General features: G+C 44.6%; 3 protein-coding genes and 1 long non-coding RNA gene across 4 annotated transcripts; 2 read left to right on the top strand and 2 right to left on the bottom strand.

The window, feature by feature from the left end:
• Positions 1-27,599: 27,599 nt before the first annotated feature.
• LOC140219611 (E3 ubiquitin-protein ligase DCST1-like) lies at positions 27,600-30,041 on the bottom strand. The gene is made up of 4 exons (XM_072289532.1): positions 30,035-30,041; positions 29,729-29,988; positions 27,684-27,797; positions 27,600-27,632 (listed from the first exon to the last, which is right to left on the bottom strand). The coding sequence occupies exons 1-4, from the start codon at positions 30,039-30,041 to the stop codon at positions 27,600-27,602; spliced, it is 414 nt and encodes a 137-aa protein (XP_072145633.1).
• A 3,477-nt stretch (positions 30,042-33,518) lies between these two features.
• LOC126533739 (protein sneaky-like) lies at positions 33,519-49,663 on the bottom strand. The gene is made up of 9 exons (XM_072289533.1): positions 49,591-49,663; positions 47,543-47,776; positions 45,676-45,815; positions 43,103-43,171; positions 41,585-41,768; positions 39,153-39,195; positions 35,863-36,049; positions 34,786-34,940; positions 33,519-33,663 (listed from the first exon to the last, which is right to left on the bottom strand). The coding sequence occupies exons 1-9, from the start codon at positions 49,661-49,663 to the stop codon at positions 33,519-33,521; spliced, it is 1,230 nt and encodes a 409-aa protein (XP_072145634.1).
• Positions 49,664-55,139: 5,476 nt separating this feature from the next.
• Positions 55,140-86,966, top strand: LOC126533740 (kunitz-type serine protease inhibitor A-like). Its single transcript, XM_050180927.3, has 5 exons — positions 55,140-55,408; positions 58,385-58,564; positions 64,651-64,830; positions 66,010-66,186; positions 86,827-86,966. The coding sequence occupies exons 1-5, from the start codon at positions 55,354-55,356 to the stop codon at positions 86,892-86,894; spliced, it is 660 nt and encodes a 219-aa protein (XP_050036884.2). The 5' UTR covers positions 55,140-55,353; the 3' UTR covers positions 86,895-86,966.
• LOC140219517 (uncharacterized) lies at positions 69,448-78,740 on the top strand. Its single transcript, XR_011895842.1, has 4 exons — positions 69,448-69,732; positions 72,007-73,186; positions 74,196-74,276; positions 76,588-78,740. It is a non-coding gene; the product is annotated as an uncharacterized lncRNA (long non-coding RNA).
• Positions 86,967-144,179: the final 57,213 nt, after the last annotated feature.

Raw genomic sequence — 144,179 nt, forward strand, 5'->3', positions numbered from 1 at the left:
TTTTTGTTTCTGCCACTAGATCTCAACTATCGCCAGAGAAATATTTCGCGCCACCACAGATTCACCTGTCTGACACGCAATCTCAACAAAACCGCCAAAGCTCCGCATCCGATATCACATGTACCCACTGATATTGCATGGTTAGGCCTAACAAAAGAAAAAAATATACGATTCCACAAGTGTTTCATCATAAGCGCACCGCTACTGGTCAAAACGTTTCAGGCTGCGCCCACTTTGCCTGTCTGTCACGCGGCGCCACGAAACCATGAAGGCTCAGCACACAGAAATACGTGTACACGCTAAAGATATGCGGAACGAAACTGCATTTTTTGTGTGTGGGGAATAGTCCGAGAATTTACCGTTCAAGAAAGAATGAAATATGGCTACCCACGGATCTCTATGGCACTGGATACTCCGAGATCCCGGGGATAATTCGTGTTCCTGCGTGTCATAACTTTTTCGGCGAAGTAGGACCTTTTCAAGCCGTTTTCGCAGTGTATGCGAAAGCACTATGGCAACTTTTTTTCACAGAGGAATGGTTGTAGTGGCATTTCTAACCTACCCGTTGCACGACACCACGATTTTTGACTAGCCACCGCAAGCAAAGCAACGGGAAGCGCTGCAATCGCAGACGCCGGCGCCGCCATCCTTAGCCGGGTATATAATTTCGCTATTCTATTTCCGACCTACGGAAACTTTCCCCACTCCTTCGCATTGCTCGCCGCTTACCCATCTACCAATTAGACAAGAAAAACCTTTGGATCTAAGCAGTGGCATTCACTTTCAAAGAAGACAAAGGCACGGTACTATAAATGAGGAGCGCGTTTGCTAGGCTGTTCAAACAACGCTGCGGGTCCCCGCCCGTTGCTCGCGCTGGCACTTACATAAATTTCATGTCTGAAAATTGGAATGAAATCAGAATGAAGTAGGTTTACGTTACACGGCCCCACCCGCCAGACCAATTTGGGTCACTGGGTATGTCGCACATAGGTGTTTGACGTGCTTCAAAGAACCTTTCTGACGCCAACTTGGAACACTGGTTATGTGCCTTAGATACGTGTCGCCGTTCAGTGATCCTCTTTGATGCCTACTTGGGTCACTGAGCATGTGCTACTCACTATATTCGGCTCTTCAGTGAACCTCCTTGACTCAAACCACTCGTTATGGGCCGCTCTTCAATGAACCTCTTTCGTGTCAACTTTGGCAATCATCTGCAACTTAGTATGCACTGCTCTTCAATGGCGAAAACGGAATTCAAAATTTATCCGGTGTTGGGCGGAATCGAGCCCGAGTCACATATAATCGGACAATGTGTACAGGATGTAGATTCCCTCAACCGCCGCACGTGGACTTCACGGCAATGCCGCTTAATGACGCAGCGCGTCCACAGAGGAGCCCGGCTTACTGCATACACGCCTCATGCATGACGCGTATCTGCAGTGTAAATTCGGCGTGTTGCTGTATTGCCTCCTGGCTAATTGGAATAACGCGTAGATTCACCCTGAGATTGGCTCTGACGCGTGTTGTTTTAATAAAGTAACTCGCGATGACCATAGCTGGCTTAAATAACGATTCACCTCAGATCGCGATGGCACCAGCTATGAGGCTTTTGCGCACCTAACGCGCCACTGCGACCTCCATCTTTTAGAGGACGGAGACAAAGAAACCGTTCTCTTGAAGCAGGTAACATAAGGTTACATTTTGTCACGAATGAGTGCTGGTTTTTCTGCTGGCACATGCTTCCCATACGTGCCAAGTGAGCAACAATATTACAGTCGTATCGCAGCCACAAAAATAAATTTCGGATTTCGCCACGCCGTTAGCCTAATTTAGCTTGCAACCTTCACGCAAGCGCGACATCTGATGCAAACAAATTGACCTTCGTGGATGATGCCACCTGTACACTACACTTCGCTCATATAAATTTTAAAAATCTGTGCCCCGAGCAGCTATTCGAGAAACTGCATGAGGTACTATCAAGAAAAGGAGTGCTAATTTGGGATAGTTGGTTAAGCATTGACAAAATAAAATATACAGCGCGGATAACAGCACTAAGAGAACCACCATGATGTAGTCGTCGCGTAGTCCTGTTGTCTGCGAAGTTGTACCACAATGGGGAAATTATATCGGGGTGAAATTCTTTAAAATGGCACATATCTTTACTAATGGTTCATCAGTGTCTCAAAACTCATCTTGAGGTTTGTTTAATGACCTCCACAAAAAAAAAGAATATGGTCTTATCACCTTCAAACAACCAATACATCGACATTAAGCCGATTTTGTGCAGCTAAAGAAGCAGTCAGATGTGTACTCCCGCTTTTTTCGCGACATTGGTACATATTTGCACATTCGAAGGCAGCTTTCCAAAGTCTGAAAACAAGACAAAGCAATTTTGTCCACCACCTAGCTATTACCAACAATACACAAGCCACTAAACATGTAAAGCTGGCCAGCTCAAAACCTTTCACTTCTTTCCTTCCCCCTGCGGCATATCACGCAGTGAAAAAACGTTCAAGGCTGTTGGTAAGGGCCACAGCAACATAAATTCACGTTGGATATTTGTACCAATAACGCTGGCATCAGCATTGCAAGGCTGCGTTGCACTAATACCATCAAAGCTAAACATGGGCTCAAAAGTCGTAGTTAGGGCTACATCTAATAAAATCACCGCAATATGAATCGAAACAACAAAAAGGCAAACCGCGCCCAGTTTTCACGAAAACTGACACAAGATTACAGGTAAGGACAAATAGCACGTTCCAGATCGCGTTCACATATGAAAAAATAATAATTTCTTGTTTGGCGTTCCAACGTACAGCAGTTGCTAATTACTCTCGTTAGTGTACAACAAACATCTCATGCGCACTGCTCATCCAAAGGACCTCCGGCATTTGCGCATAGTTAGCATTGGCTCGCGACCTACATCGCAACTGAGGTGCGTTCACAAAAGACACGAGAGGACAATATGTCTAAGCCACGCCACATTTATTGCAAGATTCATACGAGCCACAGGGCCACTGAAGATATGGCACAGTGCTCCAGATTGACGACGACGCGGCTTTAATTTCCAGTCGTTACAGGCGCATTCCGAGCCGTATTTCCAGAATTCAATAATCTTGCGTACTTTGGTATAGCGCGCGTAGAAAACTATCAGGCGGTCTAAACTAATTCAAAACAGCCTTCATCTCGTCTCCCACAGGAAGTTTGTTACACAGAGACGTTGAACGCCATCATTTTATTTCACTATGCCGTTCTTAGTTCTTGGTGATACCTGCGGAAAATTTAGACTTCTCACAAACAGCGGCGTTTCTCTAGTGTTGAGACCTCATAGCTCCCTAGGCTAAGCCTGCAGGTGGAAAATAATGCATCAAAACAATGTGTCTGAGTACGCTCTTCTAACTTTGTGCACGTTTAAAATACGACTAGGAATCAAGCTCACAAAACATTACCTCTTGGACCGACATTGGCCTGGCGCCTAAAGCAGCATTCGCGCAATGCTTATCGAAACTACATGTGATTGCCTTTGATTGCATATGTAATTGAAAGAAGACTAGAAACTTCCTCAATAGTTTGCCTTCACTGTCGATCAACTTGCTGTTTTCATCCCACGGCTTCACAAGTGGATAGTGGACCTCAAGCACTGTTGAAATACCCAGCTAGTGAATCGTGAAGCAGACCACTATAAGTCGTGCTTTTCCACGTTTTTGCTATACGCATTGCATGGTGCAGGTAGGCAACCATTAATGGCAAGATCGGGAAATGGTCGCCGCAAATGTAAGTCCGCAAGCTGGGCGCGGATACACGTGTGGAGTAGCGGGCAGGTTGTTCTTAGCCTGCCTTATGCGGAACGCTTCCATCCTATACAGCCTGCTTCAAGCACCTGGTGTTAGGTAGGACCAAGTTATTGTTTGAAGCCTGAAGAGAAACTAGTGTCACAGCATTGAACGTTTTTCTTCTCGCCATAGTCGCGATTGACAGAACTCTCACCCACAGCCCTTGCTCCTTCACTAACAATGCTAACTGAAGGTAATCCACCGAAAGTTTTCTCAACTCCCTGTAACACGCCGCACAAGCAACCTGTTCTGAAACTTGATGATCGAAATTACGTAATTTGTAAACGCATACAAGATAAACCAAACTCAGCAGCGTCTTCCAAAATGTCTAAAGAGAGCGTCATGAATCACATCACATTCAACTTGACCATTGGGTTGCAATTTCTTACGCAAAACAAATACCGCTGTGACCACTGAAAGCACAATCTTGTCGATGCAGCCATTTTCTGAAAGTGTAAAACCAGAACTACCAGAAGCGAGCACTTAATTTCCTACTGTTCCACACGCGTTGATTATGGCAAGCTTGCACCAGAGCGCTTATAGTTGTGTTCGTCCAAAAAAAATTGCTACTGACTGTACTGACGTTCCTCTACAGAATGTAAGTAGACAATGCTGAAACAGAACATACGCAAACCCAAATATAGGTACAACACTTGTTCTCAGAAGCGCCTTATGTTAAACAAGGTGTTATCCGAGCAACAACTCTATGCACATTGTTTGAAATTCCAAACACCTGCGTAATTTTCGCAAACATAAAAAACATTTTCGCTATGCAAAAAGGGTTTGTACAGAACCATCGCTTCAAACGTTTTTTAGGTTTGTTATACTAAGCCCCTTCTATGAAAAGCTTCGCACAGTATTGCATCCAGACACGTCGTCGAAGGTTGCCATCTTACCCGCAAATTGAATACTATAACCATGTTTAGCAACGTGCCTGTCTTTATTTCCTGCGTTGTTTTTGTGCATGGTAAGTGGCTGCCTTTCACTCGTTAAGACACTCGTAAGAGTGACAGCTTTCTTTCTTCCTTGTTGTCGCTCGGAACTGCCTTTCTTCTGAAAAACAATCACTTTTTATTTCATGTTAACCCTCTACGCTTACTCAAGGATTGTACGATGAATTTTTAGCCCCAAGGTTTATGCGTTAGAATACGCGTATCCGTATCTGTTAGATGCGCGCTACAATTTTCACTAAACGTCACGCCTTTGAAAAGTGAAGTTCTTATGAGTTGCGGGCTTGAATATTTCTGAGTCGCTTAAATATTTTATGTAAGCGCGATTTTCTCAACTTCGAACCGCTTATACAGCAAGACTATAACTCGGCAATAGCGCAAGCGAAGCCGGCGAACGTGGGTGACTCATTCGGTTCTTTACTCACTAGCTGCGACGAAAGCAAGCTCTACCGGTGGGTACCGCGACGTTGTTCGTTTTCCTCTTCCTCAAATAATTGCGCTGAGGCAGTTTAGAACGATGGCCTAGATGCCTGCGGTTATAGACGTGACTATTGGCCTGGCGATCGGGAAGGTGGCAGTGGTCGTAAAAGGTGGGTAGATTTTGAATTTGAATTATGGGGTTTTACGTGCCAAAACCACTTTCTGATTATGAGGCACGCCGTAGTGGAGGACTCCGGAAATTTCGACCGCCTCGGGTTCTTTAACGTGCACCTAAATCTAAGTACACGGGTGTTTTCGCATTTCGCCCCCATCGAAATGCGGCCCCCGTGGCCGGGATTCGATCCCGCGACCTCGTGCTCAGCAGCCCAACACCATAGCCACTCAGCAACCACGGCGGGTGGGTAGATTTTACGCGCTCTGAGAATCAATATTATGTGACGCATTGTGACCGGTAAGTGCCAACCTAATACTAGATGCGCTTCTCCAGAGCGTTATCCGATCAACTAACATTTTAGTGGAACACATGAAATTGTATCTGTTATGCGAACGGCTGTGTGACGACGGCACCAAGACGTGGGCGGCGACAGTGGGGACAAGAGCATATTAACGTGAAAGCACCGGCTAGATAGTTATTCATATTCAGGCGGAAACAGCGCCAAGGACACGGACAAAGGCAAACGAACATCAAAAATGACACTATGCACTGATTCAAAACTGGTTTGATAGTGGGTTTATAAACATTTAAATACGCCGGGACGCATCGTCAAAGGCTTAAAAAACATAAAAAAGAAATCCACAGATCGCGGACACTCACGAAATGGGGCATGCAGGTGCTACAGGCTCCTGGTCATAGGTTGCTAAACAAGTATGCCATTTCCGTACCAGATAAACGATCTGCATTCTTGTTTTTTATTTCTCATTCGATTGCACACATGCGCAAGCATAACTCGTCAAACAAAGATACTCGCCTATTCGTATTTCGTGCAAGCCAGCGCTTCCAAGTGATCGGCACGAATGCGACACCACATAGCCAGAATTGTCTTGTAATATGAGACCACGCTGCATACCTCTAGCCGCTATTCCGCTTTCTTCAGTGGTGCGCAGTGCCTGCAACTGTTTTTCCACGCTGGTGTAAGGTGCTTTATACTAATGGAGATATTAGTCCTCTCACTAACAGCGTACATGGCATGTTCGTAAAACCAGCTTTAGGCACGGGTTTTAAGTGACCTCAAGCATTTTCTCCATCTATCTCTGTTGTTAGGAGAAGATTCAACCTCTTAATCAGTGGTGTGGCCATAAGTGGATGTACAGAGTTCGCTGCAAAATATATTTCAGGCAACCCTGGTGCTAGCGTCAACACGAGGTGCACGCTTAGAAGTTCAGATGACATAAAAATTATGGTTAGTTTATGTTTTTTATCCTCGTGTATGCAAACAGCTCCGAAAAATTATCAATCATTTTTAAAGTACTGTTTTATATATGCATTGATTCGCAGTTCTTATGCATGTGTGGATCGTCTTCTTGGTCTCCCCGTTTATAAAAAACAGGCTTTCTAATAAGCTTAGGCCAATAATTTTTGGGAAAGCATACTAAAAACGAGTCGCAAGAGCGTGCGAAGCCACTAGCACGATTATCCACGTTCTAACCATTCTTCTTGTAATAGCCAAATGATAGTGATATTCGCAGAAAGCTTCTCCTGTGACAGTATTCTATTCTACTTGCTACACTGTTGTTCGCTGCGTTGCACTTGCCAAGGCGTTGCATTTTTTTTTCTCTTTGCATTGTGGATGATTACGTCACAGTCGTGCTTCGTATTACGCAACACTTAGGCGGTACGCATTGTTCGGCTTCTGAAGGCCCTTCGGCTAGCCTTTAGAGCCGACGTGAAATAAATACGACCCCAAACGGTAAGCAATTCCATCAGCTGCGTCGCGAGGCAAATGCATCGCTAAAAGGTGAGCTGCAGCAACATTTCAAATGTTTTTTTTCCCTGCTGATAGCATACGTTTCGATGGTCGTTTCTCGGGCAAGAATAGTATACTGGTCACAAGGAGAAAACTTAATAATATCTTAAGCAAGCGTAGCTCGTGCCAACTCACGTCTCATTGCTTACCTGCCAGCCTGTGAGCTGTAAAGCTCATAAAATTCCCCCGGACAAAAACCCGGAGGCGGGCGCCTGGGGACTCGACAGCGATTATTTTTGAAAGTTTGTCCTGAGCAAACACATTTTGCTTGATACGTAGAGATTTATTCCCGATTATTTGTTTCCATTCTGACGCCGGTCACGCCATGCTCACGCCACGACAGGGTCACTAAAGACTGGTTTTATCGTCCAGCGAGGACAGTGACCACTCACGCAATTTTGCCGTCGTCAGTCTCGCAGCTTCCGGAAATGCTCGAAGCAAATACCCTTTTTGGGAGGGAGGGACGTCTTTTTAGCATCAGGAAACGTTATCGGGTACGGTTGTAGACCACTGTACAAAAGTGTGCTCGAGCATTGTTTCTTGTAATAAATAAGTGTTCTCATTAAGCAATGACTTCAAGAATACAGCAGGGTTTTCTTTTGGTCTTTTGCTCTGACAAGAGGGAGCCCTAACTTCTTTTTTGCATGTCCTCTGTCTCCGTTGCTGTTCACGCTTGATGTTAACGCAATAAAGAGACGACTGGAAAACAGCGAATTCGGGTTGGATCTGTCTTACATGAGTAATGGACAAATGGTGAAACAGAAGCTCCCTTGCCTCATGTATGCCGACGACATAGTGCTGTTAGCGGACAATAAAAGAGATTTACTCGCACTTTCGAAAAGCTGGGGCCACTCAGCGAGAAATATAGGCCTCAAGTTTAGCACAGAGAAGTCGAGATTTTTGATCGTTGATGAAGAGAGGAATAATTACGTGGTTTCAACTCACCAGCAAGTCATCCAATCTATATATATATATACATATATATATATATATATATATATATATATATATATATATATATATATATATATATATATATACATATATACCTCGGCATATCTACAAACGAAGAAAATGCTTACTGAAGCACCGACCAAGACAATCGGAAAATAAAGAGAAAGCTGCAATAACAAAACACCGAGTATTGTGGAGCCACAATAAGCATCACACGTGGTGCGTAGAATCTAGAAAGGAGTAATGGTACCAGCACTAACGATCGCGAATGGGATTCCATGCTTAAAATTGGATATGTTGTCGCAGTTGGATGTTAACCAAAGATCGGTAGGCCGTTTGCCTTTGAGAGCCTGCGGTAAAACCACAAATGAGACAGTGCAGGGGGACAGAGGTTGGGCGTCTTTTGAAATAGGTAAAGCACAGAGCAAAATTAGTTATGAAGAAAGACTCAGGAACATGGATAAAAATAAATGGGTGGCTAAAGTTCTCAAGAATCTGTACTTCAAACGCGCGCACACAAAATGGAGGAAGCGGCCAAGAAAGTTGGCAACCAAGTGCTGGGTAATTTAAAGTGTAAATATACAACTAGGAGTCATCAAAAAGAAAGTGATAGAAACAGAGACAGGTAATTGGATGCAAAGAATGGAAACAAAAAAGACCGTGGAGATTTACAAGAATGTGAAGAAAGAAATTGGATGCAAAATCTGTACGAGAACACTAAAGGCAGTGTCTTGCTATTTGAAGCTCGAGCCGGTTGCTTAAGGTCAAAATTATACCGGAGCAAATATTCGGCAATTCAAGAGGCATGTGTATGCTGCATCAAAAATCCGGAGACCCTTCGGCAGATCCTAATTGATTGCGTAGGGGCTCACCCAGTGAGAACCGTAAGTAACCTACGCCTTCCAGAAGCGCTTGGGTTTAAAGTGAACGGAAGCGTCAGCCAGTCAGCAGTCGTGATAAGCAACAGCTGTTTAGAGTATTGGTAGAAAAAAAAGAAGGGCAGAGTTTTATACGAGCGGATCTCTTACAGTCATAGCTAGCAGTACAAGGCAGATCTTGAAAGAAAATAAAAAGTTAAGCAGCTGTATAGCATACACCTAGTATAGCACACCTGATTGCAGCAAGCAGCTTAGGTGACACATTTTCATCGCCCCGTTTGAAAGGGGATGCCAGTTAATCGCCATCATCATCATGCAAAAAATGTTTGAAACAATAGGCCCCCATTCTTTCAAGACCTGTAAAACATTTTGGCAAACAGCTCATTTTTTGTAAACATGATGCAACATACGTAAAGTTCTAGCTCGAGCCCACTTCGTGAAGAATACAAAAACTTCGGGAGTTGCGAGCTTGGCCATTGAAGGCGAGCTGCTGCACGGGAAAGGAAACCTTAGTTTGAAATTATGGCTGGTTTCGATGGTGGTAAATCAGCCGGCAAAACATTTGCGAATAGACAACAGAATCAACTGTCACTAGCCAAGACAAGACGGCACTCCAGCCAACAGTGAAGGGGCTAGCCTTATGTCCCAACTGGCGTACTCCACGTTAGGAAGTGAAGTGATGAGATTGGCGAAGTTGTCGGTGGTATCGAATGGTGGCTTTTACTGCAAATTGCACAGGCACGTCTATAACACTTGAAATTGGAAACAAAAGTTATTTCAGAATAAGTGCTCAACCTGCGCTGAGTGTTACTAAAATCATCTGTTAAGATACTGAATTCTATGTAGTTGGTGAAAACTACCTTATACTTCTAAGTGGAAACATTTACTGATCCTTTCCTGCAGATTTGTCAATAGACGAGCGTTCGAAGGATCCCCAGCCCGAAGGAAAATTACTAAATGCCTTTAATCCCACCAAGGCCTCATCGATGAATGTATTTGCGTGGGCCCACTAACATTGCTAAAGAAGCTAGTCAGATATACAGTTTTTGTCTTCTGACCCGTGATTTATTAGGCACACGCATACAATTACGTTCCCTAATAATTTTCTAAATAACACTTCACTGTTTGTAACACTGTTCGTGCCGGTGCAGACAGCACCGCGGTTCATCGGTCTTTAACTCTTAATTTAACCGCTGGTAGGATAGTGAGTGCTGTTTTTACTTTTTGTACCTTACCACTTATCTGCTTGTCATCATCGCATGCGCGCGTTCACAAGAACACGCATCCATGTCTTGCTCCCGTAGACGCCTTTAATAAAACGTCAATTCTAAGTGAGTCTTTGTCCCGTCTTCCTTGTTCTTGCACATTCTTCTAGTCAGCGCAGTGTTCACAGTGACTTGTTCATGTTCCAGCCCAAATTAAATCGTCGACTAGGTGTGAGCAACCACCCGATTCTGGTCCATGCCGAGCATATAAACCGAGGTGGTTCTTTAATTCCACAGCAAGTGTTTGTAAAATGTTCATCTATGGCGGTTGCGCAGGCAACGAGAATAGATTCGATTCCGAAAAAGAGTGCCAACAAACATGCATGCGTAAGTACATGAAAATGTTTTCCTTTTCGTGCTATGTTTGTTAGGGTGACACCCAAGATATACCGGTCGTGATAGTCAGCGGGGCAGACTTCGTCGAGACAATTCTATTACTCTATCTCACATCCAAAAGTACGGCGAATGTTTGCTACACATAATACGCAATCTATGTGCTTGCTGTAGTCTGTACTTGAAGTGTCTCACTGTATTCGTTTCAAACTCAACAAAAATACATATGAGCAAGTGCAACTGGAATAAAACAGTATTAGAATAGCCCTTCGAAAATGGTAACACATGCATTCTAATTGTATTGTCTCGTGCGCATATTTACCCTGAATGTTTCCAGTAATAATTACTCCAATGCCTGCAAGCTGTAATATTGAGGTACCCATTAGGCAAACCGGAAACAAGTGAGTGTTGCTGATCGAATTAGTAGTGACTCTCGTGCGCAGCGTGAGGCAGCGGGGAGAAGACAGTAACGCTAGTGGCACCGCCTTATAGTCACTTGTACTGCTCATTCTTTTGCTCCTGCTCTGCGTATAGTAGACTGACGTACGACGTCAGCGAACTACTGCTATACGCCCTCATTTAGCCCGTCTATACTTCGATAGAAATACAGCAAAAATTGTTATCCATCGCACTGTCACACGAAGCTAAAAGAAAAAGAAAGGAAGGGGCGGCTTCTAGAGAAAAAAAAAAGCTTTTTTCGTCCGTTGCCCAGCTTTCTTTTTATGAAACCCATATTTTTCTTTATTTTGTATGCCCCTCAAGTGAATGGCAATTTTCCCTTTCATGAAGTTTCCTCAACCACGCGAATTATGCCTTTTTTGATTTGCCATATTCGCTGATTGAATGCTCAAGCAATATAGGCGGTCGGTGTAAAAACAATTATTCCTAGGGTTTTATTAGCCAAAACAATGATCTGATTGTTACGCACGCTTCGATATTGACCAGCTGGGGTTCTATAACGTTGTTTGTGTGCAGTGTCTACATTAAGATATAGGCAGTGTAAGAGCAGCACCCTGTCCCCACGGCACTAAACGTATCTTCCTCGCCTGCCTGCGTTTGTGCCTGTACAGCCTGAAAGTTTCCATTTGCTTACGGTATATATATTTATTCGTTTCAGTGAACTGCCTGCCGCATTAGAGGGCACCAAAACGACTATAGCTGGAGTATCTTGTTTGTTTGCACTTATGTACCTCACACTTCCTCCAGCCGCCTTCACCCTACCCACCTCCGCCACTTCTTTAGCCTTTACTGCATGAAAGGAAAACCAGAAAACACTTTTAAACCACGTGTGCTTTTCCTTTTACACGAGCCGTTTTTCTCGAAGTCAGCAAAGTTTTATTCGCGGATCTGGCCCTTGGGCTGACCCCAACGATAGTGCTATCTTATAAAACAGCCTGTAAAAAGAAAGATACCACAGTTAGGATAGCCATCCTACATGACTTCGGCCCGACCTAAAATAAATGCTTTGTGCCCTGAAATAAAGTGCCTAGAACTGCGTCAATAACCAAGAGGCTTTGCCTCTTAGTGAGGTACATTGCATCACACCCTAGGTGTCCCTTGCTCTAGATTTCAGGTTCGCACTCCTAATTGCGTGAGAATCTATTTGGCTGTGGTCCCGTTCTGCTGGAGCTGCTTCTAGAAAACTCTACAAACGCACATTTACAAAATTTGTTGCCGGGCTAGTTGGTTTATGCTAATAAATGAATATTGCTTAGCGTGCTTTCAAGACGAGACAACAGAAAGCACCGATGCACAAGAAAAGCCTTCTTCGCAACACATTTTTTTTTTATTGTGGAGATTTCTCTTGCTTAGATACACAACATTACACTTGCTCTGCATTTCGTTGTAGCAGACGTCAGCTTAGCACTACTATGTGCCAAAGGGTAGGTGCCGTATTGTGGCTAGTGAGCATTTGCACTGTGACTAATGGATAAGTGGCCCTGGGGCCACAAAGTATCTGCGCTGTCTTATTAGCTTGAATATGACTGGTGAACGTGCATCGTCCTGGTTCCTTTGGTTCGTGTCCCCTCGGCATCTTAAAACACTACGCAATAGTAAAAGTACAAGGCGCATCTCAGGCCACTTTCTGCGCTGAAATAAAGTGCGTAGAACTGCATGAATAACCATCAGATCAATGCACCTCTTGAGAAATTACTTTTCATCAAAGGCCAGAAAAACTTGCTCTAGATTTATCGTAGCGCTTCAAAATTCTTCGCTACAGAACAGTCGCACGACTAATAGCACAATTCCTTAGCTACAAAACAAAAATGCTTCGCATTAAGTAGATGTAAAGAACAGTTGAGGCTGCCACTGAATTTTTTTTTTGTTTCTACAAAGGCACTTGCACGGGTCAGAGCTGGTGTCTGGATCTTGAATAATGTGTGCCATCGTAGGCTGTCAGAATGAAATTATTACGCAATATCTGTAGCAGCAGTAGCAGCTACTGTAGCTGAATGTGGTGAAAGGCAAGTGTAGATAATACGCTTGCAGCCTTGCACTTCTGTCTTGATGTCGCAAGGCCCCTCAGGTCCCCCGAAAACGGTACATATGTGGCACTGTCCTCAATGCCAATGTACCAAATGCAGTGTTTGTCACTTGGACGATGGTCCTCACCAGGCACTTAGGCTTCAGCCCCTTTCCTTTTCCCCCTGGAGAGGGGATGTGTGCAGCGTAATTCTGCATGCCGTTGTGAAGCCGAATAAACTGTATATATTCTAAAACTATTTAGATTATTTGCAGTTCCAGCCACAAATTGTGCTTTTCACATGCCACAAAAGAAAACTGCTTGGATTACATTGCCCACGAGAAGAATTCGCGAAATCTTTTTTGGTTAGGTGAACTACGACGCATAGTTTCGCTGTTTGGTTCGTGTTCTTTTCTTTGGCGCATGTGTGCCGTTCGCTCTGCGTGTGTTGTCATGGCCGCACTTAATACCTTGCTAGTGATCAATCCTACGCAACTTTTCTTTTTTTATTTCTCATCGTGTTTCTGTTGCATAGATTAAGAAGTGGAAGTAAACATTCTCATACATACCGCAATTCATTGGATACCTTCAATAAAGGTTATTGCCACTTCACCCATTAGGCATCACTGATCGCGGCACTTCAAGTGTCTGTAAACGTTGCCCGTATTTTTCAACATGTACGCAAAATGTGTTCTCACCTACGTTTGCAAACAATACTGAGAGTCAAGGAGGCAACAATTACATTTCACCAACGCGTGTTTTAAAGCTCATTTCCTTAGCACAATCAATATCTCCAGTGAATTTTCACCACTGCATGTTTGAACCATATCCTACCACACCGGTAACGAACGCCGATAGTAATAATTGAAGTCATATAGCGCTGGACTGACACGGACAAGAAAAACGACAGGACGTGCGCTAACTATCAACTGAATTTTATTTCAAAAAAGCATGGTGCTTATGCAGGCCCAAACTAGTGAAAATCATCGCACGCGAAACCCAACGTTTTCCAGATAGGCAGTTTTTTTTCTGCTTAGAGTAATCGACGGAGCGCTGATGCAGTTAGCACCTTCTTTTGCAATCAAGCTTGCTTCTATAATTTCCCTCGCCTCTTTATTTTTATTTCTAAACATGACTACACAATCCTTGAACACTGCTTTACACACGCAATCATCAAAATCCACGGCAACATGTCCATCCCAATAACAGTTCGATTTTTGCTTGTGTTCCCTTAGCCTGTCATTGAAGCATCTGCCTGTCTGCCAAAAGAACACTGCCGCACGAGGAAGGGAAACTGTATAGGACACCCTGTACGCAGTGCACAAACTTCGGCCGATGGTTCTTAGCGCATCCTCGGCGCTTCTTTCTCAACGAATCAGTCGCCTTTCTTTCTGTGCGTCTAAAGGTGCTCGGTATTTCCAGTGCATAAAAGTTATTATTTATTTACTTTATATAGCTTACTTGCACCGGTTTAGAGATTTAACGGGAGGGAGGGACAACATTTTGACAGTGCAGATTCATAACGTCTCCCTTGAAGTGGATAGAGGGGGAGTTGGTGCACGGCATTAACGGGAAGAGCACTTCAAGTTTCCGACGTTGGCGCAAAAAAAAAAAAAGAAAGCGAAGTGAGCTGCAGTCCAGGTTTGGTTCGGATGTACGGCGTTAGGGGGATTGAGTGGGCGATGAGGTGGGTCGCTTGCAGAGCTAATTCATCATTATCGTCATCATTTATTATTCCGTATGAGTCCCTTTCAGGATTCCACATAAGGAAGGAGCAAATACGGGAAATGCCGTTGCATCAGTACAAATATGAAAAAAAAAGAAAAATACATGTAATGCACCATAGTATATACAGAAACAAAAAGTAAAGTACCGAAGAATACAAAATAAAAACAGGTTAACAGGTCAACTGTTCAAAGTATAATTCCGTTAAATTTAGTTGGATTGGGCTATATAATGACGTATTCTGGCAATTCGTCCTAGTCTTTAATGGTAATACACAGAAATGACTGAATGAATCCTAGAGTCTCGCCCCTTAAGCGCTTTAATGCGTGAGGGATTGTGCAACGTACGCATTATCTAGCTTCTTTATCCGCATGAAATTTAAATTTTTTGGCGTAATTCTGAACCAGAACTGATCGCCGCGGTTGGTGTATAGGTTACTTTGCATTGTTCTTGCCCTTTTAAAGAGCTGCGAATTTCAGGCAGCAGTTAATGAAATTGTGCTTTACTATACTTTCTACTCTGTAGTGTCTTGTCTATTGTTTAGAACAATTACATGTTCTACTGCACTTGTTTCTACGCAATTTGCAGCGGGGAGAAGGGAAAAACTCGTCTGCAGCGGAAGCCCATACACTCAAAAATGCTTACATGGCCCCCGATGGTTTTTTAACTCATCACGGAGTGCCTGTCAGCAGCTTCCGCATGGCTTTTGCGCAACAAGTGCTAACAAGTTTCCAAAATGCATGAAATGCATAATGCGATGCACAAGTAAGTCTTTGTTGGTCATTCGACGCTCATCTTGTTTGCCTAATACGTTCTTCTACGTGTTTCTTAAATTACAAGTAATGCGGATGTCATTTGACTTTTACACCTGGCGCAGTAAACCAAGCGCCCACCTGCTTTAGCATTTGTTGTTTGAATCAAAAAGCGCACACTGACCATATATACTGCTGCTTTTGGACGATCTGCATCACACAAGGTGGTGATCTATTTACTTTTGTCGTCAAAGATATATTTCGCTAAATAAACATGGCCACATCGGAACACCATGAAATCTATCTCTACTTAATTCAACTTCTTCGATAGTTTTCTATTTTATTTATTAAGAGCAAGACGTCTGTACCTCCGCGCTGACACGCAGATAAAATAACAAAATCTTCATGAGATGCAAGTCGCTTTCAGTTTATGAAATAAAAAATGAAGTTTCCTTCCAATGCGCAATTCCTCCCACTTTCTGTAAATGTGTCGTCCTTGTGTACCTTTCTGGAATTTTGAATTATTGTGCGTTAGATGGACACCAGACTCATACGGTGGCACTTGCGGCCTACCCTTTCCGACGCTAGTTGATGCATGAGGGGAATTTCCGATCATTACACTTCATAAGTGCACACAATTCCCTGCAATTATTTTGGCGTGGAATATAAAACATTAAATCACGCGCACCACCAACACAGCCCGCCACCCTTTTGAGCTTTTGGCACGTTATGTGCAGATAAGAAAACGTGACCGGGTTAATGCTTTTCCATTTTCTTGGTGCGCTTCTCCCTATTTTTGTGCTCTCAGAAGCACTTCAGCGACACTGCCAAGGCATGGATAACAAAATACGGCTACCCACAGTCTCCGGACATGCACGTCCAAGCTGAGCTTTACCTGGATGCGAGCAGCTGTGGACCAGGGCGCTTAGAAGGGACGCTTTTACAGAGAAGCTGGATACCTCTACCGTCCAAGCAAATTTTCGTGTCGTTGTTAGAGTGGTAAGCGAAAAACTCCCCGTGCGTGGGCCGATCCCGAAGATAGTGAAATGCTTACCGACACGCGGCAGAGGTGAAGCGGGCGTTAAGCGCTCCCCATGGGTAGGCCGATCCCTAAGATAGTGCAATGCCGGGCCGAACCACGGCGGAGGTGAAGCAGGCGTTAAGCACTCCCAATACGTGGGCCGATACCGAAGATAGTGCAATGCCGGGCCAACTCGCGACGGAGGTGCAGTTCGCCATTAAGGAGCCCACATACACAGCTTCGCTGGTCATCCTTCTTCACAGAGTGGAAGGGCACTGAGATATTTTTTATGCCTTTGAGCCGGCTGGTGAAAATGACAGCTGACTTTCCTGTTACCGATGGGCTTGGCTCAAAAAGTGTGGGGCTACCTTGACTTCATCGCAAGGTCCAGGAAGCGGTAAATGTCTCGCAGCTAAATTGGAAACAGAAAACACCAATGTACTGTCCTGAAAACACTGTAATCTTGTTCATTTGCTCCCCTAACGAATATGTGTCAGAGCCAGAGGCGCTAAAGATGCTTACTCGAGGATAAAATATTTAATGCCATAATCTACGTCTTCTGCAACGTAACTTGTTTTCATAGGCGGCCTTCTGCTTCATTCGAAACAATTTGCTTCTAATTTGCTTCTAATTTGCTTTTAAAAACAAAACTTGTTTTTCTCCCTGCCGCTCAACAAAAAAAAACTGACTTCTTCAGCTGAAGAAAATTCACCTTCTATATTGACATTCAATTTTCTTGCTTTTTTTAACGCTACCGTTACAGCATCGACTTGATCACTCGCTTGTTCACACTTCTAATATGTGATATTGTTTGATTAAAGCTTTTTTATGGGTGGTTTTGTAGGTTATTCGCTACGGCTGAAGCAGGCGGAAGCTCGGCAGTAGGCTCAGCTTCTGGAGTGGTGCTCAATGCTCGAGTCTTTATCAGCGTCCAGAGAGGGCGTCTAGTTGCCGAGCGAGTGAGTGAGAAAACTCTATTTCAAATCAGAACGATTCGTGTCCGGCGAGTTCCTGGGCTGGGGCACTCGCCGAGGTTACGGCCAAGAGTTCTTGCCTCTCGGCGGCTTCCTTGGCTCGCTGGACTACCCAGAGTCGGTCTTGCAGGTTCGAGCTGAGCAGTGTGGCTTGCCATCGCGCGCTGAGGCTGTCGATGGAGGCTTCGCTCGCATTGTCCTGTTTTAGTTCCTGGCATTTCCATAGCAAGTGTTCTAGCGTGGCTGTCGTGCCACACACTTTGTGCAACGAGACACATAGTATATATTTCCGATGAGTAACTTCCTTCCACTAGCGTCGGATGCTTCCATGTAAGCTTGGCCGATCCTTTCATGCATGGTTCGAGCTAGTCTGTACAAATTCTAGAAAATCATGCTTTAGAAGAAGCTAAGATATTCATTGACTATATGTGGCGGTTAGGTCTGAAAGGCATTTACCCCGTTCAAGTAAAGTGATCAGCAAACCTCCTTCGTAACGCAAGGTAAAATTATAAGAACTGGAAGCAATTCAATTTACCCAGTCATAGAAGATGGTATTGCTTTTCAAGTGAATTTGGAGAATAACAATCGATTGCTGAGAGTTTCTTAGTTCTGAGTCTGAATTTCTTTTTATTGTCTTTATCTTCGTTTTGCAGAATGTCACTAGTAATTTGTTACGAGTGCAAACATTTTTCTGATGTAGGGTAGAGGAGGGCGTGCAACAAAGGTTCAAGTTGGTTTAGCAGGACAGACCTGCGCGTTTTTGTTTCAATTTGTAACTGAGTGTTCATCTGAGGACCGGAATACCTTAGTCTTTCAACAGGAAGAATGTTAGACCTCCGGAAGCGTTATAGCTCTTGAGCGTTTTCACAAGTGCCTGCCCTGGCTTGCAGTAAACTAAACTAGGTGGAGCAAAATGTCGTTCAGCCTGCCTGAAGGGCGAGTGACATAGCGCAGTCCAAGATTAAAGCGCAGTTAGTACCTTCAAACCAAGAGGTGCTAGTAACCTTTGCAAAGGCCTTGTATGACGGTGCATGAATCGTCATGGCGCCATTTTAACGCTTTTCTGTCACAAACTCTTTAGCACCCTTAGCTCAAACGCTAATTATACAGTGTGGAAAAATCATTTTTAAAATACTTAAAAGGACGTGTTTCACCGCCGCCGCCGTACATGAGTCACATGGGTGAGCATAATTACGCGCACTACGCGCGGTCCACAATGTATGACACAGTGCGAAGAATATGGGTAGGCCAGGAACCTCCACAAGACGAATCTTTGTAATAAAGGCTGGAGTTCGTAATTACTTGTTATTGCATAATGTTTAGATGTATAGCCATCAAGCCAGGGTAAAACAGCACCTATTTGGGAGCATGCAAGAGGCTGCATAGTAAGCTACCCTTGAGGATGCTAGATTTAACACAAAATAGAAAAGTGCCTTTTTATAAATGTGCATGCTGTCAGCGTTGACCCAACACGCTGTGCGTGTTGACATTATAGGAACTTGTTAACATGATCTGAAACTCTGATGCAGTGAAAATATAACGAATAACTGTGGACTTCAAACACTAAAGGAAGCGTTAAAATATCAGTATGGAGGGATGTTCAACATTTTCTCTTTATCATTCATGTAACTTTTTCGAAAGGGTGGGGGGGGCGGGAATGAACAGGGGGATATTGGTCTAGCTTTCTTCCTAAGCAAACTTTTTTTACTTCGCCTTACGCAGTTTTAAGGATGTTTTATCTTTTCGCCAGTGAAAAAGTTTTTCTGCCCATGTACAATTCTGTATGCATAGATAAAATTCTTAGTATGACAAAAAAAATGTTCATGTGTACAATTAACAGATATTAGGGGCTGCAGGTTCCTACATTAGATGGGAATTTCTTTCAGGGGCAAACGCGTCACAGATCCTCTGTATTACGTTAGCTGTGGCTAACTCATGCGTTCTCTTAAAGGACGCGTATATATTAAATATGGAATTTGGTGACCGGCTTGTCAACCGCATTGTCCATTAGGTGCCTACGTTGTCCTTTACTATATTTTACTCACGTCACGCGGAAATAATTTTTTACATGATAGCGCAAATAATGTCGAACAGCTATGAAATTTCTGTTATTCTTCTTTTCTGTTTGAGCATGCTGAAGTTTTTTTTTTATTTCCTCTGTAGATTACAGTCCAATACAAAGGTGTCATGCGCCCGTCAAGGCGCTACCGGCGGTCAAAAAGCCGGAATAAACATCTACTCCCTGGTCGACATCTGGAAAAGATGTAGCGCACTTTCAACAACTGGACTTGATGCTTTACATCAAAATAAATTTCTACGGAACATTTGATCCTAAGACAACGGTATACTTCAGAACACCCTGAAGTATTATAGACAAACATTTATGGAGGTTGTCATGTTTGCCCACGAAGCGATGTGTCTTTCTTGACTAAGAAGCACCTACTCTATATTCGCTAACGAACGTAGTAATATCTCTTTTTGTTACAGGATAAACCGCCGTGGTTGCTCAGTGGCTATGGTGTTGGGCTGCTGAGCACGAGGTCGAGGGATCGAATCCCGGCCACGGCGGCCGCATTTCGATGGGGGCGAAATGCAAAAACACCTGTGTACTTAGGTTTAGGTGCACGTTAAAGAACCCCAGGTGGTCAAAATTTCCGGAGTCCTCTACTACGGAGTGCCTCATAATCCGAAAGTGGTTTTGGCACGCAAAACCCCCTATTTAATTTAAAATTGTTTTTGTTACAAGGCAAGTGCTTGAGTTGAAGATTAGCCGTTCTTGACATTATTCCCCTATACTCTATTGCTCTGTCAAATCACATTCATCATGTTTATAGACTACCAACAACGTGCAAGGCAATGAACACGCATATGACTGGTCACGTAATGTAGAAGATTGTGGGCATGCGAATGTTCTCAGAGACAGTTCATATATCTGAAGAAAGATTTTCGGATTCTGGCTTGGAAAGCTCTACTCTGCTGCTTTGTGCCGAAAAAGATTAGAGAAGAACGCTTCAATAAAGAGACCGTCAGCACAATAGCTTAGACGGCCATGGTGGCTGGATAAATGACAAATTTTGCCACATTCGGTGTTCTCTCAATTTGCATAGTCTGAAGCTGTCAATTCAGCCATAGACTGAAAGGTATTCAAAATTGGTGGCTTTCGAAATGTTGACTGAGATGAATCAAGGGAACTAGGAAGCTCTATACTAATTCATCATCATCATCATCCTGGTTACGCCCACTGCAGGGCAAAGGCCTCTCCCATACTTCTCCAACTACCCCGGTCATATACTAATTTTGGCTATGTTGTCCCTGCAAACTTCTTAATGTCATACGCCCACCTAACTTTCTGCCGCCCCTTGCTACGCTTCCCTTCCTTTGGAATCCAGTCCGTAACGCTTAATGACCATCGGGTATCTTCCCTCCTCATTACATGTCCTGCCCATGCCCATCTCTTTTTCTTGATTTCAACCATGATGACATTAACTCCCGTTTGTTCCCTCACCCAATCTGCTCTTTTCTTATGCCTTAACTTTACACCCATCAGTCTTCTTTCCATAGCTCGCTGCGTCGTCCTCAATTTAAGTAGAACCCTTTTCGTAAGCCTCCAGGTTTCTGCCCCATACGTGAGCACTGGTAAGACACAGGTGTTATATACTTTTCTCTTGAGGGATAGTGGCAACCTGCTCTTCATGATTTGAGAATGCCTGCAAAACGCACCCCAGCCCATTCTTATTCTTCTGATTATTTGTCTCATTATCCGGATCCGTGGTCACTACCTGCCCTAAGTAGATGTATTTCCTTGCCTATCGTAAACTGCTGTTCTCTTCCGACACTGTTAAACCTTACTTTAGTTTTCTGCAGATTAATTTTAGACCCACCCTTCTGCTTTGCCTCTGCAGGTCAGTGAGCATGCATTGCAATTGGTCCCCTCAGTTACTAAGCAATGCAAGATTATCACCGAATCGCAAGTTACTAAGGCATTCTCCATTAACTCTTATCCCCAATTCTTCCCACTCCAGGTCTCTGAACACCTCCTGTAAACACGCTGTGAATAGCATTGGAGAGATCGTATGTCCCTGCCTGACGCCTTTTTTATTGGGATTTTGTTGCTTTCTTTATGGAGGACTACGGTGGCTGTGGAGCCGCTATAGATATCATTCAGTATTTTTACGTATGGCTCGTCTACACCCTGATTCCGTAGTCCCTCCATGACTGCTGAGGTTTAGACCGAATGAAACGCTTTTTCGTAATCAATGAAAGCTATATATAAGGGTTGGTTATATTCCGCACATTTCTCTATCGCCTGATTGATAGCGTGAATATGGTCTATTGTTGAGTAGCCTTTACGGAATCCTACCTGGTCCTTTGGTTGACAGAAGTCTAAGGTGTTCCTGATTCTATTTGCGATTACCTTAGTAAATACTTTGTAGGCAACGGACAGTAAGTTGATCGGTCTATAATTTTGCAAGTCTTTGGCGTCCCCTTTCTTATGGATTAGGATTATGTTAGCGTTCTTCCAAAATCCCGGTACGCTCGAGGTCATGAGGCAGTGTGTATACAGGGTGGCCAGTTTTTCTAGAACAATGTGCCCACCATCCTTCAACAAATCTGCTTTTACCTGATCCTCCCCAGTTGCCTTCCCCCATTGCATAGCTCCAAAGGCGTTCCTTATTTCTTCCGGCGTTACTTGTGGGATTTCAAATTCCCCTAGACAACTCTCTCTCACATTATCGTCGTGGGTGCTACTGGTACTGTATAAATTTCTATAGAACTCCTCAGCCACTTGAACTATCTCATCCATATTAGTAATGATATGAACGGCTTTGTCTCTTAGCGCATACATCTGGTTCTTGCCTATTCCTAGTTTCTTCTTGACTGCTTTTAGGCTTCCTCCGTTCCTGAGAGCATGTTCAATTCTATCCATATTATAGTTCCTTATGTCAGCTGTCTTAGGCTAGTTGATTAACTTAGAAAGTTCTGCCAGTTCTATTCTAGCGGTAGGGTTAGAGGCTTTCATACATTGGCGTTTCTTGATCAGATCTTTCGTCTCCTGCGATAGCTTAGTGGTATCCTGTCCAACGGAGTTACCACCGACTTCTATTGCACGCTCCTTACTAATGCCCATAAGATTGTCGTTCATTGCTTCAACACTAAGGCCCTCTTCCTGGGTTAATGCCGAATACCTGTTCTGTAGCTTGATCCAGAATTCCTCTAGTTTCCCTCTTACCGCTAACTCATTGATTGGCTTCTTATGTACCAGTTTCTTCCGTTCCCTCCTCAAGTCTAGGCTAATTCGAGTGCTTGCCATCCTATGGTCACTGCAGCGCACCTTGCCGAGCACGTCCACATCTTGTATGATGCCAGGGTTAGCGCAGAATATGAAGTCTATTTCATTTCTAGTCTCGCCATTCAAGCTCCTCCACGTCCACTTTCGGTTATCCCGCTTGCGGAAGAAGGTGTTCATTATCCGCATAATATTCTGTTCTGCAAACTCTAGTAATAACTCTCCCCTGCTATTCCTAGTGCCTATGCCATATTCCCCCACTGACTTGTCTCAAGCCTGCTTCTTGCCTACCCTGGCATTGAAGTCACCCACCAGTATAGTGTATTTTGTTTTGACTTTACCCATCGCCAATTCCACGTCTTCATAGAAGCTTTCGACTTCCTGGTCATCATGAGTGGATGTAGGGACCTGTACGACCTTCAATTTGTACCTACCATGCAGCTACAACTCAATGTTGGAGTATAAATGACGCGAAACGTGTTTAAATTAGTGATACCGCGACAGTAACAGATGACATGAACACAGCCATGAGGCTGTTAGCTTTCTCTGTCACAAGGGCAAAGGCTAAGTGTGATGTTTTTCGAGTGAATAATGGTGGAGACGGCTGTACGCACGTAGAAGTACGACACCCAGGTCTAAATACTTCTTTGGCTCCATACCTCTTGTGTCACAGTTGCCCGCACATTCTGAAGGCTTGCCAAAGAATGCGCACAGTAGAATTCAGGTTGCTCCAGCCGGTTTGCTGCTCATAGGAGGTGGGGGACCTCGGTAACCACCAAGGGTAAGGACCCCTTTATTAGTGATAATATATTACAAGTACACTTACAACAGGGAAACGAGGGATAGAGTCAATGTACGTTCGATATGCCGGGTCTCCGTCTAGTTCACCTAGGCGGAGACCCTTTTTCCACAGTCCACTCCGCGACACTGCCATGCCTTTGCGCCCGCAGCAGAACACAAGTTCCAGAGAAGGCACTTTGTACAACGTGATCTACGCTCGCCCACGTTGGTCACACAAAAATTGGAGGACGCTTAAGCTTCGCCTTCAAGAGTGGAACGCGACAGCGTTCCCGTCGACCCACCAAGGGGTGTAAGACGCGCTACGGCGCAGCGACTACGCGCCCCGCATCGGACGCGGTGAGCGTCGAGCAACGCAGCGTTCGGCGCGACAACGAAATGTGCGCCTGAGCAAGCGACGCACGCCTGAGCCTTAGAAACAGCTCGTTTCTAAGGCAATACCGCGTTCACTAGAGGCGCTTTTGTACCGCTTTGAAGCATCGAACTCGTGGCTCACTGGTGATGTTGTTTTTCACTGTATTGTGCCAAGTTGGCAATAAAGAGAAAAAAAAAACTCTTGGCTCACTGGTAACGTTTCCGTCTCACACTCCGGAGACCCTGGTTCGATTCCCACCCAGCCCATCTTGCAAGTTGTTTTTTATTCATGAAGTGCCTGCTGGGATTTATCGCTCACGGCCAACGCCGCCGACGCCGACACCGACGCCGACGACACCGGCTTTTCTGCGACACGAGCTCCTTAACGCTGTCGCGTTAAAAGGCGTCCGCCTATGGAGTTCATTTCTCGCAGGGATCAAAAGTATGTAATTATCTAGCCTAGACCCCTTTTTGAGGCGTGCTCGACTCTATCAGCTATGCAGCGGATCTGACAGACACACACCTAGCAACAAATACCGAGTGGCGCAAGATGTGTACCATGCCAGGCAGCAGCCAACAGCAATTGTCTGTTGGGGGACATACCCTGTTACCAGGGTTGTCTACTCGGCCACACAGAAGCTAACACACTCCTTGTGACCATAGCTATCTGTGTATATCCACGAATATCTTACGCGAGAGCAAACAATCGCGGATTCGCCAGCTCGTGCTGCCGAAAGAGTATTGCAAGAATAGCAGCCCAAGTGTACCAACAAATGTTCATGGTAGCTTAAGAGATTTTTTAAGATTCACCGTGTAGATGGAGTGAATGCAGTGGAGCAAAGCGCTACACGTGGTTGTTGCTGTGTGGTTTCAGGTCCACGTTATTGATTATTCGCGTAAGAAAACAAAACAAAACCTAAGCTATTTATGATACTCAAAATATTGGTTCTGGCGCAGCAAACTTAAGTGGAAAGAAGGGACCGAAATAGCGCCAACTTGCAACTGAACTTATTACATAGAAACACCCATATTTTATACAAAGATGATTGACATGTGCACAACCACCCAGTGCACTACTCGTGTAAAAAAAAGAACTACAGCGTTATTTCCGTCCAAACCGACAAGACATGCGGTCAAGGCCAAAAATTACAAATCACTATAGTGAATCTAAAAATGGGTGCTCATTATTCTGCATTGAGACCGACGGCACACTGACACGAGCCGCACCCTTTCTCTTTATGAAAGACTCTTCCAGTAATTCTGGAATCACCGATCGCCTGGAACCGTCGATCACCGATTCAGCCTAGATGTCATTTTGAAAGTATTGTGTACAGTAGAAGGCTTTAAACCATCGGCGCGAGCAGGAAACTCCGGTAGTAGTAAACAGAACGGGTTAGCAGCTTCGCTATTTTACACCCTGTGTATAGCTTCTCAATCTAAAATAAACTGAATCACAGACTATCAAATGATAGTACCTGTCAATAAAACCTATTTCCTTTATTTGTCATGGGCAACGTGGTAAACCATTTAAAAGATGTCACTTCATGTCACTATAAGAACGTAAAAATGGAATTCTGGCTGTTTCGTTTAGGGCACGAACGGTGGACTTCCGTCAGACAGGGATGATTCTTCGTCCTCTGAGGGTTCGCAGGCATAGCATCTCTGAAATAAAGTGAACGAAAATAAGCGAAAGAATTAATAAGATAAAAAGAACGAATTCTTCCAAACTCCTCCAAGTCGGGCATCTTAGACATCGGTTGACCTCGCGGTCTAGCATTTCTGCATCGCCCCTCGCTGGTGACTCCGTGGTTACGATGTTCTGAGCATGAGTTAGTGGGCTTCGTTCCTAGGGTCGGTGGCCGCAATTCACTGGGAACCAAATTGAAAAATAATCGAGTAGTTGGATTTATGCGCCCGTTTACTGGGGCCTCTTTCAAGGTTTGATCATTTTAAACAGACAAGTGTAGTGTATACAATGCGCGCTGACGGCCTTCGTGGCAAAGAATTACACCAAGGCGCCACTGAAAACAGCCGAGATTTGAAACTAAAACGTCGCGCGCTCTTCTCGACGCAGTCGCAGTCTCAGCCGGGGAGTCGACGTCAGGCGCCCAAGTGCGCCTACGTGATTCGCATCGCTGACACCGTAACAGGTGACTTCATGAATTACTCAAGGCTGCAGCTGTAGTTCTTTTCGTATGCTGCTTCACTAGACAATTTAAACTTTAGAGAAAGAATAAAACCTACAAGTCCGTCTGTGTGCTAGCCTTCGTGTTATTTCCAGTCTCTTAGCATGACATAATGGCGGCTAGTGATCACTAGCTAGGGGATTTTTGCCAGCTGCCCCGTCGTCCAACTGGCAGCCAAGCGCACGCTGAGCCAAAAGCTGGTGACGCGGTCTACATTACGTGCGCTTCCGCGGAGCGGATGGTCATCAGTAAAAGAAGAAAATTATCTACAGCGATTTCTACACTCCTACTGACATTCCCTCGCAGTTATACTGCCTAACACGATTTTTTTCAAGGAAATAACAATTATTCGGTTTCTAATAAATCAGCAGTCTATATAACGCTATCAGTCATTAATCAGTCAAACAGTCGCTTAATCAATCATTGCATCATTTAAATAAAGAATTATTAGATAAATCAATCTACACAGACGTACTGGTGTCTATCTATTGACAAATACTAATCTATCTATCGGACTGTATGTCTAAACTCAAACAAAAGAAGAATGACGTTGACGGGCCTACCCCTATTTCGCTCCAGCATGGAAAGCAGTAGATGCATTGGCACACTTCGGTGGGGCACACGTACGAAGCAGAGTCCTCGGGGTCTCCGCACACCAGGCAGCAGCGCTGATGAGCGACGCCTAGCAGCTGGAGCAGGCGGTAGGTGCGTGGCGCCATCTTGCGCACGAACTCGAACCACCCGACGTAGAGCTGAAACCGGGATCGAAGTGGTCACGTGGTAACGTTCCGTTCGAACCCATCCTTAAGCCACTCTTCTTTAGTTAAGTGTGCTTTTGAAAACGCAATGACGCAACCGACAAACTATGTACCCGCGAAGAGTTTCGCATTTTTTTGTCCGTAATGCAAGAGAGTGATACCGACACGGTATGCAAGTATGTCATGAATAGAAACAGTCACATCTCGAAGACAATGGAATACAGCAAGCACCGCCAGACTACAGCAGTTTTGTGAATTTCAAAGCAGTGCACCGCCACACTATACCAGAGTGAGAGGCTACGTGCGAGTACTGGATATGAGTGAGTGTAACATAATAAATATTTCAGCCAGATGTACTAAAGAGCGCATTTACGACATTCCTATAGTATGGCAGTAAAAGGCGTTACACAGATGCAGATTGCACAATTAGTATACCGTTTGAGACGCTGAGTTAAAAAATTGTGCACTTCCTTCTAGAGTGTTATAAAATTTTAGCTTTGGATAATGTTTCCAGAACAAAGAAATTCATGGTCATCCAGTCAGCAGAATTTAACTTACATATTTACCCAATCCAGTCCACACTTTACACGCTTGCTGGCTTTGAGACCGTCTTTTTTTATTATTCCTCTTTCGCTCTGTAAGCGTGCTACTGGTGAAAACCTTCATCTAGAAGGCGTGACGTTAGACCAATTATTCTGAAATATGTAATAATTACGATAATCATGTGACATATTGGGTACACTCACGTCAAACTCCCTGTCTCGCACCAGCTTCCTGATCCGGCGGCGCACGTACCCCAGGTAACCTGCCCTCTGCTTCAACGTTTTGTTGTACAGGTGCAGGACACGCTTCTTCTCCCGCTGAAACAAGATAACATATGATGGGTGTTCAAAGGTTTCGTAAGAAGACAGCTCGCTTTCTATAGACGGCTCCAACTTTATTTCTTTACTGGCCAGACATCGTTATTGGTAGCAGTAGTAGTAGTAGTGGTAGTAGCTGCAGTATTAACTGCAGTAGGATGAGCAAAACGGGAACATGATAAAAGCGGGGGCCAACGTTTCGACATATAGACTTGTCTTTTTCAAGGCGACACGTCTACTTGTCGTAACATTCGCTCCCGCTTTTGCCTTGTTGCCGTTTCGCTCTTCATCTTGAATTTTCAACTCCCGCCTTCCCCGCGTTTTGCGTGGATTAAAGGCAGTAGTAACTTGAGGCTGTTATATTCCCTTTGGCTAATAATACAGTATCTTAAAAACTAAGGCGGTTGAAAACAGAAACATTTTTCTAGGTTTTGGAAACCTTTGAATGATATGAATGAGGGGACTATAAGGCTAATAATTTTATTGCAATCAATATGCAACAGCAATTCAATTAGCCTTGAGGAGGCTAACATGTAGAGCTAGTTATAAGAAGCTCGAAGGATAAAGCTTAACTAATAAGCGCACGACTTATCAAAACCATTTATGCATAACAATTTTGCAACTTCGAGTCTAGCTGTCGGAATTGATCTGCGGATAATAATTGACTGATGCGCCACCGGTGGGTGAAAAAAAATGAAGCTGCTTAGGCAAGCCATCATAACTGCGTGCTATAAAAGGACTCAAAATCGCAAATGTGGCTCACAAAAATAGCTTGCGTCGAAAATGTTCTTTGTTTGGCATTGGTGCATTCATCGAAGCGTTTCTTTTTCTTCTTTTTGTCATAGTGCTCAGGAAAGAGGCGTCTCGTTGTTAGTCTGGCTGTTCCACAGGTGATACGACACTTAGCAGACACCTACTCTATAGCAGCCAATAAAGATGCATGGGTTCTAAAACAAGAAAACTCAGTGAAGTTTCAGAAATTGCACGATGGAAGCACTCCGCTGCCGAAATTGCTAATAGGCTATCGTAGGCGCCACACTGCCTCTGCAGACATGAACTTTCACTAGAAATTTTCTAAGCTGTCCCTCTGAAAATAACTTGCGTCGAAATTGGCAAAGTGAAAAGGGAAAACTGCCACTCATTCAAACCACGATTTGTACGCAGTAACATGCGTACAGGTCTCAAAAAGAAGGTTTGGTAGTGTAAGAAAACTGCGACCTTGACGGTCAGTGTAATCCTAAATTCCAATATCCTTATGTAGAGTTTCTTGCAGTATTGTCCGTAATGAAATGTGGCACCGTAGTCTGTGCGACCCGTCCAGCGCGGACTGTGTCACCACTAGAAGGCCACGATAAAGCTCGTTGGTTGTGCTTGTCTCATACGTGGCTTGGGCTATAACGATGTAGTGGCTGCTTCAATAAAGCGAAATCTTCATAAATGTTCCACTTCACGCCTTTAATAATTTTACTCACATAGAGCAGAACTATTAGGCCAACAAAACTAACATGCTAATGAACTATTGTACAATCATTGCAGACACTTGCCTCCAGCTGAAGCAGCCAGCAGTACACCCTAATCTTCGGATAACTATGCAGTCCAACAGCTTCTACGTTTTATCGAAATGTGCTCTAACATATTTCTGCCCCGAGGCATTCTGCATATTTTATCAGTAGATGTTGACCATTTTTGGTGACCGATGGTACGCTTTTTTGCCTCAGGCGTCTTGGAGATGTAATTTTTAGCTGAGAAAAATGCGTTCAAAGCCCTCACATCCTGGAATTGCCATATGAGCAGAATCGCAGCACCGGTTTTCCCTACAGGTAACTATCATAGACGTAGCATGAAATTATATGAAAAGGCCATGGGTCTACTTGCATAAACACGACTCAGAAATTGACAGCGTCAAATCTCATGTTCATCTAGCATCCCACCTTGCTGAAGAAGTAGGCACATACGGCCCTCCTCATCCTCGTGGTGAACAGCTGCACGAACACGAGCCCAATGAGGGCACCGTAGACAAGGTAGAGTTGCAGGATGAGCCAGCGCGATGTTCTCACCGGACTGGGAAGGCAGTGCGCGTTGCTGGCAATACGCTCCAGCTTCTCTTCGACGTCGAAGTCCTTGAAGATCTTGCGCACTAGGTTACTCACAGCGCCCGTGCCGAACACTTGCAGGGCGATGCGGTGGAACCCTGCGTGGTATCCGAGGTTGGATCACTGATTAAATAATGTTCTCGCCTTCCATGTTGGTCGACAGATGGACGGTAATGGCAAGCGTCATTCGTCAGCTCGCGCGGCATCAGATTCATTCTCAGCCAACATATTACCTCCAGCCTTGAAACCTCACAAACCAACAAGTCATTTACACTTCAACCATTCACATGTGCATGTGGAGCTCATACATCAGCGAGGCGGCAACCAAAAGATTTCTACGTGGTACTGTGGCCGATATGTTGCTCTGCAACGCCTTAACAACGTCATCATTAAATCGCCTCCGGCAAGCTCTTCCGGGAGCGGCCACCGTAAGTCTCTGCCCGAAATCCTGCAAGTCGTTGGTATGATGCCTCATTAGACAATTTCAGCCGAGAGATGATGGTCCACTCCGCTTAGACCATTGTATCCTCACAATTTCCACACAGCCGCTCAGCGGAACGCTAGCGGGGACACTAATGCGCGCGCCCACACGCTCATACCGTCAACGCAACGTAAAACAACGTCTGCGTTCAGCAATACTTAGGCGTCTAGTAGCCAATGAAAAAGCGTAGCGACATTGATGCAAATGGCTCGACGTTGCCCGCCATAGCTTACAGAGTGCAGAGTCCGCGGTAAATAAAAATTTTCATTTCGACCTCCTAAGCCGCCTGGGTGGTATTTCGAATTTCCCATGATCAGTACGGTCCAATGGATAGACCCTTCAAGCCACGACCAGTCGGCAATAAGCTTAGCGGTTGCGGCTCGTAGAAAGTTAAAAAGAGAATGGCATTCAGAGCGGATAAAACTCGGAATTAGGCGCTACTGTGTTTCCCTCAGTACGTACAGTGCAAAGATGACTAGACATCATGTCAGCAAATCAGCATGGAGAGCAGGCTGCGTGTTCTAGAACAGGGAGGAGGGCTCACTTCATGGTGCACTACTGATCATTCCGCGATGCTCAGTTGCGTCGGCTTCGCACCTAAGGTGATGACTGGCAGCGAAGCAGCGCTCCTGGTAATTCTTTTCCTGGTTAGCCAACGCACGCGCCTCAAAGCTTTCACTGCAAATAGTTACAGCGGTAGTTTACAGGTGTTCGAAAGTGGTGTACGCGTAGAAGACATCTGAATAGTGATAGGTGACGCTGCTTTATGTGAATTCTAAGATACCTTTTTTGGGGGGAAGGGGAGGGCGGGTGCGATGCTTGACGACGTCGAGCGTGGGCCCAACTTTTCGATGTTCCATATGACTACTCTATAGACAGCTGGTGGCAATGCCCCACTTTTCTATTCAATGATGTGGGGCAACTCGAAATGCCCATTGTAACCTGGAATACGCATTCGTGAGGTAGAGAAAAGTTGCACTAATCTTGTTTTCATGTGAAGAAAGGACCTCCTCTCCACTCAGCCAGCGTAGCCAGTGAAGTAGCAATACCGCTGTAACACAACCCCACTGTCTCAAAGAGGTCCACTCTGACATTAGGCGGTGCACTGCAAGCATTGTTTGCTCAACCTACTGATACTTTGTGTTATCCGATGTTTTGTTTGCCAATTAGTGAAAAAGGCTAGATTTTGTATGGCTTAGCATTGCTTGTTGGTACTTTGCCTTGCAGTATGTGCCTTGCATTCACAGCTGAATAATAATAGCTCCATTTATTAGAGACAAATTCATTGGGAGTTTTCTTTTCTCTCTATCTCCTCTGGGCTGCCGTTTCAAGGGCGGTGCGCGTATTCAAATTCACTGTTCAAAAACACCCGTGTGCACGTAAACCCGTATCTACCTTCTTGAATGAATTCGACTTCGGCGTTGCGTCGTATTATATCCAGAACGTCGTAGATGAGATAATCCAGGCCGAGTACGATGCTGCCAAAGACCACGTGCACAAGCTGGGATGCCACCTCACGCATCTGTGGAGTCATCACATATAATATTCAGCGCCTGCTGCGATAGCAAAGTAAGACAAGAACTTAGCCATGGTGAGCTCATATACCAAGCTGCCTTGATATAAAATCAATTGCATTCACTTGTGGTAATACATAGATGATTTTGACCCTGGGGGCAGTGTCCCGACCCTACATAGCAGACTAGTTTCAGAAAAAGTGCGACATTCTGCAAGCTGACTATCCTACTCATCAAGCTTTTCGCTAACCATGATGGCCGATCTCCGGCTACTGCCACTGTTAAAGTGAAATGGTTTATTTTAAAACTTCCATGTGGCAAATAACGAGGGCGGCAGAGGTAGTGGCAACCTCCGGACCCGGGGGCCTTATTCCCAATTCTAGGCTAAGGCGGCCATTTTCTTCTGACATGAGGGCATTTGTGGAGAATTGCATATTTTGCACATCGTCGACTGTATCCACAAACCGTGGACGGTTTATTTTATCGGAGTATCGTATATAGGTACAGGAACGTAGTGTATTATTTTAGAACCACAAAACACATGCACATTTGATCACTACATGTATTACAGAGAGGGACACGGAAACTAGGCCGCAGAACGTATGCCATAAAACTAATGAGATAAGACCAATACGGTTATGTGGTTTGGGATTTATTCATGAATCAGCCATTGAATTCCAACGCTAAACCAAAGAAAATATAGGTGGCTGGCAATTAAATCACACGTTCGTGTACTTGTAGGACCCACCCGTGCCTACTCCCGACTGAAAAGCGGCTGGCTTGTGTAATACGAAAACTGATGCCTCAAGTCGTGCAACGCTTCGATTTCCACACGTCGTATGCAGACTCGGAACACAAGGGATACAGGTGGCTCTATATGTATAGCTATGAACGTCACACACTTTCCTAAACCTTTCTCAGCTGTGTTTATAGGTAGAATATTCACCATATGCTGGCCACGACGACTAAAAAATGCCAGAAAACGCAAGTTTCTCCTTAGGCAAGTTGCGACAATTCCATGATTCTTTCGCGCGAAAATATGCTATAATATGTGCTGTTCAATCGTGAGAACAGAAAAGGAGATCATCTTGCATGACATATGCCTAGCTACTGCGTGCGCCGGCTTTTGGGCGTGACAAGCGTAACGTGTTTTCCTACAAATCGGTATAGTTTAGAGTTTCTGAGCGGGAAGTGCGTACAACATGGCGCAGTGCGAAAGAAATAGAACCCAATACGATAAAACGCTACGCGTCACAGTACAGTGCAACATGGTGCAATCCGACTACAACGGCCACTAGATTACCATCACTGTTGTTTCCTTGCGCGAGAAACGGAACTCCACTGGGTCGTATATGTCTATGGCTTCGTATCGCTTGAGTGGCAGCAACGTGTCCAGACCCTGCAACATGAAAAATAAGGTGAGTGAACATCTTCTGACTTCAGAAGCTTGGCACGCTGTTGTGGACTGCACCCCTCAGAAAGGCTTGTTTACACAAATTCTACCGCTTCACTACGAATTCGTCATTACCGCAACAACATAACGCTAGAATATGTTAGCCACAATCTTTAGCGATAACTATCCAAGACATTCCTAAAGACTGTAACTGTTTAATTGCGCGCTGGCTTAGTGGCTTTAAGGATGGAGACGCCTTGGATTATCGAGATTTATTAAAATTACCTTTCGTGCTCGCCTCTCGTCGATCTTGCAGAAATACTCGGTAACGTAGATGTTGTCAAAGGCCAGATCATCAAGGTATTTTTCAACGTAATTCTTAGCCCTGTAGGGAGAAAGTGAAGTTTTCAAAGCGCTAAAGTCACGAATAGATTGCCTCGTTCTACTGGTGAAAACGTCGAGAATGGTAGCGCCTCCCCCAATTGACTACCGCAACCCCATGTTTTGTGGCTCCTTGATATGATTTGTCGGACCCAAGAAACAGGTAAAATCCTGGAGGGGGATAACGTTATTCTGTCTCTTTCTTTTTTATGTTTAGACATGGTTTCATTACCACGTCGCCAGGAGCGGCCCGTTCGCTGACATCCAAATGTATTATCGTATAGTAGCCATGAGTAGCGCAAATACTTTTAGATGGCAGGGCACAGCGCAGTGAACACTTGTAATGAAGAATGACGGCCGCTTTTCGACTGGCCATCATCAGTGTTAGGCTCAAGATCAGGAATAAATGACAACATGCATAAGCATAAAACCTACATACCGTAAATGGAAATGAATGACCTGAGTCAAATGTATAGCTTGTTTGTGCTACTTTTCTATAAGCTGTGCCGCTTTTTGGTTTTGCTTCGACATTATTATTCCCTTATGGTTCTGAATTTGCCTTATTCCATGATTAAGAAGGTTTCCTACACGATATTCGGCGTATGCTGTAAGTCCTCTATTCCGTACAAATTCAATAATTTTTGTGCCACCAACTGTCGTGTATCGGGCAATTTTAACTGGTTGTGGCACTGTAGCCACAACCAGTTAAAATTACCCGTTAAATTGCCGATCCCGCAACTTTGTGCTTAGGAGCACAAAGTTGCGGGATCGAATCCCTGAAATGGCGGCCCCCTTTCAATGGGGTCCAAATGCTGAAAAACAGCCGTGTACTTTGATTTAGGTTTCACGTTGAAGAACCCCAGGTGGTCCAAATTCGGACCTCCCCACTATGGCGTACCTCTTAATGAGACGGTAGTTCTGGCATGTAAAACCCAATAATTTTTTCCCTCTCTTGTGTTCAAAGTCGAATAAAATACGCTTTGAAGAAGACGAGGGGAAGGCTCATTTTCGTTTGAAGGCCGGTGCCACCTCACAACTTGAACGCCCGAATTTGTTTGGTCACTCTAGCTGGAAGCATAATCCTCGGCTTAGTTGCGAAAGAATTGCCAGAAACAGTGGTACTCACTCCAAGACAGCCGAGAGAAGAACTACCGCGAAGAGGCGACTCAGTGCGATAGAGATGAGAGGAATGACCCTGTGGCGATTTTCGAACTCCGCCTGAACGCCTTTGGCCAAGTCTTCGGGGCTGATGACGTTGATTGCGTCCTCGGGAGTTATCAGCTGCGTGCCCATGTACCATAAACGTATTTAGAGAGACTTCTAACAGTAATAATATTATTTATTGCGTACTCGACATTTTACGTCCTGGCCGGGGAGACATGAGCACGTAAAAAGAGAACCAGAAAGCAATTAGGCAAATGTTAGAATAATAGCAAAGCCCAGTGGCACGCTACATGACTCGAGTGTTGTAATATCTGTACCTGCGCTGAGAGTAGAAAGGTGACAACTTGACCCTTTATATTTTTACAACGCAAATAGCTACTTTTTTAGCTTTTTTTCACCCGCTTTCGAGGTAGGGATCCCAAAGTTCGTTGTTGCACTTGCAAAAAGTGCGTTTGCTCTCGCGTAACCGCGTTTCGGGGCAGTTTCGTAACAGAATACAAACGATTATAACTATTCGTGACCCTTGTGCGGACCACAAATACAAGCCCCTAAATTGTACTAGGTTTCAGTTCTGTTCCTCACAGTACACAGTATTACGCAACAATACTTGTAAACAAACACTATCCAAAGATTTTCACTACAAACATTTACGTCATGGAGCAGCTCCTTCCTTTGATAAAGTGAATAGCTATCTTGTTGTGTTACGTTTTAGTTTACATTGAGAATCGCTGCCAATTATTTCTGCACATTCTATTCCTTTTTTTAGAATCTTCTATTGCCTTTTATACTTGCCGGCACTTATCAGTGACGCAACTTCATCAAAATATATCACGCTTTTCCAGAAATAATTTCGGTGGGTGTTCAACGAGGCATGTTTGTTTGCATGGGTTACGTATACGGGGGTCCCGACGTAAAGCTCTTTGCATGGCACCACACTCTGCTTCCAATGATAGGTTGATCTCACGTTAATGCTCTTCGGTAAAATCAATCAATAAACAAATAAATAAATCATCGGACATTCAAATACACACTCACTGACCTTGTACTGCACGTTGACCCTAAAGTTGGCATCGAATTCTCGCTTGACAGCTTCCATGGCGGAGATGCTCTGACCGAATCCGGCATTTATGGGCTGCATCCCATCGCAGGTTCTTTTCCCCAGAAAAGCTGCGTCAAGAGAATGCAGCTGAGGAATATCCAAGGTTCTAATTACGGAGAATACCATGCTGCAAGTAGACGCACTTATAGTAAAGCAGCCATGTCCCGACCAGTAAATCCAAAAGGACAGTAACGCAAACAGTGATCCACCTGTCTGTCATTTTTGTATGCTTTTATCTCTTTATGCGCAGTTGTAACTATACGTGAACATCTCTTGTTGCTTTTGTCTTTTTGACTCGTGCACCATGTAACTACGTGTCAATACTGGCTTTGCCGTTGACCGCTCGGACAGTTGCCATCCAGTGATTATATATGTGCCTATACATTAAATAGAATGCAATTTTGTTGTAGCTTTAGTATAGAAATATCAGCTTTCTTGTTAGCCTAATCAAAAATAACTAGTTCAACTACCTAGCGCTCAGCGAATCATCTCCTGTAGTATACAACTAAGCAGTAAACATATGCTATCGACATATCAAGTACTCAGTGCTACGTTCAAATACCCAGTACTGCTTTTTTTTTACAAACTGTAAAAGATCAAAGCAACACAGCCATGCACTGTTGCCCAGAAAGCATTTCCAGACAATTGTGCTATAATCGTATTGGTAAATACAATTACAGCACAAAAGTAAAGTTTTTCAATCCCTTCGGCACACTCTTCTTTTGGAATATTGATTCCTCCCAGCCTAGTTCAAATATTTAAGCTATCATAGCCTAGATAAATAAGTCATTCAACATGGAAGTAGCACTTTCTAAATTTCATAGTACAGCTAGACAATACGCGAAGTGTTATGTATCTTTTATTCGTTCTGGGTGATACCGATTTCGAAACAGGCTCTTTAAGACCGTTGGTAATATAGCGCTGTCTCTAAATGGCGAATCAATGGAAACGACGTGGCAGTTGCTTACTGCTGACGACGTGACAGAGGATGGTCAGCTTCATCGGCCAGCACAGCAAGTAGCCCAGGATCGAGAGCGCCTCGAAGCAGCGCGCCTCCGCGGACTTGAACGCGTTCCGGCAGGCCCTGACTCCTTGCGAGAAAATGCCTGCATTAAAATGAAGGAACCCGCCGTGGTTGCTCAGTGGCTATGGTGTTAGGCTGCTGAGCACGAGGTCGCGGGATCAAATCGCGGCCACGGCGGCGGCATTTCGATGGGGGCGAAATGCGAAAACACCCGTGTACTTAGAATTCGGTGCACGTTAAAGAACCCCAGGTGGTCTGAATTTCCGGAGTCCTCCACTACGGCGTGCCTCATAATCAGAAAGTGGTTTTGGCACGTAAAACCCCATAATTTAATTAAAATGAAGGAAAAATAAACTGCGTGCCTCTGAGACGTCTAGAACAGCCTTCGTAATGAAGGTGCAGAGCGCGAATGAAGGACAAAGATGCGATAGAAGGCTCGACGTGTGCTGGACCGGTCTCGTGCCGTGATCATCTTTTTTTTGTCACCCTCTGTGCTTGTCTCGTTTTATATATTTGCATGTGTACAATATTATTGGTGTTCCTCGTAGAAGAATATAAAACGTCTTATTACAGTGTCTCACTGTTGGAGATATTTATTACAGTGTTTTACTGTCGGAGATATTTTTGCACATGATATATCCAAACATTTATACGTGAACAAAAGCTGTATGAATATTCAAATTCAACTTATCCCATTTCTCGGGAACGGAAACGAACTTGCCTGACACGTAAGACAGTAGGAGAGTCAACATCTTGTTCTTCGTTTATTGATGGCAAGCTCAATGAGAAATCAGCCTTAAGATAGGCTTGGGCAGCGAGATCGCTTTTTGCTAGCACTAAACAGGACAACTTTGTACAGACGCAAATCTTCACGTTTTTCGCAGTTAGGCGATACTAATTCATATCGCATTTAACGGAAGATGCTACAATGAACCGGATGCATCGGCTGCATTTCGTATTGTGGGAAGGTAACAATGCTGTAACTAAACCTTTCAATGTTGGCACACTCTGCGAGGCGTAGTGTTTCGCATAATATAATGAAACACCTCTTGCAGTAACCTATCGCAGACGTCTGTACGTTTTGCCCCTATTGATGAAAAATGAAGGCCTAGCATTCCTGAAATAGAAACAGGGGTGGTTTTATAATTGGCAGGTTTCGGATGTTTTCAAACGTTACACAGTATAAGCCAAACTTTAACATATTTTTTTCGCGATTCAGCGCGCATAGATGCACGGCAACCGCCGTTTAAGTCGCCGTTCAAGCTTCACCCTCTGATGCACCGGGCTTAGCGGAGATGGACCGGGTGAAAGGAAAACTATCGGAAGTCGCATCAACACTAAGACCACTTGAGCCTTCTGCCAAGCCAACGCTTTCCAGATAACATGCCTGTTCTGCTACTTGGACCGAAATTTCCATTACAAAGCCCGGTGTGACGAAAGCTGTGACGTGAAAATTAGCCAAGCTTACTCGGGAGCATCTCCATTAGAGCATATGACACTCGGGCAAGGTAGCATGAGGTAAAGGGTTGAAGTGCAACGACCCTGTGCTATATAGTGGGCGTTCGACAAGCTCGCCTGCTTGGGAGGAGCGAATAAAATTTACCTTACTATTTACCATACTATAATTACTACCTTAACAAACAATTTACGTTACTAAACTAATCGCGCGTATCTCTCAGTAATTGAACATTTCTGCTGCAATCGCAAGCTCGTAGTGCCCGAATAGATTTTTTTTTCTAAATGCTCCTTTTGTGTCAGCAGCGGCGGTCGCGATTGCGTGGTTTCTACTGATTTTACAAAAGCTTGAATAATTATTTGGCCGCCAGGGGCAAATAGAGAGAAGGTAAAAAAACCTTCTGAAATGCCCCCCTCTTCTCTCAATGCTCACCTTTTCCTATGCTCACTTCTTATTTCTACTTGAAAGAATTTACGTTTTCTGTAGTGATCTTGTTATATGGGGTCATGCAGCATGCGAAAATGAAAATAAAACCGGCAGACGGAAGCCGCTCTGGAGGGCGCTTGTGATTATAACAAAGTGAATGGCACAGAGATAGCAACGAGAGGAAAGGTATTGAGGTGAACCCGACGAACGTCCGGTGTTCTACCCTACACTCGAGGTGAGGCAAATGGGGAACGAAAGAAGAGGAAGGAAGTGACGACGGCGTGTGCGGTGAAGCAGCGTAATGGCACAGGTTATCCAGCGCACCCAAGGGGCAGCAGGGAGATCACAGCTGGAACCAAGGCGGTCCCTGTGTTGGTGCCACCGGGGTGAGAACATGCTGTCAGGCGTTCGCAAGCAAGATTGGCAGTCCGCGACACCGGACAGCCAATCTTATGCGTTTTCGGTACGAGGAGTATGGAGGGGAGTGTACACTGCCATCACACGGAGTGTAACTAGTGCACATGGCGCCCCCAAACCACGAACCACTACGGTTTCGATGTCTGACATCGAGGTTGTCGGTATTGTGTCTTATTCGCGATATTGTACTAGCCAATGCTACACTGTTTCCGCTCTTTACTAACCACAATTCTCACTTTCCTCGCGGCTTAGCAGAAAAGGCATTGTAACCTCTGGTGTTCTCCTGAGGCCTTCGTTTCCCTGTGTTTTTTTTTATATTCGAATGCCAAATGATCTCATTAAACCCAATCAGTCAGTACACGTAAATTTCTTCCCACCGAAATAAGCGCGAAGGAAATAAAGAAACGCGCACAGAGGGATAGAAGAGGTCGGCCTTGCTGGAGCTTGCTGTAAGGAATCACTCCCTTTCTAGCTATGAGCTACGTTTTCGAACAAACAAGTTTTTGGTCATTTACAATGACACATGCACGCCCCAACAGGTTTATACAGTTCGACGACCATGGTCGCCACAATCATTGTCAAATGAGTGCCGCTTGCCTTCCAGACCCAGATTCAACCATATAATATATTCAAGTGTTCGACGAAAACTCGTCTGGCGAGGAAACACATTGGTGCCTAAATTGATTGTGTTTTCTTTTATTCTTGGTGAGCGCACTGATTTTAGGTACCACCCATATAATATTTAGATACTTCCCATTCGACCTTACTCGTAGTGCCCGTCAAGTGCACGGTCATTGAAAGCTGGCTGAATGACTCGTGGTGTTTAACTTCCCAAAGTAAAATGAAGGCTATGAGAGGCGGCGTTATGGAGGAATCAGGAATAATTGAGCACATTTCGGATTGTTTATTGTTCACCTAAATCGAAGTACATATCTACTTTTGCACTTAGTTGTGATGGAAATGCGATAACCGCTGTTGTTATTAAGAACCTATAGAAACTCGTGTGTACACATCAGCAGGTGTTCACAAATCGATGAAGCCGCTGAGGCCGTCCTCGCCAAACAGGGCAAACACGGGTGACTGTTCAATCTGCATGTACACATTTCTTTATCACCAGATAAGGAAGCCCGAGAAAAGCTGCCGATATGGAACAGCACACAAACAGACGAAATTCACGGCACAACTTCAATGCCTGCCAACGTGACATGCGGGAAACAAAACACACGGCACCATGAACACAACCTAAGGACGTCAATGGGCCAGCCGCTACCACACAACGCAAACTCGCAAAGGACGACCCCGCTTGAATCAGATACGAAGCTCTAACTCACGGCTTTTTGAAACACTTGGAACACGAGTGTTCACACTTGCTCATTGATGATACCATTCGAGTAACATCTGCCTGAGTAAACTCGAATTGTTAGGCCTCTCCCAAGGCCTGGTGTTTGGACCCTTGTGAGAGTTTTCATATCGAAAAGGAGTCCCCAAGTATTTCTAGGTGTGGTCTTTAGGCATCCTAGTTGTGGAGCATACCCTGTTGGAGGAGGCAGGTGCCTACCTATACAAGAACTACAAGCGTGAGGGAGCCTGGTTCTCGGTCATTTCGAGACTTCAACGGGTGTGCCTACGTATTATAGTTGGCGTTATGTGGTACTCTGGATTCTTAACAACGCAATAAGACGGGAAATCAGACGTAGAAAGACACAGACGCCCCGCATCTGGCATACCAATTAGCTCTCGCTACCACTTCAGCAGCTATGGGATGCCACATTGGAAATTGCCTCCATCGGAGGGGTCCAGATCTCCTCTTACGTGGTTTTGTTGCTCTCACCTGGTTCAACGTGATTCGCATGGCCCAGGATATATTCCCGAGGACAGTTCACCCCTAAAGAAAGCCGTTTGCAGAACGTGGGAACATTGGTGCCCATTTGCATAACCAGTGGATGAGCGGCGGCGATGCTGTTTTGGGCCCAAGTCCCTCACGAAATCGCGGCGGACACGCAACAAACGGGGCCACCGCTGTGGTCTATCCGGCTGTCTATCTTTTCGTCAGTGTATATAAATCTAACCCGATATTTAGGACTACCTTACTAAGCAGTTAGCCATCTTGCGTGCTTTCAAATCGAACAGGAGAGCTAACCCGACCAATCTATATAAGTGCTAAATGAAGGTTCCCGCAAAAACTATTCGTAGGTAACCTACACAGAAAAAAATATTCCCAACCACCTCATGGAACGAGAGCGCTAGCGTGGTCGCCCATTTCTATTTATGATGGCAATATTGGATTTTTACTCAGCTTTCAAGACTTAACGACACAACTATGCGCGAGCGCTGCATACCTTCGCATCGCAGCTCGAGCTTTTTGGCGTAGTCAGCCTCGATTTCGCCGTCGCTTTCCAGCTCTTGCTTGAGTTCTTGGTACTTCTCGCGTACCAGCTTCGAGCGTGGGTCGTTGTCGGACACTTTGTCCACGTATTCGGCGTCCGCCTCGAGCGCCCTTGTCTCGCGGTCGTCGCCGGACACCTGCGTCGAACACAGATGGACGCGACGGGGCGACTTTGTGAACATACGGCGTTACGGATGCCCCGTTTCAGGTCTCTTATTCAAATTGCCGTAACAAATTTCGAGCCTGAAAAAGACACCCCACACACCAGTTGTTTTGTATTTATAATGATTCTTGGTCTTAGGAGAATGTTTTACCTTACGGGGCCCTTCCTGTATGCATTGAAAAGAAATACTTGGCTGGGGATAAACCAAAGCTCACTGGCTTGCGTCATTTCTTGAAACTGTGATGCCCTAAATCAAGGTTCTATTTGGAACAGTAGGCAGAGTTAATATTTTTTTCATAAATGAAACAAAATTAATACTGAAATTGGTTAAGCGTTTGACGAATGATTCATTTCTGCAGCTTATGAACAATTGAATATGGAACCCAATGTTCGTCTCGAAGTAAAGTGAATTACTAAGACCTTTCGGTAAAAACATTTTCGTTCGGCTGTGGCACTGAGAAAATGAACACGCGTCGCGCACAAAGCCGGGGGTGAAATACAGTGACATAGTTGGTGCCAAGAAATTAGTAAACACAGTCGAGGATGGCAGATGACCAGGCGGTATTGACAGACTAAACAATCTTCTGGCATATGATGAAAGCGGCTGAAACTGTCTACGCTAAAGGGAAACGTACGCTAAAGGCAAGTGTACGTAAAATACAAGTCATGGTTATACTGCTCATCGTGTGCAAATCTTAGTTCACGTTGGTGAATTTGAAAGAACAATGTCAGCTCGATCACATGCTCACAGCTAATGTTTATGCTATGCAATTAGCGTTTGCCAAATGTTTCTCCGCGCTTCCAGACGTTATGTGTACGTGTATGTGCCTGTCTACGTGCCTGTGCACAAGTGCAGTTTTCTACTTCTTTGGTAGAAAACTGCACTTACCTCTCTGGCTCTGTAAATATTGCTTACGGAGTCGCCCTAAAATTGCAACTCCGCAAGCAACATTTACCAACATGCAAAACACATTCAAAATTAACAAGGTATGCGTGCAATGAAAACCTCCGGCAGTGGTAAAGGCATTCAGTTATTCAAAGAAATATGTTATATATATATATATATATATATATATATATATATATATATATATATATATATATATATATATATATAAAGTGGAATTTGGTAAAATATCCGGAACTCTCCCGCTTTTTTCTGTCTTTCTGTCACGGGTGATCTTTATTGGCAGATTCACTGTGAAATTATTCAGATCCAATAGCGGTTGTAAAAAAAAAGAACCAGAAGGTAAAAAAGCATGCGGGGCGCGCATACGTAGCCTGCGAAAAATATGGACTGATGCTTACCTCTTTTTCTATTGGTTTGACTTCTTGGTCGATGGCCGAAGTTTCATTGTGAATTACTTTGGCCTGCTCCTAGAATCGCAACGCAAGCGCAGAAGGTGAAGCACTAGAGCCCATTATAGTTGCTAAATAAACGCACTTATCCAATTTGGTTTCTCGCTAAAAGGTTCATGCGCAGAATCACAAAATATTTCCCAATTCTTGTCCTAGACTATACTAGTATAATCCCAAGTCCCAGAATAATCGTACGACGCCCCCCCCCCCCCCCCCCCCTCTGCTTTTCTGCCTGTCTCTCAGAATGTCGTGTCATTGTAAACAAATAAGCGCAGGTCGAAACCGGTCCTTCAGTGAACCGCATGGATGTGCGCTCAGAAAACATTGGAATTCCAATAAGTCACCCCACCCACCAAAACAGCCGACGCGGCAAACTTTCACGTCAGCCCCTCACGCGGACACAACAAATGTTTAAATACGAAAGCTTTTAATTGCGGGGTCCACGATCAACTTCCTGTAATGGTTCTGACGTCAGCAAGAACCCAACAAAAATGCTCTCGTGACAGGAATGGTGCCGCCATCCAGGAGCGGTAAAGTGAAGTGCTGCATCATGGCACTAACGATGCGCTGACAGAGTGCGCTTTGGTAGTCTCAGCCCAGCGAATGCTCGAGCACGGTGTAGCTTGGTGTAGGTGGTGTAGGCCTTCTGCAGAGGTGACGACTCTGTTTCCTCACATGGTTTGTCTTTCGTGTCGGATTAACCTGTAACGCCTCGTCGCCTGCGGAGTGCAGCTTCAACATGCACCAGCGAAGCTTATATGCTGCCTACGGCTTCAGTTGCGATGGTACCAACTAAGAAAACTGCTACGCTATGTGGTGCAGAAAGGCAACGACGTCGACGAGCGAATCTCGCTTTGGTCCTGCCAGAGACACGCCAGCGTGAAGCAGACCGCGTTTGTGTGTTCGTGGCGCACGCTTCCTGAAGCTGAGCGCGTCGCATCTCAACTGGCTGCCCAAGACACTACGGAGCTATATCAAAATACTTTTACCTTCGCTGAAGCAACTCTGCAGCTGGCGGCCGCTCTCTAGCAAGACGCCGCGCGCCAAGCAAACTTCCAACACGGTCGCCGACCCGCAAATCGAGCACCTTTCGCTGCAGCGGACTGTGAGTTCACGAAGCCATTAACTGACAACTCGTTCGGTTTCCCTTGTATGGTCTGAGAACACCTGTGGTTTATGGTGGAGTTGCGGAGTGCTCCCACGCGCACAATGCAGTACCTCCCGGGGAATGTTTTCTTGTCGCGAGCCGTTCCTCAACTTTCGCTATTGTGGCAATTGTAGAGGATCTCTGTGCAACTGTAGGAGGCCGTTGATGGCTACATGCAACTTAATTCTTCACGTACGGTAAGCATGCAACGGCTTTTGTGAAGACACGTCGCACTTACGTGTTCTACTGATTCCTACGGAATAGGAATCAACCACAATTTTCTGCATTCTCACCGGTGCTTCGTTTGTCTTATGGCTGACGCTATTACGCTTATTGCATAAGATAGAATCAATTGATGGAGACAAGTAAACATTTATTTTCCACCCACGTGTTGTGGCATGTAAACAAGATGATAGGTGCGAGAGACGAAACGAAAACTATATGAAATAATCTTCGGTGGACGCCACTACAAAGTATTTTTCACGGATGTTTTTTGAGCACCAGGCGCACAGAACTATTATATCTTTTTTACCTTTGCCTTTTCTCACCTCAACTGCATCTCGAGCTCCCTTACGTTTACATTCAAAATTCCATGGTACAGATTATGCGCAATAATTTTGGTGATCGACAAACCAACTTCATATGACTGGGAAGATTTTTACTGCATTCCACCTGCAGTGAGCAATAATCGAGCCGCCACAAGAGCAACACGGGGTTTGTCTTAAAATAGTAAGAACGCAACGCTGCCTTCGAAGTTGTGCCGCCAGTCAAAAAGAAACAAAAGCGAGTGTTGTGACACAAAAGTCCTGTGAGCTCTATGCTCAATTTCGAGAAAGCCGCAGAGGTATTTTTCTTGGGTGAGCTTCTAGATGCTGCGGAAAGTGTGGCACACGTCCTCTTACCATCTATTTGCAACTGTTGGCTCCCATCTCCTGTATTACTCTGACCTTTGTTTTCTGGAATGTGCTCTAAAATAGCCAGTGTTTAACCTATCTTTACAATAAGCTCCAGTGAGGGGCCTTCCAAAGCGTCCAGCGCAGGTTTATTGAAAGTATCCAAGCTGTCCTACAATTTGTCGCGCAAGCGAGCTACTAGCAAATTTCGATAAAGTTTTCAAGATGTATCAGCAGGCTCGGACAGGCCTAATCAATAAAAAGAAATTTCATACCGACGTATCGTCGGATGGATCAAATGCTTTTGAAGCATATATGTTTCTCAACGATTGCAGCGCGGCATATGACCGTAGTCAGTGCTATTGTAATAATATGCAGTCTAACGCCCTATATATCTATTCATCAAATTTCTGCCCTCAACTGTCTTTATAGCTAGGCCGATGCAACAGCGCTCTTCCGAAAGCCGAGTGGCAAGAACTTACGTCGAAGTCCCAGATGATCCTCTTGATGGGCTTGTACATCAACAGAAGGCGTTCCTTGGTGTGGTTGTAGGAGAGAGCACCGAGGCACATGAACGAGTCCACGGCCACTTTGCTGTTGATCATCATACTCTCGATTGGACCTGGGTAGCATGTCAGGGCGCGAAGAAGGCAACAACACAGACACTCGACTCCTGAAAGAGTTAGAATGGAGAGCGGCAGCCGCACGACGGGTGTCTCAGATTTCGCACGCACCGGTACAACATGCATTTTGAAGGCCACGCGCAGACTTCACGGTGGCGCCGCTAGTCCGAGTGGGCACCGAGTGTCCTTAGGGAAGCACAGAAGCGCTTTCCCTCTGCAGTACACACCTTAATACATAGCTGGGTTTGTCGGTGGCAATACGTTGTGTGGGCGTGTTAATTCGATGCTAAATGCGTTACCGTCGGCAGAGATTGCGAGATCGGCTGTGCCGAATTTTTTAGTCTTGGTAGGGTGGCCCATTCCCAGTGGCACATAACTAGCTGCCCAAGTTGGCACCGAAGACGTTCGTTGAAGAGAGGCGTACGCCTACTGTAACATGTACAGTGCTCCAAGTTTTCATCGCTAAGATACATTGAAGGCTACAGTACAGACCGAGTCGGACATACCAAGTGATCCAAGTCGGCGTCAACGTTTCATTGAACAGTGGTACATAGTCAGTGCCGCATCTACAGTGACGGACGGACGGACGGACGGACGGACGGACGGACGGACGGACGGACGGACGGACGGACGGACGGACGGACGGACGGACGGACGGACGGACGGACGGACGGACGGACGGACGGACGGACGGACGGACGGACGGACGGACGGACGGACGGACGGACGGACGGACGGACGGACGGACGGACGGACGGACGGACGGACGGACGGACGGACGGACGGACGGACGGACGGACGGACGGACGGACGGACGGACGGACGGACGGACGGACGGACGGACGGACGGACAGACAGACAGACAGACAGACAGACAGACAGACAGACAGACAGACAGACAGACAGACAGACAGACAGACAGACAGACAGACAGACAGACAGACAGACAGACAGACAGACAGACAGACAGACAGACAGACAGACAGACAGACAGACAGACAGACAGACAGACAGACAGACAGACAGACAGACAGACAGACAGACAGACAGACAGACAGACAGACAGACAGACAGACAGACAGACAGACAGACAGACAGACAGACAGACAGACAGACAGACAGACAGACAGACAGACAGACAGACAGACAGACAGACAGACAGACAGACAGACAGACAGACAGACAGACAGACAGACAGACAGACAGACAGACAGACAGACAGACAGACAGACAGACAGACAGACAGACAGACAGACAGACAGACAGACAGACAGACAGACAGACAGACAGACAGACAGACAGACAGACAGACAGACAGACAGACAGACAGACAGACAGACAGACAGACAGACAGACAGACAGACAGACAGACAGACAGACAGACAGACAGACAGACAGACAGACAGACAGACAGACAGACAGACAGACAGACAGACAGACAGACAGACAGACAGACAGACAGACAGACAGACAGACAGACAGACAGACAGACAGACAGACAGACAGACAGACAGACAGACAGACAGACAGACAGACAGACAGACAGACAGACAGACAGACAGACAGACAGACAGACAGACAGACAGACAGACAGACAGACAGACAGACAGATAGATAGATAGATAGATAGATAGATAGATAGATAGATAGATAGATAGATAGATAGATAGATAGATAGATAGATAGATAGATAGATAGATAGATAGATAGCATCATGTCTACACACCTCGAAGGATGAGCGATACGCTGGCGGTGACCAGAGCTGATCGACCAGCCCGACCACAGAGAAAGGGCACCAGGAGCCAGGAAATGGAGCGGGCTCTGGCCGAGAGCGCGTAGCCGGCGCCCGTGAGCAGTATGACGGCGGTGCCCATGCAGCGAAGCGTCAGCTCCGTGGTGAACAGCTCGCGCACGATGCCCACGTAGAAGACTGACTCCACCCAGAAAAAGAGGGCGCCACCTTGTCAGGGAAAGACTTGGATAATTCACATAGGTTAGAAATATTGTCTTAACTGGAATGTCCACGGGAACACGAATTCGGAGACTGACGCTAAAGACATTGTTTCATGGGTGCCGATCCAAGAGATTTCGCAGTGTAATGACATCGCTTTGTAATTGCTACACCTGCCTATTTGGGCAGACAGATAAAGACAGCCAATAAATATCAGCTAGCGAGGCAGATAGATCGTAACAATGGTATATCATGTTGTTCTTGTCATGCAAAACACTGTTAAAACGCTGCCACAAGAAATGACTTGCCCTTGCCATTTTTGAAGATCGGCTACGTGTTTATGTGGAAATTACCAGGAAAAAATATTCAACGACATTTTGTCGAATTATTTGAAATATGCTAATTACCTCGATAACTATAACTTTAGGCACATGTATATACATATGGTTAGTCCAGCACGAAAGAAGTATTGTCTCTTTAGGAGAAACCACATCTTTCGAGATATCCGTTCCCCAAATCTGCTAAAACATGCATTGATGTTGCGGTGGCGGTCATCTCGCATTGATAAAGGAGCACGTTTGAAAAGTGCTGACCGTAACGCAAGTGTACTTGGTTGCACATTTTAAGGTCACTTATCTCGGAAACTGCTGCTAGTCGTACAATTTCTCTGAGGCAGATGTGTCATTGCAGTTTTCATTACTTCTAATGAAACAGAAAAGGAAACGACGACATGTACATACGAATCGTTTTTTAAGTGTTGAGCCTAAAAACAACCACCTCGTCCGGTCAGAATACATAGCGATACTTGTCTCTTTGTAGCCTATCGTTTATAATCGCGCTTTTGGTATAAACCTGATGCATACCAATATAACTTTCAAACCTATCACAGACAGACAGAGACAGACAGACAGACAGAGACAGACAGACAGACCGACAGACAGACAGAGACAGACAGACAGACCGACAGACAGACAGACAGACAGACAGACAGACAGACAGACAGACAGACAGACAGACGGACGGACGGACGGACGGACGGACGGACGGACGGACGGGCAGATAGAGAGATGAACAAATGGATAGATATTTGACAAGTAGTCCTGTACACTTCGCAGCACACCAGTTGACGCGCGCAAAGCGATACTCACAGTAACCCATGAAGAGTCCGAATACGAAGCCAAAGACGAAGCGCGGCGCTCTGCATTGGTCAGGTTCGCCGAAGAAAAACTTTAGCACCGGCACGGGAACGTGATGCTTGCACCCTGCGTCAGTGACGAACTACATTCTCATGCTGGCACTTTTTCCTTCAGCTGTCTATTTAGATAAACTAAATAATATTTTAATGACGAAACATGAATAAAAATTTTAGCGACTGACTGGCGCCTCCCTGCACAAGCGGCCTTCGCGGCAGGAAGCCTTTGTTAGGTCTGGCGCGCACGTTGGTTACTGAGCCTGGTTGTTTAAAGTGCGAGAGTCGTTAGATGATGATGTGTAGTCGCCTCTGGGGCGTCGACTTTGATAGCCTGGCCATGTATCATTTCATTATTTACCATAAGAATGTAAACCCAAAGCCTTTCATCTACCAAGATGGTATCTATGTCTACGAATCGATCCAGTTTGTTGTAAACCAGGGCTCTGGTTTACGAGTTTGTTCGAATTCTGTTGAGATTGATCTTGACGTGCAACCTTAGAAGCTGATTAAAAAAGGGCTGCAACAGTACTTACAGGTTCGGATGCCCTTGCAATGAAAATACACCGACCCGGTTGCCATGCGCGCCTGCACCTTTTCTTTGTTTTCTTCCCAACTCGAGGCTCATACCCACTATGGAAGTTAAGAGACTTGGATGGGTTAGTTGGTTGCTGGCTTTGTGGAACATGGTCATATAACATCGCCATTTTAGGACAGGATGCAGTGTGCTTTCTGTGAGCTTTCTTTCTGCGTCCTGTCCTCAAAGCGCGTCGTTATAACTATGTTCCATCAAGCCACTTTAGAGGATTTGCCAAATCTCGGGTGGAAAAATCATATCAATATACCTAATATATTCCACTGGAGAAACTTCAACTCATTGTGACAGATGTAAGGATGTAAACGACGTATCCTGAATTCAAATATACTATAACATAGTGAATGAAAAGCGTTTAATTGCGAAATCCCATACGGCTCTATATTATATCCCTGAACAGCTTCGAATAAATTGTTCCGTGATCATGCCCTTGGCCGCTTCGACTTTTGTGTGCATTGAGAGGTAATCTTCCCTGTGCATTTCGGGAACACTTTATTTGTTTACAGAAGTTTTCATTGCTATATTCAGGCCGTAGTATTCATTTATGCGGTACGAACCATATTATTTGCACAGTGATGAAATACTACATTCTTGACACGAATCGGCTGCCTTTCTCAAACATTAAACTATAACAATTACTTAACTATTTTTCGATTCACTTTACCATGATGACTATTCCGCTTTCAACATCGAGCAGAATACGTCTTCGCCCATCATATCTTTTTTCTTTTTTCATCAGTTTTTTCCGAACTACCTAATATTTGGCCCACTTCTCCACGACGAATCAAGAATTCGACACCGGAGGCGACTTCAAGAAGCGCCAAGCCATCTCCGCGGCACCCAGTCATCACCGCGACGAATCAAGAAGTCGACGCGGGCGAGGTCATCACCCTGCCCCGGCCGGTTCCTGCCGACGAGGGGTCACCGAATTGATTTAAGGGCGGACCGGCCCATTGTGAAGAGAGAGAGTCGTTTGTAGCCGCGAAGTCAGTCTGATGCGCTCATACTGCTACCTGAACGCTATCATCATCGATCTGTAAATACTGTATATAAAGCTTTTCGTTTCTTGTTCGTCTACGGAACGAGTCCGTCTTTCCTCCTCCACCCCGAAGTCACAACAATGGGTGCGTGGACCCGGTCTTGCACAGGCCTCCATACAGACACTGAATTGGTTCCTGACGACCCCACGACGTCTTTCCCGGATGTGAGGAGACATGGTGGCGTATTCACGACAAAACTGCGGTGGGCTTGGTCATTTTAGAGAGTTTGGGAACGTTGAGAAGGTTTCGGAACTCTGCCTTCGCCTACCGGAATTCTCATGGATTGAAGTCCAAGATCGGAGAACATTTCCCATTGTTTTGTTGAGAAGAAGCCGGATTCTATACTTAGCCCGAAGCACTTACGGCTGTCAGCTTTACAGTTTGTCCATACGTTTGTGCCATTTCGAATATGCAGTGTGGTTATGTTTGAATTATGTTAGCCATTTAGTGTATGCTGTTGAGCCATTATGCTCTTATTGCAATCACGCCACTCGGCAATATTTACCGTTTTTTATATAAATTGTGCTTTGGGTTGCAGATGGTTTTGTTTCTGGCTCCGGCTTAATGCCTGGGTCTGTTAAATAAAACTCGAACCGACTCGTTACACGTAGCACGTAGGTCTGGCCGGACCAATTGAGCGGAGTTTCAAGGTGCGTCCACTTGGCTCTGTTTCGTTCTTACATGCCAGTTTTGTTCTTACAAATGAACAGTCTGGCAGCAGCAGTGACAGGCACCGGACGTATCTTTTAAGCATCCGAACTTATTTTTTCAGGTTGGTTCCTGTTCCGCTGACACGTTCATTCCCGCCCTTTTGCTGCCGCGAGTTTCTTCCACGTTAAAATGCGGCGACGGGAGTAATTCTATGGCTGAAGGACTGAAAAGTTTTTTCACGTGTCCAAGTTTATCTGCCGAAGCTTTGCTGTGCCATCAACCGTGTGCATCACGTGAGAACTGCGAAGACGCGTCGCTCTCCATCACGACAGTTTGGCAGCAGTAGTGACAGGCACCGGACGCATCTTTTAAGCATGCGAACTTATTTTTCCAGGTTTGTACACATTTATTTCTTTCCCTGCACCCACTTCATTCTTACGTCATTGCGGTTGCCAAGTTTGTAGTTTTGCTGCCTGGGGCGTTTATTGGGAAGGCTGGCCCCCAGTCAGACATTTGTTTCTGCTTTAGCAAGCCTATAGATCCCACTGACAGCGCTTTAAAATGCAACGAATGTAACTATTCCTATCGCTTTGAGGTTTGCTCTGGCATAACCGACCATTCTGCAAAAATAAAAACCGCCGCTTTCCGCAAAGCATTCGTCTGCCCTACACGTAAAACTAGTGCTATGCGCAGTGGCACATCAAGCGCAGCCTCTAGCCTCGAATATCTAAATGTTGCTGCTGCATTTCCCGAGCAGTGCAGAAAACTTGACTCTATTGTGCCGCTGAGGCAGCAGGTGAACCACATAGAAGAGTCGGTACACACTATGTCGGATCACTCTGACAGCATAATGAAGCTTCTTGGCAGTCAGGACAAAGAACTTGCGTACCTACGCAACAGAGTTGAAACAGTCGAATGCACGCACGACGAAGGCAGTCTGAAACAGCGGAACGCTGATCTAAAGAAACTAGAAGTAGGAAGCAGAAAGAATATTACATCTTCATCGTCTCCCTTACAACGAGAACGAAGATCTGTTGTTTAAGGTTAACAAAGTGGCTAGATTAATTCAAGTACCCGACATTAGTAACTGTGACATTGAAGCATGTCTTAGGCTTCCGGCTAAGGGAGGCGGAGTGCCAGCAATCATTGTTTGGTTATAATAACAGTCTATCGTATTCCGCGTAGATGTAGTTAAATACGAGCTGGAGAAAGTGAGATCTGTCGCCGATTGAGACTGACTGTGACAAATCGCAGCAACTATTGATTTAAGACAACATTACTATCAAGAATGAATTCCCACAGCCGTTTTTCACCTAAATAAGTTTTAAAACTCCAAGACACATGGTGAGAATTAGTCACAGGCTAGCATTATGACTTTTCTGCAGGAAGCTGATGAGCTGTCTAAAGATCTGGTACTCTGCACTTCTGCTGGGAAATATAATTTCCCTAACACAAAAACGGGAGCATTTTAGGTATATTGTCTAATGCTGAAATTCCGCATTCAGTAGATATACATCATATGATATCGTGGCATTGTGGCTAAGTTTAGTTGAAACCTAAGCAAACACCACCACCGCCTCTGGCAAACCGATACGAAAGAAATAACCGATAAATTTTTAGGCAAAATTTTTGACCATTTCAAAGTGAGGTTTCTTGAAAGACAAGTATGTCTGGTAACATTTAAGAAGAGATATGTGATAAATCTGTTGTAGCCGAAACAATCGAAAGGCAATTCCAATGAAATATTTTTAATGAGCCTATGTTGAAGATAGAGCGGTACCGGATACTGTCTTATCCAGAATACTCTCTTTCAAGAAGTCGTTCTTGCAGAGGTTCTTTTACTGATTTTTCTTCAGTTTTTGACACAGGAGCAATTTATATGGTAGAAGATCTGGTTGTGATTCAGACTGAAGAGTTTGATCTCCACATCCTGGAAGTGTTCATTATCGTTCATATAGTCGTTAGAGGCTCCAGTTCCGTCTGCTCTCTCCATGAGCAGAAGGTCCCGCGCAAGGAGTGTCACCTACCGCATTGGGTGACGATTGGGCTAATTTCAGAACACTCAGAAACTGGGATGCATGAATTTTGGTAGAAGCTGCACCGATAACCTGCGCCAGCTGAATCAACAGCTTTTGTTTCGAGGACGCAAGAATATTTGTCTCAAGATGGGGTTTCCACAACCTTTTGGGTAGCTTCCTCTACTACCTCTTCTATAGACTCAGATAGAGAAACATCTATACCGGCGGTGTGACACGTGAAGCTGTTACACCTGCATAGCATTGGACTCTTGCCTGAACTATCTCAGTAACGGCTTCCTTACTGACCATCGCCAGCGTTCGATCGCTTCAAGTTTTCGTAATTATCGTTCCTTCGCAGAACAGTTCGAATAGTCTGCAGGGTGTGCAGCATTGCAAATACATTTGTGTTCCTGACAGTATCCTCCAGGCTTAGCTTCAAATTTTTTTATTTTTGTTTAGTGGTGCTTTCTTAAAATGCATTTGGGCTGTTATTGTAGGCCCTATTCATTTATTTTAGATTTATCTTTATGCACATTATAGTTAAAGGTGGTGCGGGCTAACCCCCATATCTTAAGTTTCTTTCTGGACCTGGGGGAATAAAGAAAGCAATGGACGTGGTGTACGGGCATGATTCCCTCCGCATAGCCGGTATCGAGCAACCGACCTGCAGGCTTTTGCGCTATGCCCGTGACGCCAACGTATCAAGCACTGTAGTGGTAGTGGAGAAAGTGGCTCTATTTAGTATATCAAGTGCTTCGTCTACACCGCATGCCGACAACGGATTTTTTGTGACACGGGGCACTTAACACTGTCGCATTAAAAATTGAGTCATCAACAACATTGGCAACAACGGTACTTAAACCACCGCCTTCGCGATGCGTCCATAAACACGGCCGTTCGCAGCGTACAGGAAGCATCGAGCTCTCTCCTACCCGACGCCGCCCCGGCTGCGGGGGCCACAGAGGACCTTCTCCCACGGCGCCGCCGCCGCTGGGAGGCGGCTCTCAAAACTTCGAAGCCCAATCCCAAGGACTTCGAGCCGCAGCCTGAGGCCACCACAACCAGAACTGCCGGACCATTTCTTTCTTTTTTAATAAAGTTCATTTCCTTCTTCTTCGCCGTCCCGGCACTGAAAATTGATGGTTAGGATGCGGATTTGGAACTTTTTTTCTTTATTGAAACGTATGGTGTTCTCTGTGTTGCATGGCTTATTTCAATAAGTGTGTGCGCTGTTCGGTTCACTTTGCTGAGGACTCGTAACCTCAGCTTTACTGGCGTATGAGCCCATACATTTTCTTTTTCTTGCTTACGGGGGTATGAAACATTACATTTTTGCTTGCTTACGCGGTCGCGTGTCCTTGCTGATGATGATAGATGCTTGTTTCGAGCTTGTTCTTTATTGGAGCATACGCTGTTCTGTGCGTTGCATGCGTGATTCGCATGAATGTATGCACATAGGACTCAGCAGACGGCTATGCAGGGCAACCCGCAGCTCACCGTTGACACCGAGCGGACAGTTGAGATCGTTGTCGTGAAAAGGACGTGAAGATACTTCGCCGCAAACACATGTAGTGCGTGGTGCCGACAATGGAGCTCCTATGTAGCCGCTCCTCCAGCTTACATGTGACAGTGCTGGGTGCGCAGCGCAGGTGTGTGACTCTTTTTTTCACGGACGGACACGAAGAATGCCGACCCCCGAGACGCTTACAACTTTGCTGTAAAAGAACGCTATTTGCGAATACGTGCAGCAGAGGCGCCTTGAAAGCTCTGACGCTGCGACGGTTGTTCACAAAGCAGGCATTGTATCCACATTCACGAACACATGTAGAACCATTGTTAGCTAAGCGACGTTTCTTGATTGCGAAATCATCAGTAGAAATATATTTTTACAGAAAAAGAGAGAGATACAGAACCCGTTAGTGAAAGGCGTAGATTTTAGCCGGCGTATAGACATCTCTGACATGCTACTCTGCGTGAGGAAGGGAATAGAGAAGAGAAGGAGAGAAGATCCTCCATATAGGGCCTTACACAGAAGTTCGTATCTGTAAGATTTCCAAGGTTCCTCTCAGCTCCAGTGATTCAAGGAGATAGCCATGAAACTTCCTATCACTGTTTTTGTCCTTACATTCTGCGTGGTTTCTGCGCATGGTAAGTGGCCGTTTTTTACTGGATAGTAAACTCACGAAAGGATAACTTTATTTCTCACATGGCGAAGTCTGCCATAGCAAATGTTTTTCCGCCAAAAGAAGCATACGTGACATATAGGATGAGAAGGTGCAATTTGACAACTCAGTCAGTCACAAAAAATGAAGCGTCAGTTCACAGCAATCCTGTTCAAATGCCATGTCGTTGTGCAGCCCACGTAACATATCCCTTTACGTGTTGAACTTCCATTTGTTCCTCGCCTATACGCTAAACTGTGGCTACGTGGGTGCTCCAAGTGCTTCCACAGTTCAATGCAGATATTTCGGTTTTTGTATACATAATACATTACATTATAACTTACACATCACATTATTGTATGATGTGAGATTAGATACAATTCTTGCAGTTGTTCATCCACCGTACGAATGCCGTCTACGTAAGCACCTCCTTCGTGAGGGATGGTCGAAATCATATTAGGCTTACAGAATTGCGCAGCCATATGCATCCGATATCCTATGTTTCGGCATGCTTTGCTATGGCCCGTTGAGTACTGCTTTTACTCATTTATTTCTGTTTCTTTAGTGTTCCAATGTAACAAATTGAAAAAAATTCGATTAAGGCGGGGAATATGTGGAAATTACAATAAAATAGCGCATGTTTGCTTGCAATAAGATTTCTATAGTGCGAACTATGGCATAAATAAGGACACTATTCTTTTCTGAAAATCGCAAAATTTATATGAATTGAAATTTTAATGACTCCATAGTACGCTGTATTTCGCACGCTGAAGTACCGTGGGTGTAATGGTATTTCATTATTTGAAACTGCAACCATTTTTCCTTGTCTCATTCGCTATTCTACTGCAAGCGTCTTAAAAAGACTCGGTCCTCTTGCGTCCCGAGTAGCCATAGTAGTGACGTAGTTTTTAGTGAGATATTGTACCATTTTCCAAGTTTTGCTTGTCCAGGATAGCATCAGCCGCCAGCCCTTACGCGTAATGTGGCTTCAACAAAACTCTAAATATTGCACTAAACGTTATATTCTCTCCTCAGTCTTTTTTTTCTATCAGGAGTTGTCAAGTGACTGTACACTTCTCGAATCAACTTCCAGGCAAATAGCGCCACTTGATATTGCCCACTTTTTTTTTTATTTGTGATACCCTCAAGGTACATAATTGTACATTGCAGAGGGGACGGGCGAGAATACATTCGAAGAGTAAAAAATGCAGGATTAGTTCAAGGAATTGCCCACTTTAATTTCGAAATTCATGTTAGGAACGCACTTATATTCTAACGCGGTGGCACAATGGTCCAATTCACGGGACATTCTCGTAGCACCATCCCACCTAAATAGAGCAGCCGTAGTCTTTATGTCGTCAGCTTTGAAAAAAAGGCACAAAAAAGGCAGTATCTTAAAGGGCTTCTGACCGCGTTCAGGAATACTAAAAGGACAATCGCGGTGTCTCGACCACGTAGGGACGATTGTGTCTAAGAAAAAAGATCACGACGATTAAGGTGAGAGAAGACAGCCGAATGCTCAAACGATAGCTTGCGTCGTCTTCCCCTCAAAGCACGAATTTCGATCGTAAAGTTCCGCATTACACACAAATTCCCTGCAGTGGGTAATTAATCAACAGCAGCGAAGATATCCCGGGCACCGCTTAAAGATGGAGACAGCGAAGTGCAACCTCTGAAAATGCAAACGACAAAAAGTAATGCCACTTGAAGGCACTGACTGGGTTAACTAGCGTGAGCATCTTGAAGTGGTAGGCGTCTCGCCGCATCATGCCACTGGTTCACGACATTTTCTCGCTTTAATATAGGCTACTCCTAAAACTTCGTTAAATATTTCTTATGGCTGAACACTCCTATTTATGGCATAACTTCTGTTGCGCACATCCGCGATGCAAACCAGAAACTTGTATTGTGTGTCGTGCGGGTGGCTAATACGGCGAAATGCTATCGATGAAGCGAAGTCTACAGCACCCCGCTAAACCTCCGTTCTTGCGTGCTTTTCTTTGGCACACGTTCGTGTTTTTTTTTTCGGAAAAGATGTTCAGCGGTATTAGGCAGCGATCCCCATTAAACAATATATTGCACTTAGTTCTACGCGAGCAACTTGTTAGCATCATCAGCCGAAAAAAAACGCAAATTTCGGTACGGCAGCTGAGAACATACCGATTTAGGCTCACTAGCTATCAAACAGACGACCCATCTCGGAAGCAGCAGTGATTTACTTTTCAGTGCTTGCGTCGTGTGTGAGATGAGAGAGTAAAAACAGCCTGCACCAGCATTTGCTTCTTGAGAACGAGCCCCATTATTCAGAAATTAAGCCAGTGTGTTACTAGGCGAGAACCGTTGCTTCAGTGGATGCCGTCATGTTTGTTGACGCAAAGCTTTTGGAACCAGCATTCGGCATCGCGCTATGTTAGAAATATGGCGTGCCCGTTGCAAACACGAAATGCCACTAGCACATGATGCGTGCGTGGTGGCAGCGATACTACTTGAATGGGGCCCCAATACTTTGGAACTCCTACTCTTTAGTAAGAAAGCAAAGCCCACCACTATTACACTAGTCCACCAAGTTTTTCCAGCTAGAATCACGTATTCAGTATGCGGCAGTATGAACTGCAACGACATTAAATAATCGGTGCCTAAAGCAGATGCCAGTAATACGATCTAATCATAAATTGTCCTTTGCAACGCTGCAGTATTCAATTTGGACTAAATAAAGTTTTCTACCGTTTCAGCAGCCACCTAACCACAAAAAAGCAAACCAATCGGGGCTACTATTTTTTTTTTCATTTTCTCATAGGGCCCACTGAAAAGATCTCAGTAGTAATTCTCGTACTTAAACTGTAAAATATTCTTCTAGTCAGTGTACACAATAGAGCACTCCCAATCACCCCAAATCATAGGGACGAGCTAACAGATGACGGCATTCGCGTAGTCGTGTTAACGAGACTTCATAATTTTTCAGGTCAAATGCGAAGGCCAACCATCTGCCATCAACCGCCCGTAACTGGCCCCTGCCGAGCCCGTATACCAGCCTGGTTTTATAATCCTCGAACTTACTCCTGTGAAGAATTCACCTATGGCGGCTGCGGTGGAAACGAGAATCGATTCGACACGCAAAGAATGTGCGAAGCGACGTGTTTACGTAAGTTTAATTATCGTCGTTTCCCTGCGATAAACGATTATTCTTGTTATTGTGACCAAGGCAATACACAATATATTGAGTGGTACCTTCCGCGTTCGAGTACTTCTTTCTTTTTGATGCCTGATAATTCACAAAGGAAACTGACCGAGCCAATTCATGTTGTACTGTCACAATGCACGAAAAATTAGCAAAGGCTACTTGAGTATTCATGGAAGTCAAGTATTATTGAGAACCGCACACTGAAGTGAGCGCGTATTCCTTGACCAACGAAATCACAAAGATATAGACGGAGTGCTTTTTAGACATTACAATTCTGAAAGATCTCCTGTGCCAGATATCATAATTGTAGTCCTTGAGCGGAAATACTGGCAATGCCGGACATACTCGCCAGAGATATCGAAGTGCATATTGAAATAGTTTACAAAAATGCAATATTTAACTCTTTTCATTTAATACTTTATGGCACATATTACAATTTACGAATTGTAGCCAATTGGTTTGCAAAGCATGTCCAATTTGCAAGTACCTCTAAGGAACACATGGGTTTCCAGGTAAGCTACGTAGAATTTGCGGTAAGAAGCACTATTTTTGCAGTTCTTTTGTTTTCATTCTTCCGTTTTTTTTTTTTTCTTAATTCGTTTCTTTCTCAACTCATGCAGAATTTTTTTTTTTTTAACAAACCGCCATTTTACGCATTGAAGCGCAAATGTAAAGGGCCGTCCATGTGTTTCATTGCATATTTTGGGAATAAATATCTCAAAACTGATGTCAATGTGAAAATTTCTTCAATTAGATGCGCGTTCCGAACTCACCGCCTACATTTAGTTAATTCTAATATGTGTTGTAAAGTAATCCTTATAGGTGCATTAGTGTTTAATTAGTCGTGCAAGTAATTTCTGCCTTTCTGACGTATTCAAAGGCGCAATTGCATTCCGCTTCAAACCTATGCACTTTGCTTGATAGCCTGTGGATGGAACTCAATCAAACGAGTATTATCTGAAGGCTGCATTCCCTGCGATAAAATGAAAGTGTCAATAAAACATTCCACGAAAGCTGCTACCCAAGCGTACGGCACGGCGTAGCTACGTACATGATCATAACAATTTATTCGATAACTTGAGAGACTGGCTCAATAGGCTACTAAATCGAGCCCAAAATCGTGTTATCCAGGCAACGTTTTCTATTAGATGGCATTGACATGGGCACAACAAGCAGAGTTTCCGCATGTGGCGCAACTCTAGGCGTCTCCTTATAAGTATGCCTGCGTTTTAAAGACAAAGCTGTCTTAGCAATTTGCTATCATCAATAATTCATCAATTCAGCTCATCTCCTCGCACGTATGCTGCAATCAACACAAAAATTAAGCCAGTCAAAGAGAGAGAGAGAGAATGAAGAGGAAAGGTAGGGAGCTAAACCAGATGTGAGTCTCCGGTTTGCCACCCTACACTGGGGATGGGGGATAGGGGTTAGAAAGATGACAGGGAGGAAAACGCAAAAAAAAAAGGAAAAAAAAACACGCACACATGGAGGCACACACACACAAAAGGCGTTCCAGTTAAAGTCGTTCACACAGGCCGGTAGATCGCAAAAAGCGCAATAGCGCTTGCACGGCCTTCTTCTGTGACGGTAGGTCCTTTCGATGTTGTAGAATTCTTTTTTCGGATAGCGCTTGGTCGTCCAGTTGGTCAAGTTCGTGGCGAAGGCATGCCCTCTGTGTACTGTACTGCGGGCAGGCACACAAAATATGGCCAATTGATTCTTCATGGCCGCAGTGGTCACAGGTTGGGCTGTCGGTCATCCCTATGCGGAATGCATAGGCTTTAGTAAAGGCAACGCCCAACCAAAGTCGATATAAAAGCGTGGCGTCTCTACGGCGAAGCTGTGATGGCGCTCGAAGACTTAGTGTTGGATCAAGTGAGTACAGTCGCGTGTTTCTTAAATGTGGCTCATGCTCGCGAACTCTTATGGGCAAGTTTTAATGACTGGGTTGAGGAGTTTGGTCACCAGAAATAGTTATAGAAAGCGTGTATATATGTTTGTCGTATTAGGAACCAGTTTCCTTGCTCCGCGTCATTTTTAAGCGCAACACTTGTACCCTGAAAAAAAAAAGGCCCAGTGAAGAAGGCTCTCGCTTCCACTGCTTGGGCAATGCAGGCAAGCTTCGGAGTTGAGAGTATGCCTGCGCATTCCGCGAGTGAGCTCCAGTCGTGTAATTGCGAACTTGTCCGGTAGAGCCTGCGTGATGTGATCGCGTTGTTAAATTGCTTGGCTCGCGTAGCAGGCACGACTGACTCACGTGTGAATTTATGATTCTGGTACGCCATTTCTCTAAGTACTCCGCCGACAGCTCCGTCAGCAGCATGTGCCCCGCTGCTTACGCAGCATGCCCTGCAAGTGATGTCCGGAAATATTGTTTCAATAATGCAAAGCTCTATTTAAAAAAAACATTGCCACGTCTCGCACAAACCCTGCAAATATAGTCACTTGTAGCATGCCACAAGCTAGTTTATCAGTTACACGGGGTTTAGACTACTTCACAAGTATCATAGTGACAACTCGTAGTACTGCCAAGCATCGGCACTCTGTTGTCCTAGCCGTAAAAGAAGAACTCTGAACTGGCACCTTCTTTCCTGCCTTCAAATGCACCATCAAAAAACTTGGAGGACGCTTAAGCTTCGCCTTTATTGGTTAAGCGCGAGAGTAATCAAAGATCCCTTACTGCTTCTTACGCTTCCTGGAAACTGGAGCGTATGTAACCGTAATGTTTACCGGGAAACGCTGGTGGCGAACTCTGCGCAGGCAGGCGAAGCTTCTGGTAGAAACGCAGCCGCTTGCGTGGGCCGCGATTCGGCGGAGGCGAGTGCCATCTGGAGGTGTTGCAAGAAACCAGGCGCGCCGCTTTATGGCCTTTGAGATTAGCGTGTGCAAAGCTGGCACGCCACTGCCAATCTGTGATTCGTAGAAACTCTGGAAAAGCGCCTTTTGCTTTCTTCTTTCTTTTAGTTTACGCGCAACAGAATTATGTTATCTCGTATTTTCAAGTTACAATCCGATGCTATCATATTTATAGCTTGTGTGCAAGTTGTACTTTAACAATTTTTCTCCGTGTTTTAGCTCGAAAAAGTCAATATTCCAGCAACTTTTTTGTGCCACATGGAGGGCATGGATATGCATGGTTCGAAGTTGTTTTTGCCGAAACAATGGCCGACGCTGGAAGCCGGACGCAAGATGCCAACGCCGGACTTTTGGCGACACGGGCGCCCTTGACGCTATCGCGTTAATGCATACGATAGCCGTGCCGAGAAGGCTTTTTGCCAACGCGAGCAGACGTTTGAGCAACAACTGTGTGCAAATTTGACAGTGAGTGCCGTGAAATGAAGAGCGCCACTTAAGAATTCTGCGCACACTGCTTCCTAAACCCTGACAAAATAGGACGGTGTTTCTTGGAGCAACAATACGCTAGATATTTTCTGCGAGAAATGATGAAGCTACGCCAGTATTTGTGGAACCCCAGTTGTGTGCGCAACCCCTCCCCCCCCCTAAATGGTGCGAAATTACGTCAAAATTTGCTTCATCAACAATTGTGTGTTGAATGCCTCTAAAACTCTGAAACTAGGCCAGTATTTCTCGGAGCTACAATAATGTACGCATTCCAACAAAAAAATCCTTAAAGTGCACCCCTATTTATTCGAACATAAATGCGATAATAACTATCTCACGATAGCTGTCGGTGGTAGAGCGCTTAGCATTGACTAAATATCGCGACACAACGAATTGCCACCATCGAAACAAGTTATGCATGAGCCATGTACTGCAGCGGGATTTGTTTTTCGCGCTTCTTGAAGAACACGCGGCGCCACCTGGCGCCGCCGCCGCAAAGCCTGCACTTGGCCTCCGAAACGCATGGTGCGCCGGTGCGAGCGAACGCTGGGAACTACATCATCCGGCAACCGGGCTCCTCTCTTGCGCTTCTTTCTGGACACGCCACGCCATCTAGTGGCCCTGCCGAGAAACCCACGCGTGGCTTCCGAGACGAGAAGTGTGGCGAGCCGGTGCCTGTGAACGCTGAGAACTGTTCTCTCGCTTGCAGATGGCACACACCTAGTTACCCAAGTCAATGTCAACACGTCCATTGAAGAGCGGCACACACCTACTGGCACGTACCTAGTGACCCAAGTCAGCATTAAAGACGTTGACTGACCAGCTAGGTGCGCTTACTCAAACATACCCAGTTACCCAAGTTGGCATCAAAAGGTCCTTGAAGACCAGCAGAGAGCGATGGGCTCATGCCGGTGCTGCAAGTCGGCAGTTTTTTCTATAGAATTTCATTGATGAGTGCTACATACCTAGTCCTGCGCCTACAGCCAACACGTAGGACAGTACACATGGAGAAAAGAGGCAGGTCGAGGTCCTCTGTCCCTTCTATCTCTGTTGCAAATTTACGCTGCTCTTCTAATAGCCAGAGTTGTGAATTTTCTTGTGATCTTTAGGCTACTGGCTATATTTCATAATTTTATGACCAAAGTAAGGACGGCACTAAATTTCCTAATTTTTATTTTAATTTCATTTTCTTTTAGATATTAGGCAATGACGCTGCCCTTCCTGGTGTGGTGTACTTAAGTGTAAAAAGACTCTTCAGCCATAACCGTAGCTTCCTCCTACTGATCGGACATTTGCGAATTCATTTTTGTTTTCAAACAAATTATTAACGCAGCTCAATTTATTTAACACGCCTTGATACGGCTTTAAAAATCGCACTATATTGAAGATCGGCAGTGCGATAGAAGTGTAGATATACGTAGGAGCCTGCTTCTTCTGTACACAGGCAAAGACTTATTCAGTTCATAGCATTCTCAGCCCTAGTGATATCATTGCCTAGCATTATGCATTCACATGCGTGATAAATTCGGCTATAGCTAAGACTGTCATTTCTACCGCCCTAGTGACCGTGCCATGCGCGTATGATAAGTTGCAACACGGAAAATATGATTTTTCACGGGGCTTGAATAGCACACATTACCCTGCATTGCACTCACCACAATATTGTCTAAAGCTTCATGACAAGCTTTATGCAGCTTTCAAAAGAGCCAGTCAAAAGGCGTGTTAGTTATTTGACAAAAAAAGGAAGTTACATATGAAGTACATTTCGCATGGTGCAATCTTGTGAGAAGAACGATGCTGCATTTTGCGAAAGCACGACCATTTTCATTTGAATATTATTCTGCCCATTCGTATGCTGTATAGCTACGGCTGTGTCGAGTCGTGAATTGTACTTATAAGAAATTTTTGTGGGAAGACCGCGGGCTACTCTTCCTAATTTAGAGCAGCAAGAGATGTTTATCATCTTTGCATAATGACGTTGACAAAACTTAAATACCGCGATACTTTGATAGAAATAACAGCTCGTAAGAACAGGCAATTCTTCTTTAGAAAGCTACGATTCGAAAACATTGAACCATGGCTGTCAATCAAATTTTTACCTGTAACACTGGATCGGCGCTTCCACAACGCCTCAGCCCTCGCCCCAATGTGCCACTGTGACGAGTGATTTTAAATTCCCTTTCTACTCGTTGAAATATCTCACTGTGACAACTGATCTAGAAAAAAGTTTAAATGTCGGAATAACACTTAGAAATAAAGTGTTGCATAATTCTACGATAGACCCGTTCCTATTTCAAATTCTTCAATTTTTAACTGGTCTACCTCCACATTTGTCTTCACGTGGACACAAGATCACCCGCTCAAATGTTCGCGCAATCATTTTGGTCATGTCACGATCATACCTTTTCTTCGAATTTACCGTAATTTCTGCCATATATTTTATCTTGAGCCTTCAACTCATACATTTTTCTTCCTTCAAGTGTGACACAAAGTGAGATGTGATATCTTTATGTGTCATTCTTCTCTAATCTTGCCCCAAAAACGTTTTCTCTTTGCCATTCTGAACATTCCACGTGCGCATTATCAAAAATATTATTGCAGAAGCACCATGTACAAAGAACAGCCTTTTATTTCCATAAACAACAAATAGACTTCATTGATCTCGACAGTTTCATGGTAACTGAAATCGCTTCATTAATTTTCAGCGCAAAGGGGAAGACCGAATGCCTGTGAGCAACTACCGGAAACTGGTGTCTGCCGAGCCCGCATACCAAGATGGTTTTATGATTTTCGATCAAGGACTTGCAAAATTTTCACCTATGGCGGTTGTGGCGGAAATGAGAATCAATTCGATTCTGAAGGAATGTGTCAGGCGACATGCCTACGTAAGTAAACACACACTAAAAAAGACTTTATTTTCGCTGCCAAAACATTTTTGTCAATCTCGCCAAGGAAATAGGCGTTATAACTATTTTCCCTTTGTAAGATACGGCCAGCGAAGCCGGCGTTTTTCTGCCATTGCTTCTTGCAAGAAATCGCCCGTCGTCGCGCACAAACTACAAAGGTTTTGTACGAGACGGTAGGGATTCTGCACCCAACGACGTTGAACTGTGCACCATCGGTCTCTGAAAAAAAAAAACTGTGCTTGTGTACAAAAAAGGGTGTGTATGTGCGCGGTTTATTGTGTTCAAGTCCTCCCAAGTCCACGTGCCCGTTGACGAGGGACTATTTCGCGGCAAGACCACCGCACTACCAAAGCCTCTTGGCCCGCTACGCTGTCCTTCTCAGCGAGTTCATCGGCGCTATTCCAGAGATGGTGCGTCATCTCTGGAGAATTCGTCGTCACCGTCACAGAAGGGCGGACGTCACGAGCCAGGAGAGCGAATGACGTGAAATTGAGTTTCCCTATTGCCTAACTCGGAACTTGAATTGAATATGTATATTCAAAGATATATACCAAGTGCGTTTACGAATGTGAGTTAGTTGTTGTGCCAAGCCTAAAGTTGCGAGTCCAACTGTGGTTTCCAACTAACGCACGCATTCTGTACGACACAGAGGTGCCAATTCTTTTAAAGGTGCGCGGAATCTCAACTTTACAACGTTACTTGGCCCTTTAGCTTTAGCGACATGTGAATTTTTTTTAGTATGTCTTAACTGAAAAGAATCCTCAAAGCAAGCTGCTTACTGCACGATACGGTGGAATTCCAGCTCTTCCAGTCAAAAAAAGAGATGACGCGATAAAAGAAGAGAGCAGAATAATGGTAACGCAGGAAGAATACTGAGCTATCGTGCAGCTCAACATATCGGCATCCTTCCTGTCCCGTCGCCCTCTCTCTGTACTTCTATGCGGCTCTATCTTTCTTTTGAAGTACTTGAAATCTGTCCGGTGTACAAGTTATGACTAGTCGAACTTGCTGTATTATTTATTACACCTCCATGTTGGTGCTCCTTTCAGGCACCAACGACTTAATTACTGGTACGAAGTAAAAAAAATTGTGTTTTAGAAAGATTTCTCGTTAAGCAATTTTTCATCTCATCACTTCTTGTTTCTGCGCCATTTGCAGCGCCATATAGGAGAAAAATCGTCTGCAGCGAAGACCCAAATCCTCAACGGTGCTGGTGGCGTTCCACATGGTTCTTTAATTCTACACTCAGCATCTGCCAGCGGCTTCCGGTAGGCCAATGTGCACGCACTGCTAACAGTTTTCCAACGTGTGTGCAGTGCATGAGTCGTTGCACGAGTAAGTCTCTTTACTTTATGCAGCGCTGATTTTCATTGCCATTGCATATTTTGGATAGTGCTCAGTGATATTCTCTGGACAAAGCTGCCGATCAATTTAGACCGCAAGTGTTTGATTTTCCAGAACTGGCACAGTGTACAAACCCAAGACACTTAGGAGGAAGCGTTGCCTCAGTAGCTCCCAAAGGAGCGCATAAGAACGATAAAACTGTTTTGCTCCACACCGACTAAAGCAACACTGACTAATGTTCGCTACAACATCTTAATAGAATATTCGCCGTACAGACCATATTATTCTTTTGGGCTTCTATTTATCTGAACTTTTTCAAAATCCCAAGCTGTAAGACAAGTGAAGCATCACGTTTAAAATTCTGTAACTGAGAAATAAGGGACGGTATCCTAATGGCGTAAACTCCAGCTACTGAGACATTTAAAACAGTAAATTGATGAAATACAAAAAGCTATTGTAGGTTACCGATTTGTCAGTATCTTTCGTGAAACCTGTGGAACATATTTAGCATTTTATTGCAGGAGTACCTAAATTATCTTTGATATTGTTCCTGGTATGAAGCTCTAATATCTGGCATTTATATAGTTGCGATAACTGGTATAGGTACTCATCTGTAGATCTCTAAACGTTGTCCTACAGTTTGCTAAAACACGTTTCGGGCATATTCTGTCGGAACTATGGCGACCTTCTTATTGTTTCGTTCATTCATTCATTCATTCATTCATTCATTCATTCATTCATTCACTTAATCAATGAATCGATTGATCGATCGATCGATCGATCGATCAATCAAACAGTTTATTTCTACTTTAACGAGTGGAAGGCCAGAAAGTAATACCTCTACAGAGCTCGAAAAGGCCGCCTAGAGCCTGTACGGTTTAGCAGCTAAGTAGATTTCGCATTACAGTGTGCCTCACATTTCAGCAAAATACACGGTCAGCCAGCACAGTGCATCATTAATAGCAGCACGCATCTGCCTTCCGTAAGGAACACTTTGAAACATAATAATGGCAGAAATTATCAAGTGTCCGCGAAATTTTCATGCATATTTAAGTGAACGTAGTGCAGGTTGAATAGTTGATCTACAAAACAATATCTGATGCAAAAAGAACCACTCTCGGATACAAATCAATGGAACGGGGTCATTATTTCTAAGTTTTCCGGAATTTTGAAGAATTGACTGCCGCAAATAGCAAAACCCTTGTCCTTGAACTAGATTATCTAAAAAGCAAGACATTACTAGCCTGGAAAGTCAAAACAAAACAAAAATTTACTAGTTTCCTGCCTAAATAATTACTTTATGGTACTTATTGCAATTGACAAAGTTTAGCCGATGAGCTTGCAAGACATATTCACTTCAAACGAATCTCCAGGATAGTCCTGGTTAAGATATATTATTTCGCAAACAGTGTGAAGAATTAGATGGACGTTCCAGTTACTTCTGTGCTTCATTGCGTAAAAGAGCGCGTTGTTTGTAGAGTAAGTGGAACAGCAGTGCATTCTTACGGTAAGTTTGATGACGGATATCTCCAAACTGGCGTCATTCTCGAAAATAAATTCAAGTGGATGCGCCTGGCAAACTCACCGGCTACAATTCGCACATTGCATTATTGCCCGTAGTGTAATGAAATAGGATTTCATTAGTCATGTTTCCAATTACTTAAACGTATCTTTTTATTTCTCGGATAAGCAATGCCCACCTCTATAAATTATCCTTATCAAAGATTAGAATGATATGTTATCTGCAGCAGGCGATTTCTGAAAATTTTGTGTAGTTTAAAATGATTACCCCGTGATAAAATGCTTCAGTTCAGACTTGCTATATAAAGTAACGTCGATTTCACTCCGCGATATGTCATTTAAAGCAGAGGGCAGTGCGTTTTATAAAATTTGCGCACCATAACTTGTGCGAGCTCTTCTCGAAGTTTTTCGTGTGCCACAGAGGATATATTGAAGCGTAATTCCAGCAAATGAGTAGAGCGAAGGATGAAAGAGCCAACGCGGAGCGCAGCAGCGGATGAAAGATGGCGAGAGCGATGAGAGCAAAGCGGAGTAAGAGAGTATAGCGAAAGGGTGAGGAGGAAAGCGGAGTAGAAGAGTATGGCGAAAGGGCGAGGAGGAAAGTGGAGTAAGACAGTGAGGCAATGGGATGAGGATGAAGAGAAGGAGATTCTTGATGATGGGAAGGAAAGGTTGGGGTAAAGTGCAGCGCAGTAACTGTCTCTCAGCAGAGGACACCTCAACCGCGCTGCACAGGGGGTAGGGAATGAGAGTATGGGGAGAGAAAGAGCACCAGAAACAGCAGCACGCCGCGGAAATGGGATGGAGCTAAAGGCGGTCGGCGAGGCCGACAGCCTCGGCGAATGTCAGGAAAGTGGAGCAGGACTGTGTAGAGAACGGGTGAGGAGGAAAACGGAGTAGAAGAGTATGGCGAAAGGGTGAGGAGGAAAGCGGAGCAGGAGAGTATGACCAAAGGGCAAGGAGGAAAGCAAAGTAGGATATCATGGCCGTAGGATGAGGAGGAAAGCTGAGTAGGAGAGTGTGGAGAAACGGTGAGGAGGAAAGCGGAGTGCCGCCCGATACGTCCTCCACGGCGGTGAGCAGGCATGCGGCGAGCGCGTCAACCGATACCACATAATAAAACAAAGTGCTGGCGTGAGCTTCGTGCCTACGGCGCATGCGCTACTTTGCGCGACACCACTGCTAGAGAATGTGCTCCACGTGAGCCACGTGTTCCCGCCTTCAAGCTTTCTTTCTGAAAAATGAGCAACACAACCAGTGGAAATGCTTCGCATGCCACTGCTGCTAAAAATGCTGGCCGAGCAGACTCTCAGGGCCGCCGCCAGGAGGACACTGTCGTTCAGGATCAAATTGTTGGCCACAATATACCGCGAATTCGAAACGTAGCGGCGTTCCAAGTTCGCATTAAGGAGTGTCGTAATCGAAGCTGAATTTTTTACTTTATATTTGTATCGTACACTCTAAAAACTAGGAAGGGTATCGCAGGAGTGAAGCTGCCGGTTCACTCTTCAAAGCGTCGTTTTACTCTCGCAAAATGTCGAGGAGAGTGAAATGCATTGTTCACTCTGTCACCAAGGAGAGAGTGAAATGTGCTTTTCACTCTCCCCTTCAGAGAGAGAGAGTGAAAAGACTCTTGCGACAATAGAAAAGAGAGACTCTTGCGGCAATAGAAAACAAAACGTAGCGTAATCTTCTGCTTCAACTGTAGGTGGCTGGCCCCGAACATGGCAATGTATCATTCATGCACGCTGAGCAAAGAACACATCGTTTTGCTTCTAAGAGAACAGGCCGCCGCAGTTCAAAGGAACGCGTAGCGAGCGCTCTACTTTTTCACTCGGAGTGGCTCCACCGCGCGCGCGCGCGCTCAAGATCGCGGAACAACACAGCACCGGAGAGCAAAGGCTAGCCGAGCGAGCAAAGGCCAGCCGAGGGAGATCGTGTGTCTGCCATCTCGCGTCGCCACGAAAACACGACAGTCGTTCGTCATGCCTTGGATATAACAACAAATCCTCCACGGTAAGTGAATTCTAACTTAGGTGCACATTCTCCGTATATGTCATGCTATCGCCAGGAAGTCGTCGCTGCGCTTAGCCGACGCGATTGACAAAGGACTAGGCGTACGCGCTGTCTCTCGATGTCAATCGAAAAAGCCAGTCGTCGCGATAACCGCATGTGATTTTATCACTTTGCCGTTGTCCGTAAGAGCTTTAAAAATCGCAAACGCTGCCAGAACTATGTTATGTTCAATAAGACACCAGGCGAGAGGACGCTTAAAATGGTTAGTTCACCAGCCCGTGATTCCGAGCCTATGCGGAGCGTGATTAGCGTGCGTTTTGTGTGTTTGAATTTATTCAGTTTGGCAGTCTACTGTGTACGGAACGCTGTTGAACTAAGGAATCACATAACAGAAGGCGTCATTTTGCTGGCAGCATGCTTTTCTTTTATAAATAAACCGCGTGCTTGACGGTGTCTCGCGCAGGGGGAATCTGCGACCACTGAAGTTACGTGCAGCACCAGTGCTAGTTAGAAACATTGCCGCAGGCATTCAGCTGCATGCTGCAAGAGGTCAGTTGGGCGCGTTATCTTGAACTTACTGAAAACGCATCAGGAAATCAATGTTTTATGCTGAAAAAAGTATAAACCCCATATAAGCGATCTTGCGCGCGGCAGCTACAAGCGACGCGACGGAGATGGCTGTCGCATTCGCTCGTCGCCTACAAGTCGTACTCCGTGCGAGCGACGATTTTGAGCGACGCCTCCCCGGTGTTGCCGGCATGAGGGCTGCAGTCACGCGTGACGCGTGCTTTAGTAATTTACGTTGATGTATTTTACTATAAAAAGTAGCATAAAATATTTCCGGAGGTCTTGCAGTACGTTCTTATCCTTGCACGTATAAAAATTGAATCATTTGCTCGTTCCGCGCGACAATCGGTAGTATTTGAGCGATGTATGTACATCCAGTTCCGGCTTCGCGCTATTGGCTAGTCGCTCATAGCACTTCTGGGCGACGAGCGACGATTTCTAGATTTCCAGAACCGAGCCATCTGTTCAAGCGACGGCCCGTTTTGTCGCTCGAAGCCGTCGCTCGTCGCCGTCGCGCACTAAATCGCTCTCACAGTGTTTATCCTTAAGACTGAACTGTTTTTGCTCATGTTGAAATGGTGTGATTATAGGTCTGGTTTTGTCTCCTGTTGCGGTTTTCGTGCACGGTGCGAAACTGAAAGGATGCTTATGTCTACGAACTCGGTGAATTGTCGAGCAGCTAGTTACGCATCGGCATCGAATATAACGGCTGCTGTGTGGAATTACAATTGCAGGGGCGCTTTGCATACGCTTATTGTTTTGGACATGCCTGTGCATTTGCTAATATGAGTTGGCGTGTCAGAGTTATGTCATATGAACAGCTAAATCAGCCTTCCTCTGGGGGTTACAAGCGTAATGTGTGCATTTTGCTATAGCATGGCAGATCAAGATGTGTTTATCGCTTGAATATATTTAGTAGAGAAATAAAATTTCAAAATAAAATGTTGCTTTAATTCCGTGTTACCATTCTGTCGTACACAGAACAATAGGTTGGTGTAATAAACTAATAACTGCGGTTTAACTGTAACTTTTACATGCCTACAAGAATCTAAAATGCTAGATTTCAAACTGCAGCAGTAGTCGGGTCTGTCAAAAATGAACTCCACTGCGCACCTCATGCATGAAAATAAGTTCATGCCTTTTAGTAAGCTTAGATGCAGGTCGCAGTGAACTTGTTAGTATTGAAATGTGGGTAAGCTTGCCATAACAAGCCTTGTTGCCCTTTTTTATAGGCACATCCATATATCCATTGAGCTGAAGGACAATATTTTCATCCCTACTGAGCATCATGTTTGCAGCTATAATCCTCAAATTATGGCTTCAGCAGTGGCACAACCAGGGATGGTGCGGGGGGGGGGGGGGGGGGCACACTGGGCACGTGCTTAGGATGTGTCACAAGTGGTGTTTGCGATACACCAGACTCATGACAGACCTATGACGTCTGAAAATGACCAATATTCTATTCATTAGCAGGAGTATTCTAACATTCATGAAAAACAAGGATGAACTGTGGTTTATTTGTTTTTTTGCTTAAATCTAAAAATTGAAGTTAGTTTAGCAGTTGACTGTTGCAGTCATTTGGATGTTTTGCATGCATTTAACTAGGAAGACTAAGAGCTAAGACTTTTTTATTGCCATGGCCTTGACTGTCTTGATGTTGTTTTGCACCATGCCCTTGTGTTGACTTTTGCATACGATATTTTTCAGGCACCCGCTTTATATAACGCAAGAAGGCAGCTGCAAGGACACGAGGATGTGAAAGAGCCAGTGCAGCGTGACTTCACGTAGTGCAGAGGAGCCAATGCCAAAAAATCAAAATACATTGGCATGTTATTTGGACAAGAAAACTAGTATGTGGGTATATTGGGTGTACCATTTGACCAAATGTCAACAAAATCAAGATACAGTATGTTACACGAAGATGAAAATTCTCACGTGCTCCAGGCAGTCATCTTAACATGGTATATTTATGTAATGTCTCTGATTGGAAAGTCAAATCAAGTATGCTCTCTGGAGACAAACACATAGCAGCAAGTGTCATTGAAAAGTTAAAAATGTGTTTTAAGAAAGCTGATTAGTTCTGAGAAGTGACTGCTTTTTGTCTTGCCTCTCAACAGATATATCCATGTGATAAAAAAATAGTGGTACAATGAAATTGCATATTTGCTTAGCGACATGATACATACTTGCTATGAGCACGGTGCCTGTGTTTACTATAAAAAGCAACAGCCTATGCTTGGTTAGGTTAGGCCCACTACAACATGCAGGCATGGGTGATTGGCGCTTTTTTTATTTCTGTGTCGTGAGGTTTATTGACGTGCGTATAGGTGCAGTGGCACGCAGTATGGCTAGTACAAAAAAGGGGGGGGGGGGGGCAGATATATGTAGCTCACTGTACACGACACAGGGCAAAGGAAATCCATGTTCAGCAACTATGTTAAATGCCATGTACGTAAATTTTACAACGCTACTCGTTCGAAGCGCGCACAGGTGCATATTGAAGAAAAGTTTCCAGGGTAGATAATTTAGTTCGTAATTTACACTAATTTCGCTCTAACCACGAGACATAATAATTTGAATATACTGCACGGAAAAACCTAGAGCGAATTAAATTGTGTGTCAGCTTCGTGTGTATACATATAGTCTTTCCTATGCATTAGGTTTTTTGCGTAATGCATTAACAGTTGACAGCCTATCTTATGATGTGTACTCTGTTTACATTACAGTTGTTTATTAGTTTACTCGTTTGTTTTGTGACTGATGAAATGCCGGCATATATATATTTTCAACATTTGACATAACCCTGTATGTTTTGCAGGGACAACCCAGGACGCGCATTTCTCAGCACCCAGTCAACTGCCAAAAGTGACTCAAACACAGGCCACCAGTAAGTGGACATCAGTTGCAATTTCACATTATGCAGTTGGCGGCTGCCTTGTACGGAGGCTTCTTTTTTTAATGAGATGGTGATGTCGTTCTAATGTACATTTTGACCACAAAGGTGCGATCATGTCTCACAGAGGCATATATGGTTGCTATTCTCTGCGAGGGACGTGTTCTCGTGTTCGTGAAGCATTTGTATTTGGCAGTATTGTCGCCCAATGAGTCGGATATAAACACTGTAACTCGCCACTGCCGGCAAGTAGTTGCGAGAAACACAATATATTATGACGCTGCAAAGTTATTTCATTAATTCGAAGGAAAGTTTTTGTTGCTATTCCAGGTAAACATGTCTTTTTCTCACAAGTTATTTAACCAAACTGTGGATGCGTGAAATTTGTGACTTATGAATCGATTTTAATTCATCCTTTAGTAATGCTTCTAAAAGAGACTAGAAATAGCATGTGACTACCTCTGCAATCAGCAGGCCATACATTTACAGTCATAAGTGGCAGTTCCATGCAGTCTCGCACTTTATATAACCTTTCCTTTCAGCAACATTGGAACTGGTGGCTGCGTTTTCAGAAGGAGAAGTGCACTTGACACTGTATATGTATGTGTGAATTCGGTTTTCTTTGTATGTGTCGGCTCACTGACAAACAGTGCAAAAATCTGTTGTACCATGAGCCTGACGACGCCTTCTGCTGCTAGAAGTGCGGCACTTTGTATTTTATAGTACTGCATGACATTTAAATCAAAGCTACCACATAAAATGATCAAGAAAACTAACCGCTGTTATAGCTGTTTTCCTCAAAGCACCGATGTTTCAGTAGTATTATCCCTTAGTGAGTGAGAGATTGGGGGCAATTAATCGTGTTAGTGTTTAAGTGGTGTCCTAATTATGTGCATTTGTTCCAACAAAGTTGTCTAGATTACTTTATTGTGTAGTGTAAAGCTTATGAAACCATCAGCAACTACTGAGTTGCTAACACGCATATGGATTTGTCACTATACAGGTGGAACTCGGCTGTACCACTGCAGTGCTGCGGAAATTGCCTTCACCAGCGGCTTTGCAACAGCTGTTTCGCAGCATGTCGGTATGTGTTAATTTATAATTATGTTGGGATGGGCTAGTATTATGGACCACTGCTACTCTGTATTGTGACAGATCCATATGATAAGGGATGTAATGGGCACAGCGAAAACCTTTGAATTTTTTACTATGGTACATAAACAGGCTCTCCTTTTCGTCACTGGAGCAGGAGAGAAGGGCATGCAGGCACTCCTGAATGTACATATATTTCAAAACATGAGAGAGAGACACACACACACACACAATTAAACTAAAGGCAGGGACATTCCATCTTTCATCTTGAATTGAATTGTGCAGCGCAAAAATACAACACAGACCACAGAGAAGCACACATGTTAACAGGTTTGATACACACGTTAGTTCAACAGATTTGGTACTTCAAGTGTGCTATTTTACACAAGGGGGAAGGGAAAGGGGAGAAAATCTGAAAAAAAAGTGGAGTTGAAAAAAAGGAATCGTGCCACAAAGCATGAGAAGCATCGCGCAGCCAGGATCACCAGCAGGACATCTAAAAAGCACTCTGATAAAATTACATACAGGACAACCTTACGTATAGTTTGTTTCAATCAACTCAGATCACATGCAGCCATTACTGCAATCAAGTTGTCTCCTTATGTCATATGAGGGAATGATGTGGGCCCAAAAAACTGTTTAGAGCTGAAGGATTATGTTCCATTCTAGCCTCATTGCCTGCTTTTTTTATCATATTGTTATCAGCTGCTTATGTTAGGGACAAAAAGTAAAAGTACGAACTGTTTCCCGATTCGCCATTCCACACAACATGTCTTTGTGACTATATGTACATGCAGATGATCCATAGCTGAAAAATATTCAGTACAGTAGAATCTCATTACAAGATGCACTTGGTTGTAAGAGACATCTGAAAATGGTTTGGTTGGTTTTCCGATGTTTGCAACGTTAACAATACTGTTTACAAGAGACACCTTTGTTACTAAGGATGACTTTTTAAGTATTGACTACTTCGAAGGGACACAACCCAGACACATTCACTTTGTGCACCTTGTGTGCTCCGAAGGGCGTAAAGATCACGCAATCCTTACACAAGTCAATCGCGCATGTCTCTTTTAGCATGAACCAGAAAAGGAGGGCAACGAGGACAGTGCAGGGCAGAAAGTGTCGGCAGTTGAAGCTGACGAGCGTCTAAGAGCACCTCAAAGGTACTGCGAGCAACAAGGCTTGCAAAGTGAAGTGTTTAAATTCCAGAAGTTGGGAAGGAAGCTAACACAATCTACAGTCACTAAAAAGCTGTGAATGTCTTCTTTAAAGGGCCCCTAAACCACCGAGGTTGAAATTTAGTTGTGGTGTTGCAGTTCTACACAATAAGGCAATGAACAGGTAGCCACGAGAATTTTTCGAAACGGTGCAGTAATAGTGGAGCTACGTGTGTTTGATTATCGAAAAGTAGTCCCCACTCATTTTACTCTTTCATCTGGTACACGCCATATGGACAGTATCGTCTTTTCCTTGCCTAGTACACCTCCAAATGTTACGGGACAGGCCAACACCAACGAGCTCTGTTGCTGCCGCGCTGGCCCGTCGTCCTGCGAGGGGTGGCGCTAATACAACGGAACTGTATGGTGACTCATGTTGAAGAGCCTCATAGGGAGACCCTTCTGTTGGCGTTTCTGTTCTTTGCCCCCATTGGCTGCCCACAATGGCATCGCGCGCAACGCGACGAGGAAGAAGGAGTGTGTGTATTTGCTTGCAGGCCTTGCCAGCAGTCGTACACTTTTGTTCGACCAATCGACAGCACCGGAAACTGGTGACATCATCAGAGACAGCCTGGTGACGTCAGGACAAACTGGGGGGTGTAGGATAGGTCCAGAGAGGCGCACGGGGTCATTTTCTTCATATTGTGGTGCTCCGGCAGTGCTACGCACTCTGGCATTTGGCTTCGTCGATCGTGACGGCATTCTGATTTCGATACGCGTGTTTACTTGAAATGTTCAAAAAATGTCGAGAAGTGGTTTAGGGGCCCTTTAAGCCACCCTGAGCATTTATTCCTTCAGATATATCAAAACATACTTTAGTGATGATGCATAATAAAGTGATCTAGTCTGGCTCCTCAGTGTCTCAAAATTTTTGGTTTCGAGAGACATGTTTCCTGTGCCTCTTGAATATCTTCTGATGAGGCTTTACTGTAATATACACAAACAATTGTGTAACTCCTGCTGCAAGTATTATTCATTAAGCCCGGTCACTTATGTGCAAAGCTTGTGGTTAAGTCTTGATGTCCGTACTTTTTAGAGCTATGTTTATTAATTCATGCTGTTCTTATTGGTTCTTCGATGCAGGAGACAATGCCTATAAAATTATTGGCCCTGATCATGAGAGCCCTCAAGGGGCAAACAACATCTCTGTTGCAGAAGTGAGCCCGATACCACTTGGAAGTTACCATGACAGATGACACGGCAGCAATAGATAGAGACTGCCATGTCTACTGCAGCTGCAACAGTGTACGAGGCAAGCAGCAGCGCTTCAGCATCAGCAGCAGTGTCAGAAGGAACCACACCAGGCCTGGTAGAGCAACATGTGTGCTATCACTGACTTTTTTTTGTAGTGGATACAACTCATTTGCTCAACATACAAAAGCTTTTCACCACGACTGTGAGGCAGTGTTATTGTGCAGCAAGTGCAAGACTAAGTTAGGTGTTATAACACAGTACAAGCATCACTTTAATATATGCAAATGCAAACATATTACAGTTGTTGCCTCCCCAGCCAGCCCACATAGTGACAACAATGTGGAACACATGGTGGGACACACCTCTCCCCCATTACAAGATAGTAGAGACTGTCAGTGTTGTTGCTAGATTGACTGGTCTTTGTAGGCAACTAGAAAGACAACACAGGTGTCATAAGATTGTTGTTGATGTTGTTGTTGAAGACGTAAAAAAGAAGTTTGATGCAGCTGAAGTGCCAACTGATATTGAGCAAATCAAAAGCAACCACATGAGAAAGCAACACTATCGAAATTTGGGCATCTATGTGCCGCCAACTCTGGTAAGAATGGCATAGGACAGAAGTGTGATGAAAATCACACACACACTGCTGTTGCATCACTGGCCACTGTGAGCAGCGACTTGTAGGGCAAGAGAGTCAACTGAAACTAACATTATGATATAGTGTCATGCTCCCATGTGACCACTTTTCAAGTTATTTTGCAAGATACAGCTCAACCTCCAGAAACGAGACTGCAACTTGTCTGTAAAAAAGCTTTCACAAAAAATTATTCATAGCACTATTAACATAGCAGTATCTTTTTTTTTTGTGTCATTTCGAGGTTCCCGGCTGTCCATTAATGCAAAAATTGAGGAAAAAAAGAACATGTGTCGTACTTACACCTTTTTAACAAGTACGAGGGGGGCAGAACTTTTCTAGTCATGCATCTTCATCATACTATCAAGTTTTTAAATGCCTTTTATAATTATTATTACCAGTTATATCTGAGTGCATTGTATGCATGTAGCAGGTGTAAAATCAGGTCAGTTGGATCAGATGCCTTATCTGCAAGCGAGCCCTATATTCAAGAAATTTGAATTAAAATAGTTACGTTAGAGACGCAGTCTTTCAGCACTTTATTGCCTGTGGTTTAAGCATTGCTCAATACTTTTGTGGGTGGCAATTTCAACCGGCACAGCACTGCGCTTTGCCACAGTCACATTTGTCTTCAAAGCGGTGTTTACCATTTGTGTTGATCTGTTTGTGTATGCATAGAGCAAGTTTTTAATTTTTTTCTGCATTCTTGTGCTTGCACTAAGCTTGTATAAGGCAGTTACAAAATGTGCGTCACTATAACGAACTGTTCTGTTGAGCTTACACTTGCAAATAATCGTGTTCAGATGGCCGCACTTCTATGCGGGTGCACCGCTAGCTTTGTGTATGTTCTCATGTTTGTATAAAGCTTATATAAGCTAGTTAGAAAATGTATGTCACTAAGCATTGTGATATTCTTTAAAGAACTGCTTGGTTGATTTTACACTTGTGAATTAGTACTGAGGCGGTGGTATTCCCATGTATGCCCACTGCTAGCTTACTGTGTCCTCACGTGTTTGTATTAAGTTTCTACAAGGGAGTTACAGCATGTACGTCACTAAGCGCTGTGATATTTTTTAAAGAACTGCTTTGTTGGTTTTACACCTGTGAGTAATAGTACTCGGGTGGCACTAGTCATGTGTAGGTACACGGGGACCATTTGTATACATTATGCTCATGTAAAGCAGTTACAAAGTGTATGTCACTAATTACTGTGATATTTGTTGAATTGCTGTGATGGTTTTACACATGTGAATAATAGTGGTCAGGACACAGTACTTGCGGTGTATAGTTGCATTTATACACTGCCAAGACATGGGCTGTATACGTACCAAAAGAAATGTATGTCATTATATTGTTGTGATTATTACTGTTTGGATTTTATTAAACTGTAATAAAATTGTTTCTTGTATCTATCGAGGTATGGCAATTTGTCATGCAACCAAACTGAGGACCTGAACTTGTGCATACAAATAAACAGCTAATTTAAGAGTATAACTGCTCATATTCTGCTAAACCAGTTTAACAAATCTTGTACTACAATGCTGGAAAAATGACAGAGCTGACTCGGATGTACAGAAAAAGTTCTGCACTGGCTGAAGGACTGCCCCACACTGGAGTTCGTAATGTTGCGTTTATTGGAGTAGAACAGAAAGTGCACTTCTATTAAAAATGCGACAGTCTGTGCAGAAACATAAGGCAGACGAGCGGATGTGGTGCATTTCTTTCAGGGCCCTCCATGCCTACTACTGCATTTCTAGACTTCCTGTGCTCTGCGTATAAGCCCCTGTTCAGCCAAGGTTTTTACTCCATGACAGTTGTTCTACTGGGTTCGTAGCAATATTGAAGAAAAAAATTCAATGGTTTTCAAGGACTTTCGAGGCCCCGACACAGTAACTTCAAGGACCTCGTGCAATGTGTGTAGTAGTTTGGACAGGCAATAACTTGTTCAAGAACACCGTTAACTTTAATGCAAACAAAAGAAAACAAAACAAATCGCATTTCAGTGATTTCAAACATTTGAAAGACTGCTAATTTGCCTTTCACCGCCCAACACTAAACGCACACAAGGAAGCATTTCAAGAAAGCGCTCAAAGTTTTTCTGCAATAGCACAATTAACTACTTGGACCTGCAACATTTGCAGTTTTTGAATACTGTTTGGTTTGACAGTGTATGTGATGTCATCTGTTGCCTCAGCTTTTTTCACCATCAAATAAGCAATAGTCATTTCTAATTTCTTTTTATTGTGTCTGTCGCTCTCAATTTACTCTTCACGGCTTCTCTTCGAATGCCTCAACTGTTGAGCTTCCTGCTTCTGCTCCTCCAAGCACATTTGTCGCCGGTTCCATGTGCACAAAGCTGGTATCTGCAGCTCCTTTGTAATTTCAACTTTAAGGATGTCGCTTTCCTTCTATTACCTCCAGAAACAATTTTCTGTGACATGCGAAAGAGTGTCACAGAAGGGAAAAAAAGCGCTTGGCAATGTCTGCTAAGTCTAGCCAAGTGTACAAGTTTAAGGACTTTCCAGTACTTCTAAAAATTCAAGGGTTTTCAATGCCTTGAAAATGGCATTTTAGAAATAAAGGATTTTCAAGGATCGCTACAAACCCTGGATTCTAGCACCTAAATAACTTTACAAGCTTATTTTGGCATGGAGTTAGGAAATTCATGCTTTCTAGCTAACGCTGCACTATCTCTGTACAGTGAAGCCACGAGAGCGCAACTATTTTGGAGTAAAGAAAAATACTGAAAGCTTTTAATACCACCCTTCTTTTTTTCTATGGAGCTTCGTATTGCCTAGTTAAGTTTACGAATGTGCCTGGTTTTGGCGGGCGTTTCTTCGACATTTTCTGGAAGAAGATGTCTAGCCCCCGTATTCAGAAATGTATCTTAATACAAAGCTCATGATTGACGTGATATAAACGACGCCTGGTGCGAACGTCCCCCAAGACGCTCACTGCCTTTCTTTTGGTGCGTTCACGACTTGCGTCGTTTAGATCAAGTCAAGCATGGGCTTCAAGTTATGATGCATTTCTGCATATGGGGGTAAGCGTGCACAATTCCGGGCAACGCACTGTGCCATTGACACTGAGAGAAAACGGGGAAAACAGAGTTAACCACTTATGCTCCTAAACTTTCGCGTACCTGTGGTGTGCGTGTATCGCGGAAGAAGAAACAGCGCAAACACAAGGACGAAAAAAAGCATCAACCACACCAGCGCTTCGTGGTGTGGCATGTTTTTGCGTCGTCCTTGTGTTGCGCTGTTTCTTCTAAAATGCTCAACCAACTAGCCGGCAAGTCCATCCTGTGCATATATAAATTGAACACACGCATGAGTGTAGATGGTCTTCGAAGCTTTTAGAACGAGCACTGCCACAGGATACGAGCAGTGCACGCGTAACAAGTGGACACATTAGTCATTTAAACATGCGTGCCAATGCATTTGACGCGGCTATCGGCATAAGCAGTCTCAAAATGCTGGAATGCATGCGCTTCAAAACGCTAACGATCCGCTGCTAATGCAGGAAAACAGCTCACAGCGGACTGAACCAAACTCTAAACTAATGCACTTGAAAAGAACGCCTACACGGCAGCGTGAGGCACGTCGAAATGCCTGGTACTGGCGTCGCAGTTGCTCACCAGTATACGCGCGAATTAAATTCACATACGTGGATGGTTGGCGCAATGCTTTGTATCCGCGTATATTGGAGAACATGGACTGGAGAAGCACTCGATCATGAGCTGAACGGCACATTTGTTATTTTCCTGCGGTGACGACAAGCCGTGAATAGTTCTCACGTTGTCGTCTACGTTGTCTTCCTTCGTTAGTCGTAGCAAGGAATGGAAATGATGCAAACGCACACGTATTCCAGTACACAACAGCACAGCACACTGCAGAGAAACCCCACCCACCACAGCCGGTTCATCAAATACGTTTGGTATATATATAACCTCTAAAAGAACACGACTGGGCGTGGCGGCGCTGTGGTGTAATGGTTATGATGTGTGTTTTGAATTGTACAAATGCGAGTGTACGCGGGTTCGAATTCACGTGATGTATAGAGCATTGTGATTCTTGATAAGTATGTGATTTCCTTGACAATTGTATTCTAATTAGATTGTGTGACTCCTGATTGTAAAATTTGCGAAGCTATTCGCAGATTCAGTGTTAAATCGCTTTTTTTTCTCCTTAGTGGCGTTCGTGACGCATACGCATAGGCCGCTTCACAGCAGTCACGCCTCACGGTAGGCAGCAAATAGCCAGGAAAAAATGTCTTTAAAGTCCTGCATAACTTTGCTCAAGCCTATTCTGAAGGCCGCTTGGAATCGGGCCAGTGTCTCTGAGGAGCCGCCTAGGGAACTGTGTATATCAGCGGCCCTAATTTGATCTGATTTCCTGCCTGCATGCGTGACCAGGACTTGGCTAAGAGGGTATTGAGAAGAGTACTAGCACTCTGTTCTGAAGGAGTACAAGCACTCTGTTTGGGGGAGTAGAAGTACTCGGTCTGGCGGTGTACTATTAACCCTGCGGGGAGAGTATCAGCACTCTGCGGAAGAGTACTAGCACTCCCTGTGGGAAGAGTATTATCACTCTGCGGAAGAGTACTAGCAATCCCTTGCGGTGGAGTAACAAAACTCTGTCAGGAGGAGTTGACCTACTCTCTCTCAAAGAGGGTCTATCTACTCTCGAAAAGAGAGTGAAATATGGGACAAGCAGCTACTCCCTCAAAGAGAGTGCCCGGCACTCCCTTAGTTTTTAGAGTGTAAAGCTAACCGTAATATATAGAAACTAAAGGCCTTTGGAATATCAACAGTTCTGAAAGGTGGCACAGAGGGAGGATATAGGGCTAAGTTGTACTTGTATCTAACATCATTTTTAAGGACAAATTCTTTCGGTAGATGCATCGGTAGCGGGGCTCTATAGAACTTGCCCGTAATTCAAGTGAGACATGAATGCAGATTTAAAAAGCAGCAGTGTAGTTTTAATTTTCAGGGTATGATTGTTACGGTATAGGAGACATGTAAAGCGAGAGGTGGCTAACCAAGCATGAGTGACATGTGCAGGTACAGCAACTTCTCCGTAAACCAAACATCGAGTGTTATGAAAGCTGGCACAATTTTTTCCTTATTTGAATGAAAACTCAAAAATGCAGAACACAGTACACCTTTATCCTTCGGATGGAAGATCACGGCTTTGTTCTCTTAACAAAAATTTGTGAAGCTTTAAGATATCACCAACGCTCAAGCATCACAAGCATTTCATTAGCTTTTCTAAATAATTTGTCAGGATCCTGGATCCTTACCGGCGAAAAATACAGTGCTGTGGTGGGAATATATACCATGAAATGCATCACAGTAAACATGTACATCATTATTATATGAAAGAAATATAAAGCCACCAGCATACCTCCTTGCATTACAATGATTTTCTCTCGTTCCGTAACGTAAGCGGAAGTAAAGATATAGGCCTATAATTAGGAACGTTATTCCTGGCAACTTTATTAAGATTGGAATTACCTTGGCGACTACATTTCAGTGGGAAGACTGGCTGTTGTAAAACAAAGGTAGGAAACATAAGCCAACAAAGGTGCTATAAAGTCGATAATACGCTTGAAAGGCACAATCTGAAAGTCACCTGCATCACAAGACATGCGGTTTTTCAGGCAATGAAATGAGTTTTGAACTCGCGTATTCCCAACAGGAGAACGAAAGACGTTACCAGGAGTGGTTGAATAAAGCAATTTTAATACTCTGAACTGCAACTAGGCTGAGAATTATCGAAGAAAGAGCTGTTGAAAGCAAGTGTCAGCGAGTGGCCGCTCATTTCGATTGCACAGGAGGTAATGTTATCAGGTGTTACAGTTACACTACCACAGTCAAAAAGAGTGGCTAGTTGTCTCGAGAGAACGTCACTGCGATCTGAGCTACGTTCATGTTCAAGTTCATTTATTTACTACATACATGGAGTTTCACATAGGTGGTTGGCACGAGGGAAAAAAAGGTGCATTAAAAACAGCTTGACTAGCCCCACGGCTAGGCAAGATGTTTACAAAATACTGCATCTTGGCCAGTTCGATGTCCTTGTAGAATTATTTTCGGCATGCCTTCCTGTGTGATAAAACAGGCAAGACACTATAGTTTAAACAGAGCTTCTTATAAAGCTACTTTCTAATGTTAATGCGATGAAGCAAGGAATAACTATTCGAAGACTACCTAATTTTCTTACTTCTTGAAGATTTCTTACTTGGAAAGGGTTGATTGTATAAATTTATGAAACTAATGAAAAACCCATCAGACGCAGCATTTGCGCCCCTTGCTCTCTTTACGTCCTCCCATAACGCGTACTGCACTGTAAAACAATATGTTGCACGATTACATTGACCTATTACTTGAGAATAATGACGATATTGTAATGAGATCGTTATAGGGCATTTCAACGTGCGTCAGTATATTTCCATCTGATGGCTCATGTCCCGTCAGACTACACCCGATTTCGCTAGAGACAACTCGATACTCTAATGCAAAAGTGTCAAGAAGTGTTCCTTCCTGATTGCAGCGTAATACGAGTCAGAGATTTAATAACGTTTGTGTACTTATTAGAAGTAACAGGAATATCAAAATTGGATCGCAGTGTGCTGTCATGCAACAAATCTTAAAATTTGCACCACCGAAAACGGTTTACTCTTTCTTTCATAAACTGCTGAAACACTATGTATTTCATGAATTCTGATGCTTTACCATTTGGGGGTAATAAATGAAGGAAAAATATCGCGCAGCTGCTAAGAAGTGAGAATAGTTCGCATTTATTAGATACATAAGAGAACTATTGGAATGATTGACATTAAGTAGCAGAAAGCACCACAAGCGGCATGCTACGACCTTACGCCAAATTTCATGGTTAAGAAAATACGCCTGATACACTGGGAGCACTGCACGTGTCCATTTACATACCATGCTTCAGATATCATCACAGCATCGAAAGCAAAAGCCAGACTAGTTTATGAACGCAGTAAACTCATCAAACTTGTTGCACATTCGTACGCGCGTGGATGTGAAAACAGTTTACGGAGTGGCAAGATTAGAACCACGTTCCCGCCTCCCTCAATTTATGAGTTAATACAAAGGCTTGCAAAGCCCTCCTTCTCTCCGCTCACCCTCTTCATCCCCGGTCAAGTTGGTGCACCCGCCCCCCCTCTTGAAGAAAGTTTATGGCTAAGCGAGTGCTCACATTTGAGTTGTTTTTGTTCAGGGTTTCTTGTCCGCTGGCTCCTAGACCAGGCATTACCGATGCAAGAGTACTACAACTGCAGAAACAAAGGAGCATTTCACGCGCAATCTACATCTGTCATACACAAAATGCAGGCCTTGAAACACCTCGGCGTCCAAGTACTTTGCCATTACTGCCCCTGACTTACTTCCAGCCAACAACACTTTAACGGGAAATGGAGCATCGAGTAGCTGTTTGTTCTTCCGTGTTAGGTGTTCTTTTCCAAACTCTGGCCTTGAGACGCCTTCGTACTCAATGGAATGAGTAGTCAGGAGCTCTTTACGGGCTTCTGTCAGAATATCATCCCGCTTTGAACGACGCCTTAAAGCGCCCAATAAATTTATTCACTCTACTGTTCGGGATTTTGACCCTGGGACATATATAAACAACAGAGTCATCAATGACTTCACCTAGTTTATAGCATTCATAGCTGCCGTTTCAACGCAGCCATCAAGCAGACCTTTTATTTCAATGCTGTTTAGCCTCCAGTAAAGCGCCACCTCACCTACCCATGCTTGCTGTCTCGCATTTTCGTGTTCAAGTTATGTTTCCTTTTCCGTGGGTTTATTTGGGTCCAGATATACCACTCCAATATCCTTTTGCATTTTGGATATACTGCCGCTATTCATCCGAGTCGTACTTTGCACTCTTGTTGAGAAAGCAAATTCCATTCAGTTGGCTAGATTCAGATTTCTTAAATGAAACAAATTAGATTTGGATTAGTTTGGTGGTATTCTATTTGGAAAGTTTATGCTGTTCACATGTGTTTATTCGGACGGACGAGTCAGAATTGGTCCTCAGCTAGAGCTTCCTCATAAATTCTTCCTATACTAAGCATTAAATCTCCAATTTCCCAGCATATACGATGCTTCGTAAATTATTGGTGTGCGGAATCTGAAACTTGACTGATGTAATTTGTTGTTTAATGGAGCTACCAGATTTCTTAGTCTTGGAAGTTGGTCAGGCATCTACAAGTGTGATTAGTCTGGAGCATTACTGGTGACACTTAACTTTAACAGATCTTGCCCTTTCGCTAGTTAGTTCCTACTGAGTACAGCGCTTTAGTTTGGCGGGTTTTCCTAATTCGTTGATGACGTCAGTGGAGGCAACAATCTTGCAGAGGGTTAAAGGCAGGAGGAAAAGATCTGGGCCTGCTAGTACTGCGACAAAGACCGGAAGAGCTGCTCTCAAGATTTCCATGTGTGACATGACAAAGTACAACGGGGGCATGTTCTCAATTTCCGTCATTTAATACACGGGATAACTGAAGGCAAACACCGTACGTCAAGTTAGAAATTTGTATTAACCTTGGTAAAAAATGGTACAAGCTGATGATTATTTACTGTTTCTTCGATCTTTAGCTTGCCAGCCAATAAGCCAAAGTTGAGGATCAGCACCGTTCATTAAAGGCAACGAAGGATCCTACACATTTATCTGTTAGAACAAACGCAAAATTGAATACATATCACAAAAGTACATTTTGTTGACTGCTTTGTCTACCACAACAGCCTAATAGAAGCAGCGGCAAAGGACGGAATGCTAATATTTTCAAAGCCTACATCTATGGTTAATTGCTTTAGGATCCAATGGGCGCACGTTCTGTGAGCATACTGTGTTAAAAATATTTACGTGTATCAACACGTCTGTGCTCTCCAACATCTTATAGAAAGATCTTACACAACTTCTTACATCAGGCGTCCGGAACTGAAAGAAAGTGTTGTGTGTTTGTGTTGGGTTGTTGGAAATCTCTTTTGTTTGTTGCGAGTGCAATCCTGAATATTTCGCTCAGTCCTAGGCGATGTTATGATGATTTTGCTTGTTGCCAGTCTTTGGGTGGCCATGAGCCTCTTTGATGTGGTAAAAGAATTTCTTAACGCGCAAAATTAGATTCAAAGTACACGCAAACTTGTTATTTGGCGCTGGAGGTATGCAATGTTAGATGGGAAAGTGCGGCCATGACTTGCAAGCGGCGCATTGTTTACGAAGTGTTTAATAACTAGCGGTTGAATACTCAGTAATAACGCATCCATATAAAACATGGCTTGTGTTAGCTTGCCTATTCGCTATTATCCCTTGTGAGGTGTTTCTATTGTCCTTTACTACACGTGACCTTGGTCATGCGCAAACCATTTTTTGCAGTAATACGTCCGGTTCACATTAAGCAGTTGCGAAGCTTCTGCAGTCGTATTGTTCTAAATTTAAGTTCTGCTTTTTTTTTCTTTCCTCTAGATTACAACGCAAGAGGGGCGTGCCGTGAAATCTTCAGGGCACTCCCTGGACCCGGAGAGCCGGAATAAGATTTAATCCAAGGCCCTCCTTTGGATTATGGAGAGAGTAATCTTATTAATAAAGGGGAAATGAGACATCCACTCAAACGTAGCAAATTGCTGCAAAGGAAACCCATACGAATTCATAGAAAGAAAAAACCTCGTCATTGAAGACATATTCGTCCTGGTCTGGGACTCGAACCCGGGACCACCGCCTTTCCGGGACAGCCACTCTACCATCTGAGCTAACCAGGCGGCTAGCAGGCCGGACGAAGTCAAATCCATCAACAACACGAAGGAAAGACAAGCGTTAGAGTCAAATTTCCCTTTATTAATTACTTCTCTCCACCTTGCGGGTTTCCGCAAAACTATTACGTCAGAGTAATTTATTTTTCCACAATCAATGCCTCGCAGAAGAATACTAAGTAAACCTACCTAAACATTCTTGCCAAACAATCGAATACAGGAGCATTACCAATGAAATTATGATAAAGGAACTGCATGATTTTCTTCTTCTAACACGAACTAACACGAAATATATTTCGTTCCTTAAAAAGGAATCCGATTTACAATGAACAAAGTCAGAGCTAAATTTTTCTTTCACAAATAAATGCTTGCATGGGCGCTGTCGCTTTCTTTTTAAAATTCTTCGGCCCATATACATTACTAGCTGCTTCGTAGGAAACTCTGCGAATGTTACACAAGTAGTTTGTAGTGCGGTCTCAGAAGTCTTACTATGCGCGTTTTGCAGTGTATTCTTCTGGAGAATAGGACGCTTTTTACGGAAGAACCATTTTCCACATGAAACGACAACTTGTAGACATAAGGCAACGTCAAATTAACAATTTCTGTGCGTCTTTGTGTTTTCGGTACGCAGCGCACTGTTTTAGTCGTGAGCGCGAGCGGTGCTCTATTCTGTCTATGTCACTGCCCTCCTTAAGGGGTAAAGTTCATATCTGCAGTGCCGTTCCTCTAATATTTATGCCACGTTTCGCCAGAAAAATATTTGATGATCAAACAGCGCTCAAAACAAACACAAAGAGAAGAAACAAGAAGTGTGCTGTTAGCAGTCTTTCATAATTTTACAGCAGCCACCCACATATATCTCCCCACTTTGAAATTTTGAACTATAAGAATTAAACTTACGTCTCATTGCAAAACAAATACCGATTTTTCTTGTGCGACGCATGCTTTCTCAGTCTTGAATGCGAGCATTTAAAGAAGCATTCGTAGCGTTGCCTGCGATCTAAATGAAATGGAATATAGTAAACCTCCTTGTAAAACTTCTAAGGTTTCTATCACCTTCGCGCGTGACCTCTAGAGTTCGGATTCCGTGAGATTGAGGACTTAGCCTGGACCGTTGCGGCTTCACCAAATTCGGCCTTTGAGCAATTTGAACAAGGTCTATGGTCATCCTACTTTAAGATCGGATATAATCTCGAAAGGCAAAATGAATTGTTCTCACACGTATTCCACATTGAGCAATGGATACATCGAAGACATTGAAGCTGCATGAGCGCCCTGTCACTTTTTGGAGCGTCTGTTTGTGGATGGTTCTTGAGGCGATTCGTCACCTAATGCCACCGGCAAGTTTTCATTGGAGCCCTGGTGACACGGCTGCTTCGGGCATCCTACGCACGCGCATTTGCTGGACTATGCTGTCACTATATATCTGCCGTAGTCGTACAAGCTCCTAGCTGCCCACCGACGTAGGGACGGTAAACTGTGTCCACAGACACAGCAGTTACCGATTGCTGGGTAAAGATAGTGTACAAAACGGTACTGGCATATTACATTATGGTATACGCAAGGCAACTTGTGTAGTCCGTAATATCAGGCTTTGAAATCAATTAATGCGGATGCCAACCACGCAGGCTGCATTGCAGCATCATGGCGCCAGCCTGCACCACCACAGTCGTACGAAGCTCTGGTTGTCCTACAACAACGCGACGTCATGATGGTGAAGCTATACTTGATTAAAAAGATAGATCCGGCGATCTTGTGTATGTCACCCTGAGGTGGGTGGCTTCATTAGTCAGGGTTGCCATGGCCCTTGTCTGTCTACGTTGCTCGGTCCACCAGTCATCGCTGGTCCTAGCGTTCAGCGCTCGTCAGCAGGTCCTCCCACTGCTCTTCAGTTCGCGCTCTATTTGCTGACATCTTCGTGACACTATTGCTCCCCCAAAGTACATGGCAGAGAGTAATGGGTATTCGGCAGAACTGGTAGTTGTATTCGTATTTCTCAAGTGTGAGATGTATATTGTGCAATAATGTGACGCCTGGGAGGGAATTCGCTTCAAGTCCCCGCGGCTGCACGGCTTCCTCCTTACTAAGCGTGCGATGAGGGGATGGGTATTGCAGTCTGTCTAATCAGCAGTGCTGTAGAATGGCTATCGTTTTGCGATGGGCGTCGGAGTACGATCACCTCTTGTTGATAGCCAGCCGGTACGACGTCGGGCTGCAGCATCAGCCGCCATATTCCCCGCCCACACGATATGAATATCTGGTTGGTTGCGTAGCTTAAGTAGTATGTTGAGTGACACAGTGGAGATGCGGCCTTTCGGAAATTTTCTGCTTGGTGCTTGTGAGTCTGTAAAAATTGTAATTTCTCCCTGACAGGTGGTTGTGGCGAGCGCGATCACTGCCTTTTCTGCCAAGTCGGTGTCGCTCAGTGTGAATGGTACTGCGCTAAGCGCTTTTCATGATCTGTGTGTGACGCTCACCGAGTGCGCCGTGTTGCTCCGGTATTGAGCCCCGTGGACGAATCTTGTTTCGGCCTCTTTCTCGTACGCCTTCTTGAGTACTTTGATCCTTGCCTCTCGTCTGCCCTTGTTGTATGCAGGGTGCTTATTTCGATGTATATGAACAACCGTAATATTCTCTCTGAGTTGGAAAGGTTGCGTTTTGGTTTCGTTAAATCGCTCGAGGTCTTCTCTGTATCCGAGCCTGCATAGGGTGGCTCTAAGGTTGCGTTAGTTTGAGTCTCTCCATGTGGTGAACTGTGTGAGCTTCCAACTCCTCCCTGGTGTTGTGAACATTCACATGGAGTCACTTCTCTGTTGGGAATCTTGCCGGAAGCCGGAGCTCAAGTTTAGGCACTTAGCAATTGAGAATGTTCAATTTCTTTTTCTCCACGTACTTCCTTGAGCCCGTGTCGCTTGCGCGCCACTCGTTTCCCCAGATGTGTGACTCGAATGATTGTGCTTCGAAGCTTCTGTAGCCTGCTTCGTCCTTTTGGAGAACTAGCCCCAGTACGCGTAGAGTATCCACCGATGGGATGACGTTGGCGTTAAGTTCGACTTCGGGGTCACGCCCTGAAGGTGGTGGTCGACTTCTCGTTTTTCTGCGCATTACAAGCCCTTATGATGTTCCGAGAGCACGGTAGAAGCGGCACGTTTGGAAATTCATCTCCACGCAATCGACTCCTTCCTGTAAGGCGTCTTGTTCATCCCCCTTTGTCACCCAGAATGTAATATTGTCTTCGTGAATGGCATGATTTCTCCCCGCGTTACCGCACAGTCTCTATGGTAGTTTCATCATTTGCAATGTTTAAAAGTATTGGAGATACCACTGATCCCTGAGGAGGGTGCTTCGAGAACAAAGATTGTACCGACGAAGATTGTTTCGGTCCTGGCAATTATTCGTTGACTGCCTTCAGCGCGTCTTCCGTACCCGCACAGTTACGAATAAGTCGCTCGATGTGTTGGTCAGTCGCGGTTTTGGATTCCTTGTGGAGATGAATGATTGTACAATGTTCCCCGTTTTTCGAGTGACAAGCGTCCCTTGTATACTGTCGCGGACCTGATTACATTCTCGCCAGCCGAGCTTGGGCGTGTTCTCATCCGCTTGCTTGGATAAAACGGCTATAGGCTTCTTTTGCTTGCTATTTCTTTTTTTGTTTATTTCACCATCAGGTAAGGCTTCTTTGGGCCTCCCAAAGGAGTAGAAGATGCGGGTCTACATCAGGAGTTCAGAATTTCAAATGTGACGTGAGAAACACGAATAAGAGATTACTGGTTAAAGGACACCACGCAAATACACCAGCAGCAGTCGTTCGGAACAGTAATGCGCAAGGTAGTTTTTATATTAAAATCGTTTATTGTTATGTTTCAAAGAAAAATTGAGACTCCGACGCATGTTGCGTGGCAAATAGATTTCACATCGACCACCCACCGCGCAAAGAGCAATGGAAAGAAAAATGTTAGGCGCGACCTTAACAGACAAGAAAATAACAATGTGTGTGTGGGCATCAGAAAGCAAGCGGGTAGGGGTATTAGATATATTTCCAGGGCACTTGCAACGCGTCCACTGGCGCACAAGTCTTACAAGATGGAAGGCAGTCCGCGCCACATCAGCGACCATTGTCGTCTTCTGTACCGTCCTCAGCTTCGTCTCTGGTAGTGCTTGGTAACATGACCCCCGGCAGAAAAGGCGCCGTCCTGGGGCTTGCTAGAACGAGCGAGTGGTATCGCTGGAAGCTGGTGACGTGGAAGACATCAGTGGAAGGTCGAGACGTGCTGGAATCGAGAGGCGTGATTTCATATGGGACGTCGGTCACTTGGCGAAACACACAGTAAGGGCCAGAGTAAGGCCATATCAACTTTTCGCAAAGACCAACTTGCTGTGACGGCGTCCAAAGAAGGACCATATCACCAAGGTTGAAGAGGGCATCGCAGGGGCGAGCGTCAAAGAAGCGTCGTTTCTTTTCCTGCGTAGCGGTAAGGCGCAGGCGTGCAATCTGGCGCAGCTGTACAGCTCTGAAGATGGCGCCACGAGCGCACTCTGACGACTTGTCAAGAACGGCAGGAAGGAGTGTGTGAAATGGCAGCGTGGAATTTCTTCCGTAGAAGAGATGAAACGGAGAAAAAAAACGCATAGTCATGTCGGAAGGAATTATAGGCCAATGTTACCAAGGTCAGAGCACCGTCCCAGTCGCGATGGTCAGGAGAAAGGTATATAGCAAGCACGCCTCTGATAGTTCTAGTAAAACGTTTTATGAGAACGTTGGTCTAAGGGTGGTACGACGTTGTCTACTTGTGTTTTGTAGCGCAAGCAGGCGCGTACGCAGGATTTTTTTTCATGGGGGCCCAACCCAAGGTGTGTTTTCTATGCAAATGAGGGGGAGTGTACTTTTACTAGTACAAATGTGAGTAATGCCCACCATTCGACATAAAGACGCGTAAACCTGCAAACAAGAATTGAAATAATGTGTATCTCACAGGTACTCCTGTGAGATACACCTCTTCTTTACTTGGCAAACAAAGAACCACATCGAATGGACTCGTGCATGAAAGATGCGCAAGAAGAACATTGCCATGAACAAGTTAACCAGCTAAAGTGCAAAATAAAGATTCCTAGTAACGTTTTTGAATAACCCCTGGAAGAATTATAGAGAAATGTATATTTGCGGAACAATCACAGTTCTTTTGGATCCCTCCTTTACTGCTCTAACAAGTGCCAAATCCGAATCGTGTTGTTATTTGGAAAGTTGCGTAACGATGCGTGGTCACCAATCCCGTACAACTGCGTAGAGCGCAGGACGCGGCGGTTCCAGACGTACTGCGGCCACTGCGGAAAGTTAGCAAACCACCCCCATTAGCACAGCAGGGAAGTAGCTACGTCAGGCGGCTCGATTGATAACTGTAGAAGAGTCATTCAAAACACCTGCAATCATTCTCCACTTCCGGAGGCGTTTTCTCTACTTATTTTTTTTAAATAAAAAGATGTTGATCCATAAATATTTTCACAAACAGCTTTCGCTTTTCCTCCCTGTTTGGCTGTTGCCATCGCTTCCTCCCTCAATAGATCGCTTAATTTCTCACCTCCTTGCGACTCTTCGTTTCCAGTTGCCAATATTACACGAAAAGTGCTGTACAATTAGGGAATAATTACACGAGGTAAGAGGTGACAGTCATATTGCTTATGGGTCTAACGATTATTGCAGGGTCGCATGAGGAAAGCTTCCACCTTATCTAATTTTTTCCACCTTAAAAAGATATTCCACCTTATCTAAACCATATCGTGGTTATATAGTTCCGAAGATCTGCCAGCGTCACGGCGAGCCGCCACTCGAGAAAATAATGAAGCAAAATGAAACGTTAAAAGCAACAGGCGTTTTTTTTTTTTCCGGCCACAACTCTTTCCGCTAGCATACAGACCAGCTGATTATAAACCGAGCCCCTTTCGTGGCCCCTGGATCAGTCTAAACAAAGAAGGTTGAACTAACGTAGGTACAGCGATGCAAGTGATCGTTGAATCTATGGTAATATAAAAATTGTGTTGGGCATTATCAATAAAATAAAATATTATAATTAAAACAATAAACTACGCCCTGCCTGCTGCAATAGATGGTGACAACTGAATTCATGTTGAGTTAATCGCGCGGGCACCGAATCGATGAGAAAACTGCCTCCACACCCCAGTAGATACCGATAACTACAGCCATCCAAAAGGAGTGAAAAACTTGACAACCGGTTCACTCCGTGAGGATGGAGTGGCAGTGAAATGTGACGACATTCAAAGCTCTCAAACAAAAAGCAAAGTGTTTCACCTCCGCTGCGGGTCGGGACGAAAATAGGGCAATATCGAGCCGACCTGCCGCGGTAGTGAAGCAGGCGTTAAGCACCACCCATACGTGGGCCGCTCCCGAAGATATTACAATCCTGGGCGCACCCGCGGCGCAGGTGAAGCAGGCGTGAAGCACTCCCCATACGTAGGCCAATCCCGAAGATAGTGCAGCACCGGGGTGACCCCCGGCGGAGATGAAGCAGGCGTTAAGCCCCCCGCATACGTAGGCCAATCCCGAAATTAGTGCAACGCCATGCCGACCAGCGGCAAAGGTGAAGCAGGCGTTAAGCACTCCGCATACGTGGATCCATCCCGAAGATAGTGCAATGCCCGGCCGACCCGCGATGGAGGTGAAGCAGGCGTTAAGCGCTCCCCGGACGCAGGTCCATTCCGAAGGTAATACAATGCCGGGACGACACGCGGTGGAGGTGAAGCAGCCATTAAGAATTCCCCAAATGTAAGCTTATCCCGAAGATATTGCAATACTGGGCTCACCCGCGGCGGAGGTCATGCAAGCATTAAGCACTCCCCATAAGTGGATCTATCCCGAAAGTAGCGCAATGCCCGGCCGACCCGCGGTGGAGGTGAAGCAGGCGTTAAACGCTCCCCGTGCGTGGGCCCATTCCGAAGGTAGTGCAGTGCCGGGTCGACACGCGGTGGAAGTGAAGCAGGCATTAAGAACTCCCCAAACGTAAGCCGATCCCGAAGATATTGCAATACCCGGCCCACCCGCGGCGGAGGTGAAGCAGGCGTTAAGCACTCTTCATACGGAGGCCGATCCCGAAGATATTACAATACCGGGCCCACCCGCGGCGGAGGTGAAGCAGGCATTAAGCAATCCCATACGTAGGCCGATCCCGAAGTATTACAATACCGGGCCCACCCGCGGTGGAGGTGAAGCAGGCATTAAGAACTCCCCAAACGTAAGCCGATCCCGAAGATATTACAATACCGGGCCCACCCGCGGCGGAGGTGAAGCAGGCGTTAAGCACTCCCCAGACGTAGGCCGATCCCGAAGATATTGCGATACCGGGCCCACCCGCAGTGGAGGTGAAACAGGCGCTAAGCACTCCCCATACATAAGCCGATCCCGAAGATATTGTAATACCGGGCCCACCCACGGCGTAGGTGAAGCAGGAGTTAAGCGCTCTCCGTACGTAGGTCCATTCCGAAGGTAGTGCAATGCCGGGCCAAACCACGGTGAAGGTGAAGCAGGCATTAAAAACTACCCGAACGTAACCCGATCCCGAAGATATTACAATACCGGGCCAACCCACGGCGGAGGTGAAGCAGGCGTTAAGCACCCCCCTTACGTAGGCCGATGCCGAAGATATTGCAATACCGGGCCCACCCGCGGCGGAGGTGAAGCAGGTGTTAAGCACTCCGCATACGTAGGCCCATCCCGAAGATATTACAATACCGGGCCCACCCGCGGCGGAGGTGAAGCAGGCGTTAAGCACTCCCCAGACGTACGCCGATCCCGAAGATATTGCAATCCCGGGCCCACCCATGGCGGAGGGGAAACAGGCGCTAAGCACTCCCCATATATAAGCCGATCCCGAAGTTATTGCAATACCGAGCCCACCCGCGGCGTAGGTGTAGCAGGAGTTAAGCGCTCCCCGTATGTAGGTCCATCCCGAAGATTCTGAAATGTGCGTTATAGGTTCCCGAGTCCACAGGGGTATGCGCCATTGATCTTGGACCCTGTTTACTATCACCAGGATCGGTCCACATGATGATTTTTTTCTGTTAACGGACGCCGAAAAAAATTCTGCCATGATGCGAGGTACCATATAAGGCAATGACAATGCTCAACTCTCTCGGAGGTTATGAAATATGGCGCACAACAACGCCTCAAGCACACACCTCTCCCTGTGTGTTCTGTGTACTACACTGACGACTAACAGCAGTGGAGCACGCAAGGTAACGTTAAACATGAACTCACCACTCTCGTGTTAGACTAAAGGTTGAAGAGATTCAGCTTTAGCCGTCAACATCACCGCTATATATCGGCAATCAAAGCATATGTAATCCCTTTTTTTGAGCCACGTGTTTTGCTTCTGTCGTTCCTGTACTTGATTTTACAGTGTTTTGGACTCTGGTCGACTCTCGTCGTTTGCTACTTGTGTTGCAACGTTACAACAGAAGTTACAACTTCTGTTACAACAATGGCAAGATTACGACAGCGCGACGATGATGAAACGATGAAGACGGTGTAATCGTGGTGGCGCCACAACGACGGCTTGGCGACGAGGAAGTGACAACGCCGTGATGACGAGAGAGTGACGCCGTCAGAACGGTGCCAACGGCAGGTCAACGAAGAAATCATCCCTAGGAAAGGAAGGCTCTGAAAAACGACGATGATGTGTTTGAGTTGGAGGTCATGTCGGCACTTGCGTACGTCCCTGGCCGGCTCGGACTCCGTCGCTTCGTACTGTATCTGGTACTGCTTACCACTACGCCTGACACCAGCACAGGACTGCCAGCATCCTGCACCGCAAAAGTTGAAGGAAGGGTAAAAAAAAAGTATCGATTAAAAAATAAAAAGCACTCGCGCAAACATGCAACAGGTGAGCCTAAAAATCTGTGAAGCTGCGACAGTTGTTCACAAAGCGGCTATTGTATCTTCATACTCGAACACATGCGGAAGCATTGTAAGTGAATCAAGGTTGCTTCGCTTTGCGAAAAGAAAGGTTGCAGAATAATCAGCAGAAATATGGTATACAGAGAAGGTAGTCTATATAGCGCCTTACACAGTAGTACGTGTATGCAAGACTTCCAAAGTTCCTCTCACCTCCAGTGATTTAAGGAGATAACCATGAAAGTTCTCAGCAATGTTTTTGTATTTATCTTCTGCGTGGCTTCTGGGCATGGTAGGTGGCCGTTTTTCGCTAGATCATAAACTCATGAGAGCGATAACTTCATTTCTTCCATTGCGAAGTTTCTCATAGCAGACTTTTTTCCGCCGAAACAAAGATAGCTGACATTTAGGACGACATGGTGTAATTTAACAGCTCAGTCAGTCATAAAAAATTAAGCACAATCGTAGAGAAGTCCTTTTCAAAAGACATGTCCTTGGAAAGTCCATGTAACTTTGTATCGCTTTACGTGTTGAAGTTCCATTTGCTCCTTACCTATAGGTCAAACTTTGGCAACGTGGGTGCTCCAGGTAGTCCTACAGTTCAATGCAGAATTTCCGGTTTTGATATGTATTATACATCACATTATAACTTACACATCACATTATTGTACGGTCTGAGATTGTATATGATGTCGGCAGTAGTCAATCCAATGGACGAAGGCGTCTACGTAGGGCCTCTTTCCTGTAGGAACAGGCGGAGTGATATGGGGCTGACACTATTGCACATAAATAATGATCCGATAACCTATCGGTCGGCATGCTTAGTTGTGACTTGTCAAGTACTGTTCTTACTCGGTCTTTTTTTCTTTGCACAGTGTTCTCATGTAACACATTCTGGACATTGCATTAAAGAAGATAAATGTGTTCGATAGGCAGTGACATAGCGCCTGTTTTCGTGCATTCAGATTTATTTAGTGCAGACTGTAGCATCAATAAAGGTATTATCTCTCTGCTAAAATCACAAAATTTTCACCAATTCAACTTTGAATGACTCCACTGTAACTTATATTTCGTAGGGTGATGTACCATAAGCATAATGATGAGTAAATATTTGAAATAACAACGGCTTTACTTGCCTGATTCGCTGTTCGACTGGAAACTTCTTAAAAATAGTCCGTCATCATCACGTCACGAGTGATCATTGTAGTGAAGTAGTTTTGAGTAGTAGTAAGGCATTGCGCCATTTGGCTAGCTTTCTTCCTCCAGGAGAGCACCAATCACCAGCCCTTCAGCATAACGTAGCCTGAACAAAAATAAAAGGATTGCACAAAAAGTTATCCTCTCTCCCCAAGCATATATTTCCTACCAGAGACTGTACTGTACACTCATGGAATCAACTTCGAAACAAATACCATCACCTAAAGATAGCCCACTTTGACTTCGAAAGCCACGCTAGGACAGCATCTAATACTCAAATTCGGTGGTACAATGGCCCAATCGACGGGGACTTTCTGGAAGCACAATTCAACCTAAAAGAACAGTCGGATTCTCTATGACGCCAACTTTAAAAATGTCATAAAACAGCAGTCGCCTCAAACGGCTTCTTAAATAGCAAAAAGACAAGCGCGACACGGAGATCACTCATTGAATTTTGCCTTTAATAAGTATCATAAAAAATTACGCCAAGAAAAGATCAGAACACCCTAAGGAAAGTCTGCGCCCTCTTCTCCTCAAAGGAGGCACTTAGGTCGCACACTTCCGCATAACGCTCAAATCCCCCCTTCATAACTCAATTAATCAACAGCTGCGGAAATGCAGACAACGCACTTAAAGATGCAGACAACGCACTATAACACAATAACCAAGTACAATTTTGGAAAAAGCAGACGCAGAAGACTAATGTCCCTTGAAGACTGTAGTCGAGGCAACTGAGGGCCGCACTTTCGCATGGAAGATGAGAGTGCTTTGCGACGCCTGCTTTCTATATATTTGATACACTCAAACCGTCATTAAAAATGCCAGTGGTGCAGCACTACAGTCTGTGGCATAATTCCTATTACATTCCTCTGCGATACCAAAAAGGTACTTGAATGGTGTGCCGTGTGGTTTCTAACGTGGTGCATAGACGACGCGCAGCCTGCAGAGCCCCGGTTGAACTTTGTCTTCGCGATTGGTCACATAAAGGGAAGTAAGTGTTTTGGCAAGATTCGGGCTCCGCTTTATTTGACAATTGGCACTCTGGCAGAACAGCCGTTCGCAGCTATTTCGAGGCTACATCAGCAAGCGTCTAGCAACAATCCTCCTCCTCCGCCTCCTCCTCCTCCTTCGGTGTGTGGAACTTCTACTGTTTAAATAAGAATTTCCACCGTCCTTGGGGTATACGCTTAAAAAATATGGGATACGATTAGGTTTGGATTTATCATTGCCATAAGAAAGCTATGTACATTTCTGATGTACGAAGTTATGTAGGGATTGGTGCACCATAACCACGATAAACATATTGTGCTATAAGTGTCTGAACGGAGTAGCTTCCCATACCTTCACAGTGGCAACATCTGCACTGCCGTTTATTTTAAATTATGCGCATATCATTATTACGCGGAGGCGAAACGTTTTGCGAAACCATGCGGAACATCTGCTTAGCAAACGCTTTCCATTCTTACTTTCCGATCCTAGCTTTTAGCAAGGATTGACCGAGTTTATTTGATATATACTTTTTCTTAGCATAGTATGCAAAAGTACAAAAAACGTTCTGCAGAAAAGTATTTCCAGATTTAATGCATAATCTTTACGGTTACTTTAGAGAGCTCGCGTGCTCCTCGGCAAGATAAACACATTTCATATTCAGCTACTTCCAGTTACGCCTAAAAAAACCCAATCTCCGGCCACCACATTGACACGTATACCTGTTTAACTTTACCGGGGGACCGCGCTTCATCGTCTAACAATTGTTATCGCTGAGCGCAGGATGCTCCTGCGTGTGTCGGAAGCTTCTCGAATGTTATCGATGGTTCTACCCGCTGTATCTTGTCACCGAAACTTGTGCAATCTGATTGCACGTATGCGCGACGCGAATTGTGTAGTACTTTCCGGAAGATACGCGGGCACCAGCGATTACTCTTGAACCTTCGATGACTGATGCATAAAAGCCGACGCGCTTCCCGCAGCCAAATATCCCCCACCGCACAAAGCTCTAACGAAGGAGGAAGCAACGAGTTGGCGCAGATTGCAAACAAACTCCTTCCCAAATTTATACATCCTAAACAAAATGTACCCAACCCAATACAGAGACACCTGCCCATGGTGCGGCGCCACACCCACACTATATCATGTCACATGGGAATGTAAACACAATCATTCATTCCACCAACACAATAACCCGAGTGCGGAGCAATGGGAGAGTCGGCTTACCAGCTGCGAGCTCACGGCCCAAAGGGCCTTAGTGCAGCACGCTAGTTAGGTGGCTAGGCTCAGTGGAGCCCTGGAATAGGGGCCCACCCTTGCCCGAAGAGGCTCCAAGTCGCCGGCGCCCAAGAAGACGACGGAGACCTCGAGACGCTAAATCCTTGAAGGAACCAAATAAAGTTTTTTTTTCTCTCTCTCTCTCTCCCCGCAGATCAAATTTTCGATGATTGCCGACTGCGTTCGCCACAGTCGCTGTGCTTTGAGCGTAACTCACTTTTGTGGGCACAGGTTCGCCAATAAAAGGTTAATTTTGTCATTCACAGTTTTGCGACTGCAGTTGTGACCCTCACTGCCACGTGACAACATTCGTAGTATTAGTTTACACCCATTTTGATGCAGCGTAAATGGTGCTCGTAACAGTATTTGTATAATAGAGTTCTACGGTAAAATATTCTGAGCCACTCCACTGGGTTCAACTCGCAAAGAGAAAGGTGCTATGATCGTTGTTAGACGCGCCAGAGTGGCTGCCATATTAGAGAATTTTATAATGGCGGCATCAAACGCTGGGGGCACAGAGTGTGCTGCCTTTGGGTCACGCAGGAAATACGATTTTTAGAAGAGCGTTTTGAGCACGCTCTTCGTATATTGCGCTTTCGGTGCCATGGTTGCCAGAAAGCCAAGCTACGATAAATTTATAATATAAGAACTCACCCACGGATTGTCGTAGACGCAGGTTCTTTCAATTTCAATAAGGATCATGAACGGTATTCGGTGGTAAACACCACTGAACAATGTATTGCGGTTAGTTCTATATCAGTAAATTATTCGCCATCAACCGCAAAAAAAAATCAATCGCTCTGGCTGCGGCAGCCGCAAAGATCTCGACTTTGGCTCACTAGATCTCAAATAAACAACCTAACTCGAAAAAAGCAGCAATTTGCACTTCGATGCTTTACCTGTGAGATGAGAGAAAGCAATAACCTGCACCAGCAATCACTTTTGGTGAACGTCCCCAGTACCCCAGAAATTATCCCCTGAGATGCTAGACGAGGTGTGTCGCTTCAGTGGGTGCAGCACTGTTTGTTGACGCAAAGTTATCGGGCTATAATGGAGTATCACTCTGTATCTGAAAAATAGCATGCTCTACCCAAACCCCAGCACCTCTTGCACCTGAGGCATGCGAAGTGAAACTGATGATATTTTTGGTGGGTACCAGTATGTTTAAGCTCCAGTGCGTTTGGGGCTCCTACTTTAAAACTCTCTAGTAACAATAACAGCCCTCCACCATTACGGCAAATCAGCAAGCTTTTTCACATGTGATAAACATATTCAGTATGCGGCTGCGTCAAGTCCAAATACATGTGATAATCAACCTCTAGGTCAGCTCACAGTCGTTATAGCTTTTACAGAAAAGAATACTTCCAATACCACGGCATTCCACTTTTGGCTTTACTGAGTTTTCTATAGTTCCAGCAACCGCCTACTCTCCGATAATCCAAATCAATCATGTGTACAATTTCTACAATCCATTGGACAAGTTTTAATGCTAGATATCTCGTAGGACCCGGTGAAAAAGTGTCACCATTAGTTATCCCATTCACACCGACCAAATATCTGAATGATCAGTGTTCTCAAACACATCCAATGGTTCTGAAGCATAGGAAGGTTCTAAAGTATGGCTGTATTTCCATTGTCTTGTTAACGAAGCTTCACCATTTTTCAGCTCAAACTCGAAGACCGAGAATTTGTAACCTACCGCCCGTAACTGGCCCCTGCAAAGCACGTATACCAGCGAAGTATTATAATCCTCAAAACGATTCCTGTGAAGAATTCACCTATGGCGGTTGCGGAGGGAACGAGAATCGATTCGACACGCAACAACTGTGCGAAGCGACGTGCCTACGTAAGTTTTTAAATCGTCATCTTGCTGCAGTAATCAATTGTATGTTGTATTGTGACTAAGGTTACACCCAAGATACTGTTCGTGGTGTATGCTACGTTCGCATATCTTTTTTCCCCTTTATGATGCCTGATGAATGACAACGGGAACTGATTGAGAAAACTCATGTTGCACTGTCATAGTGCACCAAAATTTGGAAGACACAGTTAAGTATTCATAGAAGTCAACTATTCTTCAGAACCGCAATACTTTGGCGAGTGCGGATCCATTAAGCAGTAAAATCTAAGAGATATAGAGAGAGTTTTTTTTTAAGACCATACTGGGATTTCTTAAAAATTGCCCGTGGCAGATACCGTAACGGTAGTCCTTGAGCTGGAATGCTCGAAGTGGTGCACAAACTGGCAGGATATATCAAAATGCACAATCCAATAGCTTGGAAAAATTCCCTACTCAACCTTTTTATTGATTACTTTACGACACATATTGCAATTTGGGAGTTGTAACAAGTTAGTTTGCAAGTAATATGCAGTTCGAACGACTCCTAAGGATTCCACGTGTTTTCAGATATGCAACGTGGAACTTGTAAAAGTTCACAATTTTTGCACTTCCGTTTTTTAACAAACCCCCGTTTTTCGCACAGAAACACAAAAGTAAATGGAACGTCGATGCCATGTACTTCAATGCATATTAGAAACAAATACCTTAAAACTGGAGGCATCGCAAGATTCCTTCAAAACTGAAAGCCTTCCGAACCCGCCGGCTACATTTTGTTAATCTTATTATGCGCCGTAAAGTAATTATTGCAAGCGCATGTGTGTTTTCTTTAATTAGTCGTGCGTGCAAGCACCGCCATCTTAAGTAATGCAGCTGAATGAATACAATTCGTTCATCTGCCGCGAGCAATTTTTAAAAACTGTCTGCTCTAAAAAACACCAGGTAGATAGATGCCTCCTAGTGTTAATCACTGTAATCGTAAGCCAGTTCTCATGATTTAAAGCACTATTATGTTATGCAACACACATGCGGTTAGCAGGTGCATTTACAAATTGCCGAATTTTTGGAAGCTGTTGAGTAAATATAAGTTTAGACGATCAGAAAAGAAGCGTAATATGTAAACTACCATTGCACCTAGCCCGTGCTAAGTTTCTTCTTGTTCTCTGTTGTCGCATTTCACGAAGCAAAGTGCGCTGCCCTTGGGACCTTTACATCACCTTCTTTGTCCTCTTGTATCCAACCGCTTTCCTTAAATAAACGAATTTTATACAAACGTCGGCGTTTCTAGCTGTCGCCAGCAACACCTGGCCAGGCTTTAAACTCAAAAAAACGAAAAAGAACAGTACAAAAGACCAAGATGCGTCGTATAGCTCCACTTGTCTGCGAAACAATGCATTCCTGCGTGTGGTGGGCCCGTATCCAGCATTTTATTTCATTTGTGTACGAAACAGTGCAAGGTTGTGCGTGTTCTTGCACTCTGCTCTGAGCATTTATTTCGGACGTTGGCTTACTTTTTCTTGGAATTTATGCCTAGGACAATGGCAGATATTGTCCTCAGTTCCAGATCACGCCAGCCGTGTCGGTTCAGTGGCAAAGGGGTTCTGTTGGTGAGCAGTAGCTCAGGTATGCCACTGCTGGCAGGGCGGCTTTCTCATACGGACGCCATATAGGAAAACTTGGTACACTTGTATATGTGCAACATTACACAGAAATTCGCAGTGTTAGTCACGATGTTTTTTTTTTTTTGTCACCTGAAGCCGCTTTGTGGCGAACACAGATCTGACGGACACAAGCGATATGTGTTTTGATTATTTTGAGTACATGAGCTAAATGGGTTTTCTTGTCCTAAACTCAGAGCACTGATGGAAATGCAAATGGTAAAATAAATGCTAATATCGTGTTAATTCATTTATTTTAAATCTTTGTTCTTAGATATGGCTCACGTACTAAAATTGCCAGAGGGCGTATTGCCGGGACTCAAGACAGGTCCACTTGCAGGGAATATGATACTATCTGCACATGTTACACAACTTTCTTGCTTAATTTTGCAGCAGGGCACTTACATCTGATACGTACAAGTAAACATAGAAAGGAGATAGACAGTCGCTCTGTATGTCCCTTCTTTGTGTACGTGTACGTGTCATATACAACTGCACTGCTTCAATACCATGGCTCACCAACTAGCCTATCATGCAGTATCTTTTAAGCAAGTTCTTGCTTAAGATCACAAAGAAAATACACTCCTGATGGATACTTTGACGTCACACATTGCGCAAGCATACGTTTCGTCAGAAATTTGGGCAGGCTATATGCAAATTCACAGCAGCCATGAAAATTCTAATTGTACAATAAACGCAAATCTGGGGTTCATTTGTTATAATTATCGTACCTTAATTAGGGCACACGTACTACAATTGCTGAATTTTGTATTACCAGTACTCAAGAAAGGTCCACCTGCAGGAACTGTGACGCTATCGGCACCAATTTCAAAACGTTATTGCTTAAGACAAGCAACAAGTTACATTCATGTTCGATATCTGAATGTCCTGTTTTGCGCAACTCAGGATTTACACTTCTTCAGCCCTTACTAGCTGTCATTCATCCATTAAAATATTCAATATTATAATAAGTAAATAATACCGTGATAATATTGGTTATTTCTGTTGAGATCAGTTTTTACTGGAGATATTGTAATGTTCGGCAGTCTTGTTATTTTTTTACTATGTCAGCATGGGATAAGTTGGAGAAGGTTGTATGTTCCCGAAGTGCCACTAGTAATATACTTTACGTATCACTCGTTAGAGCTTCATAATTTCATGTTGTGGTCTATTTTTACCAACACGACGCCAACATAATCTTGTGGTTTTAAATATGGCTACATACATTCCCGCTAATTTTGTTCGCAGTCGCCGTGGACTGCCTTTAAAGCAGTTTTACCTTTCTTTCTGTACTGCAAACCACAATATAAACGGAAATAAAGTTAGACGAACACTTTTTTTTTTCATGGCTATGCGGGCCGTTACAATACCCGCATCACTCCTGTAGGAAGTTAAAAAGAACACGTCCAGGTAAACAAAAACAAAGGTAATTTCGCTCACAGAATGAAAAAGAACAATACCCGCACCAGCAACTTTTTCCGGCGATAGCCATGCTGTATGCGTACTCTCTGGGTGACCTTCATTTTTATATTAGGCCAAGTTATTGCGTACTATAATTGCAAAATCATATAAGAGAATTACCACGGCTACGTTGATCGCGCTACCTTGCTATACAGCAAGGAGTCGGTATCTTTCTGACCTACACAAAATGCAACGCATGCAGCCATACGTTGTAGTAATTACTTCAGAACGTGGCATGTAGGGCCGAGTTGCTAATGCATGGTATTTTCTTCCCCGCCGTCTACATTAGTTCACGCTGCCTAAGTCAAGTAATAATTGCGCAGTACTTATTCATATCGACGTGTACACAAGCTTTTCAGTGCTCGGCCACAGTGATATTTTTTTTTCTTAAGCATTGAAAGGCGCAATTACGTTCCCCTTTCAAACCTGTTCACTTTGCTTGATAGTGTATGAATAAAACTCCATCATACGATTATGATCTGAAGATTATCTTCTCTGTGACAAGAACAAAGTGCCACTATAACATCCCACGAAAGCTGTCATTCAAGCATACGGCACAGCGCACCTGCATACATAGCCCAAGCAATTTATATATGCTTTATAGGCTCCTATATCCAGTCCAAAATCGAGTTCACTAAGCAACAATTTCTCTTTCATATCATGGGCCTGTGCATAACAAGCAGAATTCCCGCTAATGGCAACAACTCCATGGCATATTCCTATAAGTGTACTTCTGTTTCAAAGACTAAGTTTTCTTATAAACTTGCTCCCATCAGGCAATCGTCACCTGTGTTCATCTCCAACTTAGACCAACCAGTAGCAGGTATACTACAAACAATGCAAAATTAAGCGAATGCCAACAGGACGTTAGTTCACATAGTTCTTAAGATACTTTTGCGCGCAAAAAGACAAGACGTCTACAGAATATATAGATGCTTGTCATTTGGCAAACAATCCACACGAGCCCTTTTAGGCAAATGCTAGTAACATAGTCGCGGAGTTTCGCCACCAGAAATATTTATGCGAGGCATGTCTATCTCTGTTTGATATTAGGAACCGCTTTCCTTGCCCCTTGTCACTTTATAACAGCACCTTGAAAAGGTAACTTTGTGCACTTGCTGGGCGAATTGTATTGTGTATTGATCTTGCCACATTAAAGTGAAACCCCTGCAACCTGAAAAGGTAACATTGTGCACACCCCGGGGACAATAATTTTGTGTACTGATCTTGCCATTTTAAAGTGAAACACCTGCAACATAAAAACGTGAATTTCTGCACATACTGGGCAAACTATTTTGGGTATTGATCTTGCCATTTTAAAGTGAAACACCTAAAACCTCAAAAGGACACTATCTGCACATGCTGGGCCACTTATTGCGTGTGTTGAGCTAATGCTGCACCAACTTCCTGTGAGTGTGCTCGCAGTCAAGAAAGGTTTTCTTTTAAGCTCTTGCCTCTACCCATTTTACATGTAAGCAGTCCAGCACCTCTATTCTGCACTTCAATCCCAGAATCGAGATTCACTCAGCGGGAAGGATCAGGGATAGGCTGCATACATGGTGTGGAATCACGTTTGCGATCGCAAAGGCGAATTTTTATTTTGCTGAATTTTTGGCGATAAATACAAGTGCGATAAACGAGGTGAGGCCCAGGGAACAACGCTCTTGTCTCCAGTGCTTCGGCAACGCACGAAAACCTTCGAGGTGACAGTAAGCCCATGCATTCAGAGAGTGCCCTCCAGCCGTGTGAATCTCAACTCGCCCGCTGAAACCTGCGTGAAGTGATCACGTGACTGCTTGGCTGATCGCATAGCAAGCAGGACTGACCCGCGTGTTAATTCGTCATTCCTCACTCCGTTTTCTATCGGTAATCTCTCCAGAACTTCATCGGCAGCCTACGTCCTGCTGTGTAAACAGTACGCCATTTAGATGACATTCGGAAATACAGTACCGATTATGCAAACGTCAGTTGAAAGAAAAGACTACCGGGGGTAATAGAAAGCCATAAAACAATGCCACTCGTAACATGCAACTTTCCCATTGACGTGAGCTTTCGACCAGGAAAAAATTATAGCAGTGACAACTGAGAGTGCAGTCTAGCATTGACACTCGGCGGTTCTAGACGTGCACTACAAAAAAAACGAGTCTCCGAGCCCACACCTTTTTTTTCCTGCCCACAAATGGGCCATCAAATGAGTGCGAAAGCTGCTCCGAGAAGCTCTCTGGTTAAGCGAGCAATGATTTGAGCAAGGATTGCGTGCGAATTGCCCTTAAACACTGTGAAACGACACCATTATTCCTTCTAGCTAAACTCCTGCGCACATTGCTTCCTAAAACGTCCAAACTATGCCATTATTTCTTGGCGCAACAATTGTGTATTCCATATCACCGAAACACTCTGAACCTATGCTAGTGTATCTTGGAGCAGCAGTACTCTATACACTCCCTTAGAAAGGAGTTAAAATGCGCCAGTGTTTCTTAGAACAAAAATTTGACGAAACCCATCTCACGTTGGCTGTCGACAGCGAAGCGTTTAGCATTAACTCAATATACCGGCGTAGCATATTGCCACCGTCGAAAAGAGTTATGCATCAGGCGTGAATTGCAGCGGCTCTTTCCCGCTTCTCTAAGAACACATGGCGTCATCTAGCGCCGCCACCACAAAACCGACGCGCGCCTCCTAAGTGCAATTGGCGCGCCAGGACATGCGAACGCTGAGGAACGCGTCATGCTGCATCTGGGCTCCTCTCTCGCGCTTACTTGTAGACACGCTGCGCCATCTAGTCGCACAGACCAGAAGTTCGCTCGTAGCCTCCAAGCCTCCAACACAAGAAGCATGGCACTCCGGTATCGGCGAACACTGAGAATTCTCTCGCTTACCACTGGCACGCACCTATGAATGAATATGTGTTGTTAGTGGCGCAAGGGCCAGATGTGGCCAAAGAGCGCCAAGACAGAGGCACACACCTAGTTACCCATGTTGGTGTCAAGGACGCTCGTTGAAGAGTGGAACGCCCCTAATGACACATACCCAGCGACCCAAGTTGTACTCAAAGAGGTTCACTGAAGACAAGCACCGACCGAGTGCCACATATCACGTCCTCCAAGTCGCCGTCAAAGAGTTTCTTCAAACATCGGTACCTACCTGATCCAGTATCTACACTGACCCATGTCGGTGTGAAAGAGGGTCGTTGAACAGCGACATGTATGTACACATTGCCACATACTTCATGACCCAGATTTTTCCGGTGGTAGCTTTAGAGCCCTGTTGCCTCAACACAGTAGCTCGATGCGACACCCATAAGACCACGCACTGCCTGGTGACCTATGTAGGCGGGAAGACGGTTAGATACAAACGGACATATACAAACAGGTACGAACATAGGAATTTGGCCCCGGAAAGTGCGGGAAGTACGCTAAGGATGCCAATGCATGAAAAATTCCGGCAGACTTTGCGTCACAGCGAATCTCTGCGCTAATCAGATTCAGCAACACACTGTAGTGTGGCCGCAGAGACGCGTCATAAACGAGGCGTGTATGCTGGCGGGTTCCTGTTTGGCGCGATTCATTGAACGCCGCAGCACCATACAATCTCGCCACAATGAAGTTTGCGCGCGACTCGTGTGTTATTTTATTTTCAAAGAAGAATAGTTTACCCTATATGAGAAGAGTGCGATTCCGCCCAGCAACAGAGAAAGGTCAGTCAGTCAAGAACTTTATTCAGGTCCTGATAAGTTTTAAGCCGTTGGAGATCCCACGCGGGGAGCTCCTCGGGCTGAAACCGTAGGTGGTGCCGAAGTCGGGACGGGAACGTGGTGATGCTCCGCCATTTCTTGGGCCCCCTGGACGGCCTTGAGTTGGAGTTTGAGGTCCGGGCTTTTGAGGGCTTCTTCCCATTCGGGCTCACTGGAGAGAGGACCCTTTGGTAACGCGGTACATTGCCATAGCATGTGCAAGAGTGAGCAATAAGGTTCTGGGTAATCTGGGAAATTTGCCGGGATGTCTGATTTGTACTGACTTGGTAGGGCTCGAGCCGGATACGAGTCCGTTTGTAGCATTCGAAACGCGGCCGCCTGCGCGCGTTCGAGTTTGGCGCGCGGGAGAGGGTATTTGACTTTGCCTTTTCGATAGTGTGAGGCGACTTCTTGGTAAGTGAGTAGCAGGTCATTAAACTGAATGTCCAGCCCCTCGGAGGCAGTGGGACCGTCGCGGCAGGCAAGTTCTCGTGCACGGTCGTAGGCCGTTTCATTGAGGTTAGCTTTTTGCGGGTGAATATCTTTCCCCATGTGAGCGGGAAACCAGGAGAGACATCGTTTGCTCTGTCTTGAGCTCGCTAGTAGTATACGCGTCACTTCTTTAGATACGTTGCCGCTTTCGTAGGACCGAATGGCGGCACGCGAGTCCGTGAGCAGATGGGTAAATGTGGAGTCTGCCATGGCGCTATCTGTTCTGCTTTAGCGCTGTTGGTAGCTTTGTCATGATTTGTTTTCGCCATTGAAGAGCTGCTTATGCCCCGTGACACAAACTCGGGACCCAAATTGACGTCGAGACATTCGCTGAATCGCGACACATATACCCTGCGGCACATCAGAAGCAACTCAAGTTGGCGCAAAAGCGCTTCACTGAACAAGTGCACAGACCCAGTGGCAGATGCTCAGTGAATTACACGTTATAAAGTTATTCATGCGCCTTCCGTATACCCACCCGATGTACTAGCCCAGTGATAATAGCGTCGCGCTGTTAAGGCCGCCCCACATTCAGCGTTTCTACCGGCGTTTTTTGGCGTTGCGTCTCCCGGCGTGGTCGCATGAACGGCGCCAGAGAGGGCGTCCAGCCACACGAGCGGCACGCAGACCAGCGCCAGCGCAGCGTCACACAATGTGACCAGATTTATTTTACCAGAAACCTCCTAAACGATTCTTGTGATCCTTGTGTTTGGTTTGCCACAATATCGGCCTTGCTTCTACAATGGCTATAAGAAGCTCGTTATCGATGTTCGCCGGTAGCATGATTGAAGCAACCAAACAAACAGCAATGGCGGCGCGAACTGCGAATCTGCGGAAGTCTCTTGCAAGAGTTGCCAGCAGCGCGCGGCCACGCCCTGCCGCGCGCTGATTGGTCGGCGCTGTCGAGCCGCTTCCGACGGCGGCGGCGAGATCTGGTGTCCCTTGAGCACGACGTTTTGGCTTGGCGCCAGCCTCAGCGTCGACGCCGAGCTACGCCGGGTGACAAAACGCCAGAAAACGCCGGGAAAACGCTGAATGTGGGGCGGCCTTTAAGCTCCATGTCGCTGATTCGACCTTGGCATTGGCGGCCGCATTTTCCTGCCGGTGCCGTGCAAATCGCTCGTGTATGTTAAAATCATGTGGTGGTTTTGTCTGGTTAAATTCTAGATCTAATTTTTTCCCACCACAGCCCTCACAGGCAGGGACAGTATCTTATGACTCGCTCGTGAAACATCGCTTCGAGGAAGTAATTCAGAGCCTACGCAGCTTTGGAAATGAAACCCGATTGCAGAGGTCATTTGCAAAGTTTCTGCAAGAAGAAAACGAGTAAAAGCACAAAGAAGGGGATTTGCTGACTGATACAGAAGCTCCACAGTATGCACGTCCCATTCTTTGGGCTGTTACTTGCTTTTTACGCTGTTACTTGTTGTTACATGTACCAACCGGGCAATGTTAGCGCTGTATTGAGCAAAATTTCGCCTTGACTAAGCTACCCTAGTTGTGTGCAAATTTTACATTTCGCTCGTAAGTCTCGTCGCATGTTGGTGTATATACAAAACTTTCCTGACCAGAAAGTATTTCACCCACAAGCAGCTTATGTTGGACATTAGTTGTACCACGCTAAAGCAAGGCATTGTCAAGCATGCATTACGCTATTTTAGAATAATAATATTTATTTCATATAAGTACAGGGGTTGAGCGAACTATCACTTTCCAATGCAACACGCTCATGTTTGTTTAGGTTAACTTAGGGCTATATCTGCTCAACCCTTTTTTCAGACTACCAGAAACCGCTCGCAAAACATCACTTGATCACAGTAATAAAAGTACTATGTAATAAAAAAAGACAATGCATGAATGCTTGTGGTTATTTTTTTCGGTTTTGTATGTCCACCTCCCTTTTTTTTTCCTTGTGTGTTAGCGCTTTGGCTACTTGTTCTGACAGGCTCCAGCAAACCTGAGCATCTGTATTTTTTTGTTTTTCTATCAATGTTCGTCACTTCATTTAGTTGCTTTCTTGCTTTGTACAGTCGGCCTGTTCACATTTCTGATGCTCCAGAGCCGAGTTTCTCGTGCTCGTCTTAAGTATTTCATTATGATACAAATAATTATTTCTATTCCATTTTTATTCTCACGATTATAACGCTTAACCGCTTGTCGCTAGCGGTTGGGTGAATTGTTCTGCTTTGCTTCACTGTTACTCCAAATGAAATTTTGCAGTTATTTCGCACCCTTTAAAGTTTAACAATAACAAACCAACCTTTCTAATTACCCTTTGAGAAATTTATTGCATCTCAAGCTTAGTAGTTTCACGCTCACAGCTACTTTTGACAGAACGTCTTTGGTGGAGAAAAAGTAAGTTGCAAATTTTGTTCTAACCTTCCAGTTACTCGCTACGTTTCATAAATTTTATAACAAAGTAAGACCTTCAGTACAGGCACCAGTTTTTCTAGAAAAAATATTTTTGGTTGTTTAAGTTTTACCCAATGACACTGCTTTTCCTGCTGCTGTGTATTCGAGTAGGATAATCCCTCAGACATTACCAAACCTTCTTCCTACTAGCTGGATGACTTCGAACTATTTTCGTTGCCAGTACACACTATATACAAAGCTCGATTTGTTATACAATTCGGTTATACGGCTTCACATATTGCGCGGTGCTGAGAATCAGTAATGCGGCAGAATCGTATGTCTATACAGGAGCCTGGTTCTTGTGAGCACAGGCAAAGTCGTTTTAGCGCGATAGCATTCACAGCTATTGGTATATGTTTGCCCATCATTACGAAATTGCAGCTGTGATAAATTCAGGGCCAGCTAAAGTATGCCATTTCCATTGAGCTATTGACATTGGCATGCACGTTTGATAAATTGCAACCAAGAAAACATACTCCTGCACAGGATTTGAAGAGTGCAGCCTTATACTGCTTTAGATTTTCCATAATGTTATCTACAGCGTCATGATAAGCTTTATTCCTCTTTCAAAAGAGCAAGTCTAGGAACGAGTTAATTAACAAAGAAGGGAAATCAAATATGCAAGACATTTTGCATGCTGCAATGTTGTGACGAGCATGATGGAGGGTTCTGCCTAACTGCTACCATTTCTATTCGACAACTTAGGTTCTGCTCGTTGGTAAGGCGAAAAAACATTGTTGAGTTGAGTCGAAAGTCGTATTTATAGGAAACTTAACTGTAGTGGCAATATGTGGGACGACTGTTCCTAATTTAGGACAGTATCAAATTTTTATCCTCTTGTTCGTTAGGACGTCAATGAAACTTTAATAATACGTTACTTCCAAACTCTTGCCTTTAAATTCTCTTTCTACTCGTTGAAATTTTACAATGTGACACCTGGTCGTAAACAAACTTCACACTTAAAAATAAAGTGTCGCATACATTAACAATAGCACAACTCACACTGCGACTTCTTCAGTGTTTAACTTTGTTACCGGGACATTTGCTCCTTTGTGAATACAAGATAACCGGCTCAGTTGTTCGTACAAACATATTGTGATTGTTTCATATTTCGCTTCGCGTTTTGTACACATTTAAGTGACTTCAACTTCATTATCTGGCACATATTTTGTATTGACCCTTCAACTTACATATTTCTCTTCCTTGAAGAGTGAGCCCAAATGAGCACACATATCTTTATATTGTTCTTTACTAATGTTGCCCAAGACGTTTCTTTGTCATTGTGAATATTGCACCTGCTCATTAGCAAAAAAAAAACATTATTTGAAGAAACACTATGTACCAAGACCCCTTATTTGCCATAAATGAGAAACAGACTTCACAAATGTCGGCCGTTCTTTGTCATTGAAATGTCTTCACGATTTTTCAGCCAAAAAGGGAAAACCGAATCCATGTGAGCAACTACCAGAACCTGGCAACTGCCGAGCACGCATAACAAAATGGTTTTTTGATGTCCGATCAAGGAATTGCAAAATTTTCACCTACGGCGGTTGCGGCGGAAATGAGAATAACTTCGATTCTGAAGAAATCTGCCAGGCGACATGCCTACGTAAGTACAGGAAGAACGTTTATTTTCGCGACCAAAATAATTATATTTGTTAATCTCAGCAAGAAAGTAGCAGCACAGTTGTTTCCTTTTGTTAGATATGGCCATCGAGGCATTCGGTGCCGCTGGTTCATGCGCCAAATTACCCACTGTCGCATACACATTCCAATGCTCTTGTGCGAGACGGTAGGGATTGTTGACTCAACGACGTCGCACTGCGCACCATTGACCTTTGAGAAAAATTTTGCAGTTGTGCACGGAAATGGTGTGCGTGTGAATGATCGGGTTCACGCCCCCACTTACCCCAAGTGCGCGTAGCATTTGTTGCGTGGCCCCAACGCTCACCGCAAGGCAGCCCCACCCTACTGTCATTCTAAGCGAGTACATCGACGCCATTACAGACATGGCGAACCTTCTCTGCACAAGTAATAGTCCAAGAACTGCAAGAAAATGTGTTTGTCACTGTGACAGAAGGACTGACAACGCGTGCGGGGGAGTGGACGACATGAAATCAACAGTCTCTCTATTCCCCGAACTCAAAAATTTCTTTAAATATCTTCAATTTAAAGATAGATATCAAGTACGCTTAGGGATATCAGTTCGGGGTCGTGTTAAGACTGAAGTCGCGAGTTGGCTGTGGTTTTTCGGCTCACTTACGCGTTCTGTTCGACAAAGAACAATCATTGCTGTTAAGGCGGGCGGAATCTCAACTTCAGCAGCAATATTACTTAGCACATTAGCTTTAGCCACCTGCGAAATCTTTAAGTATATGTTTTCACCGAAAATAATCGTCAGAGCAAGTAGGTTACTCCGCCATCCGACTCCAAATATAGCTCTCCTAGAAAAAAAAAACAGGACGCCATATAAAAGGGTAGCGAAAGAACGATAAGACATAAAGTACACTGAACCATCGTGCAGCACGACATATCAACGTCATTCCTGTCCTGTCGCCCTTTCTCTGTACCTCTATGGGGCTGCTTTCTTTTTCTCTTTTTGAAGTGAAGGAAATGTGCCAGATGTAAAACGTTTTGACTAGGCCATCTTTCTGTATCAGGTATTACACCGCAATACTCGTGCACTTTTCGGACAGCAACTTGCTGGCAGGAGGTGTCAAAACTGTATTTTTTAACATTTCCCCTTCCGTGATTTTTCATTTCATCATTGCTTGTTTTGGTACCATTCGCAGCAACATACAGGCGAAGAATCGTCTGCAGCGAAGACCCACAACGTCGACAGTGCTTTTTTGGTCGTCCACGATGGTTCTTTAATTCTTCGGTCTCCACCTGCCAGCGACTTCCGCGCGACCAATGCGCAACGAGTGCTAACAGGTTTCCATCATGTGTGCACTGCATGTGGAGATGCACAAGTAAGTCATTGTCTTCATGCATCGCTGACTTTTTTAAACATTCCATATTTTGTATTGTCTTCGGCAATGTTCTCCCAATAATGCACCAGACGAACTTAAATCGCGTGGGTTTCACATTCTAGACCAGGAGAACCGTACAAAGCCAATTAAGACACACATAGAAGTAAGCATTGCCTCGTTAAAATATAATATCATAGTTACAACTTAACGCCCTCGTTACAAGTCACTCAGGTTACATAATCACCCCAACTTCACGCGCATCTTTGGCAACACAAACCCTTTTAATGCATCCGCACTTCCACAAGCTATTCGAATGTGGAAGAATCTTTCAGATGATATTTCCTCTAATAATCATCTGAATACGCTTCGCGACAACCAAGAGGTACACTTTTTTTCAATAGCGTAACATCGTTTCGTCGTTTAAGTTCTTGCTCTAAATAATTTACGAAGTGCTACGTATTCTTCACTTGCAATCAACCGCTGTTTTAGGGCTTATTTCGAATGCACATTTTTTGGTGTTGCGTTACTTTCTTGTTCACTTGGGTTAGGACCTCCTTTTGTAGTTGCAATATATTTTCTTGCGTTGCGTTTTCTTGTTCCTTTCTTTGTAACTCTCTTCCTTACAAGTTTGCTTGTGCTAATATTTTAATCACTAAAGCCTCTTCTCAATACCCTTTGGGCCTTTAAAATATTTTTAAATAAATAAACGTTCGTGCATGAATGCACGAAAAAGAAAAAAAATGTTTCAATCAGCATCCACTGAACAAATACTGGATGTTTCCTACATTCCCAGAAAAAATAAGTTAGAGTATTGGGTGTTCACACAATATGTTCAATTTAGGGCAAGACTTTATATGAAATGTTTGTGAATCTGAATGTGTGAGGTACAAGTTTAGGTATCACCCTTACACTTCTGCAACTGGACAATAAAGAACTTCACCGAAATTGTGTAAACTCTCCTCTTTCAGAAATCTAAAACCTTAAATGGACGCAATTTGCACAACTGTCTTATATATCACAAAGTCGTCAGTAGGTGCTTCACAAATCCGATGTAACAAATTTATTCTTTTCACGTAGCGGGGAACTTGTACATCAATTTTGTCCGCTTCGTATAGCGTAATCGACGACATTTATATAAGTGCCATAACTCTTTTTTGTTTTATTCATTTATTTAGGAAACACTGCGGGCCCTATGAGGGCCCGTGCAAGTGGAGAACTGGTAAAAAAAAAAGAGGGGGGGGGTCAAAATGAGCGTAAACGTACAAAACAAACAATAGAATGGGCGCGTAGCGAAAAACGAAGAATAGTTATACAGTAAATGCAACTCACTAGTACATTACAAACAAAAAGAAATGGCTAGTACAACACACGGAGAAAGGAAGTAAAAGAAAAACTACAGAAGAACTAGATTTGCCCAATACAGCATGCTCAGTAGTGAACGCGTTCAATACGAACTCGTTCAGTACGTTTTACACATGCTCATTTGAATCGAGAAAACAAAGAGCTTGCTCATAATTATATTTTTACAAACGTTAAGTCTACAACTTGTCAGCATATAAAAAACTGGGGTGCCCAACTGTGAGGCCGGGCTAATATAATTTGTTGTTTACCTGTGAGTGACGTTACTTCTTAGTCTTTGAAGATGGCCACAAGCGTGATCGGTCTTGAACATTCCAGGTGACACGTAACTGTAGTTGCGTAAAACTCAAATAGGTGGAGCGAAATTTCGCTTAGCAATCGTAACATCTGAGTGACATGACTCGTCCCCGAATAAATTGCAGTGGCTGCAAACATTTATAGGCTGGAAGCCAGTCATAATCCGTAACCCTAGCGTATCTTTGCATGGATATTATACTCGATCAGTCTGTCATATTTACCAGCTTTTGATGCACCCTGTGGTGCTGCTCTCAGGTCGTTCATGTGCGCTTATTACAAAGTAAAAGAAGTACATGTACTAAATGGCCATGCTTTACTAGACCAGACAAATGATACTTGAAGGCGACCACTAATTAAAGTTAAAAAGTTTTCCTAGCTTTGGTGAAAACCGTCACAAGCTTATAATTATTTATCGATATCTCGTTCTTTAGCTCGGGAGCCATTACGCCAAATTATAGGATCAGCGCCGATTAAGGAAAGGCATGGAAGGAGGTTATAGCGCTATCTATTAGAACTAACACCAAATTGAATATGTATTGTATAAATACACCTTGCGGGTGGTTTTGTCTAACTCCACACCCTAAGAGAAGCAATAGAAAGCACAGAACGCTAACAAAGCTCGCGCATAGGGTTAACTGCTTTAACATCCAATGGTGACAAGTTCTGTGTGTAGACCGCGTAAACAGTATTTGCGTGTATCAGCTTGTTTATGCTCTCCTAAATATTTTACTCCAATCTTACGCCATTTCTTCATCAGGAATTCCTCATCGTTAAAAAAAAGTATATTGTGTGTGTGTGAGAGGGGGGGGGGGCTATCTGTTTTCTTTATTTCGAGTGTTCTCCTAAATATTTTGCACCGTCTAGGGCGATGTTGCTACGATTTCGTCTTTTGCTGGTTGCCAGTATTTGTGCGGCCAGGAGCGTCTCGAATCACGTAAAAGAGATGCTTTGCGTGAAAACATGTCCTCGTAGTATACCTTCACCATTTGCTTGGCGCTGGAGCTGCACCATGTAAAATGGGAAATTGATGCAGCGGCAAGCAAGCTACACGTTATTTCTCAAGTGAATGATAACTCACGGATGTATGCTGACAAGTAACGCATCCATATAATGTATGACATAGCAAATCAATTCTGCGGAATGCCGCAAGCTAAAGGAAACTATATGAAAGAGAAAAACTGGCAGTTTTCGTAAAAAAGCCCTAAAGACCATGACGAGGTCTTCGCCTTTAGCACCTTTTTATGACATCTGTCAAGATAAACCAACTCACCCAAATCAAGGTATTGTTAGACAAACTGGCATCCACCAGAATACATGCAAATTTTTGGCAATCGGCAAGTATTTAGCAGGATGCCAATTTTTCCCTTTCGTGTACTTCTCTCCACCTTGCGTGTTTCTGCAGAACTAATTTGTTGTTTTGAATGTCGCAATACTTCAACCTGTGGATTAATTCACCCTCGCTCTGCCAGCGGCTAGTCTCCTGGTATAGTTCAGAGGGTAGAGTGACCGCGCCGAAAAGGCATTGGTAACGGGTTCATGTCCCGGACCAGGACGAATGTTTCAACCGCGAAGCTTTCTTTCTGAGAAATCTGTACGCGTTTCTTTTGCAGCTTGGGTGGAGGCCAATTCTTTCGTTTTTAAGCATGACATGTGCTAGCCTCCCCATTCACTATATAAGACTTCAGATTCAGCACTTCATTTCCAATAATTTGATGGGGTCCTTCATGGGAAAAGCTGAAGGACAAACTCTCCTGATGGGCGTCTTTGCTGTCATTTACTACACATAACTTTGGTCATATGGAAACAACTTCCTTTTTGTGGTGACGCGCCTTGATAACATGAAAGAGTTGCAAAGCTTCTGCAGTCCTTTTCTAATTTGAACTTCTCCTTGGTTTTCTTTGCTCCATAGATTACAAGGCAAGAGAGTCATGCCGTGAAATCTTTAGGGCACTTCCTGGGCCCGGAGAGCCGGAATAAGCACTTAATTCAACACCTTCCTCTGGACAATCTAGAAAGTAATTTTGTCCCAAGATTTATCATTTGACTGAAGAACACTTATTACACGCACTAAAACATCTATAAACAACAATAGAACACAGCCGCACTATCAATAATTATTTTAGAAAGGGAACGCAAGTTGCCCGTTTACTAAGACAAGCATGTTTCTTAACAAAAAAGTATATGATTTAATATGACCAAAGTAGCAGCGAAATGTTTTCTTCCTCAAAGCAAATTCGTGCGTTTACGCTGTCGCTTTCTTCTTAAAATTATTCGGCGCAATTACCCTGTTACCTACTTGATAGCAACGCTGCGAATGCTACGGAACCATGTAGTGCAGTCCCAGAAGCCTCTGTAGGGTGATTATCAGTGTAAATCTTTGCATTATACTGTGCTTCTTGCAGCATAACTACTTGACATAAGTGAGCGATAACTTGTAGACATAACAAAACATCAAACCACTGCTTGTGCCCATTTGTGCGACAGTCTTGTTTTGTGTTGAGTGCGAGCGTCACTTTTGGTGTCACTCATCTCCTTCAGTGGTAAAAAAAGGCTCAGATCTGCAGCGCTGTCCACGTAATATCAACTAACGTGTAATAATGTCTGATGATGAAACGGTGCTGAAAACAAACACACATAGAAGAAACAAGCTTATCCGTTTTAGCACTCTTTCATAATTTTACCACAGCAACTTACCCAGCTGTCCTCACTTTTCTGAAAGTGTGAGATCTAACATTACCTCCAATTACTTAACACCTAGCCATCTTTCGTTATTTTTTGTTGTTGTTGTTGTTGTTGTTGTTGTCGTTCCATATGCAACACATGCTTTTTTTTCAGTCTTAAATGCGACCATTTAGAGAAGTACCTGTATCATTCGGAGCGCTGCCTGCGACTTAAATGAAAAGGAATGTGTTAATGCTTCTTCTGGAACCTCTAAGCTTTCTATAACATTCTGCGTGCCATCTTTTGAGTAGGGAGTATAAGCACTGCCTCAAGTCTAGGAGTTTGCCGTAGACCATTTGGGTTTAATAAAATTCTTCGTTCATAATACCTTGAGCCCAGCATATAATTATCCGACTGGGAGTTCGAATATAAGCTCCAAAGACGAGCGAAATTGTTTGCTCGTGTATGCCGATCGGAGCAACTGATACATCGAAAGCAATAGGTTTGGGCGTGTTGGTTATTCGTCATAATGCAAGTAGTATAACGCAGTAAGGACGAGGAACAACTCGTGACAGGGCAAGCGCTTGTCCTGTCTCGACTTCTCCCGCGTCCTTACTGAGCTACGATTCTTGCATCAGGAGACATCGAAGACATTGAATCCGTATGACTTCTCACACTCTTCGAAGCGTCGATGTGTGGGCTGTCCTTGTGATGATGCGTCACCTGCGCTACCTGAAAGTTGTCACCGGCGCCCGGGTCATACGGCCGCTTCGTGACTCCCACGCACAAGGCGTTGCCGGACAATGCCGTCAGCCGTTGCCAACTCCTAGCAGGCCTCCAACGTAGACACGTCAAAATCAACAAGTAACTATTGCTGGTTAAAGAGACCGTGAAATGAAGTAGTTGTATATTAGAATCTGGTACACGCAAGGTAACTTTTATTATATAGTCAATAATGCAAGCTGTTAGGAAATCCTTACGAATGGCCTCCACACAGGCTGCGTTCCAGCATCATGGCGCCGGCTCGTACAGCCACAGTCAAACAAAGCCTTAGATGACCTCAAACAAGGAGGCGGTTTAATGTAACATAAAAAACAAAAATAAATTTGCTGGCTAAAAGACACGGCGCATTGACACCAGCAGCTGCCCTTTGGGGAAGGATTGCGCAAGGTGTCTTCTATATTATGATAGTTCATTGTATTGTGCCAGAGAAAAAAAAAATTGTCTCCACTCCGCGCTGCGAAGGTGGTTTTACTACGAGTCGACAACTAGAGCCACAACCCATTGCGACGTTGGTTAAAATCATTCACGTGGCTACATTAAGATGCACTTTGCCTAAGACAGTTCGACGGCCTGCGACTTGGCTTGCGCCGCTACTTCGTGCACCTACAAAGAGTGCACCAGAGTAAATAGAAATTCGCCGCGCCTCGAATGCAAGCTGCTCTTCAGGAGTCCTCACTATATGCGGCCTTCCCATGGCACTGTCACAACATAAATCAGTTGTTAGGCGGGTTCTTGTTTTACGTATAAAAATGTAATTACGTCATTCCCTGCTTTGTATGGGACAATCAAGCTGCCGTCGCCGCGGCCACTTGCGCATCGGTAATTTTTACCAGAATTCGTATACGGTGAACGCTACGTCGTTCCCATTGCATGTAGGTGCAGGAGCGCCTTGTCATCAATTCTGTGGCCTCAAACGCCGCAGGAAAACCATTGCGGAACTCCCCAGTTAGCTGTAACGCAAGATTGGTATGTGGTACCTCCGCGTATGCTAAGAAAAACGTGATTCATTAGGGGTCGCAGGATTAGAGTTGTTCCTGGCAAAGCTTCCGGAGGATCTCTATTAGTACTTTATTTAGATTCGCGATGAAGACGTTGAACGTTATATGACAAAGGGCTGGTGTGTTCGATAGAGAGAAGAGCCTTTGCACCTCTCATCGCATGTGATGTGAAACACGGGGCTGGGTCGCAGAAGACCGCCCTTGGAGAACTTATTTTCGAAAACACCTCAACGTTCACATCGAGTACGCTCGATAAGTAGATTGTCAGCAGCGGCATTCGTCAGGCCCATACCGTGGCAAAATCTACCAGAGTACGTGGCCGGTTTCCTTGCTAGAGCTTGAAGGGAGCAGCCCTCTGATGTCGACTGCTACTCACTCAAATAGTGAGTCTATGAAAGCACACTACTCGGTGCTCTACTTACCTTCACCCTCGTAAATGTACTTGGGCTTGTATCCCAAGGTCTTACATAGGTTCTTATTGCGTTAGCATCAGGAGTGTCAAGATGGGAGAAGTGTGTGCGTCTGTGTGAGTGTGTGTACGTGTGTGTGTGTGTGTGTGAGTATATATATATATATATATATATATATATATATATATATATATATATATATATATATATATACATATATACAGTAGACGGAAACCGGTGGTTGTCTACTCCGCACCACCGTCAGTTGCACTTCACTCCTCGAAGATGGGACCCGTTTGCTGCGCTTCTCAATGAGGTGAAGACGTGGACGCGATCCCTCAAACAGGTACGACATAGTTCTGGTGCATTTCTCTCTCATTTAGCGCTAAATTGTCACTGAATATTTATGTTTTTCTCTGCTTTGTTTTTCTGTCCTGTTTTTTTCTGTGCTCAGTAAACTGAAGTCACTACCGTGATTATGTTCCCCTTGGTGTCTTAATGTTTAGACAGTAGATTTTTATGGGCTAATGTTAGGACTCCAGTTCACAAATATTTTGGCACCAACGCTTTCTCAGTGGTTTTGCCTGCACACATATTAGAGAAATGGTATTGCAGACATCCAAACCGGTTCAAAGCAAGTGCCGTGCAATCTTTACCAGTGAGCCATTCGACCACTTAAGTGAGCTCTGCACATTTAAAGGCTAATATGTCGGGCGCCACATATTTAGGCGTTATAGAACTGCCTCGCTGGAGCATGGCAAATGTTACTGTAGAAAGCATTCTCGACAGTGGTACGGCTTTGCGAGCCGGTTGCATCGCTGGGATTATGGGCGACAGTACCTACCCGCATAGCCTCCGAACCGAGCAGACATGACCCTCTAGAAGTGTGCCAGGCTTGGTTCAATCTACCCAACTCAAGCCGGTGCTCGCGCACACTGTATGAAGCATCGGTGCTCGTGAGGATCCGAGCATCTGTTACAGATCTGGTGGAACACACATACTGCTGCCGCTACTGAGGGCTCCCCGCCTCTAAAGTACGTAGAATAATCCAATGAGCGACGTGAACTCCACGTGACGTGAGGCGTGACGAGAACCAGCTGGGGCAGGTTCACTAGAGGAAAGCAGCAATGTGTCGCCGAGTGTAGCAGCTGAAGGTAAGGTTGCCTCCATGTAGGCAGGCTTCAGGCGCTACATCTCACTTGTGCCCTGTCGATCATTGACGCTCAAGACGAAGTTAGTCGAGTGGCGCTCGAGAGGTGTCTACGGGCGGCAGTAGTGGGGTTGCAGAGGCTCCCATACAGCACATTTGTGCCCGGGAGGCGGGCAGCCGAGCTTAGTGGCGGTGAAGGATTCAATTAACTGGTTTGTTCTGAGCAGGTAGTCATTGTGTGGGGCTGGCTGAAACAGGCTTCTTGGTCTTAAACGCAATCAGCAGCAAATGCCATAAAATTAGGTCAGCTACTGCGATGAACTTGCATGGAATCCATAGTTCGGTGCCATATACTAATTTAGCCCAAGAGCAACCCAGGTCGCTCTTGAGTATATGTTCGATTCCAAAGGAAACAAGAGGTCTCGGTCGGAGCGTCCACTCTTCAAAAGATTTATGAGCAGTAACAGAAGACATTACGGGCGGGTGAGAGCGTCCAAAAAGTCCATTCGACTGCGCGCGATAAGCAGCCGGGTGAAGATACATAGATCCTAGAAACCTCAGCAGTTCGTTGAGCAGTGTTGAAACGAACGACTGTCATCGATCGGGGACAGTCGATGAGCAGAAGCCAAACCATGCGATCGGTCTTGACAAAACACGTGCAGCAACGGTTTGCGAGATGTCAGAGATGGTTGTACCTCCCGGTCATTGTGTGTAGCAGCCGATGGATGTTAGTACCTTGCCAAACTGGCATCAGGTGCTAGCAAGAGGTAAGGCAGAACGCTGAATCTTGGAACATTAGCACGAAATGCACCAACAAACTCAGTACGAACTTCTGTGTTGCATTGGAGCCAAACGAGGCGACTCAAAATGAGCTTCCGTGTTCGCGGATCCCGCAAGGCTACATGTTGTGGACATGTATAAGTTGGACATGTATAAGGAAATGTATAAGTCGACGATTAATCATTTTTTTCAAATAGTTTACACAAACAACTTGTAAGAGCTATCGGGCGATAACTTGCCGCTAAGGAAGAGTCTTTACCCAGCTTCAAGACGGGTATAACAATAGCTTCCTTCCATGAGGATGGGAGGTATCCGGAAGCTCAGATAGAGCCGAAAAGTACCAGAAGTGTCATTTGTGTGTCTTTGGGTAAGTTTTTAATCATGTCGTACATGATTCTATCAGCTCCCTGTGCAGAGTTTCTGCATGTGCTCAATGCAGCTTTAAGCTGGGAAATATTGAAAGGACAGTTGTATGGTTCATCCGGACGGCATTTGCGATGCAGTGCCTTAAGTTCAGCTAATTGTTTGTATTTGAGGAATGAGTTTGTGTAATGTGTCGAGCTTGATGCATGTTCGAAGTATTCGCCCAGAGAGTTGGCCTGGTTTTCCCAAGGTAGTCCCTTGGTCGTCCACTAAGGGCAAAGGGTGGATTTGTTGTCCCTTTAGCTTTCTTACACGATTTCATGCTTTAGACTATTGGGTGTAGGAAGTGATGCCCGAGAGAAACCTCTCCCAGCTAGCCCTCCTTGCCTGTCTCCGCGGGCGCTTTCCTTGTGATTTTGCCAGTTTGAATTCAATGGGGCTCTCTGCAATCGGTAGCGACGCAGCGAACCCCATGCTTTGTTTTGTTTCTTTCGTGCTAGTCTGCACTGCTCATTCCACCAGGGATTCCACCATTCCTCACCAGGGTCTCTAATATTCCACTATCCCTCTCGCATCGCTCATTACACCATTCAACCTGTCTTTTACATGAAAGTCCTTGTGTTTGTGGAACGAATTTTTCTGCTGCGTCGAGTATAAGAGAAGTATAATACGCTACTGCTTCATTTATGCTAAAATCGGTGATAACATGTCGTGATAAGTAAGTTCATTCCATAAAATGATTCCATTCGGCGGAGGCTAGTTTCCACCGAAGGGTATGTGGGGGGCATCCGGGCTGACGTATGGAATTTAACATTACAGGGAAGTGGTGACTTCCACAGGGATTTTTGATTACATTCCATTGCAAGGCCGGGAAAATTGAGGCAGAGCCAATCGACAGGTCTATTGATGAATATGAATTATGATGAACTATATAATACGTTGGCTCCTTGTTGAAGAGGCATGCACCGGAGTTCACAAGAAAATTTTCGATGAAACGACCTCTCGCGTCACATCGCGAGTCTCCCCACATAGTGTTGTGGGCATTAAAATCGCCTACGACTATCTAGGGGTCTGGAAGCTGTCCAATTAGGTTATAAAAATCACTTTTTTTTTCGAGATGATAATTAGGGGGTATGTATATGCTACATACAGTGATCAACTTATCAAAAAGAATTTCCCGAATTGACACTGCTTCAAGGGACGTCTGAAGGGCGACATGGTGACAAGCTACTGACTTGTCCACAACCATTGCTACACCGCCAGACGAGGTATTCGCCTCGTTGCGGTCTTTACGGTAGATGGTGTACTGACGAGGAAAGTTTGTTTGTGTACATTTAAGATATGTCTCCTGAACACACAGCACCTTGGGGCTACATTTGTTTAAGGGTTCTTTTATGTCAACGAGGCTGTGGATAAGACCTCTAACGTTCTAGTGTGTTATTTGTGTAGCCATATTGTTCGTGGTTTTATGCTGTTTGCCAAGAGGAGCCAAATTGGAGAAATGACTTACGGAGCCTTTTCAAGTCCCCTGATTCGGGTTTTGTCTTTCTTGGAGGTGTCGCGAGATTCGCGCCGCTCCCGAGGCGCTGGATGCGCCATCTGACTCGAGGTTGTGTCCATCGACTCTTGGGAGCCGCTGGACTTCCGCTCACGCGAGCGGAGCGTTTTCACCGTGGGCCTTGCCTGGAAAAGCAAGGCCATGGAGGCCACCAACCCAGAGGTTGATGGGCCCTCCTCCAGGTACGGCGCAGCAGCACTGGCTGCTGACGCCAAGGGCGCTGGTGGCATGGTCGCAGCCACACTCTTTGTGGGTCGGGCCGAAACCGGAGTCTGCTACGACGTTGCCCCGTTGCGCGCCACATCAGCATAGCCTGAGGTATGGAAAAAGGAAACACGTTTCCGCGCTTCTTGAAATGAGATGTTCTCTTTGATTTTCATTTTGATTATGTCTTTTTCTTTTTTTCATGTGGGACAACTTCGAGAGTATGCTGCGTGTCCACCATCACATTTGGGACAGCGGAGTGTGCCGCTATAGTTGTTGGATTCGCGTTCGTGTTCGCCACATTTTGCACAGGTCAGTCAGCCACGCCAGCTTTGCGAACCATGGCCACATCTCTGACACTTGAAGCATCTCGGCGATTTGGGATGTAAGGCCTGACTCGAATTTCGGTATATCCCGTTGCTACGGTTTCTGGCAGGACGCTCGATGCAAAGGTGAGGATGAGATGCTTAGTTGGAATATCTTGGAATTGTCACGCTTGATCTTTATTCTTTGCACTTGAATCACATTGTGTTCTTTCCAGCCCTCTAGGAGCTCTTCCTCGCTCAAGCTCAAGAGATCTTCATCAGAGATGACTCCTTTACACGTGTTCAATGATCGATGGGGTGTAACAGTGATTGCCACATTACAGAATGCTAAGAGATTGGAGAGTTTGCCATGCTGTTGAGGTCGCGGACCTCAAGAAGAAGGTCGCCACTGCTCATTTCCGTTACCTTATAGCCAGCACCTAGTGTGTCGGTAAGACATTTAGCTACGATGAAAGGTGAGACAGTACTGACTGTCTTTTCGAGATCTTGACTGTGTATCACATGGAAGCAGGGGAAAGTTTCTTTGCGCTGGCGGAATAGCTGAAACGTTTCTTCGGTGCGCCCACTTTTTGAAAGAGGACGATCGCAAAGAGGGGGGAATGACGGCCTAGACATACAGAATTCGTTTAATTTCGGTAGCTACGCCAGCCACCCACCAACGAGCCCAACAAGGGGACGCCACGAGTCCGGGAGGAAACTCAGCGGCCAGCTGTACGTAGCTACTATAGCCTAATATAATATACCCAAGGTTGGATACATACACCAGGTTAACCCTTCCCACCAAGAAATTCGGAAGTGAGAAGGAGTGATAAGCAGACAGCAAAGAAGAGACAGCGAGAGGGAAAGCAAAAGATTGAATGGAGGGCCAGGAAGAGTCGACCGCCGATTTCCTCCAGGTGGGTCAGTCTGGAGGGGCCGTCTATGTGAAGCAGAGGCCGAAGAGGTGTGTTGCCTCCGCCGGGGGACCTTGAAGGTCCAAACACCCAGCATCGGCTCGAACCCCAGGATCCACCTTTCTCCAGACACGGCTAAGCCATGCACGGCTACACGCGAAGGGTCTAACCCGCGTTGCTCAGGTACGTGGTGTCCCAACACACCAAATGCCTGCTGGCGCAGACGCCTCCGCGGGGTACACTTGCGGGTCTTGTCGTTTGTTTCGAAGACATGTTTTACAATGAAATAATACGGTACTGATATTTTTGTACACAGAAAATCTCTACGGCTCACGCGCTTTTTCGTATCTTCGGGAGGCTGATCAACACACCTATATTAGGTTGTCTTTTTCCATAAGTACACAAATTCATAATTATTAGACATGGGCACGCCTTGCACATTCAACAGTCTGCTCCAAAAAATTTAGTAGCCTTCATTTAAAAACGACTTGCTTAGAAACTGCATCTTTCATAAAAGTGTGAGTTTTCTGTGTCTGCTTTAGAAGTTACCTTCGACATCGCATTTCTCAGTGTGAAAACAAAATTAGAGAAACATTTTATCAAGGCATTCAAGAACAGAGATTACGCAATAATGGTGTCTAGAAAAACTACAAACGTGCTCATGATGACCTCCAATGATTTAGCAGCTGGGCAACAGCCACTGAGAACTTCATTAATGTGGGGTTTTCGTTCCCTCGTCATATGACAAGAGCACAAAATATAAGAGCGTGGGTAAGTTGCCCTAACTTCTACACGTGACACCCTGATATGAATTTTACATGTCGAAGAAATTGAGCTTATCATATTGTGTCTGCACGCATTCTCAGCAAGCTAAATACTTTCTACCATACCAAAATTGTACATATGAAATCAATGCACGCACCCTGCATTTACCTGCATTTACTTTTCATGTATTAACCATGCACTTGAGTTGCGACAACAAGAAACGCCATCGAATGCGACAAGCAGAAAAGTGCGTAAAGCGTGACCAATTGTACTTTTGTAATAGAAGAAATACAAGTAATTATTGCGAGCGTTAAAGCGTTGAGAAGATTGGTCGCATCGGAAACACTTCACTGTTATTGCGAGGCACATAAAGAAAACTATATTTATAAACCTAACATGTAGAATTCTTCGCGAAAGTAGGCATGACATCAATACCACTACATTAATTTCTAAGGAAAGAAGGAAGGAAGGAAAGGTGGAGAAGGAAAGGCAGGGAGGTTAACCAGTTTAGCTCAACCGCTTTGCTACCCTACACATAGGAGCGGGATGAGGTGGATGAAAGATGGGGAGGAGAGAGAGAGCGCAGATAGCACAGCACACACATCCTTGGTTAGCTAGTAGTCCCTTCGTCGCCTTCAGATGCGATGTCTTCTCTCGGCGACATGTAAAATTCAAAAACTGACAATGGTCGATTGTCAAGGTGCGCCAGAACGGACGCCAGCGACTGCCTCTGAACATTATATTCAGAACAGTCACACAGAATGTGTTCAAACGTCTCCTCTCAAAGACAGGCATTGCAGAGAGCGTTGTCGGCCATTCCAATGCGAAATGAGTAAGATTTCGTGAATGCCACCCCTAGCCATAAGCAATAAAGCAGAGTGGCCTCTCTTCGGCGGAGTCCTGTTGGCATACAGAGATGTACCAAAGAGGGCAGGTGGGATTGACGATTGCTCCGGTTGGTCTGGCTGATTGGTATGCACCATAGAGACAGTGTAATCTCCCGTGCAAGCACTCGAAGTCTGCTGGCAGCGTCGGACCGTGAAAGTGGTATGGCCTCTTCATGTGTGTCTACAAGAGCTGCCCCAGCGGCATTATCGGCGTCTTCGCTTCCTATGACGCCGCACTGACTGGGCAGCCACTGAAACGTTACGTGGTGTCCTTTCTCTTGTGATGTATGGAGTAGGCATCTATTATCAAATACGAGGTGTTCGTATGGCCCGGGACGCAGAGCGGCTAGCACAGATTGTAGGGCTGCCTTTGAGTCGCTGAAGATTGACCATTGTCGACGTGGTTCCCGATTGACGAAACAAAGTGCAGCGCGAAGAGCAGCTAGTTCAGCAAATGTCGATGTTGTAGGGTGGTCAGTCCTAAAGCTGATGGTAATAGCTGTTGCTTGGAAAACCACAGCACCGAACAAACACTGGATGTCTGTGGAACCATCAGTATAAATATGTACACTGTCCGCATGCCTCTCGTGCACAAGAAGCAGAGACAGTTGTTTCAGCACAGGCGATGACAGCTCAGACTTTTTCCCGATTCTTGGTACACTGAGATGTACGGCGGGGCTGATAAGTCACCAGGGGGGGTATCGATGGTTTAGATGCAGCGGTAAAGCCCGAGGGAAGTTTGTTGTTGTAATTGACGATAGTTTTAGAGAATGATGTTTGGTGCCTGTCTGAAGGTAGTGTTGCAAGGTGGTGATAGGGGGAGGGGGGCACGTGCAAAATGTCTGATGTGCGTTCTCGGGGCTTCCACAGTAATGTGAGTTTGCATTGGATGGCCCCGAGTATTCGCAATAGTTGCTTCGATTGAACTTGTAAGCAAGCATTGCTTACGCCTACTGGCCACATTACGTGTAGCAACAATGACTGTACAGATATACCGTCTTTCCTAAAACAGTTGACGTTCCGTGAAGACTAATCGCGCTTGATTTCCCAAGTTAAATTAGCTGCTCTAAGATTCTGAATAAACCAGAACATAGGTGTAGGTTTTTTTTTTCTGAAAAAGGAAGAAGAAAACCAAAGTTGCCCTCGTCTTACGTAGCATTATTTAGCACATTGTGAGCCGATGTCAGGCCAAGTCACATTCAGCGGTCGCCCTATACTCCGATTTGTACACGTATATTCAACTGCGCACGTAATTTTTTATTTAGATGTTAATTCGGGAACGAAATCAGGGCAGTTATTACTAGTTACTAGTGGAAGATATCTCAGATTAGAGAGAAGGCTTCCACAGTATAACTTGTCGTCATCAAGGCAACAACTGAATGCCTTTGCAGCGTTTATACAGATAAGTGTCAGCCCAGTGGCAGCGAGAACCAGCGGGTGCGAAACCGAATAAAGATGGCAATAAGGGTCCGATCATATTGGCGGAATTGTTCGAACATCGCCACTTTTTTTGCATATTATTCATCTTACTTTTAAGAGGAAGCTTTAGCTCGGGCCCAACTCCAACGCGGCCTATTCAAATACATGTAAAACGCAAAAACGTTTTTCTGAGATAACCCCTGGACCGATTTTAATGAAGTTTGTCGCATTTGAGAGAGAAAGTTAAATTCTAGTGACTGTTGGAAGCGGAATTTCGATTTAGGTCCTGGATCTTGCTAAAAGAATTTTCGAAAATTCGGAAGTTCGAAAAAAATAGAAGGACGGTTTACAAATTCATAACTCTGCATCAAAAACTGATATCGCGGTTCTGTAAACGGCATCCATTAGACCATTGAAAGCGGACAGATTTTATATGTCATTTTATATCTTACGTGAATTTGTTACGTTGTTTACAAAATTTCCGCAAAAGCTGTATTTCCATATTACTAAATTTTTTTAGATTCATGTATAGCATATCAATTTTGTCCGCTTTAGATGTGCTATTAGATGCAGTTAAAAGAATTGTATTATCATTTTTCGTTTTAGTGTTATAGAGTTGTAAACTTTATAGTTTCCTTGTTTGAAAATTTGCGATATTTGTCAAATTTTACTAAAAAATTAACAACCTAAATCAGAAATTCAAAACCAACAGTCACTAGATTTAAAGTTTTTCTTTTAAAGGCAACAAACCTCGTCAAATTTGGTGCAGTGGTTGCCGAGAAAAACGAATTCTCCTTTTACATGTATTTAGATAGGAGCACCCGAGCTAAAGCTTCCTCTTAAAGAACCGCTGATATACTTTACCTCTAGTTTCCCAGCGAGCTATAGAGGTGCAGTCAAGGAAAACATTTCGTGCCCTAACAAGTTTTCAACTAGCAATAGTCACCCCTCAATTCACACTTCATGGGGTACGTCAACGCCTACGCGCAGCAACCGGCCTTAGCGGAGAAAGCCTTCTTCTTTGCTGGGCCTTAGCGCTGGCCTCAAAGAAACTTTTTTTTTCTTCCTTGTTGGCTTACCCTAACAAAGAGAAATCTATTTAATTTATGCATATATAGCTCCAGGATGTTAATTGCCTTGTTCAATCACGGCTCAAGAATTCAAGTCCGGATTCACCTGGGAACCTTTCTTTACGCCTTCAAAATATTACTCATCATCATCATCATCAGCCTAGTTACGCCCACTGCAGGGCAAAGGCCTCTCCCATACTTCTCCAACTGCCCCGGTCATGCACTAATTGTGGCCATGTTGTCCCTGCAAACGTCTTAATGTCATCTGCCCACCTAACTTTCTGCCGCCCCCTGCTACGCTTCCCTTCTCTTGGAATCCAGTCCGTAGCTCTTAGTGACCATCGGTTATCTTCCCTCCTCATTACATGTCCGGCCCATGCCCATTTCTTTTTCTTGATTTCAACTAAGATGTCGTTTACCCGCGTTTGTTGCCTCACCCAATCTGCTCTTTTCTTATCCCTTAACGTTACACCCATCATTCTTCTTTCCATAGCTCGTTGCGTCGTTCTCAATTTCAGCAGAACCCTTTTCGTAAGCCTCCAGGTTTCTGCCCCATATGTGAGTACTGGTAACACACAGCTGTTGTACACTTTCCTTTTGAGGGATAGTGGCAACCTACTGTCCATGATTTGAGAATGCCTGCCAAACGCACCCCAACCCATTCTTATTCTTCTGGTTATTTCAGTCTCATGATCCGGATCCGTGGTCACTACCTGCCCTAAGTAGATGTATTCCCTTACCACTTCCAGTGTTTCGCTACCTATCGTAAACTGCTGTTCTCTTCCGAGACTGTTAAACAGTACTTTAGTTTTCTGCAGATTAATTTTCAGACCCACCCTTCTGCTTTGTCTCTCTAGGTCAGTGAGCATGCATTGCAATTGGTCTCCTGAGTTACTAAGCAAGGCAATATCATCAGCGAATCGCAAGTTGCTAAGGTATTCTCCATCAACTTTTATCCCCAATTCTTCCCACTCCAGGCCTCTGAATACCTCTTGTAAACATGCTGTGAATAGCATTGGAGATATCGTATCTCCCTGTCTGACGCCTTTCTTTATAGGGATTTTGTTGCTTTCTTTGTGGAGGACTACGGTGGCTGTGGAGCCGCTATAGATATCTTCCAGTATTTTTACATATGGCTCATCTACACCCTGATTCCGTAATGCCTCCATGACTGCTGAGGTTTCGACTGAATCAAACGCTTTCTCGTAATCAATGAAAGCTATATATAAGGGTTGGTTATATTCTGCACATTTCTCTATCACTTGATTGATAGTGTGAATATGGTCTATTGTTGAGTAGCCTTTACGGAATCCTGCCTGGTCCTTTGGTTGACAGAAGTCTAAGGTGTTCCTGATTCTATTTGCGATTACCTTAGTAAATACTTTGTAGGCAACGGACAGTAAGCTGATCGGTCTATAATTTTTCAAGTCTTTGGCGTCCCCTTTCTTACGGATTAGGATTATGTTAGCGTTCTTCCAAGATTCCGGTACGCTCGAGGTTATGAGGCATTGCGTATACAGGGTGGCCAGTTTCTCTAGAACAATCTGACCACCATCCTTCAACAAATCTGCTGTTACCTGATCCTCCCCAGCTGCCTTCCCCCTTTGCATAGCTCCTAAGGCTTTCTTCACTTCTTCTGGCGTTACCTGTGGGATTTCGAATTCCTCTAGGCTATTCTCTCTTCCACTATCGTCGTGGGTGCCACTGGTACTGTATAAATCTCTATAGAACTCCTCAGCCACTTGAACTATCTCGTCCATATTAGTAACGATATTGCCGGCTTTGTCTCTTAACGCACACATCTGATTCTTGCCTATTCCTAGTTTCTTCTTCACTGTTTTTAGGCTTCCTCCTTTCCTGAGAGCCTGTTCAATTCTATCCATATTATAGTTCCTGATGTCCGCTGTCTTACGCTTGTTGATTAACTTAGAAAGTTCTGCCAGTTCTATTCTAGCTGTAGGATTAGAGGCTTTCATACATTGGCGTTTCTTGATCAGATCTTTCGTCTCCTGCGATAGCTTACTGGTTTCCTGTCTAACGGCGTTACCACCGACTTCTATTGCGCACTCCTTGATGATGCCCATGAGATTGTCGTTCATTGCTTCAACACTAAGGTCCTCTTCCTGAGTTAAAGCCGAATACCTTTTCTGTAGTTTGATCCGGAATTCCTCTAGTTTCCCTCTTACCGCTAACTCATTGATTGGCTTCTTGTGTACCAGTTTCTTTCGTTCCCTCCTCAAGTCTAGGCTAATTCGAGTTCTTACCATCCTGTGGTCACTGCAGCGTACCTTGCCGAGCACGTCTACATCTTGAATGATGCCAGGGTTCGCGCAGAGTATGAAGTCGATTTCATTTCTAATCTCACCATTCGGGCTCCTCCACGTCCACTTTCGGCTAACCCGCTTGCAGAAAAAGGTATTCATTATACGCATATTATTCTGTTCTGCAAACTCTACTAATAATTCTCCTCTGCTATTCCTAGAGCCTATGCCATATTCCCCCACTGACTTGTCTCCAGCCTGCTTCTTGCCTACCCTGGCATTGAAGTCGCCCATCAGTATAGTGTATTTTGTTTTGACTTTACCCATCGCCGATTCTACGTCTTCATAAAAGCTTTCGACTTCCTGGTCATCATGACTAGATGTAGGAGCGTAGACCTGTACAACCTTCATTTTGCACCTCTTATTAAGTTTCACAACAAGACATGCCACCCTCTCGTTAATGCTATAGAATTCCTGTATGTTACCAGCTATTTCCTTATTAATCAGGAATCCGACTCCTAGTTCTCGTCTCTCCGCTAAGCCCCGGTAACACAGTACATGCCCGCTTTTTAGCACTGTATATGCTTCTTTTGTCCTCCTAACCTCACTGAGTCCTATTATATCCCATTTACTACCCTCTAATTCCTCCAATAACACTGCTAGACTCGCCTCACTAGATAGCGTTCTAACGTTAAACGTTGCCAGGTTCAGATTCCAATGGCGGCCTGTCCGGAGCCAGGTATTCTTAGCACCCTCTGCAGCGTCACAGATCTGACCGCCGCCGTGGTCAGTTGCTTCGCGGCTGCTGGGGACTGAGGGCCGGGGTTCGATTGTTGTATTCATATAGGAGGTTGTGGCCAAGTACTGCACCAGGGTGGCCAATCCTGCTCTGGTGAGAGAGTGTGTTACCGGTTCTGGTCACCGGGATCAGGCCGCACTCCAGGCCTGTTTGTGCAATTTTCTCAACACACGGTTTTTTTTTTTGTATTTTCCGGTGGAGAATAGCGCGGCACCGGGATTTGAATCACGGTCCTCTTGCACTGGAGACGGATACTCTACCGTCCCCGTAGGAGTTAAATTAAAAATTAATTTATGGGGTTTTACGTGACAAAACCACTTTCTGATTATGCACGCCGTAGTGGAGGACTCCGAAAATTTCGACCACCTGGGGTTCTTTAACGTGCACTTAATTCTAAGTACACGGGTGTTTTCGCATTTCGCCCCCATCGAAATGCGGCCGCCGTGGTCGGGGTCTGATCCCGCGACCTCGTGCTCAGCAGTCTAACACCATAACCACTGGGCAACCACGGCGGGTCCCGCAGGAGTTGTACGCCTCATTTAACCTACAGTGGTGCCCTACTTGGTCAGTCAAGGTGGACCAATCTGAGCTCGGTTATACCGCATGGATGGCACTCGGCTAGAGAACCTCGTATTTATGACCTGCACATGTGAGGCCTTACATATTTGAAGATATATATCTTTTTTTTTTTTTTTTTTAGGAGGGTTCCCGTACAGTGATAAAATAAAGGAAAAGACATTAAAAGAAAGAAAAAAAAAAAAGAAAGAAAAAGGGGCGGAAAAAAAAAAACGGAACATAACAGGTGATTTGAACTCGTGACCCTTCGATGTTGCCCGGAAAGATAGCTCAGTCGGTTGGTTCGTCAGGCCCCAGGCTACTTTCAAGCGCCACAGCTCCTCCTCCGAGCCTCACACTTACGTGAAAAGAGACTCATGTTGTCCGCGATAGTCGGTTTATGCTGATTCCGAGTAGTTGGAAGGCATACTTTCTAGGAAAAATGGCCGCTCAAGGAGAAGAGCCAACTCGAGCGGCTTTAGAGGCTAGGAAAACTGCCTTAAAATATTTAGACTTGAGGGAAAGCTTCGTTAACAAACTATAACACGGCAATCAGCACTCGAATACGACGAGAGAAATTACTGAGACGTGGAAAATTCCCTTGAAAAAAATCTGGTTTGCTAGACAAATGCTCGTAAGTATTGAACCTCTTAAAAGATGAGGGGTGAAATATGCGCTCACCGAGAGGGCATCTTCAGCGCGAGACATCCACAAGGCACCTTACAGAGATGTGGGGAGCTTCGCGGCCGGAACGAAGCATCCCTTCTCCGCCGGCCAAGAGGGGGAAACGTGCTTTCCGATCGCTCAAGGTTGCGCGGACAACGCATAGCTCTAGCGTCTAGGAAAAGCTTAACCAGGTGCGATGGCGGCACGCATAGCGTGGGAAGCTAGCCGCCGGAATAACTATACCAAGGACTGCTGCTGATGAGGGCGAAGTACCTTCGTGTAATTATAATAACCCTAATAGGACTACTTTCGAAAAAAAAAAAAAAGGAAACGGCCCAGAGGGCTATACTACGAGAGCTATGACTGATAGTTTTCTATATATATATATATATATATATATATATATATATATATTCATCTCATCTATGGGATCGCATTCGCGCGCTGTTTCTTTGTCTCTGCGTGTAGTACAGTTAAGAGAGCCAGTTTAAGGGCGGAGAAGAAGAAAGAAGAGAAAAGCAAAAACTGCAGCGCCGTGGTTTTAAAGCGCACCCGTGGTAGAGAAACGGAATGCGATATAAGCGTGCGTAGCCATGATACGCACACGACAAACTGCCTTAAAATATTTAGACTTGAGGGAAAGCTTCTTTAGCAAACGATAGCACGGCAATCAGCACTCGAATATAATTATAACCCTAATACTAATTGTAAATATTCATCTCATCTATGGGATCTAATGCGCGCGCTGTTTCTTTGTCTCTGCGTGTAGTAGTTGAGAGAGCCAGTTTAAGGGCAGAGTAGTTGGAAGGCATACTTTCTAGGAAAAATGGCCGCTCAAGGAGAAGAGCCAACTCGAGCGGCTTTAGAGGCTAGGAAAACTGCCTTAAAATATTTAGACTTGAGGGAAAGCTTCGTTAACAAACTATAACACGGCAATCAGCACTCGAATACGACGAGAGAAATTACTGAGACGTGGAAAATTCCCTTGAAAAAAATCTGGTTTGCTAGACAAATGCTCGTAAGTATTGAACCTCTTAAAAGATGAGGGGTGAAATATGCGCTCACCGAGAGGGCATCTTCAGCGCGAGACATCCACAAGGCACCTTACAGAGATGTGGGGAGCTTCGCGGCCGGAACGAAGCATCCCTTCTCCGCCGGCCAAGAGGGGGAAACGTGCTTTCCGATCGCTCAAGGTTGCGCGGACAACGCATAGCTCTAGCGTCTAGGAAAAGCTTAACCAGGTGCGATGGCGGCACGCATAGCGTGGGAAGCTAGCCGCCGGAATAACTATACCAAGGACTGCTGCTGATGAGGGCGAAGTACCTTCGTGTAATTATAATAACCCTAATAGGACTACTTTCGAAAAAAAAAAAAAAGGAAACGGCCCAGAGGGCTATACTACGAGAGCTATGACTGATAGTTTTCTATATATATATATATATATATATATATATATATATATATTCATCTCATCTATGGGATCGCATTCGCGCGCTGTTTCTTTGTCTCTGCGTGTAGTACAGTTAAGAGAGCCAGTTTAAGGGCGGAGAAGAAGAAAGAAGAGAAAAGCAAAAACTGCAGCGCCGTGGTTTTAAAGCGCACCCGTGGTAGAGAAACGGAATGCGATATAAGCGTGCGTAGCCATGATACGCACACGACAAACTGCCTTAAAATATTTAGACTTGAGGGAAAGCTTCTTTAGCAAACGATAGCACGGCAATCAGCACTCGAATATAATTATAACCCTAATACTAATTGTAAATATTCATCTCATCTATGGGATCTAATGCGCGCGCTGTTTCTTTGTCTCTGCGTGTAGTAGTTGAGAGAGCCAGTTTAAGGGCAGAGTAGTTGGAAGGCATACTTTCTAGGAAAAATGGCCGCTCAAGGAGAAGAGCCAACTCGAGCGGCTTTAGAGGCTAGGAAAACTGCCTTAAAATATTTAGACTTGAGGGAAAGCTTCGTTAACAAACTATAACACGGCAATCAGCACTCGAATACGACGAGAGAAATTACTGAGACGTGGAAAATTCCCTTGAAAAAAATCTGGTTTGCTAGACAAATGCTCGTAAGTATTGAACCTCTTAAAAGATGAGGGGTGAAATATGCGCTCACCGAGAGGGCATCTTCAGCGCGAGACATCCACAAGGCACCTTACAGAGATGTGGGGAGCTTCGCGGCCGGAACGAAGCATCCCTTCTCCGCCGGCCAAGAGGGGGAAACGTGCTTTCCGATCGCTCAAGGTTGCGCGGACAACGCATAGCTCTAGCGTCTAGGAAAAGCTTAACCAGGTGCGATGGCGGCACGCATAGCGTGGGAAGCTAGCCGCCGGAATAACTATACCAAGGACTGCTGCTGATGAGGGCGAAGTACCTTCGTGTAATTATAATAACCCTAATAGGACTACTTTCGAAAAAAAAAAAAAAGGAAACGGCCCAGAGGGCTATACTACGAGAGCTATGACTGATAGTTTTCTATATATATATATATATATATATATATATATATATATATTCATCTCATCTATGGGATCGCATTCGCGCGCTGTTTCTTTGTCTCTGCGTGTAGTACAGTTAAGAGAGCCAGTTTAAGGGCGGAGAAGAAGAAAGAAGAGAAAAGCAAAAACTGCAGCGCCGTGGTTTTAAAGCGCACCCGTGGTAGAGAAACGGAATGCGATATAAGCGTGCGTAGCCATGATACGCACACGACAAACTGCCTTAAAATATTTAGACTTGAGGGAAAGCTTCTTTAGCAAACGATAGCACGGCAATCAGCACTCGAATATAATTATAACCCTAATACTAATTGTAAATATTCATCTCATCTATGGGATCTAATGCGCGCGCTGTTTCTTTGTCTCTGCGTGTAGTAGTTGAGAGAGCCAGTTTAAGGGCAGAGTAGTTGGAAGGCATACTTTCTAGGAAAAATGGCCGCTCAAGGAGAAGAGCCAACTCGAGCGGCTTTAGAGGCTAGGAAAACTGCCTTAAAATATTTAGACTTGAGGGAAAGCTTCGTTAACAAACTATAACACGGCAATCAGCACTCGAATACGACGAGAGAAATTACTGAGACGTGGAAAATTCCCTTGAAAAAAATCTGGTTTGCTAGACAAATGCTCGTAAGTATTGAACCTCTTAAAAGATGAGGGGTGAAATATGCGCTCACCGAGAGGGCATCTTCAGCGCGAGACATCCACAAGGCACCTTACAGAGATGTGGGGAGCTTCGCGGCCGGAACGAAGCATCCCTTCTCCGCCGGCCAAGAGGGGGAAACGTGCTTTCCGATCGCTCAAGGTTGCGCGGACAACGCATAGCTCTAGCGTCTAGGAAAAGCTTAACCAGGTGCGATGGCGGCACGCATAGCGTGGGAAGCTAGCCGCCGGAATAACTATACCAAGGACTGCTGCTGATGAGGGCGAAGTACCTTCGTGTAATTATAATAACCCTAATAGGACTACTTTCGAAAAAAAAAAAAAAGGAAACGGCCCAGAGGGCTATACTACGAGAGCTATGACTGATAGTTTTCTATATATATATATATATATATATATATATATATATATTCATCTCATCTATGGGATCGCATTCGCGCGCTGTTTCTTTGTCTCTGCGTGTAGTACAGTTAAGAGAGCCAGTTTAAGGGCGGAGAAGAAGAAAGAAGAGAAAAGCAAAAACTGCAGCGCCGTGGTTTTAAAGCGCACCCGTGGTAGAGAAACGGAATGCGATATAAGCGTGCGTAGCCATGATACGCACACGACAAACTGCCTTAAAATATTTAGACTTGAGGGAAAGCTTCTTTAGCAAACGATAGCACGGCAATCAGCACTCGAATATAATTATAACCCTAATACTAATTGTAAATATTCATCTCATCTATGGGATCTAATGCGCGCGCTGTTTCTTTGTCTCTGCGTGTAGTAGTTGAGAGAGCCAGTTTAAGGGCAGAGTAGTTGGAAGGCATACTTTCTAGGAAAAATGGCCGCTCAAGGAGAAGAGCCAACTCGAGCGGCTTTAGAGGCTAGGAAAACTGCCTTAAAATATTTAGACTTGAGGGAAAGCTTCGTTAACAAACTATAACACGGCAATCAGCACTCGAATACGACGAGAGAAATTACTGAGACGTGGAAAATTCCCTTGAAAAAAATCTGGTTTGCTAGACAAATGCTCGTAAGTATTGAACCTCTTAAAAGATGAGGGGTGAAATATGCGCTCACCGAGAGGGCATCTTCAGCGCGAGACATCCACAAGGCACCTTACAGAGATGTGGGGAGCTTCGCGGCCGGAACGAAGCATCCCTTCTCCGCCGGCCAAGAGGGGGAAACGTGCTTTCCGATCGCTCAAGGTTGCGCGGACAACGCATAGCTCTAGCGTCTAGGAAAAGCTTAACCAGGTGCGATGGCGGCACGCATAGCGTGGGAAGCTAGCCGCCGGAATAACTATACCAAGGACTGCTGCTGATGAGGGCGAAGTACCTTCGTGTAATTATAATAACCCTAATAGGACTACTTTCGAAAAAAAAAAAAAAGGAAACGGCCCAGAGGGCTATACTACGAGAGCTATGACTGATAGTTTTCTATATATATATATATATATATATATATATATATATATTCATCTCATCTATGGGATCGCATTCGCGCGCTGTTTCTTTGTCTCTGCGTGTAGTACAGTTAAGAGAGCCAGTTTAAGGGCGGAGAAGAAGAAAGAAGAGAAAAGCAAAAACTGCAGCGCCGTGGTTTTAAAGCGCACCCGTGGTAGAGAAACGGAATGCGATATAAGCGTGCGTAGCCATGATACGCACACGACAAACTGCCTTAAAATATTTAGACTTGAGGGAAAGCTTCTTTAGCAAACGATAGCACGGCAATCAGCACTCGAATATAATTATAACCCTAATACTAATTGTAAATATTCATCTCATCTATGGGATCTAATGCGCGCGCTGTTTCTTTGTCTCTGCGTGTAGTAGTTGAGAGAGCCAGTTTAAGGGCAGAGTAGTTGGAAGGCATACTTTCTAGGAAAAATGGCCGCTCAAGGAGAAGAGCCAACTCGAGCGGCTTTAGAGGCTAGGAAAACTGCCTTAAAATATTTAGACTTGAGGGAAAGCTTCGTTAACAAACTATAACACGGCAATCAGCACTCGAATACGACGAGAGAAATTACTGAGACGTGGAAAATTCCCTTGAAAAAAATCTGGTTTGCTAGACAAATGCTCGTAAGTATTGAACCTCTTAAAAGATGAGGGGTGAAATATGCGCTCACCGAGAGGGCATCTTCAGCGCGAGACATCCACAAGGCACCTTACAGAGATGTGGGGAGCTTCGCGGCCGGAACGAAGCATCCCTTCTCCGCCGGCCAAGAGGGGGAAACGTGCTTTCCGATCGCTCAAGGTTGCGCGGACAACGCATAGCTCTAGCGTCTAGGAAAAGCTTAACCAGGTGCGATGGCGGCACGCATAGCGTGGGAAGCTAGCCGCCGGAATAACTATACCAAGGACTGCTGCTGATGAGGGCGAAGTACCTTCGTGTAATTATAATAACCCTAATAGGACTACTTTCGAAAAAAAAAAAAAAGGAAACGGCCCAGAGGGCTATACTACGAGAGCTATGACTGATAGTTTTCTATATATATATATATATATATATATATATATATATATTCATCTCATCTATGGGATCGCATTCGCGCGCTGTTTCTTTGTCTCTGCGTGTAGTACAGTTAAGAGAGCCAGTTTAAGGGCGGAGAAGAAGAAAGAAGAGAAAAGCAAAAACTGCAGCGCCGTGGTTTTAAAGCGCACCCGTGGTAGAGAAACGGAATGCGATATAAGCGTGCGTAGCCATGATACGCACACGACAAACTGCCTTAAAATATTTAGACTTGAGGGAAAGCTTCTTTAGCAAACGATAGCACGGCAATCAGCACTCGAATATAATTATAACCCTAATACTAATTGTAAATATTCATCTCATCTATGGGATCTAATGCGCGCGCTGTTTCTTTGTCTCTGCGTGTAGTAGTTGAGAGAGCCAGTTTAAGGGCAGAGTAGTTGGAAGGCATACTTTCTAGGAAAAATGGCCGCTCAAGGAGAAGAGCCAACTCGAGCGGCTTTAGAGGCTAGGAAAACTGCCTTAAAATATTTAGACTTGAGGGAAAGCTTCGTTAACAAACTATAACACGGCAATCAGCACTCGAATACGACGAGAGAAATTACTGAGACGTGGAAAATTCCCTTGAAAAAAATCTGGTTTGCTAGACAAATGCTCGTAAGTATTGAACCTCTTAAAAGATGAGGGGTGAAATATGCGCTCACCGAGAGGGCATCTTCAGCGCGAGACATCCACAAGGCACCTTACAGAGATGTGGGGAGCTTCGCGGCCGGAACGAAGCATCCCTTCTCCGCCGGCCAAGAGGGGGAAACGTGCTTTCCGATCGCTCAAGGTTGCGCGGACAACGCATAGCTCTAGCGTCTAGGAAAAGCTTAACCAGGTGCGATGGCGGCACGCATAGCGTGGGAAGCTAGCCGCCGGAATAACTATACCAAGGACTGCTGCTGATGAGGGCGAAGTACCTTCGTGTAATTATAATAACCCTAATAGGACTACTTTCGAAAAAAAAAAAAAAGGAAACGGCCCAGAGGGCTATACTACGAGAGCTATGACTGATAGTTTTCTATATATATATATATATATATATATATATATATATATATATATATATATATATTCATCTCATCTATGGGATCGCATTCGCGCGCTGTTTCTTTGTCTCTGCGTGTAGTACAGTTAAGAGAGCCAGTTTAAGGGCGGAGAAGAAGAAAGAAGAGAAAAGCAAAAACTGCAGCGCCGTGGTTTTAAAGCGCACCCGTGGTAGAGAAACGGAATGCGATATAAGCGTGCGTAGCCATGATACGCACACGACAAACTGCCTTAAAATATTTAGACTTGAGGGAAAGCTTCTTTAGCAAACGATAGCACGGCAATCAGCACTCGAATATAATTATAACCCTAATACTAATTGTAAATATTCATCTCATCTATGGGATCTAATGCGCGCGCTGTTTCTTTGTCTCTGCGTGTAGTAGTTGAGAGAGCCAGTTTAAGGGCAGAGTAGTTGGAAGGCATACTTTCTAGGAAAAATGGCCGCTCAAGGAGAAGAGCCAACTCGAGCGGCTTTAGAGGCTAGGAAAACTGCCTTAAAATATTTAGACTTGAGGGAAAGCTTCGTTAACAAACTATAACACGGCAATCAGCACTCGAATACGACGAGAGAAATTACTGAGACGTGGAAAATTCCCTTGAAAAAAATCTGGTTTGCTAGACAAATGCTCGTAAGTATTGAACCTCTTAAAAGATGAGGGGTGAAATATGCGCTCACCGAGAGGGCATCTTCAGCGCGAGACATCCACAAGGCACCTTACAGAGATGTGGGGAGCTTCGCGGCCGGAACGAAGCATCCCTTCTCCGCCGGCCAAGAGGGGGAAACGTGCTTTCCGATCGCTCAAGGTTGCGCGGACAACGCATAGCTCTAGCGTCTAGGAAAAGCTTAACCAGGTGCGATGGCGGCACGCATAGCGTGGGAAGCTAGCCGCCGGAATAACTATACCAAGGACTGCTGCTGATGAGGGCGAAGTACCTTCGTGTAATTATAATAACCCTAATAGGACTACTTTCGAAAAAAAAAAAAAAGGAAACGGCCCAGAGGGCTATACTACGAGAGCTATGACTGATAGTTTTCTATATATATATATATATATATATATATATATATATATATATATATATATATTCATCTCATCTATGGGATCGCATTCGCGCGCTGTTTCTTTGTCTCTGCGTGTAGTACAGTTAAGAGAGCCAGTTTAAGGGCGGAGAAGAAGAAAGAAGAGAAAAGCAAAAACTGCAGCGCCGTGGTTTTAAAGCGCACCCGTGGTAGAGAAACGGAATGCGATATAAGCGTGCGTAGCCATGATACGCACACGACAAACTGCCTTAAAATATTTAGACTTGAGGGAAAGCTTCTTTAGCAAACGATAGCACGGCAATCAGCACTCGAATATAATTATAACCCTAATACTAATTGTAAATATTCATCTCATCTATGGGATCTAATGCGCGCGCTGTTTCTTTGTCTCTGCGTGTAGTAGTTGAGAGAGCCAGTTTAAGGGCAGAGTAGTTGGAAGGCATACTTTCTAGGAAAAATGGCCGCTCAAGGAGAAGAGCCAACTCGAGCGGCTTTAGAGGCTAGGAAAACTGCCTTAAAATATTTAGACTTGAGGGAAAGCTTCGTTAACAAACTATAACACGGCAATCAGCACTCGAATACGACGAGAGAAATTACTGAGACGTGGAAAATTCCCTTGAAAAAAATCTGGTTTGCTAGACAAATGCTCGTAAGTATTGAACCTCTTAAAAGATGAGGGGTGAAATATGCGCTCACCGAGAGGGCATCTTCAGCGCGAGACATCCACAAGGCACCTTACAGAGATGTGGGGAGCTTCGCGGCCGGAACGAAGCATCCCTTCTCCGCCGGCCAAGAGGGGGAAACGTGCTTTCCGATCGCTCAAGGTTGCGCGGACAACGCATAGCTCTAGCGTCTAGGAAAAGCTTAACCAGGTGCGATGGCGGCACGCATAGCGTGGGAAGCTAGCCGCCGGAATAACTATACCAAGGACTGCTGCTGATGAGGGCGAAGTACCTTCGTGTAATTATAATAACCCTAATAGGACTACTTTCGAAAAAAAAAAAAAAGGAAACGGCCCAGAGGGCTATACTACGAGAGCTATGACTGATAGTTTTCTATATATATATATATATATATATATATATATATATATTCATCTCATCTATGGGATCGCATTCGCGCGCTGTTTCTTTGTCTCTGCGTGTAGTACAGTTAAGAGAGCCAGTTTAAGGGCGGAGAAGAAGAAAGAAGAGAAAAGCAAAAACTGCAGCGCCGTGGTTTTAAAGCGCACCCGTGGTAGAGAAACGGAATGCGATATAAGCGTGCGTAGCCATGATACGCACACGACAAACTGCCTTAAAATATTTAGACTTGAGGGAAAGCTTCTTTAGCAAACGATAGCACGGCAATCAGCACTCGAATATAATTATAACCCTAATACTAATTGTAAATATTCATCTCATCTATGGGATCTAATGCGCGCGCTGTTTCTTTGTCTCTGCGTGTAGTAGTTGAGAGAGCCAGTTTAAGGGCAGAGTAGTTGGAAGGCATACTTTCTAGGAAAAATGGCCGCTCAAGGAGAAGAGCCAACTCGAGCGGCTTTAGAGGCTAGGAAAACTGCCTTAAAATATTTAGACTTGAGGGAAAGCTTCGTTAACAAACTATAACACGGCAATCAGCACTCGAATACGACGAGAGAAATTACTGAGACGTGGAAAATTCCCTTGAAAAAAATCTGGTTTGCTAGACAAATGCTCGTAAGTATTGAACCTCTTAAAAGATGAGGGGTGAAATATGCGCTCACCGAGAGGGCATCTTCAGCGCGAGACATCCACAAGGCACCTTACAGAGATGTGGGGAGCTTCGCGGCCGGAACGAAGCATCCCTTCTCCGCCGGCCAAGAGGGGGAAACGTGCTTTCCGATCGCTCAAGGTTGCGCGGACAACGCATAGCTCTAGCGTCTAGGAAAAGCTTAACCAGGTGCGATGGCGGCACGCATAGCGTGGGAAGCTAGCCGCCGGAATAACTATACCAAGGACTGCTGCTGATGAGGGCGAAGTACCTTCGTGTAATTATAATAACCCTAATAGGACTACTTTCGAAAAAAAAAAAAAAGGAAACGGCCCAGAGGGCTATACTACGAGAGCTATGACTGATAGTTTTCTATATATATATATATATATATATATATATATATATATATATATATATATATATATATATATATATATATATATATATATATATATATATATAT

This window comes from Dermacentor andersoni, chromosome 7 (assembly GCF_023375885.2).
Source record: "Dermacentor andersoni chromosome 7, qqDerAnde1_hic_scaffold, whole genome shotgun sequence".
In the NCBI taxonomy this organism is placed as follows: domain Eukaryota; kingdom Metazoa; phylum Arthropoda; class Arachnida; order Ixodida; family Ixodidae; genus Dermacentor; species Dermacentor andersoni.

Excerpts from the sequence above, each read along its gene's own strand:
- LOC140219611 (XM_072289532.1), bottom strand. Across the intron at positions 27,798-29,728 it reads GTGCCTACTTCTTCAGCAAG|CGGGAGAAGAAGCGTGTCCT; the intron begins GTGGGATGCTAG and ends ATCTTGTTTCAG. Across the intron at positions 27,633-27,683 it reads TGCGAGACAGGGAGTTTGAC|AATAATTGGTCTAACGTCAC; the intron begins GTGAGTGTACCC and ends TACATATTTCAG.
- LOC126533739 (XM_072289533.1), bottom strand. The coding sequence starts at position 49,663 with ATGGCGATGTTATATGACCATGTTCCACAAAGCCAGCAACCAACTAAC. Across the intron at positions 41,769-43,102 it reads TCAAACCAATAGAAAAAGAG|GTGTCCGGCGACGACCGCGA; the intron begins GTAAGCATCAGT and ends TGTTCGACGCAG. Across the intron at positions 33,664-34,785 it reads CTTCTCTCGGCTGTCTTGGA|GGCTAAGAATTACGTTGAAA; the intron begins GTGAGTACCACT and ends TTCTCCCTACAG.
- LOC126533740 (XM_050180927.3), top strand. The coding sequence starts at position 55,354 with ATGAAACTTCCTATCACTGTTTTTGTCCTTACATTCTGCGTGGTTTCT. Across the intron at positions 55,409-58,384 it reads CTGCGTGGTTTCTGCGCATG|GTCAAATGCGAAGGCCAACC; the intron begins GTAAGTGGCCGT and ends ATAATTTTTCAG. Across the intron at positions 58,565-64,650 it reads GTGCGAAGCGACGTGTTTAC|CGCAAAGGGGAAGACCGAAT; the intron begins GTAAGTTTAATT and ends ATTAATTTTCAG.